Source organism: Lynx rufus, unplaced genomic scaffold (assembly GCF_022079265.1).
Source record: "Lynx rufus isolate CCGP_SWC_20201006 ecotype Redwood Valley unplaced genomic scaffold, mLynRuf1.p SCAF_9, whole genome shotgun sequence".
Taxonomy (NCBI): domain Eukaryota; kingdom Metazoa; phylum Chordata; class Mammalia; order Carnivora; family Felidae; genus Lynx; species Lynx rufus.
Genome location: NW_025814897.1, coordinates 82,183,106 through 82,327,284, shown reverse-complemented (window position 1 = coordinate 82,327,284; position 144,179 = coordinate 82,183,106). Strand labels below are relative to the sequence as shown.

Here is a 144,179-nt window from a genome sequence, read left to right as displayed (position 1 = left end):
TAATGGGAAAAACACAGTTAAGTGCATAATATATTTGGAAGTATCAAAATAGAAAGAATTTACAGCTACTGACTGTTAAGTAGTGGCAAATATAATAATCGGTTATCTTTTTTAGTAATTTCTTTAGGAATAAAAGGTACTTGGCATTCATTATTTGGGAAGTGATTATAGTTTACCTTTTATCTTTTTTTTTTTTTTTAATCTGCTAGTAGTTTAAATGTAAGATTTTAATGTCTGTCATCTTTCTGCCCCCTTTGCATTTAAAACTTACAGAAATGAATGTGTATTGGTTGAGAAAGCATGTTTAAAAACTGCAGATGAGAAATACTGTCATTGGTTATTATGTGCTGTTTTAATATGGCCACTTTATCCATTAGTATACTAGATTATAATGGCCTAGTTCTTTGGAGGTTGAGAATTCAGAGGTGTTTTTAAAATCATTGTCTTCCTCTACTAAATTTTTTAGTTATTTTGTTCAAGTACTTAAGTAGTTTGGCTCAAGTACTTTGTTTACAATTAAAATGGATATTATAGCATTTAGTAGAAGAAATGGCTATGGCTTATCTGAAAAGAATGTCAGCATGACTTGGTGTAGACTTAAAAGAATACATGTTGTGAATATTTTATAATGTGGAATGATCACTGAAATATCAAGGACTCTGGTATTGTATTTCCTGAATAAATGTATGTTTATGACTTTTCTAACTTACATTTTGTTGTCTCTCCTAACAATCTGGTTTTACACTTTTTATTGTCCAAAATTTCACTAATTGTGTTTCTTCAACAGCTATTGCAGTTCTGTAATGGTTAAATAGTGGAAAAAACCCAAATTGCTTGTTCATTAATTTTCAAGAACTTGCAAACTAATTTGTATCTGGACATAGTTTTTAAAAATATTATCAAACAGTATGCTTCTACTTTAATTCCTGACTGTGAAGCAAAGAAAAATACCCACAATGGATTTAACACTTTTTCAGTAGATGACTTCATTTATTACCAACTTAATTCTGATTCTAAGATATATTTGAAATAAACTTGTATTATATTCTTGTTATTTGGATTTGAAAAAAAAATTGGTATAACTACACAATAAATGTGTTTCTGAAAACTCTGTATAAAATAACTTAAATAAGGTAAAAACACAATCTGTGGTGGTTACTGGAGTGAAACTTTGAATTCCTATATTTTGCTTTGTCTTTCATAAAATATAACTATAGAAAAAATTCTCTTGTGTTATTTTGGGAGAGGCAATTTGACGTGTGATTGACAGCACAGCATCTGCAGGCCAACTATCCTAAGTGTGAATCCTAGATCCACCATTACTATGTAATCTTACATAACTTACTCCTCTATGCCTTGGTACTCTCATCTGTCATGTGTAATAAGATCTTAGTAATTATTAGGTCATTATCCGTAAAACTCTTATTTAGAAAGGTGCCTGGCATAGTAAGTGCTACTTTTGTTTGCTATTATTTGCACGTAAAAGCTTCAGGGACCTTATTAGCTGAAGGAAGACATGTGGCCACATAATTAAAATTGCAACTTCTTATTTTTGATGCCTAGGAAACAGATAAATTATGCTTGAAAACTTTATAAGGAATAAGACTCAAGGAATTTTCAGATTTCTGTCCACTGGATCAAAGAAACTAATGAGATTCTAAAATTTGTCGTGTTTTGGGGTCAGAGGGTTGAGGCCACGTTGAGAATGAAAATCATACAAAGTTCAAGTAAGTGATTTGTTCAATCAGAAAAGCAATTTGTAGGAAGGATATGAGCTAGCTCTAGAGACAGTGGATTGCTGGAATGGGTGTCAGACAAATATAAGGCATGATTCATCATGAATTTTTTAAATGCATGAAAATGTACCAAGCCACAAGGAGTACAACAAAAAGCATTTATTGTTAGCACTCAGTTTCTTCAAAATGTTTGTAAGCCGGAATACCCATTCTCTGAATCTTTACATTCTGGTTTTGTTACATTCACTATCATTAATCATTCTGATTTTAATTAAAGAAGTGGTGACCCAGTTTTTTGTACATTTTATATATTTGGTGGCAGATAACTTCTACATGCTGGAATTTTTAAGACTTACTTTATATAGTAAGCAAAAGGTAAATTCATACAGAACCCATTTGTAAATTGTATTCCTTCAATTTTAATTTTTTTTAAAGAGGGCAGTGCTTGATGTCAACAAGGTATGTGTGAGAGCTCCCCTGAGTCTTATCAATTACAGAAGTATATTTTGGACAGTCAAGATTTAGTCCTTTAAAAATTGTGTGTGTGTGTGTGTGTGTGTGTTTAATGTTTTCTCTAGGGAAGGAAGTGTGGATGAATTCTAATTTGTTAAGAGTCTCCAGAATTGAAACCAACATGATAAAAAGAAAACTTAGCTATTGGCTGCTGCTAAGCTCCCCTTATTTGGCCCTTATTTGGCAGTTACGGAAAGTAATTCTAATCAGAGGATAACAAAAACCCAAACTTTAATTTTGTTTTTATTTGGCAAAAAATGGAATCTGAAAGCATGAAATAGGGGCAGATTTTTATTTCTGGTATCTCTTACTTGACCTAGATTTAAGCCCAGAGTTTAGATGCTATCCAAGTTTGACTTTGGATTTTAAGGTGTTATAGACTGAATTGTGTGCCTCCCAAAAAAGATACCTTGGAGCCTAACCCCTGGTACCTCAGAATGTGACCTTTTTTAGAGATGGAGTCTTTACAGAGTTAATTCAGTTAAAGTGAAGTCATTAGGATGGAACCTAATCCAAAATGGCGAGTGTTCTCATTAAAAAAGAGAGAAATTTGAATACAAACACACAGGGAGAACACCATGGGAAAATGAATGGGGTGATGCTTCTACAGACCAAAGAACACCAAAAAAAGCCAGCAAACCACCAGAAGCAAGGAGAAAGGCATCAACAGATTCTCCCTCACAGTCCTTAGAAGGAAACAAACCTGTGGACGTGTTGATCTTGGATTTTAGTCTACAGAACTGTGAGAACAAATTTCTCTTATTTAAGCCACATAGTTTGTAGTACTTTATTACAGCAGCCCTAGAAAGCGAATACACAAGAGAATCCTTTGTTTTGGTGGCTTCACCACCAAAAATAGGTACAGAAGCAAAATTAAATGTAATTTCTCCCATGTGTGATAAAAAGGTGTCGAAGTGGTTTTGACTAAAAGAGAATGAGATTCCTCACCTTTGAGGGTGAGGGGAATGCTGAGTTCTTTGTTTTCTGTATTTGAAACACTTCCTTAGACTCATATGCAGCTGTTATTGAGCTCGTATATCCAAATGGCCACCTGGCCTTAACTGGCCCCTCCGAACTTCGCTTTTTCCTTAGTTTAAGCTTGCCAGTTGTTACCTGGCTGCATCTTTCTCAATTGAAGGACTTTGTAGGAGTTGGCAGTGGCAGGAGAAGATTTAGCACTGAGGAGAGACTTTGTGCACCAGCCCTTGCTCCAAGTGGAATGTGAAGAGAATTTGCCCTTGGCCTGCGGTATTTCACCCTGTGAAGATTTGTGCTGGCTTCCTTAGTGTCTATGTGCCTGATACGAAGCATAAATTCAGCCAGAACCCATTGTGTTGCTCTCTCCTGAAAACTCTTTACTGTGCTTGGGACAGACTCTAAAAATTTTGCCATTATTGAAAAGGTTCTGCATAATCCATTCCCTACTTCCTCTCAAGCCTCATCTCATCCCACTGCTCCACTTGCTGTACCCCACACCAAATACCCTTTGCTGGAAGGTTCTCCCTCTGGCTCTCCCACTCGCTACTGCTCCTCACTCAGGTGTACACTGAAGCCACCACCTCTGTTGAGGCTTCTGTTCACTCCATCTAAAGATAGGTTCCTCATCCTCTGTTAATACAGCCACACCTTGTTTATATTATGCACTTAATTTTGTTTCTCCCATTAGAATTTAAGTCCCCTGACAGCAAGAAGGATCACAACTGCGTCTTTACATTTGTACCGCTATCACGTAGCACGGTGATTTGTTCTACCTTGTTGAATTAGCTTACTTTCTGCAATTCCACAGGTGGATCAAGAACTTACACTGGAACTATATAAAAGCAACGGTTTGCCAGCTGATCTTGATGTGAAAACAAATAGTCCAGGGAGGACCAAGATACTAAAGGGATAGTATCTTCATCAATCTTTTATTACCTCAGTCCATTTAACATGCTGGGTCCCATTTGTGGAGGACAACAAATGTTGTTTACTCCTCTATCTTCACTCTTCGTGTGTCTCCAAACATGAGCAGCCTTTCCACTCGCTGCTCCCTCTGCTTGGAATCTCCTTTACCCTCCACTGATACGTATTTGTCTATTTTGTCAGCTCCCTCTCTCCCTGACATCATAACTTGAGGGCAGGCAGGACTTTGTTTTGTTCACTACTGTATATCCAGAGGTGAGAACAGTGTCTAGCATATAGCAGACAATGTTGAGAGGAAAAAAAAAATGGAAGAATGCTATTTTAGCAAGTGAGGACAGGAAAGGTCTCTGAGGAGATGACATTTGAAGAGAAACCTGAATGGTGTGAACAGCAAGCCACCCCTGTGACTATCTGGGGAGGTAGATTTTTGACAGAGCCCAATAAATAGTATCTCTCTTCCCCGCTATGGTTCTGAATATGGCAGGAAGTAAAACAAATGAGTTGGCAATTGGGGACCAAAATTTCCCCTTTATTAATTTTCCATACTACAAATGTTATTGAATGTCTGCCACGTGCCAATCATGTTCTAGGGGACAAGGATACAGAGAACAAAATGAAGCCCTTGTTTCATGGAGCTTCCTTTCTATTAGAGACTGGGCAGGTACACACATCTTAATCTTGAGAAACAAGTATGCTTCCTCAAGTTAGCCAGACTGACCCACCTAGTCTGGACCATGACTCAGTTCTCATCTTTCCATCCTGCACTGGCAGAGTCTGCTCACTCCCTAGATGGATATGGGACGAGCCAAGACATAAATGCTGCTGCTTCCCAGATGACAAACCGATCCTCACTCCATCTCCCATAGAGTGGGTGCTTCCATAAGTAGAAGCAGAAGGAGCCACTGAGATTTAAGACCTAGAAAGTGTGGTATCCCCAGAGCAAAATAGAATCATGAACATAGAAATAATTTTATGAGAAGAATGGTTGGAAACAAAATTTTTAAATTTTTTAAAATTTGCAAATATTGGCAAAATAGGAATTTTATTATAACTATTTTCATTTTAAAATTTATTAAGGAGGGAAGGGGTCAACAGCACACACACCTTTCCCACCTCCCTCTTTCTGTAAATGCATAGAACCTCAAGGGTTAATTACTGTAGATGATCTTTTTCTCCTACCTTTTTATATTTTGCCACAAGATGGCACCAAAGTGCTGTTGTTTCTATTTTAGAAATTTCTAGCAGTTCTTGCTAAAGATCAAGCCAAAGACATAAAAATGTATCTGATCTGGCTCTCGGGTTGGGGAACAGGTGGAAATATGAGACCAGCACCCCTAGAGAGGGCATGGAGACTCCACGCCCTTTCTCCATGTGGTGCCCTCTGCATGCCTTCTGTCTGGCTGTTCCTGAGTTCTGTCATCTAGCCCGGCCTAAGCACTCCCCTTGCTGAGGTCTTCTGCCTCCAGACCACCCCGATGTTTTTCCTTGAGACCCTGTGTGTCGTGCGATAACTCCCTCTCCGGAACCTAACTGCTGTTGTAGCCATGTGATTGCCTGAGGATGAAGCCAATACTGAAAAGAGCATAGAGAAGAAATGGAAAGAACCTCAGGTACTTGATGACATCGCTGAGTGGCTAAATCAACCTGCCCTGAGGCCTGATCTCTCTGCAGACTTTGTGCAGTGAGATAATAACCTCTTTTATTGTTTTGGGGGGGAAAAATGTACCTAATCTTTTCTTTTAAATTCAAAATTAATATTTAAATGTATTTCATAAAATGTAAAGCTTTGTAAATGTGGAAATTCTTTCCAACACACCGTAAAAGAAAACAAAACAAACCTATGCAAATTACCAAATTATACAAATATCTACCCTACCATTCAGTATATACGTTGCCAGGGATTGTGTGGACGGAGGATTCATTTAGTATTACTTTAGGGCTTCTACTAAGTATGAACAACTGGAGTTGACTGGAAATTATCTTTGGCTTTCTGCCTCTTGGTTATCTTCACCCGAGCCCAAACAGGATGTTTGATCAAGAGAAAAGTCCTTTCATAGAGGACATGGCACGTTCCTTAAATAAACCAACGGCCATCTGAGGCATTGAGATTATCTTGCTTTGTCTGATACTAAATTTATGAAAATTTTTCTCTTTTCTATAAAAATTAAAAACACTAATTAAACCAATTCTAGAGTGGAAAGAGGAATTGACCTAGATATTAGTTCTAGATGTGCTACTTACTACATATGGCTAGTTTAGCTGTCCTCTGTGGGTCTGATTTCTCACTGTTAAATGAGGGGATTTAACATATGCTCACCAAATTTCTTTCTATTTCTGAGTATTTTAAAGTATCAAGGAGAAAGAGTTTGTCTCCACAGTCGATGGGACTTTCTAACAGCCTGAACTGCTCAAAGATGGACTCAGCTACCAGTGAGGATGTAAATATACTAACCCTTGATGTATCCAAGAGTGACAGGCATGTGTTACACATTCTTCACCTTCAGGCAGGTGATTGCCTTCGGGTCCTTTCTAATCCTAAACTTTCTAAATTCCATAAATTAAATTGGATTGGAAGCTGCTTGAAGGGTGGGACCCCCTGTCATACCTTCTTTTGTGAGGTTGCCAGGAAACATACCTCTGACTGTAGGGAGGCTAACTGACTGACAGTCCTACTGGAATATCCTTCACCACATTTTTCCCAGGCTGGACCTAGTCAGTGACTGAGTACAACAGCAAAGGCACTAAGGCAAGTGTGCTCAGGAGACATGGGACTCTTCTAATGGTGATTTTCTCTTGGGGGTCTCCCCATTGGTCTTGCCAAACCTTGGAAGAACGCTACTTTTGTCTAAGACTCACCCAGTCTCTTGTCCTTCCTTCTCTCATGACCTGGAGTCAAACCTGCATCTCAGTTTCATGGCTTTAAATATCTCCCTCCGTCCCCTCCCCCATTTTCACTCGGAAACATTTCCCCTAATACATCTCTTGTGTGAGCAATCCTGTTATCGGTGTTTGCTTCTCAAAGGATCCAAACTTGCACAGTCTCCTAGCAGAGAGTCATAAATTTGGGTGGAGTCTACATCAGAATCAGGAACTTTTTAAATCTTGAGAATCCAGGGCCTCATCCCAGACCTATGATAGAAGAATCAGTGGAGGTGGAATTTCTATTTTTAAAATCTTCCCCAGGTGATTTACATGTAGACTGACGTGCATTAATCTCACCTTTTTGTTCCCTAGCAGGGTAGATTCTGAGGGGTAGGTACATGGTAAAAATTCCTCGAAAAAAAAATCCAGAAAATGTTGAAAAGCTTGACAAGTTTGTGCTATTTTGGTATAAAAGGAGCAAACTGGCAAAGTTAGCATGTTTCTTTATCACCTCCAGGTCCTCCATTTGTTCCTTCATATTGCAAAATTTTTAAACTTTCCTCATTGTGTTCTACGAAATGAATTTGTATATTTCAACACTAACATGAGACCAAAAAAAAGAAAGAGAGAGAGAGTTTAGTAAATAGTACCAGATTTTGCCAACCAGACTCCAAGAAGAGCATTTCTGACATCACCCTAACTTTCAACACTGTTGATGTAGTTTCTGTGGTTTTCTTTGCTCCTTTCTCAGGTAATCTTGACAATTACAGATGGTTGGTAGTTTGCCTGTGTTTTTAAAAGCATTGCCTCTGATTTTTTTTTATTTCAAAAAAGTTTTTAAAATCATTTTCAAAACCCCTAGGATTGTTAAAGTTTTCACTGCGACTGCCACTCCTTATTTTGAAGACAGTCATGGTAACCATCACTAGACAAAAAGAAAGGTTTTGAAATTACCTAGGAGGTGTTTAATAGTGTCTTTCTTGATACACAATATTAGGTGTCCAGGTCAGGAAAAAAAGAAACTACAGAATATGATACCTTCTCTCTCTGTCCACCCATAGCTTGTCTTTGAGTCTGAATTCTCTTATGGCCGTCTTCTCTAGATCTTTTTTAAGTTTATTTATTTATTTTGAGAGAAAGAGAAAGCATGAATTGGGGAGGGGCAGAGAAAGAGAAAGAGAGAGAATCCCAAGCAGGCTCTGCACTGTGAATACAGAGCCTGATGTGGGGCTTAAACTCATGAACCACGAGATCATGACCAGAGCCAAAGTCAGGCAGTTAACCAACTGAGCCACCAGGTGTCCCTTTCTCTAGGTTTCTTTTCAAATACCTTCATGCAGACAAAGAAAAGCTTCCCAGGCTATGTCAGCGTCCATAGCAGAGCTACCCCCAAGTTCTGGTCTTCTGTAAGCACGTTTTATGGGACGCAGACATGTTGCATGCAGTTCTTTGAAATATTGTTTCATGCTAGAGTCTTCTTAAAACGTTCAAAGTTTTATCTGGAATTCTGAGAGAGTAAAAAGGAACCCAATTCTGACTGAACTTTGTGTTAATTCTTTGGTCTGAACAAATTCTCAGTGTGACTAGGAGATAATCTTTCTGGATTTCTATTCTGTTTTTTTTTTTTGTTTTTTTTTTTTTGTTTTTTTTTTTACTTTTACTTTTCTATCTGTTGCATTGTCTGGCTTCTGTCATGGGTATTTACCTTTGCCTAGTTGTGTTCCTGTTTGTAGTTTATGCGCTTAGGCCTTGGGATCCACGTGTAGTTCTGTCATTCAGAAATTGTTCCCTTGAGGGTCATTCACCTCTTGGGTTAGATTTGAAAGGGAAATTCAGGATAAGCAAATTAGATTTAGAAAGGATTGGGCATGGATAAGAAAACATTTCTGATATTTATTGAAATGTTTTGAAATTTGGGATCAATATGGGTCTTCAGAACTACCAGAAAGGACCTCTGACCCCAGGATATGCAACCAGGCCAAGAAACTAAGAACTCTTTGGCGATGTCCTGAAAAGGGGTGACTTCCAGAATGGCCGTCAGTCAGTCACACGGGAAGCCTTATGCCGGTCCTCACATCCCAAGATCTATCAGTTCTGCACATGTGGCAGTAGAGGAAAGGGGGTCAGAAGCCCACATTTGGTCACAAGTGCAACTTAAAAGGATGTTTTTAATTTGTCAACAATTTTACATTGTTGTTTTTGTGCTTCAAAATGATTGCTATTTTAAATTATCCCTAAAAACTAGGTCCTGTGCACAAGAGGACCACTCTAGGGACCTTGAAACACAGAAGAAAAGGACAAGTGGGTGAAAGCACCTATTTGAGACCAAGGTAGAAAGATTGTAAGCCTCTGAGCCAGTGTGGGAGCTCCTCCATCCTAAGGCCCCAGATGCAAATGTGGAAGAATCAGAGCATAGAAACAATAGCATTTATCTTGAGGATTCAAACTGGATACATACCAGATACCTGATGGGTGTGATATGTTTTCTTTATCCCCTGAATTGCTCACAGTTTGAAATGTTCACATATGTATACACACATAAAGATACCCATTTATATGTTTGTGTGTATATATAAACACATATATATATTTAATATACATATTCAGCTTCTAACTTTGAGTAGTGGTTTGGCACCCTTGCTTTTATAAAGTCGGTAGCTATTTTTCATCAGTCATGTGATTGTCTTAGGTCAAAAATATTTGGGGTGCCTTTTGGATGGAGAATTAGATAAACCCTAAGTGCCCCAGGACTCTTTCTGGCATTCATTCCAGAAAGAGGGTCATTTTTTTGCCTTGCAATTTGTTCTTTTTAGCTCATTCTGCAATAAAATCATCAGCACGAGCTCACTCCAGAGACCAGAAATTATAAAGTGCTTGATCTCGACTTGCAAGAAAAGATGGTCACCTTTGAGGTATGTCCCTGTGAATTTTACATAATCCTACAAATGGTTTTCAAAAATAATCTGATCTCAATAAGGGATTAGGACCTATAAAACAGGGCTGGTAAACTATGGCCAATGGGCCAGAACTAGTCCAACATCTATTTTTGCCCAAAAAGTTTTATTGGAACACAGCTATGTCTATTTGTTTATGTATTATTTATGGTGACTTTTATGCTACAATGACAGAGTTGAATAACTGTGACAGAGACCATATGGCTGACAAAGCCCAAAGTATTTACTATCTGGCCCTAAACAATAAAAGCAGATACGAAGGACCCAATAGAAAACAAACAGGCAAAGGAAATGAATAGGCAATGTACCGAAGAACACACTGGAACATTCAATAAATGCATGAAAAGATGCAGCTGTAATCAGGGGAATTCAAATTTAAAGTACACTGAGATTGCATTTCATATGCATCAGATCTGCAAATATTTAAGTCTTACAACATCAGGTGTTGGTAGGATATAGAGTAATGGGAATTTTTATTCTCTGCTGCCAGAAGCACAAGTAGGTACGATCACGTTTGAAAGCAATTTGACAACATCCGATAATGGTGAGTGCATATAATCCACCCCTACACACACACACACACACATGCACACACATATAAAGGAAATGCATATTGGAGAAACTCTTGCAGTTATGAACAAAGCATACAAGAATATTCATGGTAGTGTTGTTAGAAAAAATAGAAATAAGCTTAATATTAACAATAGAATAGATATATACTGAGTACATTCTTTAAACGGAACACTGTATAGTAATAAAAATGAACTCATAATAGCCACATATTTCATAAAGATCACAGGCTGCATGAAAAAAAGCAAGTTGTACAGGAGTACAGAATGATGATATTTATATTTGCAAAACAATGCTATATGTTATTTAGGGATACACACATAAGAAAAGTATGAAAATGCTGAAAATATTCATGGGAATTAACTACAAAGTTTAGGAAAGTAGCTGACTTCTCAGGTGGAAAAAGATTGGAGAGAGATACAAAGGGAGCTTTGAATACATTTGTAACATTTTGTTTCTGTTTGTCTTTAATATTTATTTTAATGTTTTTTTGTTTATTTATTTATTTTGAGAGAGAGAATGTGCAAGCAGGGGAGGGGCAGATAGAGAGGGGTACAGAGGATCTGAGATGGGCCCTGTGCTGACAGCAGACAACCTGATGTGGGGCTTGAACTCACGAAGCAGAATGACCTGAGCCAAAGTCAGATGCTTAACCAACTGAGCACCCAGATGCCCCATGTAAGATTTTGTTTCTTAAGCTGATTGCTGTGAATTCTGATTTTTGTTCTTTTTGTAAATTAGAAGTAATTCACAAAAAAAAAGTAAAATTCAATCATTATAGCATTATGGGGGAATCCCCACAATCTCCCTGTTTTTATTTCTGTAATGGGGCACCTTCGCCCAGCAGGCAGAGCCTCTGTATACCCTTATACAGTCTCCATATTTGGGCAAAAATCAATCAATCAATCAATCAGTATAATATACAATTCTCATTTTAAAGCAGCAAAAGAAAGTGAAATCTTGGCAAGAAAAATCCTGTCATCTTTCCATGTTGTTATAAAAGAACAATCTTGGGGCACCTGGGTGGCTCAGTCAGTTGAGTGTCCTACTTCGGCTCAGGTCATAATCTCACGGTTAGTGAGTTCGAGCTCCGCGTCAGGCTCTGTGCTGACAGCTCAGAGCCTGGAGCCTGCTTCGGATTCTGTGTCTCTCAATCTCTCTGCCCCTAACCCACTCTCATTCTGTCTCTGTCTCTCTCAAAAATAAATAAAAATAAATAAATAAAAGAGCGATCTTAAGAGAATCAACTAAAGAAACCAAATTTACAATTTTGCCTCACTTCACTTGCTCCTGAGAGCTGCTAGAAAATAATGGAAATGATTTAGACAATGGGCACCAATTTAGGGAAGGCTCCAAGGGCATCAGACAAGGACACAGGAGCCTAGGTTGTTCTGTGATGATCTTAGGCTGAGTACAATACCAGAGAGCTTCAGATTTCTTATCTATAAAACCAGAGGGTTGTCCATCTGTCTTTACGTTCTCTTTCAGACCCACAATTAGAGGAAATATGTCATTCCTAAAATCTTGAAGTCAAGGCATGTTTATATTTATTGACTTTCTAGCATATAAATAAATTTATTGTATATTAGTCGCGTGTCCAACTGGGCATTATTTTTTAAAGATAAACTCTCAAATGCAAAGATGATAGCAAGGTTTCATTTTAAACTTCTTAGGTCCGTTATCAATTTATTTCCATTTTCCTTAATTTTACTTAGGTGACATGAATGGTAAACTATAAACTAGTGGCATTTTAAACCCTGTCTGCCTTAAAGTATTCATGAAAAATGTCTCTAATGTAGAGTAAAATAACTTGAAGGCATAGTGGAAAGTAAGAAAGGAGGTGCCCACAAAGCAGAATTTGATGCAAATAATGATTCTATGGGGTCTATTAAGCCACATAAGTCTACAAGAGAAAGGAATGCTGATAATTACCTGACACCAAAGTTGCTGCTGGCTTCTCAGTGGTAGTCATCTAGCACTCAAATGTTTTCTTGTCTGGAGAAAGTGTTCCGTGTTCAGAAACATCACCTCTTTTGCCCCTTGCAAGATTCCTGGGTTTTAGGATTTTACAGTACGTGAGAAAACAGTCTGAATCGAGATCACCAAAACTTTGTAACGTCGCGGGTTAACCGCTCACATGTAGCCTCCCATACTAACGTGCATATCAACACAGGTATAAAGATCTCAGGTGAAGTGACAGGCTTGTGGGGGTACACCGCTTTAATTCAATACATAGCTAACACTTAACTCTGTCAGATTAAGGGAGGCTTGCCCCCTGCTCTTCAAAATCTTTTTTTCCATTTCCACAGCTCCCAAAGTCCTCACCCTTTGGGAACAGTGGAGAGTCATTTGAAACTTAACTGAACGCTGGAGGTAAGTTCTAGTTTTCAGGTCGTCCAATTTAGGAGATCCAGTTTCTGCAGAGGGAAGAAGACGGGTGGGGGAGGGAAAAAAACAGAGTCTACATATTCAGATCCTTCTACCTTCCATTCACGACCTGCCACACACATCTGGCCAAACCAGGGATTTTTGCCTTGAACCACCACCACCACCACCACCACCACCACCACCACCACCACCACCTTGTCACTCACGCCCGATAAACACGCCCCTCTGGTCCTACTCTTGGCCTGTGGCGGCTCCCCTCCTTGCATAGTAATGAGCTCGAGACCTCCGCGGGCCAATGGCGCTCCGGGAGAAGGGTTAGTTTTGCATGTACCTAAGTGATTTGCATAACCCAGCGGCTGGGGGCTTGGGAACCCGAGCGTGCAACCCTAGAAGGGAAAAGGACGGGAGGAGATTGAGCCGCGGCGGCGAGAGAGCGAGCAGGAGCCTGGGTGTTTGTACGAGAGCCGGGCGGGGGCTGGGGCGAGGGGCCGGCATGGCTGAAGGCTGCGCTCCGCAACCTTGAAGAGCGGCTGCGGCGGGAGGCCGGGGACGGGGCGGCGGGTACGATGGCAGAGCGCGGCCCCCGCAGCTGCGCACGGCCGGGCCGGCTGGCCTGAGCCGCCGGACGAGCGGGGCTGCCTCTGCGCTTCCATGGAGCAGCGGGAAGGGCGAAACTCCGGAGCGCCGCGTCCCTGCGCTGCTGCCGCGGACTGTTGAAGGGGCCCAGCCCGCGCGACCGCCGAGAGGGGAGAGCCCCCGCCCCAGCCCGCAGGCCGGACGCCCCGGGGCGGCGGGGGGCGTCGGAGGGCAGCGGAGGCGCGCCGAGCGAGCCGCGCCGCGGGAGAGGCCGGCGCAGGAGGCGGCCGCAGCAATGCCGGGCCCGCTGGGGCTACTCTGCTTCCTCGCCCTGGGGCTGCGCGGCTCGGCCGAGCCCAGCGGCGCGGCGCCGCCTCTCTGCGCGGCGCCCTGCAGCTGCGACGGCGACCGTCGGGTGGACTGCTCCGGGAAGGGGCTGACGGCCGTGCCCGAGGGGCTCAGCGCCTTCACCCAAGCGCTGTGAGTGCCGGGGTCCGGGTGCCGGGGAGGGGGGCAGACGGCTGCTGGGGGGGCGGAGCCGGTGGTCAATCCCACCCCACCCACCCACAAGCGTCCCGAGGACTGGGGCGCGGGTCACCTGTGTGTGGGGTGCTGGGCACCTACTCCTGCACGGCGGGCTTTACAAACTGTGCCAGCCCGGGTCCAAGCCGCGAGTGGCTCTTTTTCCCAGACTTTTAGGGCACAGTCACCGCCCCCCCCCCCAAGTGCATCTGGGGCCAAGCCGGAGGGTGGAATCTGGAAACGCTTGCCCCTGTCAGCCTTTTCAGGAGACCTTCTTCCCTTCTCACGCGGGGCCCCGCTCAGCTGGCGACAGCTTCGCAACGGGCAGGCTGAGGGCGCCTAGAACTTGGTCTGAGTCTGCAGACCTAGGCACGCTTCGTGGGGGAAACACCTGGAGCCTTCAGGGTTCCAGCATGAGGGGAGAAGACACACCTGTGCCAATGTACAGGGCGAATCCCCTTCCAGTTTGGCCTCATCCAGGTAGAGCGACTTGGCACCTCGGTCCAGTTCCGCTCTGGACTCACCGACTAACGCCCAGGGTTCCGGAGCGCGCGGGGGAACCGGGTAAAAACAAGACAGGAGGAGGGGGAGGAAACTGCAGGTTTCTTTTGGTGAAGATACTCTCCTCACCCAACTAGGCCTTTTAAAGAAGGAATGCTGACCTGAAGTACAGGCTGTTGAAAGAAAATCAAAGTTCCGGAGCATAGAATCTGCCCAACCAGAATGGAAGGCAGCAGTTTTCTCTTGTACCTTTCTTTTGAGCTGCCTGAGGCTGGGAAGGCCACTCAGATGGTTCTGACTTCTAAAATCCCCCCTCCTCAAAGGGGGACCTGAGGCTTTAGACATTCCCTTCAGAAAAGCAGAGGACTCTGAAATAGGTGTTGTAGGTGGTATTGGCAAATACCGCCAATAGAGAAAGAATAGGGTAATTGAATGCAGGGCTTGGTGTGCGCACTGGCTCTTGTGTTGTGTGGCCAGAGTGATTCAATCAAGAGCCATGAAAGAGCTGTTTGAGAGAGGACGGGATTCTGAGAGGTCCTTGGGTGAAGGGAATTTCCTTTTACCTTACGACCAAGGAAAAGGAACTCTGAGAAATAAACAATGTTAAAGGAATAACTGACCCTGTGAAGACATCCTTTCTGTGCAGGCCAAAGCATTGCTGTGTTTCCAGGTGGGTTCAGCTTATCGCTGTCTGCCAGTAGGGTTTTATTGAGGATTGCAGTCTGTTGCCTTAAACCTGTCTCATTCTTTGCCTCCAGCTCCCCCTCTTTATTTTTCCTGTGTCACGTGTTTGTTATGTATTTGAAGTCATTTTCCTCCAGTATGGTGGAGCTGAACTTTTCACTGAAAGAAATTAATTTTGCAGTGAAGAGCGGTGTGCCCACAAACAGGTACATTACACCGGCAGGTTTGCGTGGGACCCGGGAGCAGTGAGGGAAAGAAGATTGAGTAGAGGAGATAGGGCTGGTTTTCTTGTTTTTTTTTTTGTTTTTTTTTGTTTTTTTTTTTTCCTGTTCTCGTGAAACGTAGGGAATTCATGCAGCAGAGATTCCTTACCTGAAACCTCTCAAGCCCCTCTATTCATAGAAAGCCATGTTTTTACTATTTTGACCAGTTGTAAAGACCTTGTTTAGCAGATTTCCCCAGTTTTGATGGGTAGACTTGTCCCATAAGGAGAGGGACTGTTTTACATTAGTGCCTAAAACCACAAAGAAATGTTACATTTTTAAGAGAGCACACTGCTGTGTAGAGCATCTTCCTTTAGAACTCACTGGAGGTGGTAAAATGCTCTCTTCTCGACGTGGAGCCTTTACAGAACTTACTGTTCAAGGCATGGGAAACAAAAATCATTGGCACCTGTCCCCATTAGATCGTCTAAACTAGCACCATCATGGCACTTCCTGAGCTGCTGTGGTGAGCAAATGTGTAACATTTTCCTCTTCCACTTGTGACCTATAGCCAGAGTATACAGATAACTCCTTATTTCATTCCCAGTACTCATCATTTCATCCTCAAAAGTATATGTTGTGTGAGTACCCCATTTATAGGGCATTTCAAGGGCAGTGTGTTTGCATTTTGGGAAACCAGCTAGTCCAAGTGAATCTCAAAGGCCATGTTGAGCATGGGCAGGTACTGTCGGTTTGCACACTCCAATTGATTTGCAATCACCTGGGGTCTTTTCCCAAGTATGTCTGATCTGTTGTCCCACTGTAGCTTTAGTGAGCCACACACACCAAGGGATTAGATCCACGGTCCCAAACTTTTGTTTACCTATTCCTAATTTCTGGAGCATGTACACCCATAAAATTACACAGATACAAGTTAAAAAGGTGAGAAAGATTGATTAATCAGAGTGATTTTATTTTCTTCTCCTGGCTCAATGGTGTAACATCCTCCCCTCTGCCGGGGGGAATGAATGCATCCTACGTTGGAGACCCTGGGCTGACAAAGAGCAGAGCTTTTATTTTACTCGGCTTGGAGTCCTCAGAGCCTGGTACACAGCAGGCACTTAAAAATGTTGCAGTGATTAGAGAGGAACTTAACGCCACACTGAGGGAAGAGTCAGGGCTTGGGATTCAGACATCATTCCCACACAAGATTGCCAAATTCAGCATTCTCAGCATTTAGTCTTTTGTCCAGATTTGAGGAGGCCCCAGAGAGAGGATACCTGCGTCTTCTCCTTCAGGCTCGTTTAAACTTGTTCAGTCCAACAGTGTCTATTTCCTGCTGAAAGCTGCTTTATCCGAGTCTGGGGGCAGAGTCAGACATAATCTCAGTATTGTTGATGGGATTCCTGTGTTCACACTATTTGCTGCACCTGTAGTGATTATTTATGTTTTGCAATAGCAGTTCTCAATCCTGTGTCACAATGCACTGGCTTGTCACAATTCACCCCGCGGTGTTTTGAGGGAAGTAACCTTACTAGTATTAAAATTCCAAAGTTTATTTTATCAGAGGGATTCAAGGCTATTCCTATATTAATGGTAATAGGTCACTCTGAATCACCTACACTCCCAGAATCTAGACTGTGGGGAGAGAGGGATGAAATCACAGAGGTGGTGGGGAGGGGTTTGCATATGTGTGTCCTCTGGTTTATGTGTGGTTACCTTGACGTCTGGAAGCTGTAGACCCAGAGCATAGGTTTCCACATCCTAGGTTATGTCTGGTGACCAGTTTTAAGACCACACAGGCTGTTTGCGTGGCTTTGATCCCTTGGTTCGTCCTTACCAGGCCACTAAATATTATGTGGCCTTGGGCAAGTCATTCTCCCTTCTTTTCTTTTCTTTTTTATTCAGTAACCATTTCCTCATCTGAAAAAATGAAATAATTGGATTCACTAGATTACATCTAAGGCTGCTTGTAGCTCCCAGAAGTTCTAATTTATAATTTTCACATAATTTTAGGATGGCAAGCTGTCGATAATGTTATGATCCTCTCATAAAAGATCCCAGGAGCAGCAGGATTTTGTTCTATGTGAAGTTGCTCAAGCCTCTTCATTACCACTCACTTGGAGGAGGAGTTCTTTGTGTTTAGAAGTGTGTGTTAGGAAATTTGCCATGGAGACTTGCTGCAGAATGCATGACTGGCTAAGGCGCTTTGCTAGGGTAGAATAGCCTTGCTTGTTTCCTGTGGGTATGGCTTAACACTTGGAAAATAAAATCATTCGGTTTCAGTAATTTGGATACTGTACAAAAAGTTACTCAACGTCCTCACTTCCATATAATTAGTCATAATCTCTCCAACCTTCCCAGTGTGTGTACCCTGTACGTTGGGCAGGTTATCGAGCTTTCTGTACAGAATTCATGGTTACCGGAGAGGCTTTGAAGTGTTTTTAAAAATAACCTGTTGCTTTTTTTTCTGTTGGAAGAATCATCTCAGATTCTTCCTTAAGATGTGCTTTTTTTTTTTCACTATGTGCTTTTTTTTTTTTTCACTACATCAAATACGTTTCTTCTTTTAATAGTATCACTTGAAAGTATTTTCTTATGCTTCCTCTGATGTCTACTGTATTCTCAGGCAGGTCAGTCATTAGTGGTAAATATTTGTATCTTTCTTGATGGTAGAGTTTTGATATCCCTCGATACCTGAATTATTTTAATGTTAGTTTGTGTGGTGGGTCTTTCTAGAGATGTATTATTATCTCGTACAATTGAACTTTCTGCTAAATGAGGCCAACACATGAAATCTTTAAGTATAGATCCTTTATTTTTACAAACTAATGAACTACTGGGTTCTCTTTAAATACAAGAGAAGAAAGAGCATTCTGCTGGGCATATGGAGAGCCATTTCCAGACCTGCCCGCAAATCACACAAGTGACCTTGAGCTCGTGACATGCTTAACCCCTCAGGGCCTTGGTTTCTTCACCTGTAGAACAAGAAAATAAACAACTCTTAACTGCCAAGAGTTTTCTTTCTCTTGAATTTGATTATTATTTTTTATACATTTCTTGCATCCTGTCTGTTAAGGGAAGTATATGGTCTAAATCATGGAATCTCTCACCCACCCAGGAAGCTTCTGCATTTGTCCCAACTCTCCTGGCATATTTCCATTGAATGGGGAACTCACTGCCTTCTGGAGGCAACAATGTGCTGGGTGTGGTCTGAACAATACCTAGGACTTGAACGCTAATTCTCATTGGGAGCCCCTAAAGGTTTTGCAGTAACCACTAATGTTTTATGATTTCTAGCCGAACCAAATGCTAGTGACAGTTATGGTATCAAGCATTTAAAGTCCAGGCACTTGGCTCTCAACATTAGAATTGTAAGGTAACATTTGACAACTTAATCTCTTAGGGAAGATCAAAGTTTTGTACTGGTAGGTGGATCCAGGCAAGTTTAGGCATTTTCTTGGCCTCTGTCAGTTATCTCTCAAATTCTTATTTTAGTCATCTTTATAATAGCAAAAGTACTGACAGCCTGCAAGTTTGGAGTTTGGTTTCTGGTCTCCCTGTTTGCACCTATACCCTTCGTTCCCATTTTTCTGATCAGTAAATAGTGGATTTTGGATTAGATGATGGCACAGATCTCTGACTGCTTTGAATTTCTCTGAACCTGTGTCAACTATTAGGCAAGTAAAGTTCTAGGAATCCTTTAGTGATTCATTGAATTTTTTCTAAGACTGTCTCTCACTTTTTCTCTATAAAAAAGATATAAATTTCCATAAAAGTACAATGTCTGTTGGTATACCTGGGTTAAAAGTTAAACCCTGCCAGATGTGCCTTTCACTCTGAAAAATGTAACTAATATAACTCAGAGTGTTCTTGATAAGATAGCTTTGCTCTTTTAATTTTTCAAGCTCGATCTCAAGGTTTTGGCTTTAGAAGGGTGTTATCCAGCTTGCCTTTAGCTGTCTTGGTCAGCCTTCAAGCTTTTGACAATGCTAACAGCTTTTCACATATATAAAGAATATGGATAACTCTTTCCTTTTTGCCCCCAACGTTGTTCAGTGAGCTGCAGGGTTTTTTTTAGAGCTTCACTAAGATGATAAAATCCTCTATTTTTAAGTCCTGCCAGGGAAGAATAAAATGCTAGGGCATTTAGCAAGTTAGTACTCTTACCCAAATGGCTAATTTGTCTGCTTTTCTAGGCATTTATTTTGTGTTTAAGTACTTGATGGTCACACTGTAGGCCAGGTAGCAGCCCTATGGTCTGAAGCTGGGTGAGTTCCAAACTGAGTTTAGAAATCAGGCTTAGCAAGAGACAGATCGTGATTTTATAGTTCATAGACATTTAATAACCTCAATTTCTAAAGACTTTAGCACGTTTGTACTCCAGTCCCCCTTTAAAATGGCAAGGTATAATTATGTGGTCGTCTACTCTGGATTTACCCACCCATAGACAAGTATTTGTTGTTAAACAGTGTAGATGCCCGGCACTCTGTTTAGCACGGTCCTTCCAGTGTAATGAAGTCAAAATTCTGAAAGTTTGGAGTGGTTGTTTTCAGTCTCTAAAGCGTGTTTTGATACCATTACATCTCTTAATTGTCAAAAGCACTCGCCCTCGGCACTGAGTCGACAGCAAGATTTGGCATTGGGTGTCTCTTTTTTTAGATGCAGGTGATTGAGGTTCAGGAATGCCCTTCTAAGAGTCCATGTCCAAGAAATGAACGTCTTTGAAAAATATTTTTTTCTGGGGGCGCCTGGGTGGCTCAGTTGATTGAGCGCCCGACTTCAGCTCAGGTCATGATCCATTGGTTTATGAGTTCAAGCCGCACATCGGCTCTGTGCTGACAGCTCAGAGTCTGGAGCCTGCTTCGGATCTTTGTCTCCCTCTCTCTCTGTCCCTAACCCACTTGCATTCTGTCTCTGTCTCTCTTAAAAATAAATAAACGTTAAAAAAAATAAAAAAATATTTTTCTGGTTCTCCTAGTGTTACTGTACTGAAAGACCTTATGGGGAAGGCATCGAACCACCCCTCTGTGGCAACATGTTGGCCCATAACAATGTAAGAATAGCCTTGTAAGGAAATGTAAACCATAGATATTTTGGGAGGCGGCTGGGCCATGTATCCCAGGCTGGTCTGATGTCTGTGCTGGTGAGAAACTTGTGGAGGAAACATATCTAATATATTTCAAGTTATTTAATGACTCTTTACCCTTCATATTTAATTTGTTTTTACATATTCAGAATCAAGACAAGTAAAAGGTTGTGGAAGCCCCATTGGCTACTTTTTCTTTTCCTCTATTTTGACAATAGAATGTAGCCTTTTATTTATTTTTTTTAGCAAAGTTTTAAATATAAAGTTGACCATTGAAAGAATGAAAATCTTAGTGCACCTTGACAACAAAATATTTTTTGATACTTGAATCAGATTTCAGAAGCCCATATCCAGAAAAATCATGAGTTAGAGTCTTCACAGTCCTGTACATTTTTAAGGTTTTATTTGAGGAAAATTTTCCCTCCTAAGAAGAGTGATGTAAATTTGGCTGGGAGATGATACCTTCAGCTTGGAGCTGTACTAGGCAGGGCTGAGGAATGAGTCTCACTTCTCCATTCCCCTCAGGCGGTGAAGTTCATCCAGGCAGTTTCTAGTAGGAACTGAAGACAGTAACTTAGTACAAGTGGGTGACATCAAAACATCCCTGAAGATCTTGATTGGAACTGTTTTCCCAGGAGGACGGGTGGATGTCCTCATTCTCACTCCTGTCAAGGTTCTTAGGTATAGGGGGTGTGCTTCTAAGTTGGCAGTCCTTTCTCTGAAACTCTAGAGATTGGGTGGTGCTGTTGATTAAATTCTGGGTTTCCCCTATTTTCCTAAGGGAAAATGCTAAGAGGCTCTTGGAGAAACTACATGGATCATAGGAGAAGGGCTCAGCAGATGAGATTTTTCCAGGAGGGAAGAGACCTGTGGTGGCCACTCTGTTTTATGTTGTCCCCCTTCCTGTGTGGTGGAAGCCATATCAGCTGCTTTCCTGTGGGAGAATTCTCCAGAGAAGGAGAGCACGAGCTCTTGAATGATTTACACCTTAGGAACTCTGTTTTAAGGTCTACAGACTCTTGGGGCGCCTGGCTGTCTCACTCGGTAGACCATGTGACTTTTGATCTCAGAGTTGTGAGTTCAAGCCCTACTTTGGGCATAGAATTTACTGTTTTAAAAAAAAAATCTACTGACTCTTTGGAGTTGGGGGGTGAGAAAAAACGTCAACTAACCTTTAGGTTTCTTACTGTTCTAGAAGACTTTTCAAACACTCTTCTGTTTTAGGCACTAGATCCACCTAGTCTTGGCATATTCCAAAGTGATAACTGCCCTTTAGTTCTCTTCAAACTTTCCTTATCTCACATAAATTGAAGCACAGACAGAATGTGTATACAATATGATCAGAATTAATTAGGAGATTTTAAGTGAATTTAATATACTTCAAATATTTTCGTATCATGTTTTAAAAAAATACACATTATGGGTTTACTGATATTTAGCAGTTTATAATAATCAGTTTTCATCCTTTCTCTGCTACTTCTGGTAGTTCATTTGATTACTTTATTCAATTTTTATTTAATTACTTTTTTAAATTTTTTTCATTTCATCCTTTTTTTTTTTTTCTTTTTTTAAATCTTAGTATTTTCCTATCTTTGTAAGAAAGAAACTTTTCTTGTTGGCCTTCTGTTCTTTCCAAGGTCATTTTAAGTCCATGGTCACTAATCCAGCTCTTTATGTCACTATTCCAGAGTTGTCTTTTTATAGGCCTATCTTTATGAACAGGCCTTCAAAAATGACTTTGTTTTTGAGAGTATGGCACAAGGAATCATGACCTCAAGGTCCCAAATCAGTGTGGGCATGTCATGTAGCCACTTTGAATTGGCTTTTCCATCTGCAAAAAGAGGTAACTTCACTTTATCTTCGAGGGTGACATGTAGGAAACTTCAGCATGACCTGTTTGAGTGACGGCGAGGACCCGAGTTGTTGTCCTTTCTTTTGGGAGTGACTAAGCCATTGCATGTGTGTGTGAATCCTATTTCTCTTGTTCTTTGAATGTATACCAGGTCCACAGGCTGTTGTAGACTTCATAAGTGAGCTATTGTGCTGATGGAAAAAATGTCTACTTATCTGGCTGATCGTTTTCATTCAAAAAACTGTAAAGATCTTGGAGAGAAAGTAGTGTATACACTTTTGTCAAGATCTCCTCTCTTAGGTGGTGCTACTGCCTTTCTAACAAGAAAGCCTCATTTCTGGGGTGAGGGAAGGAGTTACAGTTTCTCCTGAGGAGAGAGCTTGGGGGGGGGGGCGGGAATCGTGTTGGCTCCCCTGGGTCTCTGTGATTCCAACAGCACTGGTCCAGTAGAAAGGTGCTGTCCTAACAGGGAACACAGTTTTTTCTCCTCACAGCCAATAGGCATGTAACCTTAGGCAGTGTCAGTGTGATCTTTAGATTCAAATTTTCTACTTCCAGACTTTGGAACACAGGATTTTCATTAAACCATGCCTAACTCTTTGGGAAGCCTCATGCCAAAGCATGCCTTCTGTAGTTTCTCAGATCATTTTCCATGTTGGGGATAGATGAGATTTACTCAGGATTGACACTTTTACTGCATTCTTTTTTCTTCATATCACGTTCTTTCTAGAAATATTCAGATGATGAGAGAACTTTTTAAGTACTTTGAAAATGGCATTTTATTGGTTATTTGGATACTTGTATATTCGTTTTTACATTTGAGATTAATGCTCGAGTTTTGTAGATAAAGAGAAGCTTATTATCTTAAAATTTTAGAGCCCATATCCATTCTTTAAGATCTTTTGCATTTCTAAAAAGTTAGATGGCATTCTTGTTAAGCAGTTAAATCATTCTCAGAAACTTTAAAAACTTTTCTAGGTTTTGATTCAGACCTGATCTGAAAATGAATGATAAAGCCAGAGCAGCAGCTAACATACGCAGCGGCGCTCACAACCTATTTAGATTGGCTGAGTGTTCCAAATACAGTTGTGCGTTTTCTACTCGGGATCTCTTTCTTTAAAAAAAAAAAAAAAATGTTTGGGATGTTTTTCCCATTACCATCTTGACATCTGCCTGGTTACACATGAATAGCTTGACCCAGTCCCTCAGCAGGGAGACTACCGTGGCCTTGCTTTCAATAGCCATGTCACTGACAAAGAAAACATATGGAATATTTCATTCCTGGCCTTTGCAAACAGTCTGGGGCTGTGAGGGCATGCAGCAGAAGGCTTCGTACTTCATGGTAGGTTGGCAAGTTTGTGTGCTAACCACAGGCTGTGCTGCTAGCAATCAGATGTGTTTTCCAAAGCCCTGCTACATTCTGTGGAAAAGGAATCTTGTATTTCTACTATCAGTTTGAATTAAGTTTGTATGACCTGATTGCATGGTGGGTTTCCGACTTAATCGTATATTTCACCAAAGGAAACTTGTGTAAATGAGTGTGTGTGTGTGTGTGTGTATTCGTGCGCGTATGTGTGTGCGTGTATATGTGTGTGTGGGCATGCAGGACATTTGGATGCTGTTCTCCCAGGTTTGATATGTGGTGGGTTTAATGGATACACACATTGGGAATGAGGATGCTTGATTCCCAATAGAACATGCCTTGAGGACTGTCTGCCTCTATGTTTATCTTCTTGTCAGTTCAAGGTCAATTGGTCATTGTCTACTAGCTAAGTACTGCTGTATTGACCTTTATAGGTTTCTCTTGCAAAGTACCAGCCTTCTACTTGGGGGCTGTGTTTCAGTTCAGCTAGCATTAGCAACTTTGCTTTGTGGCATCTGAATCTACAATGTGGAGGCTTATCCGTGGGGGGGAAGCATGGGGGGGGGGCAGGAGAGGGCCAAGAATGTGAAGAAGAGGGGTAAATCAGTTGCCTTTTTCAGGTCTTCGTTGTTAAAAGAATTTGCCTTTGGCACAACCTTGGCTGAGGTGGCATTCCAGAAGGGGAAAATACAAAAACAAAACTCTATGACATCCCAGGATGAGAAGATTCATGACTTTGGTGAAGGAGATAATGACATACATTTTATCAGGGTCCTTTCCAACGAAGTTACCCCAGCCTGAAATTCTAGTTTTATTGTCTCCCAGACATGTGGGCTGGTTTTGACAGGAGTTGATTTATGGAAAAGGAAATGAGCTCCTGTATTATCCCAGAGATAGCCAAATATTTAAATGTATGTATACATTTTTTTTTCCTGTAACGTATGTATACATCTTATCTAGAAGCTAGTTCTGATGGTTCTTGGTGTCATCACTAAACATTGCTGTAAAACAGTGTGCTGAGAGGAATTATTGCCTCTCACATTTTCTCATAAGCATAATTCCCTTTTTAGTTCTTGAGTATCATAGATTTATTTTAAATTTGTTGGCTCTTGGAAGGTTACATTTTTGAAAGCTTAGATTTTATGGTTCTTCACAAAGAGCCTATTTGAGGTCCTCCACTTTCTTTTAGGTGCCTTCACATTTTTATCCTAAAATAACTAGTTTAATCTTGGGTGTTCCATCTTCTTTCTTCGACTGCTTAACTTTCATAGCTTTGAATTCATAAGGAAACTCCCCTCAAATCCCTCAATTCTAAAATGCACCCTTTTTTAGTGTATAGCATTGCCAGTGTTGAAGTGCATCCAGTAATGTGACTACTACCACTGTCCAGATCTAGAACATTTCTATCTCTTTGCCTCCACCCATGCCCTTTGTAGTCCTTCCCTGTTCCCACCCCTAGTCCTTGGCAGCTGGTGAACTGTTTTCTACCTTGGTTCTCTTCTGTTGTTTTTCATTTACCAGAATGTCCTAGAAATTGAGTGAAACAGAATGTAGTCGTGTGCCTGGCTTCTTTTACTTACCATAATGCTTTTGAGATTCTACCATATTGTTACACATGTTATTCTGTAATATTCCTTCTTATTGTTGAGGAGCAGTCCATAATGTGGATGTGCTACAATTGATTTGTCCATTTCCCAGTTGAGGAATACTTGCCTTCCTTTCAGTTTTTGGCAGTTATAAATAAAGCCAATATAATATTCACACAGAGGTTTTGTATGAATGTAGGTTTTCATTTCACTTTTGTAAACACCTAGGAGTGAGATCCTGTGTCATGTGGAAAGTGTAAATAAAATGTTGGTCTGGGTTTTAATGTCTTAGAGCTATAGTGAGGTTTGATATTACTAACTACTTATAGCCTCAATATATTATTAGCATGGTATATATTTATTAGTAATAGCAAAAGCTGTTAAAAACGGATTTTGTTTAAATGGCTATACTTTTTAAAGGAGTGTAATTATTGTTATTATTATTATTTTAAGTAAGCTCTATGCCCAACGTGGGGCTTGAACTCATAACCCTGAGATCAAGAGTGCCACACTCTGCCAACTTAGCCAGCCAGGCACCCCAAAAGAGAATTCTTAGCCCCCTTTTTGGCATTTGACAGTTACTCTGATACCTCCAAGGACTTGTGGAGAAATGCTCCCAATGTGGAGCATTTTGCTTACAGTGACAAAATTTTGAATTTTTAGCGTGTCCATGTCTGGAAACTCTGATTCAAAAAAATGGAAATTTGGTGAGGAATTGCTGGGCTTACTTGTGTATCAGACATGTTACATGTGTTAACTATAATTTCCACAGTAATCATCCTAGGTCCCTGACATGGTTCACATTTCATAGCTGTGTATCTGGAGACCTGAAAGGGTTCAGTAACTTGCCCAAACGTCCCACAGGTAGCGGGTGGTAGTTTGTGAAGCTCAGGTGTTCTCTGTTTGTACCTCCTGTAGTTTACTTGGATAGTCGATAGTTTATTAGAAGAGGAGAAGGTACAATGAGAAACAAAATGGTGAGAAGCTGCAGGTTTTTACAGGGGGAGAAAAGATCAGAACTGAACATAAAGTATCCAGCAGAAGCACACAGACATCTACGTGTATGTGCACACGATTGGAGTCTGTGAGTTGATTTAGGAGTAATTTACATTAAAGAATCTACTTACTGTGTAAAATTAAGTAATCTTGTATTCACAGCAGAATTTTTTGAAAAGTATGTCAGTCTCTTTACGTTTTGTATTTTGTTTGAAAGCTTTCACATCATTTTCTATGTTAATAGAGTTTTTCTGTGTCAGCAAAGTAAGTATCAGTTGTGTGCATTTTGGCTTGCTTTTTCTTTCTTTTGTGGAATTCACTTAGATGTTATATGAGGATCCATTAACATACTGACTTTACTGCTTCTTACAGAGCAAATTTCTGAATGTGCCTCTTTGAACCAAAACGATGAAGTAAATGAAAAAGTGAAGTGTGCACTATGATGGTTTCCATATAGCTGCTCCCTTTCACTCACTGGAATTTCCTGCCTCTCCTGTTGAAGATGTTTTTATAGGGAAGTCAGCATAAAAGTGCATCACCCATGAGCCTTTTTCCCCCCAAGGCATTTCATTTAGCCAACTTGGTATTAATTTAGTTGGTACTCTTTAGTTGACTTGAACACTGTGTTTGTTGATTGTGTGAGCTGATGTTTATTAAGCTGTTAATATTTTACAGACTCGATGGGCTCCTATTTGGATCTGTGTGCTCTTTTCTTTAGCAGCAGAGCTGTTCATGATTGAATCTGTGGCCACAGTTTTGACTTTGAACGGGGTGACAGCCAGCCCCATGCTGGAAGGTTATTTGGTGGCTCTAAAGGTTTTCTCCTGGAAGCATTTTCCTTTTTCATCTAATTCACATTGCGGTCTTGGTCTTCTTTATGGTCCGTCTTTCTCTACAGATAAACCATCATCGTCATCTTGTTATTCACTTACATGCTAATAATAATAAATGTTATCGAAGGCCAGGCATTATGTGAAGTGCTTTACATGTGTTATCTATTTAATACTCTTAATAACCCTCTAAAGCAGATGCTGTTATTCTCTCCATTTTAGAGATGAAGAAACCACAGCGGGGAAGGTCACACAGGTAATGAACAAGGTTTTGTAAATGGGGTATGAGATCTTGGTTTTTCAGATCAGCGTTGTTTGGTTGAGTGGGCGAGATGACAGTATTCTTCCCTGTCTCTCCTAGATGTAGGCATTCATCTGTCTCGCGTATTGTGGATGTCGTGAGCTGCTCATTTTATAGGTGAGGAATTCGTTCTGGAGAGGTTAGATCTGTTTTGTTCTCTACTTGAAGTGTCCTCGGCCTCTTAAACTGTAGACTTGGACCCTTCCAAATCTTAAAGGTCATCTGGTGCGGTGGTGCTAACACTCTTCTGTGCATTATGGGCCCCTCATTAAGAGGCTAGGACTTTCTTTCTGTGGGGGAGACAAAAGTCCATTTTTCCCAAGGACATACATTTACATGTTTCTAGACCTGATATCTATTTATTATTTGCTAAACCTTTCAGTTACATAAACTGGGAACACCAGAGTCTTACATTTTTCAGACCTTCCCTCCCTTCTCAGCCCACTCCTTTTAAGACTGGTACAAAACAGTTGATCTGGTTTAAATTCTCCATCAACTGGGCAGAAGTCCAGTTACATTTATTCATATGACTTGCCCAGAACCATTGGTAGCCCTCCAGAGTATGTTAAAAACAAAACAAAGGAGGGGCGCCTGGGTAGGTAGCTCAGTCGGTTAAGCGCTGGACTTCAGCTCAGGTCATGATCTCATGGTTTGTGGGTTCGAGCTTACGTTGGGCTCTGGGCCGACAGCTCGGAGCCTGGAGCTTGCTTCAGATTCTGTGTCTCCCTCTCTCTCTGCACCCCCCCCCCCCAAATAAACATTAAAAAACAAAACAGAGGAGAATAAAACACATTATCAGAAAAGATGGTCTTTTCTTTGATTATATAAACCTTTAACATTTAAAAAGACTTTTGACTTAAGTGGCTTGTGGCTTAAGCTTGTCAGATGCTAAGATTATCTGTGCTTTTTCCTGTGTTTTGTCCAATCTTTCATAGGCCCAGTACTTTGTTGAAATTGTAGGAGATGTTTTGTGGAGGTGAATAAAAAGCTTTCACACAAAGTTCAAAATGATTTTTTGAGAGCTACTAATACTGTATTTGTATAATGGTTCATGGAATCAGTAGTCTTTTTTTTTTATGTTTATTTATTTTTGAGAGAGTGCAAGTGCAGGGGGAGGCAGAGAGAGAGGGGGACAGAGGATCCAAAGTGGACTCTTGCTCTGACAGCCCTGAGCCTGATGTGGGGCTGAAATTCACAACTCCGCGAGAGCATGACCTGAGCCAAAGTCACACGCTCAACTGACTGAGCCACCCAGGTGCCTAGAATCTGTAGTCTTTCAACTTTAAAGTAATAATTATCGAGGCAATAAGTCAATACTTAAAAAAATTAGTTTAGCATTTATTAAGTGCTTTATGTGTTAGGAACTGTTGTTGGTGCTGGAGGAAGAGTTATCAGAAAGCATCCCTGCCCTCACGTAATTTACCTGGCCTGGGATAAGGTAGGGGTGGTGGCAGACAGTATAAATACAATACGGGGCACCTGTGTAGCTCAGGTGGTTAAGCATCTGACTTCGCCTCAGGTCATGATCTCTTGGTTCTTGAGTTCAAGCCCCATGTTGGGTTCTGGGCAGACAGCTCAGAGCCTGGGGCCTGCTTCAGATTCTGTATCTCCCTTCCCCTCCCCTACTCACACCGTCTCTCTCTGTCTCTGTTTCTCTCTCTCTCAAAAATAAACATTAAAAGTTAAAAAAAATATAATAAACATGAGGTCAGGTAATAGGAACTGTGAAGAAAAAGAAAGCAGGGTGAAGGGGTCTCACTAAGCAGTGTAGTCAGAAAAGATTTGAACGGGGTGATTAAGATAATTACTGATTAAAATAGTACCTATTGGAATATGAACCATCTTAATCAATGGTAAAACAAGATTTAAAAAGTTGCTCCTGGGGCACCTGGGTGGCTCATTTGGTTAAGTGTCCAACTTCAGCTCAGGTCATGATCTCACAGTTTGTGAGTTCGAGCCCCACGTTGGGCTCTGTGCTGACAGCTCAGAACCTGGAGCCTGCTTCGGATTCTGTGTCTCCCCCACCCCTCTCTCTCTGCCCCTCTCCAGCTTCCTCCCTCCCTCTCTCTCTCTCTCTCAAAAATAAACATTAAAAAAAAAAAAAATATATATATATATATATATATATGTATATATAAAGTTTCTCCTTACCCCATAGTGATAATTAAAATATAAAAAGAATAAAATCAACATTCCATAATAACCTGGTATGTCAACGCAGTGGAATAGTACACAGCAATAAAAGATCAAATTATTGATACATGAAACAACATGGATAGATGATGTGGGTATTATACTTAGTGAAAAAGCCAATTTCAGTAGGTTCCATATCCCGTACGATTCCATTTAAAACACTCTAGAAATGACGAAATTATAGAAATGGGGAACAGGTCAGTGGCTGGTAGGGTTAAATAGGTGGGAGGACAGCAGTGTGACTTTGGATGGGTAGCAGGAGGGAGTGGTGGAGTAGCAGTGGCAAGGGGATGTCTTCATTTTATTTTGCTTCATTTTACATATAGGTGTAGTTGATCTAGCAAGGAATGGAGGGGAGAACAAAACTTTCCTTGAGAGTATTTTTTTTATTATTATTATTTCATGGCAACACACTATGGGAACTTCCGTTTCATTTTCCAAGTAGAAGTTTGTGGAATTGAAGGTGTCTTTTCTTCGAGGAATTGAAAATACTCTGCCAGGAGGAATTGGATGTATTAATTCCACCCAGGGCTTCATTTCAGGTAGAGTAATGTGCCCGTGTTTTTGTTGTTGTTGTTGTTGTTGTTGTTGTTTGTTTTTTGTGGTGATGGAGCAGTTTCTTATGATTTTAGTGGTGACTGCATGAATCTGTGCATGTGGTTAAAACATGAGTGCATGTAAAAAGTAGTGAAATCTCAGTAAGGTCTATAGTTAATAGTGCACCAAAAGCAAATATCCTGGTTTAGCTAATGTATTATGGTTATGTGAGATGTTGCTGTTGGGAAAAACTGGGTCAAGAATGCATAGGAACTCTACTATTTTTGCAAATTTTGGTGAGTCCTAAGTTGTTTAAAAACAACAGATACACTAAATCAGTTTAAGGTCTTGAGAAATCTTTGTCTTGGCCTCACTCCTTAAATAAGATGGGGAGGGGCTCCTGGGTAGCTCAGCCGGTTAATAGGTTAAGCGTCTGACTCTTGATTTGGGCTCAGGTCATGATCTCATGGTTTGTGGGTTGGAGCCCCTGCATTGGGCTCCATGCTGGCAGTGTGGAGGCTGCTTGGGATTCTTTCCCTCTTTCTCTGCCTGTCCCCTGCTCATGTGCTCACTCTCTTGCACTCTCTCTTTCTGTCTCAAAGTAAATAAACTTAAAAAAAGTTTTAAAAAATAATTTAAAAAATAAGATGGGGAAACTGAGTCTCTGAAGTGAGATGATAAACAGATTGCAGAGCCAAAGTCTGAATTTAGACTTTTTAACTTTTCAGGTCAACATTATTTTGCTCCCTTGGAACATAACCGGTTTTAATTGCTTTTAAGCAGTTGTTGGGAGATCATGCTTGTGTTCTCCATCTTTCTCCCCCGCTTCCTTCCTCAAGTCCCCTCCACGTGTGTGTGTGTGTGTGTGAACTCTCTTCTATGTCCTGCAGCCTAGAAAAGTGTAAGATATAAAGTATGCACTGGGTTTATCATTTAAATGATTTTAACCGTGTATTTGAATAGAACCCCTATGCCTCTTCTATTATGGAGGCATTTTGTTTCTGAGCACTTGGTATAATCTAAGTAGCTTGGGGATGATGTTGGATCTCTGCCTGTGAATTAGTAGCTGAGTGGTGTTTTACTTCTGATGATTCAGTATATTTGCCTTAATTGCTGGATTAACCAATTTCTTGCCTCCCACAAAAAGCACACACATTTGTGTAAAGAGAGGGTAAATGAATGAAGTTTTAGGGACTAATTTTTGTGGTATTTAAGCAACAATAGTCTAGATTACCCACAACCTTAATTTCCTTTCATGAGTCCTATAGATGGGCTTTGTCACCATTTACACTTGATTACTTCATTGTTAACCCCAGTGATGTGATTTAGCGTGCTAAGACTTAATTATTCCTTTCTGGCCTAGTGAGAAATTTCCTTCCAATAATTGCCTCCACTGTCCTTTAGCCTCTTAAGCATTTAGTTTGTTTGGAACAACACGGTTGTTCAGAAAGCATTTCCAAGCTCAGCAGTGCCTGGAGCTGTGTCTGGGCCATAATTTATACCTTTGACATAGGGACTGAGGCCTCAGTTCTCGGGCTGTGTGACTGGTGGATGCTCTTCATTAGAGCAGTGAGGTGATGCGTGTATCTGAAAGTTACAGGAAGAAAAGTTCATGACTGAACAGTACTGAAGAGTTCTCTTGTGGCCTTTCTCAGTTTAACATTTCCTTATTTTAACTGAACACTTATGCCGACTTCGGAAATAACATTAGGTTCCTAAAAAAAAACAAAAAAACCCCAACCCGCCCCCCCCCCCCAACTTTAGTGTTTTAAAGAAGTGTTTTTGTAAGGCAGTCACATGCAGTGATGGTTATAGTGTAGAAGAGGTCACTGGAGAAGGTGTCCCTGTCAACATGAGGATCAGACTTGCTGGATGAAATTGAAATTGATGAAATTTGCCAGGTTTGGCAAAGAGATGTCTTTGTTTTATTTCAGTTAGCTTTTAATATAGGCGTAGTTGCATCTAGAACCCTAAAGCAAGGGATGGAGATGAGAGAAAAAATTTTCCGTGAGAGTATTTTTTATTTCACAGCAACATCACGGGAAGTCCTGTTTCATTTTCCAAATGGAGGTTTCTGGAATTGAAAGTGTCTGTTTTCTGCAAGGAATTGAAAATATTCTGCCAGGAGGAGTTGAAAGTATTAATTCTACACAGGGCTTTGTTTCAAGTACAGTAATATTCCCGTGTCTCTATAGGCAATTTATAAGGCATAGTTAACATTAGTTTTTGGGGGGAGGGGGGACAGCATAGTTTCAGCGCTTTACTCCTAAGGCCCCTGTCACCCAGCTTCAAAATTCTATCCCTTCCCATGTCCTTAAACAATATTAACTGCTCTGTTTTTCTCAGAGAAGGTCTAGAATAACAATGGCATCATAGGGTAATTGGATATTCTACAATAAAAATACTTACATGCCAGTCTGTTGGAGGTACAGCTACTTCATCACACTAATAAAAATGTTTGGGGCACCTGGGTGGCTCAGTCAGCTAAGTGTCTGACTCTTGGTTTTGGTTCAGGTCATGATCTCCTGGCTTTGTGGGTTTGAGCCCCGCATCAGTTTCTGTGCTGGCAGCCTGGAGCCTGCTTGGGATTCTCTTTCCGAGGAGAATCTCTCTGCCCCTCCCCCCACTCGTGCTGTCTGTCTCTCAAAATAAGTAAACTTAAAGTGTTTTTATAGGAGGTGTCTTATGTAGCCAGATTCCACCTTTTAGCTGCTGTGCTTTAAAGACATTTTTGCCTTAAATGACCAATTTTTAGGAGAAGCATCTCATTTTGTTAACATAAGAACTAAATCAAAGGAATACTTACTAAAGAGAGAGGTAGGTCATAAAACAGTTGCAATTATTGAAGAATTGGTCAGAAAGCACAGCAGAAACAATTGAAACCCTTCTGTAATGTGTTCCCTATTTTTTAGAGTTTAAAATACTCAGCATAATCCAGACGTTTGCTATTTGATTTGATTTCTGTAAGTACTATCTCAATAACAGAATTTTGCTCATAAACAGTATTTTCAAAATTTCACGCAATGACTGAAATAGATTTCTGTTAAACTTTATTCTGATACAATGATAAATTCAATTATTATCCTTCTTAAACTCTCAGAGTTGTTTTAAAGATTCAGTATATTTAAGTAGGCATTGAGTATTTTACAGACAGCCAGTAAATATCTGGACAGTGTTCAGAGGATGGATACTACTTTCTCTTGAATGAATATTGGCTCTTGACATAGATTGATTTGTTGTTACCACTTAGTTAACTTACGATCATTAGATATTGCCACCTAGGTGAGATTTCCACCCTCTGTTTGTGTACTTCCATGGAAAAAGAAGAAAAGCAGCCAAAATTTATCATGGTGGATTTTCTTGTTTTCTTGTTTCTTTGTTTGAATTTGAAATATCCATGAGGGCATGAGAAAAGGTGTCTGTTGGTGATCTAGACCGGTGAGAGGAGGTAAGAGGCAGGGAGCTTGCCTGCTTGCCTTCAGGGAGCTTGCCCCAGCTGCTGGCTTAAGGAGCCAATTTCTGTTGGTCTGTTGCTACTGTCTAAGGAGAAAGGTAGTAAATCTGCCTTGATGTTGTCAAATGCAAATATGTACAGATAGCTTTAATGCATTATTCAGATTTTCATGAAATTAGTGTTTTGTGACCAAAGGACTGGGGTCATGAACAAATGGGTAGCAAAATCGTTTTGTTTCCGTAACATTCTTTTCAGCTAAAGAAAAACTGACACTCTGGATAATTTATTTTAAGTCAGTAAGGGTTTTAAATTAGTTATGATTTCATTAAAGCAGGTCTGACTAAAATTGCAACATTTAAAGAAATAATTCTGTATTTAATGATAATAAAGTCTTTGAAAAGAGCATAATGGAAAGAGTGATTATGCCACACATTTGTTCATGACCCAGATTTTAAGATTTCATGCATAAGTAGTTTTGACTCTCGCGGTGCTCCAGAGAGCAGTGACCATTGTCACAGAACCAGTGGGCACGGACCTGGAACCGATGCACGCACTGTATCAATGTGGAGCATTCGTAAGAATTACAGGGTTCACTGAAGTATGTAAAATATAACATCTTTAAACTCTTATTCTCTCTTCCCTTAGCTAAATGAGACCCATTGGTTGTACATAGCTTTTTAAATATGTGATGAAACGTTTAAGGGCGCTTGGGTGGCTCGGTCGGTTGAGCGTCCGACTTCGGCTCAGGTCATGATCTCATGGTCTGTGGGTTCGAGCCCTGCGTCAGGCTCTGTGCTGACAGCAGAGCCTGGAGCCCGCTTCGGATTCTGTGTCTCCCTCTCTCTGCCCCTCCCCCACTTGTGTGCTCTCACATGTGTGCGCTCTCTCTCAAAAATAAATAAATGTTTAAACGTGATGGCTTAATACACTGTTGAGGAAATGCACATTAGTCAAATGTATTGTGAAACCCAATCAGCCATTAATGTAATAGACATATATTTCCTGATGCCTCATGCTCAGAATTGCTTGTAAGCTCCCTGAGGGTAGTAATCAATTCTCACTCAACATGTTCTTAGCTATTCCCTTACCTACGTTTGTGCTTTGCGTGAAACTTACTCTTAAATCGTTGAATAGATTGAAGGATATGAAACGATTACTTTTGGAAATTGTTTTTTAACTGGTGACATTTTATTAATAACTTGCTTAGCAAAAGTTGTTACCATGAACATGGAGCGCATGCCTATTATCCTTCCAGCCACGCTACTGTCTTCACTGGGGGAGAAAAGAGGAGGACTCTGCTTCCTGTTCTAACATTGGTCCTACTGTTGGTGTGCCAGGCATTGGGCAAAGAGCTTCACATTTACATTGTTGCTGGATCATCACATCAACTGTAGGAGAAAGGTACTCTTCTCATTTTAAGCTGACAACACTGAGGCACAAAATGTTTCAGTAACAGGTCCAAGGTCATATGTTTTATAATCTCTAGCCAGGATTGGAACCCAAGTAGTCTCTTCCAGAACCTGTGTCCTCCTCCACTCCACCATGGGGGCTCACAAGCGTCCATGGGGGATCTGCTTTGGTGGAGAAGACAGACCTAAACACAGAATACAGTGTGGGAGTGCCGTAAGGTGGGATGAACAAAGGCTGTGGGAGCAAAGAGGAAAGGAACTTACTCTGCTTTGAGAAGCTGGAAGGCTTCGCAGCAGAGGTGACATTTGAGCTGGGTCATTCAGTCTTCTGTGGGGCAGCTGCCGGGAGTTCTGCCTTGTTTGAAATAAGCACATTTACAAGAGAATAGTGGAGCACATTCCGCTTGATGGATTGGATTGACAGTTTGGAAGTAACTCCCCAGAATGATGGCTTTGTTAGGTATTTATTCTCCAAGAACCCTACCTGCCACTCCCCTTTGGTGAATTGTGGCAAGAAAGCTGTCACATTAAGCTGTCACTCAGGATATTTGCGAGAGGGGGGAGGGAGGAACAAATTATGGGCACAACTAGATATTTTCAGAACAGCCTAAAACCCGGAAAGATTGTATTTCAGAGCATTTGAAAATGAACAGAACAGCCTTTTTTAAGTTGTGCAAAAAGAAAATCGAATAATGAAAAGTTAATTAGGCTATGGATATTTTTAAAGCTGGACATTCTGATTCTTATCCACCATAATTACTTGAAGCTTTGTGAAGGCCAAGATAGAGGGGAGAAGAAAACTTTAGAGGCAGGAATCTTACAGAACTGTACAAAGTTCTTACAGAGATTGTTTAATTGTGAAAATACTTTATCTTTTTCCATGAGATTTTTAAGGAATGTGTAAGGAGCAGATTCAGTTACGACTCATATTACCCTTTATCTCTGTTGTCTAGTTGTTTGCTTGAATAGCGTCTCACGAGTTTTGCTGTCTCTTTCAATGTGTGTACGTTAAGCTATTGAAAGGCTTGAGAGATCAATCTAGATCTTTCTAAGTTATGTCTGCTAACAGTTTTATTTCTGGGGAGATGGTTTTGCGACCGCTTCTCAAGTTGGCACTTCCCTCTCCTCCCCCAGCTCCTGCTTTCTCCACCTCCCTTCTGAACAACCCCTCATTCACCGTCCACTCCCCAAGCCTGGAATGGGAAGAACTTGCTTTGTTACTGATGATAATATTTAAGCTCTAAAATTTTAACAGTATTTCAGTTGCAAATAAATGGAAATTGTGTATTCTGTTTAATGTGTTTCAGAAAATCCCTGCTATTTTTTTTTCTTTAAATACAAGAAAACAGGCGTGTAATGCCTCATTGAGAAAAGCCTGTGGGGGTGCTTTGTGCAGGTCTTAATTAAGGGCTTTGAAAGACCAAACAAAAGGAGAAAGGAAAATGCTACAGGGTTATTGTTATTCCACCCCCATTGGCTCAGCTAGCTGACCATCCATTGGAGCATTTTGTCCATTTTGAAACTGAATGACACTTTTGTTCGTGATTAACAGAGGTGAAAGAAGCCAATTATTGGGCCGTCTTTTTCCATAGAGCAGCTGCTGTTGGATTTAACTGCAGGCAAATATGGCCTTTTACTACCACAAGGATGTTGTGATGACAGTTTATTTTTATAGAACTATGTGGTGGAAAACAAAATCTGTCTGACTCCTGTTATGAATATGCCCTGGAATTTATCATGAAAGGATGATTTTAATGTTCAGGCTGTACCACAGTTCTCCTTTTAATAATAACGTGTGTGTGTGTGTGTGTGTGTGTATGTAATACATATTTGTACACATTTCAAACAGTTCTTTATGGGATTCCAACACTAAAGTTATATATTTGTTAATGCGTGCATTTTTAAGCTGCTTCAACTTTTCCCCAATTTTAAGTATACCACGTTCCATTACCTGTTAAAGTTGCAGAGTAAGTAATTTGGTAAGACACAATGGTGTTGCCTGGGTCGCAAGCTATTTTGATATATAGACTATTTAGGTGGGACAAATGGGTCTCAGAGACCACCTACCCATTAGTGCAGACTTCTGGCTTGCCTCTCCAGCATTCAGTGATAGGAATGTAACTGGAGAGGACGCTCCCATGTGCCTTGGTATTAAATGAATGTGTAATAATGGGGTGTAGCTGGAGGAGGGCCCAGGGGTCAGCTCTCAGGATTTACCCTACTTGGATATGCTTTTAGATAATAGGGCAGAAGGTGGGGTTTTAGGGTCCTGGGGGTCAGCCGTGACTTACCTCAGTAAAATTCTACCTTTTCCTTTTTATCTTTTGAGGCATGCTGGTGTAGTAGACAAAGCTCCGTGTCCGGTCTGCTTGGGCAAGTTTCTTAACCTCTCCGAGATTATTCCCTGAGTAGTGGAGTTTAAAATAGCTGTCTTCAGAATGGTCGTGAGGATTAAATGATTGAGCGTGTAGGTGTCCAGCACCGTGCCTGGCACACAGAAAACGTCTGATCTGTGTGAACTCCCTTTCTCTTTGGCCGGGTGGCTCCTGATACCTAAATCCGAAGCCAAGGGGCAAGAGTCTGGCAATTTGGCTTCTTACCCAATTAGTTTTCCTTACTAGATTTTCAAGTAGCAGAAGGTTGGGTTTCCAGGCATAAGTTAACGAGAATAAATGGTTTCCCTCCGCAGCCTTCTCTTCTTCAATGGCCTAGGACGGAACCACCATGACCCCTCTGTGCATTGTAGTGTCTGTCAACAGCCTGGAGTACTGACTTGGTCTTGAGAGCCATTGTTGCAGTTCATCGAAGAGTCTTCTCAAGCCTGGCTCCCTCTTGCTCCACAACCCTGGGAAAGCTCAATTTCTCTGTTTCTTTATTGGCAACATAGTGATAATCCTTAACTCCTTACCCACTTTCAGGTATGTCTTTGAAGATGGTTACATCCTAGGCAGTTTCAAAGAACTCATTAGAAACCACTACATTAAAATGGAAAGGTGAGTTCCCCAAAATTGTAAAACAAAATACATTTTTGTGACAAGCTAGGTAACTTAGTCGTGTAGCTGCATGGGATTCAGTTTCGGATCAACAAACGGTTTACAGATGTTCAATTTGTTAGGTACTAGAATCTTCGGGTAGCATTTTCATCCCCATGGGCAAATGAGATTGTAGACTTCCCAGAAGACGTGGTGTTGGACTGGGTTTTATGCCTCTTATCCTCTGATTTGATTTCCCACTCCTCCTCTCCATCCCCAGTCCTTGTGCCATGTTCTTTGGAGCTCTCCTCAGGTTGATACTCCTTCCTGCCTCCACAGCCTCTTTACTGGTTCTTCCTTGAGGACGGCGCTTGCCTGCAGCTTTTAGGTTTTCTGTTGCTCATCTTCCCACACCATTAAGATCTTAGCATTGAAGTCCTTGCCACTCCTCATTGCTGCCGGTGGGTCACTAGGCTTCGTTCTTCACTTACAACCCCTGTTCGTCCCATGCTGTGCAACCTTCAGTTCTGATGCCTTTCTGGTAACAGTCATCTATTAGCTTCTCTGTTGGTCCCCGTTAGAAAAGAATTAGGTGTTGAGCTCACGGTCTTTTCATTTCTGCCACCTCTACGCTACGACAAGTTGTATTATTTACCCCACGTGGGTAATCCTCTCAACGCCATTACCTGTCTCCATCATACTGGTGAGCCCTGTTTCAATGCCACGTCAGCCATTCCTCATGGCTGCATCCTGGACCTTGCTAGCACCCAAAACTGCCACATACCTGTTGTTGTTGTTGTTGTTGTTGTTGTTGTTGTTGTGGTCAGCTCAGTTTCTCCATGCCTGTCACTAGGTGAATTTTTCAACCTCATCATGCCCTCACGTCCCTTGATTCATTTAGTTTCTCTCCATTTATTCATTTCTTTCTCTGGCAAGATTAAGGTTCACGGTCCATTCCTTCACTCTCTTGCCAGTATCCTTAATCTTCTTATCCTGTTGTCTTATCAAAGGTGACTTTTTTGATGATGAGAGCTACTTAGTCATCCTTGCTGCTTTTCTGTGAAAGGTCTGGTAGGTCGCAAACTAAGTTCTTACCACACATGCCTCAGGGGAAGAAAAGCAACTCATATGGTTTGAGGAGGCACTTATTATCAGTGGCTCACTGCTCAGATGAAATGGTTTGTTGGAGAATGAGCTTTCCATTATGATGCCCTGTGATCTTATTCAGATCCTGGAGCCTTCTGGGGTTCTAGCTGCCTCATCTATATAATGAAACTGCTTTTTTTTCTGAACCTACATGTAATACTAAAACTAATTTGTTCTAACTCTCCATTGCCTTAGCTTTGTCACTTTAGACAAAGTCCAGTGATCTGGGCCTCAGTTTCCCCATTTTTAAAAAGGGACACTACCTAGCCCTGCCTGCTTCGCAAGGTCGTTGTGAAATGCAAATAATAGCAGGAGTGTGAAAGTGCTTTGTAAGGTCGAGGCAGCTGTGTTCCTTTAATGTGCATTTGAATCACCAGGAGGGAGGCTGAGTAAAACTCAGCCGCCCCTCCCCAAGTTTTTTATTCAGTGGATCTGGGGTGGGACCCAATTATTGGCATGTCTAGTAAATTCCCAGGTGATATTGATGCTGCTTACCCTGAGAGCACACTTTGGGAACCACAGCTTTCAGGAATTCAAGATTTGTGAAAGATTACCTCATTACCCTTTCCCCTTTTATGTAGTTATGTCAACCATACTTTTTAGTTAAAAATCAGGACAAGCCTAAAGGTCTTTGGGAAAAAAGTTATGCGTTAATTGGAATTCAGACTCTTTCTGAACATCTTGGACCTGTGGTGCCTTAGGTAAGTATGTCAAACTACAGTTCTTTAAGAATTAACTCCTGGAAATGACTGAATTTGGATTGAATACTTAACAGTAGTACTGTGCCCTGTAAAACCAGAATCGTCAAGGTGCATGTAAATATGAAAGCTCAAAAATATTTTGACTCTTTTTCTCAAAGGAGGTGCCACATAGAAAACTCAAAATTATATGCGAATTATGTCTATAAGGTTTCACAGACTGGAGTCAGAGGTAGCTGTCAGAATGGGTTGGGGTGGTGTGCCTGGCTGGCTCAGTCAGTAGAACATGTGACTCTTGATCTTGGGTTGTAAGTTCTAGCCCCATGTTGGGTGTAGAGATCAGTTAAAAATAAAATCTTTTTTATTTATTTACTTTTTAATGCTTATTTTTTGAGAAAGAGAAAGAGAGTGCAAGTGGGGGAGGGTCAGAGAGAGAGGGAGACACAGAATCCAAAGCAGGTTCCAGGCTCTGAGTTGTTAGCACAGAGCCCGAAGCAGGGCTCAAACTCAAGAACCGTGAGATCATGACCTGAGCTGAAGTCAAATGCTCAACTGCCTGAGCCACCCAGGCATCCCACTTAAAAATAAAACCTTAAAAAAAAATGGATTTGGAGAAGGGTCATCTACTGGGCATACAGATGTATTTCTTTTTGTTTTCCATACCTCTTCACATCCCTTCACCCTGGTTAAGATGCATTGTAGAAATTGTACCTCAAGGAAAATGGACCGTGACTCTTCATAATTAAAAACTCATTCCCTCAGGTTTCTCTAATGGTACTCCAATTTAAAAAAATATTGGTTCACTACCTGCTTCACAGAAGGGCCAAGGTTACAGGAAGGAAGTAGAGCAGAGAGAGGTAAATAGAAGTAAACTTCAGAAATCGGTGGTCTTGACAATTCAAAATGCAATTGAAGGAATATAAAAAGGTGTAGCTACTATGGAAAACGGTATGATAGCTCCTCAAAAATTTATTTAAAGTTTATTTATTTTGAGAGAGAGAAAGAGTGTGCATGCATGTGAGCCAGGGAGAGGCAGAGAGAGAGAGAGGGAGGGAGATTGAGAATCCCAAGCAGGCTCCATGCTGTCAGCACAGAGCCTGATGCAGGGCTCGATCTCTTGAATCTTGAGATCATGACCTGAGCTGAAATCAAGAGTCTGTGCTTATCTGATTGAGCTACCCTGTTGCTCAAAAATTTTAAAATGAACCATAAGATCCAGCAGTTCTACTCCCAAGTATCTACCCAAAGATTTGAAAGCAGAGTCTTAAAGAGATATTTGCACACACATATCATAGTAGCATTATTGACAACAGTGAAAAGCAGAAGCCACCAGAGTATCCATCAATATAGTTGGATAACGAAATATGAAAAAGGAAAGAGATCCTGACACAGGCTACAGCATGGATGAACTTGAAGACATTATGCTAAGTGAAATAAGCTAGTCACAAAAGGAGAAATATTGTATGATTCCATTCATATGGGGTACCTAGGCTAGTCAGATTCATAGAGACTGAAAGTAGATGGTGGCCATCAGGGACTGGAGGCAGGGAAGTGGAGAAAAAAGAATTATTATTTAATGGGTATGGAGTTCCAATTTTGAAAGATGAGAAAGAGTTTTGTGGTGGATTGTGGTAATGGTTGCACAACATTGGGAATATGCTTAATGCCACAGGACTCCATACTAAAAAATGATTGAAATGATAAATTTTATGGCTTATATAACATAACATCTTTATTATAAAAATGTCAGTATTCTTATCAGAGTTTTTCAACCTTAGCATCTACAATTTGAGCTGGGTGATTTTTTATTATGGGGGGGGGTCTATATTATCTGAGTTCTCTGGAGAAATAGCACAGTAGGATATATAGAACACATTTATTGTAAGGAACTGACTCCTGTGGTTATAGAGGCTGAGAAGTCCCAAGAGATGTGGTTGGCAAGCTAGAGACCCAGAAGAGCCGTTAGTATAGTTCTAGCCTAAGTCTGGATTCCAAGGCAGGAGAAAATTGGTGTCCCAGCCTTAAGATGGGCAGAGAGAACAGTTTCCCCGTATTCTACCTTTTTGTTCTATTCAGGCCTTCAACAGATCAGGCCAGGCTCACCCATATTGGGGAGAATAATCAACTTTACTCAGTCTGCAGATTCAAATGTTAATCTCATCCAGAAAATCCTCACAGACACATCCAGAATAATGTTTAACCAACTATTTGGGCACCCTGTAGCCCAGTCAAATTGACACATAAAATTCACCATCACAGGGCCTGTCTGTATAGCATAGGAAGTTTAGCCCCATCCCTGGCCTCTGTTCACTAGATGCCAGTAACAACCCCCACCTCTCCAGTTGTGACAACTAAAAATATCTCCAGACATTGCCAAATGTCCCCCAGGGGACAAAATTGCCCCTGTTTGAGAACCATTGCTATACATTCTTTAGTTCTTAGGTAAACAAAATAGATAATCTTTATAGATTTACATTTGTTTTGCTTTCTTCTATTTTTTTAGATTTACATTTTGTATGTTATACACATTAATTACCAGTTTGTATTTGGAAGAATGCAGGAAATGCTGAGACCTAGGTTTTGTTTTGATTCTGGTTATGTGGCTTGGAAAAAAGCAATTGTCCCCTTTTTGGGCCTTAGATTTACTCATCAGTACAAGTTCTGGGGGCAGGGATGGGGATGGATGAACTAGATCATCTCTCTGGCTTATTTTAGCATCAACATATGACTCAGATGAGATTCAGGTAAAAATCTGTAGACTTGAGAAGCAGAAGCATCTTTTTTCCATGCTTAGCATGACAAGGATTGGAAGGACAGACATAATTCCTGTCTTTTGTGGGAAATACCTGATCAGGTGGCACTCAGCAAAAATAGCCACTCCTCAATTTTAAGTCACTGTTTATTATAAAGCACTTTGCAGAAAGTGTATTATATGGAGATCATTGGCTTTAATGATTACTGCTAGGTACCATTTTGAAACGTTTTTTCATTTCTAGAAAATAGCATGTCATTGGTCTAACATCCATGGATGATTATGATTTCTTTTCAAAATAACAATTTATTAAAAAAAGGAAAAAATTGGCCAAAACAGTAGGATTCCTTGTCTATTTTTAAGGAAGAAATTACTAAGATGCAAAATAAGTTTTAAAATAAAAACGAGTGTGTGTATATTTGTACTAACTTACATGTTTACATTGGTTGTCCTGGCTCAGCCACATAAGTGGCAGTTTGCACTCTGAGCCAAACATTTGAGCCTTGACATCCCCCAAATTTCAGATCCATTCCAACCTTTATGGCTCATGTTGCTGCCTAAATATTGGGTAGAAACAGCAGAAGAACAAAAATCAAATGGCGAGGGGGGCTGGTATTCGAAATTAAAGCTAGTCAGTAACCAAACAAAACAGGCAGATTGTGCGCCCAGTTTTTTAGTGTCTCCCCCTCAGCCTCCCCCTCAACACCTCCCCTCCCCCCATCACCCCCTGCTCCTGGTTTCAGTGCGAAGACTGGCTAAGGTACCGCCAGGCAAGAGGCCCATCCATCACACAGAGACAGGATTTTCAAACACACGATATTCAGGCCTGGAGTTACTTGCAAGTGTGGGATAGTCACATGAGAACATTGGGAACAAACAATATTAACACCTGTGACGAGGGTAAGTGATCTAGTGGTGATTTTCACCACCCTGTTGTAAACTATAATTACCAGCATTGCAGGGCCCTTAGAAAACCTTCTAACTGCTATTGGACATTTTCCTGAGATTTTTCCTTTCTTTTTTTTCCCCCACGTACTTGATGAAAAATTAAGGTGGAAAAACAATGCAATACATGTTTTAGTTACATAAATGGCTTCACTCTCCACCAAACCAAGTGAAGCTCCCATTCTTACAGGATAAATTTCCTGGGAAGTGGATGGTGTTAGAACATTTCTGAAAATGATTTGTTAGTGCCTGACAGATTTTTTGTTTTTTAAAGCATTATGGTGTAGTGATTATGGAGACAGCGTTTGGAGATGGGCTGCCTGCGTGTTTGAATTCTGGCTTGACTGCTCTGCCTGGTCATTTTGATGCAGTTCCACTTCCAATTCTGTAAAATGAGAATAGTGATGGTGTCTACCTTTTCTGATTGTTGAGAAGATAAGTATGTGAATCATTTGCTACCGTGCCTAGCACTGAATGCCAGCTCTTTTTGTTATTGAAGGGGTAGTGTTGGTTAGTGGAAGAGGCACTTGGTCAAATGTTATCTAGAAGGGATAATTCTGTTATAGAATGATGGCTTAAGAGAAACTAAAAGAGTTTGTATCCAGTTGGAGCACCATGATCTCTGAGTTTAAAAATTTTTAGTCATCTACTCCTGAAATCATTGTTGCACTGTATGCTAATTTGGATGTAAATTAAAAAAAAATAAAAAATAAAATAACTAACATTTTTAGTCAGAAAAGCCATCAGATGGAAGGATGTTGCTTCCTACCTGCCTGTGTGATGAATTGCAGGTGAAATATGAAAACGAGTGGCAATGTCATGATTTTAAGGAAGACTTCTTTTAGTCACCGAAAGGGCCATCTTTTATTCTAAGATGACGCCCTTTTGGCATTAAATCTTTCCTGCCTGCTTTTAAAATAGGTTGATGGATGATGATTGTAAATGTTCTCACATGTCAAAATAAAGAGTGGTCAGCCCTGCGCTGGTTTCCCCGGTTGTGTGGGATTCAGGGCTGGGGGTTGGGTGCTTTGTTGATTTATGGTACCAGAATTCTGAGAGTCTTATCCATGGTAGGAATCTTGTCACGGGTCCTTGACAGAGGTCTTCTAGCCACTGCCTAAGTGTCTCCAGTGAGGATGTAGTGGCTTCTCCTACTGAACAGCTCTAAGGCATCGACAGTGTTCTTTTCTGTTCTATTTTGTAATATACTCTACTGCCCAGCTCAGTATAGTGGAAAGACCACAAGCTTCTACTGCAAATATTATTTTACTTTGGGTATGGAAGGCCAGACTTCTAAATATTAAAAGGGGATGCAGATGTAAACACTGAGCATGTATGAGAGTCTTAAGGATTGTTAATTTCCTTTCTTCTTCCTTTCCCATCCCTAGCATCTTGTCACCATGCCTAACTGTCTCATCTGTGAGATGCATCTTCTCTGATTTACATGAGAGCTTCAGTTCCTTCCTTCAATCTCATCTTCTCCAGACCAGATTTCCCATATTTTTAGTGGCTCCTCTAGTCAGCATTTTGAGATCCCTTTATTTCCTAGCCTTCAGTTTTTGAGGCAGACTATGTGAATTTTCTAGGTACCAAGCCTTCTGTGTGGGCACCTAGTATGTGCAGAGAAGTAGTAATAACACCTCAAGTTCACAGAGGGCTTTATTGTTTTAAAAATGCCTTCCTGTCTTTCCCAGACCTGTGGCAGGGGCAGAGGCTTTTCTATTTGCCTGTGAGGAGCCTGGGAGTCTTTCTAAGAGCAGACAGACATCATTTAATTTTAGAATTGGGAAGACTTTGCATACCATGGCAGCCTCATATCCCAGAAGAGAAATTGGAAGCTCAAAAGAGTCAAGGGACTTATCTCAGGCCACATGGCCAGAGTTTGGCTAGGCCCCTGGGGAATTGGACTTCATTTTGAAGTTTGGTTTTAGTCCAGAAGTTGAACCATTGCACTGTGCTGCCTCTGTGTTGTGCAGTGGGTGAAGAGAAGTATAAAGCAAATAAAACAGGGCTCTTTGGCACAAGGAATTTGCACAGGAATAGGGCAAATGATTTGTTCTGCCATTCTGTTCTTAAAAAAAAAAATTCAGCTGAAGTGATGATAGGTACACATTTTGGGAAGAAAGTCCACATTGAGTGCTATTGTTCAGGAAGGATTTTTTTTTCTTTTAATTTTTATTTTAGGGAGAGAGTGTGTGAGCAGAGTAGAGGGGCAAAGAGAGAAAGAGAAAGAATCCTAAGTAGGCTCCCTGCTCAGTGTGGAGCCTGAGCCCATGACCCCAGGATCATGACTTGAGTGAAAATCAACCGTTGGATGCTCAACCTACTGAGATACCCAGGTGTCCCTCAGGAAGGATACTTTGTAGAGGCTGTGAAGAAAATTAGATTTGGTTATGGGAGGAAACAGTAGAGGGATGTCCCATGTGAGGGGTGTAGGGCAGTATTTCCTAAAATACCTGTGGTGATGGACCAGTTTAATTTCTGATCCACCGTGGTTTGATACGTTTGTAAAACATAATAAAGATGAACTTTTCATAAAATAAAATGGAAAACAAATACAGTGGAAAAATACCAACCCAGAGTTTTCATTATTTGATTTTAGACATAAAATGATTTTACCAAGTTGCTAGGATTTGAACTTTCAGTCTGGTCTCATTGTGGCATGTTAACGATTTATAGAACGACCCCACATTTTGAGTGGCAATGATCTAGTGTGAACAAAAATGGGGAAAAGTGGGGTATGGTGGCAGGGAGTGGATGGATCACAGGTGGCCTGAAGGAGGTAGACCTACCCAGAGCAGGAGAGTGTAGGAAAAGCATAAGAAGAAAAAGTGAAGGTGATGGTAACTGAGAGAGTATTTCAACTTTGAGGGGGACGGGGAGCTTAAATTTGGCACCATGAGCATTTGGGAGCCCCTGCAGGTTCTTGAGCAAGGGAATTGGCTTGTTAGTGCCATGCTGTATGATACTCTTAGATATTTGAGGTATTTGCTGCTGCTGTGTAAGCTCTGTGTATATCTAAAACTCCTTTTTTTCATGTAAAATACTCTTCCATGATTTCTGTCTTTCTTCATTTTCCTCTGTTTACATCATTCAACTAGCAGAAATGGCTGCCTTGTATTTGCCGATGGGCCTTGTCTGTGATGGATGCTTCTTTCTAGAGCAGGTTGGTCATTTCCCCACACTCTCCCTCTCCTGTCGCTTTCCCACCTATGCAGTTGTACTCAACTGCAGGTGTCTTCCAGAACACTTCCGACTTTTTAAACCAGTACAGTCGACCCTTGAACAATACCAGCTGTATTTTCATGAAAATGTATTTTCTCTTCCTTATGATTTTCTTAATGTTTTCTTTTCTCTAGTTTATTGTAATACAGTATTCTTACAATATAACGTATATATATATATATTATAACATAAAATGTGTTATGTTTATGTTATTGGTAAGGCTTCTGATCAACAGTAGGCTATTAGTCATTAAGTGGGGAGTCAAAAGTTTTAGTTGGATTTTTGACTGTGCAGGGAATAGGTGGAATCGTCACTCCTAACCCCAGTGTTGTTTAAGGCTCAACTGTCCTTGTTTTGCTTGTGAGCATTTTGAAAGCAAGGTCAAAGATGGAGATTGTGGAGGGAGGTGGTGTTTAGGTGGAAAAGGGTCTGTGTGTGTGTGTGTTGGGGAGGGTGTTATTTAGGGAACTGTAAGGATAAAGTAAGATTGGTATTCCTAATATATGGAATGCCTTTTGTATTCTTTATCCAAGAGGGAGTGGCAGTGCTTTGCTTTATAGACCAGGATTTGGGTTCTGAACTACCATGACCAGGAATTCGCCCAACACCTGAAGCCAATAACCAGTAGGACATGGACATGATGTTTTACGGCCCACATGTATGAAACAAATGGAGTCCTAAGGAGAGGCGTGGCATGGACTGTTCCATATTTTGGAAAGATTGCTGTGGGTGCTGAGTGCAGGTTGCATTGGAGAGGGACAGTCATGGAAGCAGGGAGACCACCTTGGGGGCTACTGTGGTGGTTCTTGGAGAGAGGGTGGTGGCTTGCATTAGGGATTAGGGTGGGGGAGAATGGATGGAGCTGTTGTTTTGGCGCTTATCATAGCATTGGGGGCTCCTCGTGGAGGCCCAGGAAACAGTTAAGTTATATTTAATATGTGCTGTTAAATTTTGTTTAATTTTTATTTATTTTTGAGAGAGAGAGAGACAGAGCACAAGCAGGGGAGGAGCAGAGAGAGAGAGAGAGAGACAGTGTCTGAATAGGCTCCAAGCTGTCAGCACGGAGCCCATCGCGGGGCTCGAACTCAAAAACTGTGAGATCATGACCTGAACCGAAGCCAGACGTTCAACCGACTGAGCCACCCAGGCGCCCCTTTTCTTTTTTTTTTTTTTTTAATTTTGTTTTAATGTTTACTTACTTATTTTTGAGAGAGAGAGAGAGCACAAGCAGGGGAGGAGCAGAGAGAGAGAGAGAGAGAGAGAGAGAGAGAGAGAGAATGTGCTGTTTGAGAAAGAGAAGGGCAAAGAGTGTTTTTACCAACAAAACAAAACAGCTGTTATCAAGAGGTACTTGAATGCCTGCACCTCCATTGCCCTGAGGGTGAGCCCTCAGCTATCTGGAAAACTCGGCTATCCAGGACGACTCGTTCTCTGAGAGCTCTGGTTTAGCTGTATTAATGTGGAGGATAATCTGTGTGTGTGTCATTGTTTAATTGTTGGCATGTAGTGACTCAACTGGTAATTTAAATTAATAGACTGTGCATATAAGCACCCTATTGTTCTTCTTAGATCTCTATGGAGCTTTGATTGGCACTTAAGTGATGGTGTATTTGAATTAATTACTGTAGCTGAGCAAGAGCTGGGAAAACACATTAGAAACAAAATAGATAGTTGTGATGTAGGGGTGGAAGGAATACACGCAAAGTGCGAGTGAGCCTAGAATAAACGCTCCTGGATGAAGAGAATGGAGGAGTGGAGGCCAGGTGCTCGCAGACATCAGGGCACCCGAAGGAAGCGTGCTCAGCTGGTAGCCTCAGCTGCTCACTGAAGGGGGAGCCACCCTCCTGCCCCTGCCACCCCTGCAGGACGAAGAGGCGTGGTGTGGGTCCCCCTTTCCCCATCCCTCAGGATCCCAGCCCAGGCATTTCCACCTCAGGCAGGCTCTTCCTCACATGTTTACACACATCCTCTTTAAACCTTGTGTTACTTTTCCTTTTCGCTTTTAAATCTTGCCCAGTTACCTCAGGAAATTCTCTCCCTTTCTTTGTTCTATTCCCGGAGCCAAAATTAAGAGGGGCAGAAAAAAAAAATTCTAGTTCTGGTTAATATTCATGAGATTCATGCTGTAATAAACCTATTGACAAATGATCTAATTACCAAATCCCGTGGCTCTTATAGGTACTGATTACTTGACAGGGTAGTACTTCACCTTGAAGCTTCTTCAGATTCTTCCCTTACCTTCCTGATCATTCCTTCCTCTTTGTCTCTTAAACTGAGTTACTTCTGAGTTTTTTTTTCCTCAGGCATTTTCTTTATTGCCCTGCGCGTCCTCTTTGGGCGATGCCATTTGCTGCTGTGTCTTAATTCTCCATGTTGCCAGCTCGCACCCCCCCCCCCCCCCCCCCGGCATGTCTCGGTTCTGGGCTTCAATTTACAACCACCTGTTGCATAATGCCACACAACCTGAGACCCAGTGCACGTTTCTCTCCTGTCACATCCCCAGCTCATGGTGGCATCACGGTCCCAGCTCTGTGGACGAAGCACACGGGGCCGTCTCTAAGGTTCACCTTTACTTTTTTCTTGGCCTCTAATCACAAAGCTCTGCTGGTTCTGCCTCGGAGAGGGCTCTTCTCGTCCTTTCCTTCTCTGTCCCTTGTGCTGCCGTTTTGGTTTCCAGAGCTCATTCTCCTTCACAGGTACCCTCCACCTCAGCCTTCTTGCCTCTACAGTCACTCTTTCAGACCACCACCAGACACATTTGTACATTTGTCGGCCTATGCCAGGCACACAGGGGGTGCTCACAAAATGCTAGCACATTCCACTGTATTCCAAAAAAGAATTTAAGATTGCTTACAAAAACGCGTAACATAAACTACAGAAGAGGTGAACCCCAAACATAAATTGGGACAAGAAAAGATCACTTGCAGACAGGAATTACTGAAGCTACATACCTAATGTATACATTTGGGGAAAGGGGTTACAGTTTTAGCTTGGAGAAGCTTAGTGCCCACTAGGATGGGGGAGTGGTTCCATACTGTCCATAAGATAAAAAGGGCACATTGTGCAGGAGAAACACAGCTGTTCTTGGAACCAAGGTCAGAGAGAACTTTCCCCAAGGGGCTCTGGTAAAGGGAAAACTGTGTAGCTTCACAAATCATAACGTCATCTCGTTCTTAGAACACCCGTGGCGATCAGTTTCATGGGGCTTCTGCTCCCAGCTTCGCTCTGTGGAGGACGGTAGCAGAGTGCTGACACGGAATTTCAATAAAGGTATAGGGGATGGAAAAATTGTGCTCGTCCACCAGAATTTCTTTGTAAATCAGCCTTATTTATGTGCCTTTAAAAAATAGCCTCCCGTGGCTTCTTGTTTGTGTCCTCAAATTATTATGTGGGTAATCAGTGTCCTCTGTGATCTGAGCCTATATTGTCGTTCAGGGTTTGTCCCTGACCCCTGAACTCCATATCCCAGCCAGGCCAGTCTACTTGCAGTTTCATGACTGGTTCTGTCCTTTAGAATCCACCGTCCTGCAAGCTGTTCTTCTGGCTTTGGAGGCCCTTCTCTTTCTGTACTTTTTTACCCAGTTTGCATTCAGCTGCCTTTTTTTTTTTTTTAAATCAGAGGGAACACTTTATTCATCATGCCAATAAAGATTTGTCAAACAACAGCCACAAAAGGTGTAAGTTCTTTACGTACAACTGACATTATGCATCAAAGCACCCACATCTTATAAAGGTATCCAGAATTTCACTTCAGCAATTTTATTTCCTTTTAAACTTACTGCTTCAAGTAAGAGACTTCTCATGCATTTACTTGGTTAAGTGCAGGTAGTATTGGTTTATTTGTTTCCATATTTTGGTTGTAATAGTTGTTCAGTAGTTGAATATATAGTGAGGGGCTCTGCCAAGCTTAGCCATTAACCTCGGAACCTAAGCACCATTTAACACATAGTTCCTGGGGAAGTTGTTTTCCCAAGTTCCAAAGCATATCACTGAAAACATCACTGCCACTTGCTCCAGTTTAAGATAGTAGAAAGATCCCCGGACTGCGATTTATCTTTTTGATTCTGACCTTGGTTCTTTAATTAATTATTTAACCCCTTTGGGCCTCAGTTGCCTTATTATTACAATGAGATGATGAGGTTAGATGGTGATCAGGCAGTGATAATAGTAAAAATAATAATTGGAGACTTTGATTCAGTTTTGGCTACGGGCTAGGTGCTGGGCTGGGCACTGGCTGGAAGTCACGTCATCTAATCCTCACAACAGTGTTCTGAAGTCAGAAGTGTTATGCCAATTTCGCTTGGGGAAACTGAGGCACAGATAGATGAAGGGACTTGTGCCGGGTTATATAGCTGACGAGTGAGCAGAGCTGTATTCAAACCCAAGGCATTTATTTGGTTTGGCTTCTGGGAGAAGCATTTAACCACTATGCTTTCTAGTTCAGTGGTTCTGTGAGATGCTATTTTTAGGACAAAGCCTGTATTTTAAAATTTTGAGGAAGAAAAATTAGTTTTACTGAAATCCAAATTTACATCATTCCTCCCAAACTATTTTTAAATCCAGGAACTTGTATTTAAATGAATGCTTTACTCTCTGTCTTGCTTTTCCCCAAATGTGTTTGCATGTAGGGTTATTATTTGGTTATAGCAATAGACTTTGGGAGGAAATCTGTCATTAACACTCTTTGCTGTCCATAAGAAATGTTGTGTTCCTGACTGTTCCAGAAATGGGGCAGTTATAAAAATTTGTTTAAAAAAAAAAAAAGGATATTTTATGTGCCCTTTCTTTCTTTCCTCCCGCAACCAGGCCATTGACTTCCTTTAGACGACTGGAAAATTAAGCCTTCTTTTGAATTTATTTTTTTGGAAATGTTAAGTATGTACTTGCTACCATGACCACTAAAGCATTTAACACAGTGTCTGGCATGCCATTCACTCAACTGTGGCCACACTGTATGCCACAGGCTTGGGACACAGTGGTGAACAAAACACACACCCCACCCTAATGGAGCATACGGTCTGGCTGGAGGAGCAGGAAGTTGATCAAAGTGATATTTGCAAATGCTACAGATGTTTGATAAGCTGTTTCTCATATTATTATTATCCATATAGTATTATACAGATGAGGAATTACAGCCTTTTATTTAAACCTTCCCAAGGCAATCCAAACCAAGATTTCCACTTTTTCCCATAACAACTAATTCACCATCATTCAGTCATTCCTCTTGCTGTTAATGAGATGATCATTTAACTTATCTTCCCAATGACTAAGAGGGAAAAGGAATGCCAGTAATAATTATGCTGAGATAATAGATATAAACTGGGGTTGTCCCAGGCAGACTGCAGCTTATTGGCATCCTGCATAATGGTATCTGAACTGACCTTCCAATCTTACAGTCTTTAATGATAGGTTAAATTCTTTTTGGAGAGAGAGGGAGAGAGAAAGTGTGTGTGTGTGTGTGTGTGTGTGTGTGTGTGTGTGTGTGTAAGTCAGGAGTGTGTATCTGGTTTCACTGGGGGTTAAGGTATTAAATACTTTCTTCCTTATAGGAGTTTATTTGCTAAGATATTATTTCTTCTCTGCTTACCAGTTAATAACAAAACTGCCCCAATAAACATTGCCAAGTGCAGAATTGAGAGATTTTCTTAGATAAACATCCTAAGGCAATAAATCTGAATGTATTTTGGAGTTCCTAGAGTGTATTTGTCTCTCTTTTTTTAATAATCAAATTTCAGGGTAGCCCGTTATTTTCTGTCCAAGGTAAGAAACAAAGGACCATATGATCCATGTTGATTGCAAAAATTAAAAGGAATTAAAGTTTTTATTTCTGGAGCTTTTAGAACTTAAAGACTTGCTACAAATGGAGTTGTCCGGGAGTATTACAAAACCAAATTTGAGAGGTGCTTGGGTGGCTCAGTTGATTAAGTGTCCAACTCCTGATTTTGGCTCAGGTCATGATCTCACGGTTGTGAGATTGCCCAGTGCAGAGTCTGCTTAAGGGTCTCTCTCCCTCTCCCCTGCTCGTATGTGCACATGCTCTCTCTCAAAAACCAAAACCAAAAACCAAAAAACAACAACGACAACAAAAAGACAAATTTGAGAATCTTTGCTCCCAAATACTCAGGACTATCTCAGATTTGATTGCATAGCTTATTCTATACTGAATAAATCATTTGTGACTTTAGTGAGTTTAAGTCAAGTCATTCCCAAGGGAATATCTTGAATGATTTTTTTATAAACCATCATTATCAATGTCTGTTGTCTTATAATCAACAGAAATTGTTGAGTCATCTTGGTTACCATTTTGAGTCATTCCTTTAGGATAGAATATGTTTTATAAGCCTTTTTAAAAATGGCCATCTGAGAGAAGAAGGGAGAGTGTGTGGTATGTGTGTTTGGAAGGGGTATTGCATGCCTCATAACCTGCAGGGAAGCAATTGCTCCACAAAACCTGCATTAAGGGTTAGTGAAATCTCAGAAAGCCTGTCTCTCAGTTTAGGCCTTGACCTTATCATTAAGATTTTTCATCTTAATATAATGAGGTCAGTGCCTCAGTGTCTTAGACTTTGGAGGTTTTCTTGACTAGGATGATTATTGGATGTACAAACAGTGATTTATTATATACTTCTAGAAACCCCCATAGAAGAATGAATGAACACAGAACTTTAAGAAAGAGGTAAACAATATAAGAAAGTGCCAAACAGAGGGGCACCCTGGTGGCTCAGTCGGTTATGTGTCTGACTCTTGGTTTTAGCTCAGGTCATGATCTCACAGTTTTGTGTTTGAGCCCTGCACTGGGCTTGTGCTGACAGTGCACAGCTGCTTGGGATTCTCTCTCTTTCTCTCTGCCCCTCTCCCACTTGCACTGTCTTTGTCTCTCTCAAAATAAATAAATAAACTTTTCAAAAAGATGCCAATCAAAGCTGAAGAATACAATAACAGAAGTGAAAAATACACTAGCGGGAATAAATAGTTGGTTAGATGATACAGAAGCATGGATTAATGATCTGGAAGTCAGGGTAGTGGAAACCACTCAAACTGAACTTCAAAAAGAAATAATTTTTAAAAGTGAGGATAGTCTAAGGGATATCTGGGACAATATAAAGTGTACTAATATTCACACTGTAGGGGCCCAGAAGGAGAAGAGAGAGAGAGAGAGAAAGGGGCAGAAAACTTATTTGGAGAAATAGTACCTCTGAAAACTTCCCCTTACCTGAGGAAGGAAACAGACATCAGGATCCAGGAAGCACAGAGTCCCAAATGAGATGAACCCAAAGAGATCTGCACCAAAATACATTATAATTGTAAAAAAGTTAAAGATTCAGAACTTTGCAAACATCAAGAGAAAAGCAATTAGTTACATATAAGGGAACCCCCATAGACACAGCCAATTTTTCAGCAGAAACTTTGCAGACCAGAAGGAAGTGGCATGATATATTCAAAGTGCTGAGAGGGAAAAACTTATAGCCAAGAATACTCTGCCTGGCAAGGTTATCATTCAGAATTGAAGAGAAGATAAAAAGTTTCCCGGACAAATAAAAGCTAAAGGAGTTTATCACCACCAACCCAGCTTTACAAGAAATATTAAGGGGATTTCTTTAAGTGGAAAAGAAAAGGCTATAAATAGAAATAAGAAAATATATGAAAGAAAAATGTCTGGTAAATATAATGTAAAACTAGTATGTTTAAAAAACAAAATAGTAAAATTAACTATAATTACAACAAGTCATTAAGGGATGAACAAAAAGGTGTAAAATATGACTCTAAAACAAAACAGATAACAAATACACACACCTATCAATAATTATTTTAAGTGTAAGTGGACTAAATGCCTTTTTTAAAGTTTATTTCTTAAGTAATCTCTACACCCAACAAACTCATGGCCCCAGTATCAAGAATTGCATTCTCTTCCAGCTGAGCCAGCCAGGCACTCGTCTCATCTCGTCTTGTCTCATCTCATCTCGTCTCGTCTCGTCTCGTCTCGTCTCTGTCTCTGTCTTCTCTCTTCTTCTCTTTTCTCTTATTTCTTTTCTTTTATTGTAAGTGGGGTAAATGTTTTAATCAAAAGACATAGGGTAGCTGAGTGGATTTTAAAAAAACACACACACACAAAAAAGACCCATTTATATGCTGTCCACCAGGGACTCACCTGAGATCTAAAGACACACACAGACTGAAAGTGAAGGTATAGAAAATGGTATATTTGCATGAAGGTATATTTCATGCAACTGGAAACAAAAATAAAGCTAGAGTAGCAATACTGTATCAGACAAAATAGACTTTAAAACCAAGTCTGTAGCAAGAGACAAAGAAGGGCATTGGATAATGATAAAGGGACTAATCAACAAGAATATGTAACACTTGTAAATATACGCCCAATGTATATATATATAAAGCGATATTAATAGAGACAAAGGGAGAAATTGACAGTAGTACAATAATAGTAGGAGACTTTAACACCCCATTTACATCAATAGATAGATCATCCAAACAAAATTAATAAGGAAACGTTTGCCTTAACATAGTTATTAGACTTAATATATACAGAACATACCATACAAAAACCAAATAGACATTCTTCTTAAATGCACATGAAGCATTTTCCAGGATAGATCGGATGTTAGGCCACAAAACAAGTCTCAATAAATTTAAGAAGCTTGAAATCCTATCAAGCATCTTTTCCTACCACAACAGAATGAAACTAGAAATCAATTACAAGAAGAAAACTGGAAGAGACACTAACACGCAGAGACTAAACAACATGTTGCTGAACAACCAGTTGGTCAATGAAGTTATCAGAGGAAATGAAAAAAAAATACCTTGAGGCCAAGGAAAATGAAAAGGCAGTGGTCCAAAATCTATGGGGTGCAGCAAAGCCATTCCAAGAGGGAAGTTTATAGATGAAGGAAGACTTTCAGGGTTACTACTAAATGCTTTGATCCAAACTTGTGCTGGGAAAGCAGCTGTAGTTGTGACTCCATTCAGGTTGAAGAATAAGAAATATTTGGCTTTAATAGCCAAACCCTCGAATTCATGGTTCCGACTATATTTCACAGATAGTATATATGAACTTGAGACTTTGCAGTCAGTAAGACAGAAACACACGTATGCTGAACCAGAATTTCCTGAAACAGTACTTACTGTTACTACATTTGATGTGTTCCGATTTTTTCTATTCTATTCTTTCCTATTTAACTTTTGTTTAAAAAAAAAGTTGGCAATGACCCATTGAAATGATTTCACAACCCATTAATTGGTTGTGAGTTGAAGTTTAAAAAAATACGCGTCTAAATAGAAGTTTTCGTGGGTGTGCGTGTTTGAAGGCAAGGACCATGAAGTAATGTTTTCCTATCAGTGGTGTTAATAAGTGTAGCCATAATAAAACATAAACCGTTTAGTTAATTAGAATATTTACCATAATAAATGCTGTTGGATTGATTTCTTTATGAATAGTGCATTTTGTCTGCTACGATGAAGTAATTGAGTGTTTCCAATCTGCCCAGCTGACAATCCTTACAATACTTCTTGTTGATGTTAAATGGACTATTGAAATACCATTCTGTCTGTGTGTCTTGGCTGGTAATGAGCACTGTTTTGTCATCGTTAGGGTTACCAGAACAGCTGTTGACACCCAAAGAATGCCTGAGAACACCCGTTAAGTAGCAAGAAAACAAGGAATATTAGAGTTTAACCCTTGTCTGTTCCATGGGATGCCAGAAGCTAGGGTACTTAAACTATAGAAAGGAAAATAATGCTATTTTTCTCTTTGGATTCATTTTTTTCTTTGCCGTTTGATAATCATTACTCCAGATTTCAAGCATTTTATATTTTTCTCTTTAGAGCATGCCCCACACTGAAAAACTAGGCTGTTTAAAAAGACAAAAACAAACAAAAAATCCTCCAAAAACAAGTGGAACTTGTTTCAATGTTAGAAAATACTGAATTAGCCTAACTACTTTTATTTTTTAAAGTTACCCCTTTAAGGATGTATAACTTAAACCACACCTGCCTTTCGTTGTGGTATGGTATTTTCACACCAGTGTTTTGTTCTCTACCTTTTCTAACTTGTTGGGTTAGCATCTCCTTGAAGAACACACCCTTAAGTGTCTCCTTGGCCGTATTGCTTCATTGAGAGCATAAACAATTACAGCATAAAATATTACCTTTGGAAATGAAGTCATGCGTCTTTCTTAATTACGGAACCCTTGTAATTCTGAAGGGGGTATGTTTTAAAAGTCTGTGCTCATTCACACACTTGCTAACACAAGCAGATGTGCCTGTGAATATAGGAAAAACATGAATCTAAGAGTTGCTTATTTTCTACTGATTATGCATGGAATGTGCAGAATCAGGAATGCCAAAGTAGGAGTCATAATGATAGATTTGGAAAAGACCTGAGGACTAGCAAGTACAAAATATTTTATAGTCGGGGAAGCTGTGTTCCAGAAGGGCTGGATTTCTTCTTTCCCTCCTTTCCTGCCATTGTAATATATGGCTGCCAGAATGATCTTTCTACAGTGAACCTGACCTGCTTAAACTTCCTCTGGCAGCTCGGATTTCTGGAGGTCACCTCAAGGCTTTTGGGGATGTACTTCCTGCTGATCTTGGTAGCGTCTCTCACCACCTGTAGCCATATTGCTTGTAATGTTCAAGTTCCTGGATAGTTTTCTCTCTTTGACAACTCTGGTTTTATCTCATTAGACCATGCTTTCACAAGTGGCAGTCCCTGGGCCTGGAAGGTACCCCCACCCAAACAAACAAGTTATCTCGTTCAGAGTCTTTCAAAGTTTTCTCCCCATGAATCCAGTGAGGACTACATTTTACATCATGAAAGAGTATATATGCAAAACCTAAATAATTTTGAAACAGTACTGGTTGGTTTTCTATGTGATATACTTAATCTGATTTTAGGTGTTTATTACACATTTTCTTAAATGCCATATGCCACCTGCTAACTACATTTCATCTCCCTCTCTGCACTACCAGCTTGCTATGGGAAGGTTGGACGTGTTTGGGGAATGTTTTCAGTTGCACTAATTAGTGCGCCAAGGGGAACAGGGGTGCCAAGTGCCCTATAGTGAGCAAGGTTGTCTTGAATAATGAAGAATTAATCCTGCTCAACATGCCAATTGCGTCTCTGCTGAGAAAGAGTGCCAACCTCATGAGAGCACAGATTGAAACAGCAGCTCTCTATAAAGTAATATCTGTCCATTACACCTTGGCACCACAGCCTTTGCCTTTGGAAGCCTTTCTCCAGTTCCAAGTTTGGTTGATCATCTTCCCTGGCTGTGCCACACACATCACAATATTTACTTATCGTTCATTATTGCCTTTCTGCTGTTTCAGAACACTCTTGAAGTAAACACTGTCTTACTTGTCTTTATATACCCAGCACCCAGCACATAGGCACAAACCTAATAGGTTTAGTAAAGAGAGAATGAAGAGGTTTGGTCTGATGTCCTACTGCAAGTGGATAGCAGAGGTTGGAAAAACAAAACAAATTAAAAAGCAACAAAACAAAACTGCGTGTTTCCTGATTCTGAAGCCGGCACTGTGTGTAACAACATCCTTTGGTTTTGGGTAAAGCTGGAAAAGAGGAGCTCTTAGCCATAGGATTATTTTTTCCTGTGGGAGAAATGTGAGGGGGTAATATATTTGCTCTTATTTATAAAAACAGCTGTTGAGGTTTAATTTACATATGGTAAAACTTACTGTTTAACGTACAGTTCTAAGAGTTTTGATAAATACAATCTCATAACCCCCATCAAAGGTCAAGATATAGAGTATTTTCATCACACCAAAAGTTCTCCTGTGCTCTTCTGTAGCCATCCTGTCTCCCATTGCATCTCCCAGCTGTTGGCCACCACTGATCAGTTTTCTGTCTCTAAAAGTTTGCCATTTCTGGTATGCCGTATAAATGGAATACAGGGGTGCCTGGGGTGGCTCTGTTGGTTTAGCGTCCTACTTCAACTCAGGTCATGATCTCATGGTTTGTGAGTTTGAGCCCCAGATAGGGCTCTGTGCTTGACAGCTCAGAGCCTGGAGCCTGTTTCGGATTCTGTGTCTCCCTCTCTCTCTCTCTCTGCCCTTTCTCCTTCCCTCTGCACTCTGTCTCTCTCTCAAAAATAAATGAACATGAAAAAAATTAAAAAATAAATGGAAGACAGTGTGTAGTCTTTTGAGTCGGGCGTTAACTTTGCATAAGGTATTTGAGAGTCATCCATGCTCCTGCTTATATCAGCAGTCTCCTTTTTGTTGCTGGGTATTATTCTATTGTATAGATACACCAGTTTCTTTATCCATTCACCAGGTGAAGGGTATTTGGGTTGTTCCGGTTTTTGACAATTATTTATATACCTAGCATTGCTGAGTCATATGGTCATAGGCACGTGTTTATAAGAATTTGCCGGGGGCAATTTGCCTGCGTGGCTCAGTCGGTTAAGTCTCCAGCTCTTGGTTTTGGCTCAGGTCATGAATCTCACAATTCATGAGTTTAAGTCATATGTTGGGCTCCCAGCTGAGAGCATGGACCCTGGTTGGGATTCTCTTTCTTCTCTCTCTCTCTGTCCCTCCCCTGCTTGCGTTTCTCTCTCTCTCTCTCTCTCTCTCTCTCTCTCTCTCTCTCTCAAAATAAATGAAAAAACTGAATAAACTTAAAAAAAAAAAAAAGAATCTGCCAAACTGTTTTCCAAAGTGGTGGCACCATTGCATTCCTACTAGCAATATATGAGAGTTCCTCTTGCTCTATATCCTTGTCAGCACTTGATATTTTCAGCCCTTTTTCTTTCATACTTTAGCCATCCTGATAGTTGTGTGGTATGGTATCTTGTGATATACTTTGCGTTTCCCCACTGGCTAATGTAGAACATCTTTTTATGTGCTTTCTGCCATTTGTGTCATCTTTCGTGAAGTGTCTGTTTAAATCTTTTTGCCCACTTACAAATCTGGCTTATTTTCTTACTGAATTTTGAGAGTTCTTTCTATATTGTAGGTACAGTTCCTTGATCTGTGTTTGGCAAATATTTTCTTCCAGTCTGTTTCTTATCTTTTCATTTTCTTAGCAATGACAATGTAGCTTTGAAAGTCTTTAATAGAGAAATTCTAAAAGGGCCTGAGGTCGAAGTTTTAATCCAGTAGAAGAGATGATCATAAAATGCATTAAACATTCTTCCCTATATCTCTTAAGGCAAAAAGTTTTCATTTTTTTTTTTTTTTTTAAGATTTGAAGTTGATGTTTTCTCCAGCCTTTCTGTATTGTTGGGAAGATTACATGCTAGGATATTCAAGTACTTTCAACAGATAATGACTTTACAAGGTGGTAGCTTTTCTCTGCAGTAAACTAAAATTTATTTTTAAGCGCCAATATGGGGCGTTTTAGCAGACATCTTCTTAAGGACTGCAAGGCCGCAGGGAAGCAAGGTTTGGATTCTTCCCACTGGAAAACAGAGTCTTTGCGTTTGAAACACCAAGGAAGGCGCTAGATAACATGGAGCCAATTTCTGCTGCCTAAAACTGTAGTAGAAATGTTGCACATGGTTTTAGAGGGGTGTCTGTTGTGACATCTAGTTGGATTCTAGCAGTGCCAAAAAAACATGTAAGGTCAGGAAAATCTCTCTGGAGCAAAATCTGAGTGAAGTACTATATAAACTGTTTTGGCCTCATTTCTGCAGTGTAAAGAGCAGTATCTTCAAATATACATAGCTGCCCTGATTGCTTTTGAAATGCAATAATGCATTGTTTAAAAGTTAAATTTAATTGGATGTTGCGACAAAATATAGTGATAGTAAGTGGAGAATAGAGTGATGGATTTTAATTAAAAAAAGAAAAAGGAAAAAAAAAGAACTGTGAACGTATCTTTTGACACAGAAGCCTCACCATCTTAGCACTTTGCCTTGCACGTAAGTAGCTAATGTTAAATGGGTGACACAGTATCTCCTTTTATAGGAAAATCCCTAATTAATTTTCCTTTTGGCATAGTTGCTTTCACTGACAGAGAGTTTCTCATCTCATGATGTACAGCCTGCCAAAGATAGCATCTAGATAATATGAGATGGTAATACAGTAAAACCTTGGTTTGCAAGCATAATTTGTTCTGAAAACACGCTTGTAATCCAAAGCACTTATATATCAAAGCAGACTTCAAGAACCATTGGCTCAGTTGTGATCAGGTGACGTTGGGTGTCATGTACTACTTGTATTGCAAGACATCACTTGTTTATCAACTTAAAATTTATTAGAAATGTTTGTTCATCTTGGGGCACCTGGATGGCTCAGTCAGTTAAGTGTCCGACTTCGGCTCAGGTCATGATCTCGCGGTTCATGAGTTCAAGCCCTGTGTCAGGCTCTGTGCTGACAGCTCAGAGCCTGGAGCCAGCTTCAGACTCTGTGTCTCCCTCTCTCTCTTTGCCCCTCCCCTGCTCACGCTCTGTTTCTCTCTCTCAAAAATAAATAAACATTAAAAAAAAAAAAAACAGATGTTTGCTCATCTTGCAGAACAAGTTACTTGCAGTCCAAGGTTTTACTTTTATTAAAATATATTTTCAGAGAAGTTTTTATTTTATTTTGTAAATGAAGAATCTTAGGTGCCAATAGATAAGCATGTTCAGAACTATATGATTTCAGATTTGTAAAAAATATATACCATATGTAGAAAAAATCTATAAGGACATCCATGAAATAGGACTGTGGTTATTTCTGGCTATTAATATTGTGCATGGTTTTCTCTGCATTCAGTTTTTAAAAAATGAATGCACATGGATCACTTTTGTTATAAAAAGAAGAGTGAGAGAGGGAGAAAAAAGAGATTGCTTGTCTAAAGAGACAGAATCCTTTCAGAAAAGAAGTGAACCCTTCATAAGCTTTGACTAGGATTTGGTCTTCTGTGTGTGTCAGCGCAATTGGTGGGTTAGAGAGAACTTCCCTTCAAATTTGTCCCACCAGAGGCATCTTTCAAATTTAGTTCTAGTTTTTGTTTTTGTTTTTGTTCATACTGCATACATCTGTGATTGGAGACCTGAAATTTTTGGCTAATTACAGAAGACCCTAGAAAAGTCATTGGGATAGTATTTATTATCAACAGGTGCTTGTGGAGTTTAAAGACACAACCATTTCCTAGAGAACAACATGAAAGAACCCAGTGTTCTCTAGAACCTGTATGTTGTTTAGGGACTTTAAACCGCTGGGTAGTGTTCGAGATATCATCAACAATGTGGCAGTAGCAGCACACTTTTATCTAGTACAAACAGGAGGACTTATTCAAATTTAGATAACATTGGGTCAATCAGAGTATATTACAAATTAAATAATTCTGTGGCAGGAGGCCCAGACCCAGTGAGCATACAATGGCGGAGTCGAAGGTGGTACACGCTTGGCCATCAGCAAACAGGTTAGTCTTGCTTCTGGAGCATTTTACAGGGGTTTTAAAAAGGAACCTTGTTGAAACACGATGTTCCTTTTTACTCTGTAGATACTTTAGAAGTAGTGAATTTTATGAGGGAAAAAAGATGAGAGTTTAACCACTGGGGAGATTTAGCAGTTTCAATTAAACAATTGTACCCTTTAAATTTTAATTTTGCAACCAGCCACTGCTAGTGTTTGAGCATTCAGCTTCCCCCCTGCCCCCCTCCTAATGAGGTAATGTGATTTTGTATTTCTGATCTCTGCGGTAAAAATTTGGGAGTATTGCATTGTGTCAGCATAATATGCCGACGTGTATTCTGTTCCAGTTGGTGTACTTGGAGAGAACTAAGTGTAAAGAAATCTGTTAGGGAACAAATATGTATAGAAAAGATACAGTCAAGCATCCCTTTAAAAGTTCTGGGTTCTGTTCACTGCTTGTCACTAAACTATGTGAAATCATCCTAATCTTTTTGAAATTGGCTCTTGTCCTCCCTTGTCCTTCCAAAAATTTCCTATAAGAATGTAATTCCTTTTATTTCTTCTCTTTTCTTTTCTGTTTTCTTTCTCCCTCTTTCTTTTCTTTTTTCTTTTTCTTTCTTTCTCTTTCTTCTTCTCTCTCTCTCCTTCTCTTCCTTACTTTCAAGTGTTTGATTAGCACCTCAATGCCTATGCCTCAACTTTTTTTTTTTCTTTTAAAATGAAGTATTTGACCTCAAAGGGCTCTTCTAGCTTAAAACTCTTTGACCCCTGGAGTTCTGGAGTTTAAAGTTTAGTTTTATAGTGGGCAGGACTCCAGGTTCTAGGTCTTCTGTACCATTTACTGTTTCTCTTGTGTAAAACTGGTTTTCTCTCTGAGGAAAAAAGGCCACCAAAGGCAGTGTGCCACTTTGCCTGCTAGCTTTCACTGCACTGGGCTCAGCCAGCCAGCTTCCAGGAGCCGCAAAAACATGGATGATAGTAAGCTGATACTTTATCACTTATTTAGCTTCTTCTACGTGACTTGACATTTTCTGATCTTCATAGCAGTCTACGAGGTCTGGTTATTACTGCCTCTTTTTTTCCCAAGTGAAGTAGCTGGGACTCAGGAGCGATGAACAGCTTGCCCATGATCACACAGCTAGTCTTGTAAGTTCGTAAGTAGATCTTGGTCTGTGTGGCTGCCAACCCGTGCACTTCCAACTATGCCAGGCCAACTCCAGTTACAGCCATCGGCTCTCTCGAAATTGCCCTCAGAGATGTTTTGAGTTGGCGGTGCTCTGACCTCGTATGATTTTTGGTTTTCTATGTTAGATTTATTTTCTTCATAGCGACCCGGGATGGCAGATCACTGGGTTTAACTTCAGAGGTTACCTCTATAAGGTTGTGCTGCTCATCTGAATGTCAAACCACTGATCTTAAGGTTTATCTTTTAGCTGAACATTTTCTATACAAATTTTTTAACTTACATGTTTTGATGATTCATACGGCTTGTGAGCCTGAGATGTTGGTAAGTATGGTGTAGGGCTTCCATTTGTAAATTGTTACAGTTAACTTCTCACCCCCAGCATCCTTTCCAGCCATAAGCTCTCTTGTCGGTGTTGGTGATGTCAGGTCTGGAATCTTCTCCAAGGCTTGTCTGTAGGTTGTTTATCACCATTAGCCCTCATTATTTTAAATGAGTACCCACCCACCTTATAATCTGTAACCACATGTTTCCAGAACTTCTCTGGAGATAACATCTTGTAGGCTCCCCCTTCTGCTTTTTTTTTCTTTCTTATTCTCAAATGTTTTGTTTAAAGCCCCGAAAATATGAGAGAAAACACCTATAAAGATATGGAACCTCTCTGGGTGTGTGGAAATTCAGAACATTGTGGAAGCTAGTGTTGCTCCTGTGTCTAAAGCTTTGAAACAAAACCTCACCACATGTTTAAAACATATTAGTTTGTAAATATAGAGTCCTACTGATTGCATTTATAGCTCACAGCAGAACTACCTGTCATGTCTTGTTACTCTGAGGGGAAAAAATGAGAGAAGTGTATAGGTGTCTGTGTTTTAAAAAATTGGAATGCTGAGAATAGTGTGGTATAATTTCTAATTATGTGTCTTTTTATGGTGAGGCAAGTAATCAGTTTTTCTGTTACTGTGATGTTCACCTGACTTCAGGTGTGCCAAGCTTAGGGGCAACTGCATGGAGTGCCTCCTTTCATAAAGTAATAAATTGTGGTCGTCCTTCTTTCTCCATTTATTGGAATGGCTAAAGAGCACCATAGTCATGTGATATTTTAAGGATCACTGCTTACTCAGATTATTATTTTGCCTTTCAGTGTGACTAAACGTTTTGTTGTATTCTTAAGAATGATTTCATTGGGTAAGAGCAAATAGTTTTGCAGTGGGAGTGACTCAGTGGTTTTATAATGGGAAACTAATAGTCTTTAAATTTTGTGTTATGGTAAATTTTCCAGAAACATTCCTTTTCCACAAAATGAACCTCATATAATTTCATCAGGGAGCATGGGCCCCTCCATGAAAACTACAGGAAAAGGTAAATCATAGAAGTATATAGTTTCAGGCTGGGAAGCCCCTCAGCCATTCGGTTCAGTGCTCTCATTTACAGATGAATAAACTGAGGCCCAGGATTACACAGTGGCTATTGGCAGTGTCCAGGAGTTGAACCTGCTTCTTTAGAAGCACCCTATTTTCGTGCTATTTCTCCAGTAAGTTGCTTGAGTGTTTATGAAAAACAAAGAGTTTCCCTTCCCCTGCCCAAGGATAATGATCACTGACTAAATTACTATCAGGGCCTGTGTTTAAAAATAATTCTTGAAAAAAAAATTTAAAAAAATAAAAAAAAAAATAAAAAAAATAAAAAAATAAAAATAATTCTTGAGGGAGGGATGCCTGGGTGGCTCAGTTGGCTGAGCGTCTGACTCCTGATTTCAGCTCAGGTCATGATCCCAGGGTCATGGGATCGAGGCCCTAGTTGGGCTCTGTGCTGAGTGTAGAGTCAGCTTGGGATTCTTTCTCCCTCCTTCTGCCCCTCTCCCCTGCCTGTGTTCTCTTTCTCTCTCTCTGTCTCTGTCTCAAATAATAATAATATAATAATAATTAATAATAATAATTCCTTGAAAAGTGTATTCATTTTGTTTTTCTCATAAGTTATCTGTAGTAGAATTTTAGTTATTTTCAATGATAAAATTTTGGAATGAGTGTGGAATTTTGGAATCCCTATGGACATAGGATTCATCTCTAGAGCAGTTTTATGCTCAAACTTTTATGAACTTTGGTTTCTCAATTCCTAAAGCTATTTATAATTCTTTTTTTTTTTTTTTTTTTTTTTTCAAATTGTCAGGCAGAAGTTCTCTTAAGATTCACTGATGATTGTACCTAGGTCTTAGAGGCAGTATCCCTTTCCCTTTTACCCATGGTAGGACGGTGAGTTTGCTTTGTATCTTTTTTTTTTTTTCAAACTTTTATTTATTTAAATTCTAGTTAGTTAACATATAGTATAATACTGGCTTCAGGAATAGAATTTAGTGATTCATCACTTACATACAATACCCAGTGCTCGTCATAACAAGAGCCCTCCTTAGTACCCATCACCCATTTAGCCCATCCCCTGCCCACCTCCCTCCATCAACCATCATTTTGTTCTCTATCATTAAGAGTCTCTTATGGTTTGCTTTTCTTTCTCTGTCTCTTTTTCCCTTCCTATATGTTCATCTGTTTTGTTTCTTAAATTCCACATATGAGTGAAATAATATGGTTTTTGTCTTTCTCTGACTGACTTAATTTTGCTTAGCATAATATACTCTAGCTCCATATATGTCATCATCACAAATGGTAAGATTTCATTCTTTTTGATGGCTGAGTAATATTTCATAGTATACATATGCCATGATGGATTTTTGGACTCTTTCTGTATTGATGATAATGCTGTTATAAACATCGGGGTGCATGTACCCTTTTGAATCTGTAGTTTTGTATCCTTTGGCTAAATACCAAGTGGTGCAACTGCTGGGTCATAAGGTAGTTCCATCTTTAACTTTCTGAGGCACCTCCACACTTGTCTAGAGTGGCTTCACCAGTTTGCATGGCTTTGCTTTCTATTTTGACTACCACTGGAGAGAAGTAACAGGACTCATGTGATACTTGGGAAGGCTCAGTGTGCAGTTAAAATCATGGACTCTGGGATGTACATTTCCTGTTACAACATTTGGTGGGTAGCCTTGGGGAGTTCTGTACCTCAGGAAGCCCCAGTCTTCCCCACTGTAAAAGGAGATGTTATGTGTGGTCTTACCACAGTTTCAGTATTCTCTATACCTTAGCTGCTACTGCTATTGCTGGTTTTGTGTCTGCTGTTGCCGTTATTCCTGAACCAGAAAGGTTTCCAAACTTGCCTTGGGAAGAGCTCGTAAAGAGGAATGTGAATTCCATTTCCAAATTTCAATGAATGGAAAAGATAGGGAGAAGAGATTTACCTACTTTGGTACCGAAGGTATCATCTTATCTATTTGTTTGTTTGTTTATTTCTGAGACAGAGAGAGACAGAGCATGAGTGGAGGAGGGGCAGAGAGAGGGAGACAGAATCCGAAGCAGGCTCCAGGCTCCGAGCTGTCCTCACAGAGCCTGACGAGGGGCTCGAGCTCCGGAACTGTGAGATCATGACATGAGCTGAAGTCGGATGCTTAACCGACTGAGCCACCCAGGCGCCCCAGGTGTCATCTCTTTTAAAAGAAAATTTCTCCTGACCAAATTAATAAAAGTCCTAGTGTTCTTATTGTTAGCTGATTTCTCTTCTACCCTCATATATCAGTATGTCTAAACTAGTGATGAGGCAGTCACATTTGTGAGTTTTCATGGTGAGTTTTAGAAAAGAGAGGCCTGAGGGCCCAGCCACAGACAAGAGGCAGAGGAACCTGATTTGAGGCAACTGTCCCAGTGCATGCTGGGGCTTTCCCTCTGAGACTGTCTTAACCTGTCTTTCACAATGTCCATATTAAACAGAGTGTGGAAAGAGAAAACCAACTGAGAAGGCAGTTGCCAGGGAGGAAGGAAATGGTTAATAAAGTATTTTTTAGCTGTTTGAATGTAGTTAATTGTCGAGTTGTATCATCAAGTGAGTTCTCTCCTTTCTGCTGCTTCTTTGAGGAAAAACTGTAAATGGACAGCATACCTGTCATGTAAGCACATGTCTCTAGGCTGCATCTCTTCGTAGGCTAAAAATTAAATCCCCTTACAGCTATTACCTGGAGGACTTTTATAGGTTTTGCAGAAAAAAATGCCTGGAATACAGCTAGGACCTGTTTTACTGTCCCTGACAGTGACTTAAGAAGCCACCTATGCCTGCAAATCTTTTATCATGCCCTGGGGTATTCATTTGTTTATTTTTATCAGGTACAGCATTTGAATACCAGAGCACTGGGAAATCAAACTGGCCCAGTTGTAGGTAGTTTGAGGCATTTTTCTTTTCTTTTTTCTTTCTTTTTTCTTTTTTCTTTTCTCAAGGATATTTGAAGAGGGAAAGGAAAATCCAGGACCTGGGTACATTTCTAAATTATGGGACATCATTTATAATAAAAGATTTAACTTTGTATTTGGAAGCCAAATTAGGATTGTCCCTATGTCTGTCTTGTGTGCTCATTTTTCTTCTTTACAGAATGTCAGCAGCTAATTATTCTTCTGAGTTGAGTTCTTTAAGTCTAGTATCACTTAGTTAAAATTTTTCTTAATTTTATGTTTTCCAGGGATATCAGTATGAACAACATTACTCAATTACCAGAAGATGCATTTAAGAACTTTCCTTTTCTAGAGGAGCTGTAAGTAATATTTTGAGAAATATGTTTTATTTGTGTTTTTGTTTCCCCATTCTCTTTGGAAGCTCTTACAAAAGAGATAGTCTAATGTTTCTTAGGGAACATTCAGATTAGCTCAATTTCCGTGAGCTTTGTGTGCAGAGGAAATCATGTTGTTTTCGGGGAAACAAACTTGATTTTTTTAAGCAGTGTAATTGCTGAAGTTATTTTTGAAAGCCAGAACTAAAAATGTTACTTTCATAGGAGTTTTTTGCTGCAATTATTATAACCATGAATGCTACAATGACACAAGTTAATTACAGTGTTATCCTGAGATAACAAGGCTGGGGTAATTACCATTGTTGCCAGAGGGGTTGCTGTATGGGTAACACAACCATAAAAAATAATACAAGGCGTTTTAGGGTCACGATGCAGGAGACAATATTGTTGGGAGCGAGCAGAAAACTGAGTGTGGGTCCCCTTGGACATTTGCACATGACCTTTGGGGACTGGTTGAAGGCATGGAACATCATCCCAGTCGCTTAGAACACCTTTAAGAATGTTTCTGGACTTGTCAGCTGCAGCTCACGTTTCCAGTTTAACAGTTGACATTGTGGAAAATTTCTTTCCGTCTGTTTTAACCTCCATTTCGTTTTGCTTTTCAGACTTTTTTTTAAAGTTTATGATAAAAATAGGCACTACTACATTTTAAAGTAATTGGAAACTATATAATAGGAATCCAGGTGAAAAATAAAATCAGATCTGAATCAGTAAAATATAGGTTTTTAATGGCCAGGCTAATGGATTATGTAATACATGTAGGTAAGAAGGGGACAGCTTGATACTAAGAACATCAAAGAGATACAGCCCTGAAGGAATCTAAATTCATATTACAGATTGTATCCTACAGCCCAGCTGTTGAGTGTTAGATCCAAGTCTGCGAATGTCTCCTATCTTAGCTCAGCCTCTCCCCCAACATGGGGAAAAGGAATCAAATATAAGCCATGCAGGTTATGTGTGCTCCCTTGCTTCTGACAAAAGCATTGAAATAGCAGATAAGGATTTAATAAAGTTTTGGAGAAATTTTTCTTCCCACACTACTTAGCTGAACACAGTGTTCCCACAGCAAAAACTGAACAGAGATCATTTGCCACTTCTAAGCTTGTGAACTGGGTCAAGTTATTTAACCTCCCTCTGCTCAGTTTCTTTGTCTATAAGGTACAGATAGCAACAGTCCTCCCTCTGGTGAAGACAGAATGAATTAATAGATGTTGAATGCTTAGGACAGTGCATGAAACAGAGCAAGTGTTGTGTAAATAATAGCGAGTATTTATTTTACCATTTTAAAGTGCATACAGAAAAAAGCAGTGGAATGTATAATACTAAATGTTATCTTTGGGGAAAAGAATTAAGCGTGAACATTAATTATTTTGTAACGTTATTCATTTATTTTATTGAGATATAGTTGACCAGTAACATACTAGTTTCAGGTATACAGTGTAATGATTTAATATTTGTATATATTATGAAATGATCACCACAATAAGTCTAGTTAACATTCACCATTAGTTACAATTTTTTCTTGTGATGAGAACTTTTTTAAGATTTACTCAGCAACTTTCAAATACACAATACAGTATTATTAACTATATTCAGTGTGCTGTACCTTAAATCTCCATGACTTATTTATTTTATAACTAGAAGTTGGTACTTTTTTTTAATAACTTAGTGAGAATATTGAAGTTTCTTTATTTTTTTTAAATGTTTTTATTTATTTTTGAGAAAGACAGAGCATGAGTGAGGGAGGGGCAGAGAGAGAGGGAGACATGGGGTCTGAAGCAGGCTCCAGGCCCTGAGCTGTCAGCACAGAGTCCGATGTGGGGCTCGAACCCACGAACCGTGAGATCATGACCTGAGCCGAAGTCAGACACTTAACCGACTGAGCCACTCAGACTTCCCTGGAAGTTGGTACTTTTTGACCCTCTTCACCCATTTTGCCTACCCAACTCCCTAATTATTCACTTTTTAATTAAAATTTTAAATTAAAAAGGAGTGAACTGTGTATTTGAAGCCCCCACCTCCTTGCTCAAGGTTTTAAAAGATGCTTCGCTTATTTGTTCTCATTTGTTATTGATGTATTTATAAATATATATGTATATATTATATAAATATATTTATTTATAAAGTTTTAGACTTTAGGATTAGTCTCCCTTTACAGGAGTAATTATGCAATGAAAGGACATTTGCAGGTGGTTGTCCATCCATTTTATAATCACTGCGTGATGTGTGATGCACCAGATAGAAATGGACAAGTTCTCTTTGCTCTGGGTGGGGCGATTGGGTACCAGCCATCTTTGTTGATGCCTCAGATGGCCAATTCCACTCTGAGGGATTTTGTAATGAGGGCCTGGATATGGAATCAAACCTGCTTAGTCTCTGCTTTGTGAAGTTCACATCTTGGATTTCTTAAAATCTCACATGTCAAGCTCATGAATTCTATCAGTTGAGACTTTTCATTGGAACCAAATTGAATTTGAATGCTAGTTCTTTGCAGGTAGGTCACGTTCTCTCCATATTCTGCTTTGGCAAGTGATGGAGCCCATCAAATCAAGCCAGCACATCTCCAAATACTGGATGGGATTTCAAAAATGAATTCAGTTAGGAAAGCTGATGGTTATTTTTAAAGAATACTGCAATATAGTCTTTAATACTCTGGGAATAACTTCAGGCACTTAAAGGAATTATTTTCCATGTTAATAAAACCATGGTAAAAAGCCCATTTCTTTCCTTATAAAACACTGTAGTTGATTTTGACATTCCAAAATGATGCTGCCACGACTATTGTAATATTTCATAAACAGTGTAACCATTTATTCAGAAGTCATCTGGAAGTCATTTAAACGTGATTGTGAAGCTGAAGTGCCCTGAGTAGAAATGAATGATTTACTGAAGTTTTTTTTTTTTTTTTTTCCATTATAGTTAATGAGGTACACTTTACAAGATGTGACCGGGTTGGCTAAATTTTATATGATAATCCAGAATGCTTGGAGTGTTGGGTGGAATCACTTCCCAACAATACAGAAAAAGTGTTTATAGATACTTAAACATTTAATTATTCTTCCAATAAACCCTGAATCCTGCTCTGTGCCAGGTACTCTGGTAGGTACTGGGGGTACAGAGACAAGGAAGGACAGTCTTTGTCCTTGAGTTGACAGTCTGTCTATAGCTGTGTTGCCCAAAACCATAGCCATAGGCCATAGGTGGCTATTTAGTTTTAGATTTAAAATAATTAAAATTGAATTAAAAAATCCAGTTCCTTAGTTAAACTAACCATCGTTCAAGTACTCAGTAGCCACTTGTGGCTAGTGACTATTGTATTCGGCAGCACAGATACTAGAACGTTCCTAACGCTGCAGAAAATTCAACTGCACAACATTCGTCTAGGGGAAGGTATAGGACTACCACTTGGTACGGTGTGATGAAGGCTTTTAACGGAATATGTGCAAGGTCAGTGAAAGTCTAAAGTATTGTATTCACTTGAGACTGTAGGATTTGGGGAAGGCTTCTAGAATAGCTTCAGCAGAGTTTTGAAGGACACCTAGGAATTATCAGATGGGGATGAGGATGGGTAGTAAGACTGCTCCAGAAAGAACCTGATAGCAGGTGCAAAGACACAGAAGTAGACATTTCAGACATTTCAGAAGTGTTAAAACACAGTTATTCCTATTGAAACATAGAGAAATTTGAAATACTGAAAGATGGAGAAGTGTCACGATATGAGGCCAGATCATAAAGTGATGTTTTAAGCTGAGTTTAGACTTAATCCTGAAGGAACTGAATTGGATATGAGAGTGAGCAGTAGGGAGGAGACTAGGATTTTTGCCCTGAATGACTGGATGCCATTCACTGATGTCCCCCCTGCACTCCGGTCTCTGAGCATACAAAAACATATTCAATTCAATACCTACAATATCTGAAACCTTGGGACTGTCTCTTGATTTTTGTGCCTTAGTTTCCCTACTCTTTAACATGGAACTCCTCACAGTAGTATTGTAAAGGGAAAATGGGGTAATTTATGTAAAGGTGCTTTGTGACTGTAAAGTGCTACGTCCACAGGAGTAAGGTAAATTTCACTAATCCTTGTACACATTTGCAGTCTTTGTTTTCCCGATTTTCTTGACTTTAGGGAGAGGTTATTTTGCTTGTGGATGGAAGTTGGAATGGGTCAATATAGATTTTTGTTAGCAATGCCAAAGGAAAGCCAGAATTCTTAGAAAATATTCATTTAGCATCCACAGAATCTAGTCCAATGTGATGCTGGCACAACTATTTCTGACTTTCCTTGAGACCTACAGAGCATTGGTAGGCATCTGGGGAATGTCTGAAATGTGAAGCTGTGAAAATGATTTAATTAGAATCAACAGAAGGAATATCCAACTGCTTTTCCATAGGCTACCATGGATGTTACTTTGAGTTTAGATGTTGCAATAGCAGTAGAAACCATTGCCAGCTTTGGCACTTGTACAGTTTATTGTTTAATGCATACTAGAAGATGAGGATAATTCCATTGGTTTCAAAATATACTTTGGCTTTAGAAGACTCACAGTGCTAAAATAAAACTTAGGTCTCTGTGTCCTAATTCAAGCCCGCTCATCATTTTTTTTCATCTTTAGGGCAATTAATTCTATATTAAGGCATTACTTTATAAAAGAGGACTAGTGAATGATTCGAACAGGGAGATTTCAAATCAGATACAAACAGAGTGGATCAAAACTAAATAGTTTTAAATAGTTTAATTTGGCCAGTACTTACATATAGAACATATTTATATATATACACACACAAACATAACATTTCAGACTTACAAAATATTGCAAGCATAAAGAATTTTCACACATACCATTACTCAGATTCTCCAAATGTTAACATTTTCTCTCCATACACACACACATACACACACACACACTATGAAATCTAAAATATATGTACATTTTTTCCTGAACCATTTGAGAGTAAGTTGCGGTTATAGTTCCTCTTTACCACTAAATATTGCATCGTTACTCAAAAAAAAAAACTCAAAGAATCCATTTAAGTAACTGCAGTACGGTGTCCAAACTCAGAAAAATAGTGTCGGTACGTATTATCATCTGATCTGTAATTTTCATTCACATTTAATGGCTGTCCCATAGATAATTCTTATAGAAGAAGAAAAATAAAATTCTGGTCCAGCATACAATCTGGAGCCACCAGTTGGACCTTGCTATGTCTTGATAATTTATTTTGTTTCGAAAACTATTCCCACCCCCCATGCCCCAGAAAAAGTAAAATAGTTTCTCAGTTGCTCCGGTGATGTTTGATAGTTAAAAATACTCTATTCTTGGGAGCATTCTCTTGTTACACTTCATAGTGCTCTGTTGGGATGATTTGTGAGCAAAGACCACTGCCCTTACTGTTGAGAAGTACACAGTGAGCTCACAGAGGGGCACTGCTTGTCTGGTTCATGTTAGTTCTGTGTGTCATTTGGGGAGCTCTCAGATTAGGAAGTAAGGGTGTAAAAAGATAAATGGGAGCAGAGTTTATACCAATTTTACCTGCTATGTATTGGATAGCCACCCCCGCCCCCAGAACAGACATTGTTTTGTTTTAATTCATATAACATTGAGCTATATTCAGTCCCACCTTGCTGATGAGGAAGCTGAGGTTTTCCACAGAGTGATTGAGTAACTTGCCCAAGCTTACATAGCATATTAGTAATAGACCTGGTTTTAATCCCAGTCTATGGTCCTGTAGATGTGGAGAGGATGGGGAAAGACATGTAAGACAGTTTACTAATTCAACGAACTTTTGTTAGGTAAAGCACTGTGTTCAGTGTTGGATTAAATGGGATCTTTACTTTCAAGAGGGATGGATGGTGTAAGAGTTTTGGGAGTTCAGAGGCTAAAGGAATTTCTACGTATTAAGAAAGATTAGGGAAGACCTCACCAAGAGTTGGTATTTCTAGAGAGTCCTGAGGGATGGTAGGTTAACTCATGAGGAGATGTGGAAGAAGGAGTGTACGAAAAGATCTAGAACCTGGTGTCTTTAGAAAAGATATAACGGCTGGTGGTAGGAATGGTATGGTGTCTGGTTGGGTTGTAGTGTTGAGTTCCTGAAAGGAAGTTATGGGAAAGAAACCTAGAAAGGAGTCTGAGGCCAGACTTTCAGCTCCAGTCCTGTGCCTCTTTCCTGGCAGACTAACAAGGAATTTCAACTTTTGAGTGACTGTTGAAGTGTTTCGAGCTAAGAAATAACTTGACCGAATAGGACCTTCAGTAAAGGTAATTCCATAGCAGACAGTAGGATATTTAGGATTGAGAAATTGCAGGGAGACACTTGAAGCAACATATGTTGCTACCGGCAACAGTCCAGCTACGAATCATGGGAATTTGAACTAGGGCAGATGAGAGGCAATGAGAGAGAGGAGGGGATATCTGCAAAAGATGGAAATAGAATCAGGAAGACGTATCAGCTGGCATGATGAAGGTGATGTCCATAACACTTTCATTTAGGATTACCAGGAGTCTGGTGTGTTTTGATAAAAATACAGACATACAGACAATACAGAAAGAGAAATTGTTTTGGAAGAGAAGCTATTATTCTTCAATATACATATGGAATTTTGATGGGATACGGGTAGGGGCCTCTGGAAATATAGGTGTGAAGCCCAGAAGAGAGATTCGTGGGTATAGATTATAGAATTAGAGTATTATGGGTATATATTTGGGAGTCTTTTATTTTAAGGTGATTACTGGAAACATGAGATTGAAAGAGCTTGCCAAGAGAGAGAGGGTAAAAGAAAAGGGAAGGAAGCCAAAGACAACTCCTTGGGAAACACTTGAATCCGGGTGTGGGAAGAAGACCAAGTGCCAGAGGAGCAGGAGAACTAGGGCAGAACTGTGCCCCAGGAGCTGTGGGAGGAGAGATTTTTCACAAGAAATGAGGGATCAACATTGACAGGCTGGAGAAAGGTGCCTGTGGCCAGATAGGGACAAAAGGCCTTGAATCTAAGTTTTTTTACAGAATCATTTCAGTAGGGTTACTTTGGGGTAAAGACGTGCATCATGAGGCAGACATTCAGGGACTGCTAGTAGGTGATTTCTGGTTTGGGGAGAGTAGTGAAAGCTTGGAATATGTGCTGTATTTGACAGGAGTCCCCAGAGCTTAAGAGACAGAAACCCAGCTGAGACACAATAGAGGATTTATTGTTTCATGTAGAACTAGAAAGTCCAGAGGTGGAGTTGGCTTCAGACGGTACCCGATCTCAAGGTTTTAAAGCTATGAGAGTTTTCTCATGCTCTCCATTTCTTAGCTTTGATTGTCTCTAATTTCGTGTTTTGGCTTCATTCTTTCCTGTTGGAAATAGCTGGTCTCCATATGGTGCGAAATCAAATGTTTGATAGCTCTAAGCACCTCTTTGCATCTTGAGATCCAAAATGGGTATCTAAAGGCTTCCTCGAAGCTTCCAGTAGAAAATTCCAAGGAGGACTCTGGTTGGCCAGATTTAACCTCACGTGCCTGTCCTTGAACCAGTTGTCATTCTGTTTGGAATGGCATGGTCCAATCTGGGTCATGGATTCATCCCCACCCACTGGGGCTACTTGAGGTGGAGAATCCTCTCAAAGGAAGCAGAAGGGGGAAGGAAGACTAGTTATCTCAGCCCACTAGAATCTAGTAACTAGACACATTGTAGGAAATGTTTAATTGGGTCCATCTGAAATGAACAAAGAATTGACGAAGAATATAGAAAAGTCTCAGTTAAAGCCTAGGTAATATTAATGTATAGTGGAACCAATGGGCCCTGTAACTTTGCCCTGTAGTGATTAGCAGTTTAGAAGTGGAGGTGATGAAACATGGGGTGAACTCAAACTTGGGGGTTAAGTCAGGATTTCATAGGGGACTAGGGGAAATCCAGCAGGAGAATCAAGCAGTTCATTGTTAAAAGGTTTGACTTAGGATTCAGAAAGCATAGAGAGGCAACTGAAACCACAGTTTGCTGGTTCATTTATTTATTTCATTTATTTATTTTAATCAAAGCTAATTATTCTTTGAAAATAATAGTGACTATAAGTAAGTGAACATGTATTTGATTTTCTACTAGCATAATTTAATTTTCCAGCAAGGAAATAGGCTAAGTTATTTCTTCCATGTATTGTCCACTCTTCGTCAAACCATGCTTGTTTAATATATTATTATATGCTTTAGTACAACCTTTAATTCATAATTTATTGTTTTTCCCTAATAGGTATTTTTACGACTTCTTAATTTAGACTATAGGTTTGAAATTGTTTTTTCAATGTTTCTTTTTCAGAGAGAGAAAATGAGAGCGTGAGACTGAGTGGGGTAGGGGCAGAGAGGGAATCCAAGCAGGCTCTGTGCTGTCAGCACAGTAGGCTCTGCTGACAGCACAGAGCCTGATGTGGGGCTTGAGCCCACACACCGTGAGATCATGACCTGAGTCAAAATCAAGAGTTAGGTGCTTAACAGACTGGGCCACCCAGGCACCCCCTGGCCTATACATTTATAACAAAGAAAATAATGTTGGAGGTGCTGGAAAGTCACAGACACACTTAGCTTTTTAAGAAAATGATCATAAAATTAATGGTTACTCGATTTTTAAAATCTGAATACATAGAAAGATAAGGGAGGAAAAAGTAAACACCCACTATCTCAAACACAAATGGCTTAAACACATAAGGCGTCTACACACACACACACACACACACACACACACACACACACAACTATGGAACTATTATGGTGCATCACAGAGTCAACAGGGACGTAGGCCCTGATACTCTGCACTTCTCATTATATAGCTACCACGTCAAGATCACAAAACAGCTGTCTACTTAAGCTGTAGCCATCATGACCCAGTTCTCAGCAACAGGAAAGATGAAGGAGGAAAGAAAGAGGGGGATATCTCCCAAAAGTCAGCTTCAAGAAGCCATCTTAAACCCTCTATACAATACTTCTGCTCACATCTCATTGGCTAGAACTTAGTCACATGGGCACACCTAAGAATAGGATGCTGGAAAGTATGGCTTTTGAACTGAGCATATTGTCTGAACCAAAATCAGAATTCTATTACTAGGTAAGAAAGGAAGAGTGGTTATTGGTTAGGCAATTAGTTAAAGTCCTTTGGCTACAAGAAACAAATTCAATTCAATGTAGCTTCAACAGTAAGTAAATGTGTTATCTTATATAATAAGAAGACCTCCAGGGGCGCTTGGGTGGCTCAGTCGGTTAAGCGTCCGACTTCAGCTTGGGTCACGATTTCACGGTTTGTGAGTTTGAGCTTGAGCCCCATGCCGGGCTCTGTGCTAACAGCTCAGAGCCTAGAGCCTATTTTGGATTCTGTGTCTCCTCTGTCTGTCCCTCCCATGCTCATGCTCTGTTTCTCCCTCTCTGTCAATAATAAATAAATGTTAAAAAAAAAATTAAGAAAAAAAAAAAAAAAGATGATGACCTCCATAACAGGATGGTAGAACTCTTCTAGGGATAGTTGATGGAGTTAAGTCACATCCTCAAGAACCCAGATCCTTTCTGTCTTCCTAGTCTGTTCCTTCAGTAAGGGCAGCACCATAGTTGCAGTTGCTTCACTTGGTATGTTTAGACATTATGGCATCCAGAAAGAGAAGAGAGTCCCTCCTTCCATTGCATCCCCATTTAGGAAGAATGCTACCTTTCCCAGAAAGCCCAGCAGACTTCCTATAACCAGAGCTGGGGTCACAGATCCAGCCCTAAGCCAGTCACGGGAATGGGATCAGCATGACTGGTTAAAACCAATCAATAATTTACTCATGGAGCAGCGTCATGTGAAGGAGGTGGTGTTGAACAATCCCAGGCTCAGCCAGGAAGGCATGAATGAGTATTCGACAGGTGCGGTTCCTCCCTCTCCTCTTCACATCTTACCCAGTTCATAGGGTCCATTTCCATCCCTTTCTGCCATAGGAAGCTTTCCTTGGTCTTTCTTTTTTCCAAGTTCCTCTTGCACTTTCTTTGCACCTCACCATGTCATGCTGGATTGAGTGCCCTGTTATTTTGTGCTCAAGGTGTGTCAGTGTGTACTTATCTCTTCAACCCCTGTGACTTTTCTCTAAGGGCAGGGCCTGCCATGATACACTTCTCCTATATGACCTGGTAAAGGTAACCACGTTTTTGAACTAGAAGTTGAGGTAGGGGTTAAGATAAAGGATTTCTTCTTATTTTGAACTTCTTGATGTCAGAAACCTTATCAGACTATATGAAAACTAAATTTGAGGTTTTGTGTTTAATGAATTATCCTTGTTTAAAAGAAATGAAATGAGAAGTGTCTTGGGAAAGCTCATTACTTACTTTGCCAAACCTACGGTGATTGGGCTGTAGTAAAAGGTCAATATTTATTGGTAGATGCTGCTGTAAAACTTTTTAAAAGTTGTAACATATTTCCTCACATGGGTAGATATTGTGTGTTTACTGCCAGAGGTTGTCAGGATAACTTTGCTCAGGAAATGTAACCATTGCCAGGGTTTTATTGATTTACCTATAATATATGTAGGTATACTCAAATAGATATATGAAATAACTTTCCCCTTTTCTGTGAAGGAAGTCTACTTTAAAAACCTTGGGAGGGGCGCCTGGGTGGCGCAGTCGGTTAAGCGTCCGACTTCAGCCAGGTCACGATCTCGTGGTCCGTGGGTTTGAGCCCCGCGTCAGGCTCTGGGCTGATGGCTCAGAGCCTGGAGCCTGTTTCCGATTCTGTGTCTCCCTTTCTCTCTGCCCCTCCCCCGTTCATGCTCTGTTTCTCTCTGTCCCAAAAATAAATAAAAAACGTTGAAAAAAAAAATTAAAAAAAAAAAAAAAACCTTGGGAGTTTCTCTAATAAGGGTTCTTAATACATGTATGTTCTTAAAACATATTCAGTTTTTAATGCACTTACATAAAAGTTATATGAACATGTAGGTGTAGAAATAGGGTAAGCAAAACACTGTTAGCTGACTCAGGACTCGCTGATACATGGTATCAGGTGAGGTTTATTTAACCTTGATGGGAAGAATGTCCAAGGGGAGCGATTTAGTTGTCAGCCCTGTCTATTTACTAAGAAAATAACTGCATCCTTTGGTTCTCCTAAAGTCATTCACAGAAACTAACAAAAAGCAACATTGTTCTATTTCTGGAATGTACATTATTTTCCTTTATTTACATTGTTTTATTTCTAGGATTCACATTATTTAGCTGTGCTATAGGGCCTTGGGCAAGACACGAAGGAAACAGAGGCACTTTGTTTTATTTTTTTTTATTTTTATTTTTTTTAACGTTTATTTATTTTTGAGACAGAGAGAGACAGAGCATGAATGGGGGAGGGTCAGAGAGAGGGAGACACAGAATCTGAAACAGGCTCCAGGCTCTGAGCTGTCAGCACTCAGAGCCCGACGCGGGGGCTCAAACTCACGGACCGCGAGATCATGACCTGAGCCGAAGTCGGCCGCTTAACCGACTGAGCCACCCAGGCGCCCCAGCACTTTGTTTTAAAGACAACAGTAGGGGATGGTGTTAACAAGGGCCAATATGGTAGAGTAATGGAAGGAAGAGGGCTACAGTAATGTTCCTTTTGTCACTGTGTGGTGATACTAGATATCCATACCTGGAAACTGATGTACCTCCTGAGGTCCTCACTTTTCACAGGACACTGCAGAGTTCCCAGCACATAGTAGGGCTTTAACACATAAATAAATACATGGTTAAGAGGTTATACCAGAGGTATGCATTATAATGGTTTTTGCTTTTACTTGAAAATGGTAGCCAACATTTTAGAACCTGCTGATTTCAAATTATATTTCATAAGAGAATGTCACTTAACCTCCCGTTAGATGCTTCCCCGGGCCATACTTATCCAGCTCATTTTCTTTTAAGGTTTGTTTGTTTGTTTAAAGCACATGAACAGGGGAGGGGCAGAGAGAGAGAGGGAGAGAGAGAATCTCAAACAGGCTCCATGCTGTCAGCACAGAGCCTGACCTGGGGCTCGAACCCATGAACCATAAGATCATGACCTAAGCCAAAAATCAAGAGTCAGACACTTCATCTACTGAGCCACCCCGGCGCCACTTGCCCAGCTCCGTTTTGAGCTAGAAATGCCTCCTCTGGAGGTAGTGTCATGGGCTGGTGGTTGTGTCTGTCATACTTTGCGTGTAGTGTAACGCAGTGCTGATCCACCCACTTGAGAGAATTTAATGGCATTGAGGGAGAGGCAGCCTGGATGGATTTGGGTATAGTGTGTGGTAGTTCGTGTGTGTGGCTTCAGATGGAGACCTGTTGGGTGGGAACATGCAGGTATGGAACGAAGTTATGAGGGGCGAGAGAAGATGTTGGTGTGGGGGTAGGTGAATATCGCTGAGAAGGGGAGAGTGGTGCTCAAAGGACCTTTTTGTGGGAACTGGACAGGTGGGTAATGCCGGGCCATCTGGTAGCCACCTCTGCAAAAAGAAGGGAGGCACATGATTGTGCCACCCCATCCTGCCTCGTCCTCCACTCCCCAACTTCCCCATCGTGTGGTACAGAAATTGGCGTGAGTAAAGCTCTCTGTTGTTTGTGTGCAAGCGTGCTTCCCACCCGGGCCTTACTGCTGCAGTTGCTTTGACTCCTGTTTTCTCCACCCCAGACTCCTCACAACAGCTGCTGGAAGCTACTGAGCCCTCATCAGCCCTCCTCCCGGCTCCGTACGTATGTGTAGTCATCAGCGTGTATATTGTAGTCCTTAGTCCACTGGTCCTCGGCCAGAATTCCAGCCAAATGGCTACAGTGAAATTTCTGTAATAGGCTGGAAGAAGCCTAAATCCAGGCATTTCTTAAGAGAAATAGCACCAACTGATTTATTATCTTTTTCACACTTGCCTCTCTTCTTTCTTTAAGTTGCCTCCCAAGTGAAGAAACCTGTCTTAATCAGCACATTTCATGAAAGTGTGAACCCTCCAGCACAGATTACCTACTGAAATGTGGCCTCCTTGTTCATACACACCATTGACCGGTGCCCATTTCACCAGTGCTGTTCCTGCTTCCCTCGCTGGGACGGGTGGCAGATAGAAAATATCGTGTAGCACATGGATTAAGAAGAGAGGATATAATTGAAAACTCTGGCTTCCCCTGGAAAGAGGCCCTCATGTGAATCCATGGACCTTATGAATAATAAATGCACACAAAACAGATTCATAAAGACACTACACACTGAGCTGCTTGTATCCTGTTTCCTGGAATGGTTCCAAATCCAGTGGGAGAGCGGAAGTCTCATGGCTTGCCCTTTCCCTCTCCTCCACCCTTTCTCTGTCTCTCCCCTCCCTGTCTTTGCTCTCTCTGCTTCTCAGACTGTTGTAACAAGCAGCATAAATAGGAGTTGCCTTGAGGTAGACTGTGTCCCCATTTGAAGTCCTGCTAGACTTGTTTTAATTTTGTGTGATCATGTGCACAACCCAGAGTGCATGGAGATAATACTGTTGACCAGTGGACAGGTGTTCCCATGTTTAAGGTCTGCCCTCCCCTTCCCTAAGAAAATGTACTCCCAGAATATGTTAAGAAAGAACATTGTTGCCGTGGCACTTTAAGATCTTGCCAAGTAGTTATTTCTTGTCTGGGAGAGTGAAGGGCAGTAGGGGAGCAGAAATTAAACAAGAGAAAACATGCAAAAAAGTAAAGATAAACAGTAAGCTTTCCCCGCTCTTTAAGGAGCAATTGAATCCAGAGCCCTTCTGGGGCTTAGCTGAGGCATTACGGCAAATACCCAGTGTCTGCTACACATAGGGTCCCGTGTGAGAGAATACAAAAGGAATATGACTTGGTCCCTGCCCATAAGGGACATATAATACAACTGTAGGAGATGTAACAAGTTCATAGTAACTAGAGGCAAAATAAGATGTGCCCAATGAGAGCTTTGTTTAAGTACCGGTGGAATCAAAGGAAGCTGATATCATGATGGTTTCATATTTGTGGTAGTATCCAACTTGGACAGTGATGATGAGTAATGTTTCACTTGGCAGAAGCTGGAGTCAGGGTATTTCAGGCAAAGGAAGTGTCATGAGCAAAGAGTCGGAGGTGGAGAAGCATGGTGTGCTAAATTATAGGACACGGGGAACATTGGGGAATAAGGTAAGAAAGGAAGAGAGGATCCAGAATGAAGTTCCAGCTAAGTCAGCAGGGAAAAAAGCCTTTTGGAAAATGCTCAGAGTTGAGCTTTTTTAAGATTTAGCTCTCACAGTATTATAATTAAGTGGTTGAGGAGGAGTCTTGTAGAGGTTCATGGCGGTAATCCAGTGGAAGGTGGGGGGGAATTAAGGGCTTAGACTCAGGTGACAGCAGGAAGAATACAAGAGTGGATAGGTTGAAACCTTGCAGTGAGGCTTTCTGGTCTTTGGAGACACGAGCTAGAGGTGCAGAAGGGAAGGAACTGATGCCTGGGACCCTGTACCCTTAGCATGCAGAAAATTGTACCATGTTCACCATTCTGTTCACCCTAATGATTTTCCCCCTTAGGTCTTCACAGCCATCAGAAGAATAGTGTAAAAAAAAAAAAAATTACATATTTTGTATATACACACACATACATATATATACATATCCTCATTTACCACATTAAATTAATTTTAATTGGCTTTGCTATTGTTAAATAATAAATTTAGCAAATTAAAAAGGTTTTCTGGAGCCGGACAGCAGGTCCTCAGGAAGTGAGGCATTGAGGAAACTGTTGGGTCTGGTACAGACAAACCCAGGTGTAGAATAGAGAAGGAACTGGTCTTGGCTAGTTGAGGGCCATCAGTGACTCTTCAAGACCAGCCACCTCTTTTTCCTTGAGAGTTGCATTAAAGGAAGCACAACCAAGAATACTATCTATCCTAAATAAAGTCTCAGTGAGTTTCGGGTCTGTCCATACCCTGGGGCACTCAGGGATCCATCCTTCCCCTCCTTTCCCACTGGTCATCTTTAGCTATGGGAAGGATGACACTGTTGGTCTGTTGGAAATTCATCCGTAGTCACAGTTCTGAGCTCCTAAAGCCACAGTCCCTGCTTGTGAGCTCCAGTCTACTGGGGGAGAGCTGTTGATACTCAGAACAAGGCTATTGCCCAAGTCCGCCCTGTTCCACCTCTCTGGGAATTATTTCCCAACCTTTTGGTGACACACCAGAGGCATTGACATGACTAAGCACTGGGGCCAGCCAGGCAAGAACTGGAATGCTGGCTCCTCCACTTCCCATCTGTGTGACTTATGCCCAGTCACCTAACCTCTCAGGGACTCGGAGAAGCAAGGCCATAGTAATGAAATGACTAACAGAGAAGAAGGTCTGTAAACCATGTATCTCTGTTTGTGACTATTGTGGGCTCATTACATAGGTTTTTGTTCTTCCAGAGTTTTTGGGAACTTTGTCCCTAATGCTGTCACTTAATTTACTTTGCTTGCTTCCGGATCTGAGGTTTTGGACATGCAGCCTCCCCAGCGTCTACTATAAGAAATACTGGCTCGTGAAAGAAAGAAAATGTGAAGAGACTTTGGAGCATGTGATTGCTGGATCTGTAGAGCCTTTTCCAAGCTGCTGTGCTTATTATTCATTAACACAGCAGCTTGGGAAGCGTGGGTTGATACATTCCTCAAGACTCCACATGATATGTTTGCTTTAGTAGGAAACGAAGGAATCGCAGTAGTGTGAGGTAGTGTGCCTGCTTGCTCTGCGTTATCACCGTTCACTGCGTCCTAGAAGTGTTTATTTCTCCAGAGTGTGGGCTTGCATTTCGGGACAAACCACATGCAGAGAGCTCATTTGGTCATTTCTATGAATGATAAGTAGTGGAGAAAAGGCACTTTTTGAAGTTAGGTTACTTTAGTTTTTCCCTTGGCTTATAAAAGGGGGCAGAGATTTGGGAAAAGGGAGCAAATATCTCAGCTAATGTGGTTAAACACTCTTTTCTGTTGACAAGTAAAGGTAATCAGGCAGTCTGCATTTTGCCACTTCCTTCATTATTTTATAAAATACTCTTTCATGAGCCCTGGCATAATAGGCGAAACTCCTCAAGGAGAGCCCATAGATACAGGGACATTACAAATATTAGAGGCAAAAATTAAGAACCCTGTAACAACTTCAGTCTGTTTATAGTGTTTGTCTTTTGGTAGAACTGAACTTTTTTCTTTTTTTAAGATTTTATTTTATTTTCAAAGTTTATTTATTTATTTTTGAGAAGAGACAGAGACAGTGTGAACACGGGAGGGGCACAGAGAGAGGGAGGGGGAGAGAGAAAATCTCAAGTAGGCTTCGTGCTGTCAGCACAGATCCCGATGTGGGACTCAAACTCACAAAACCGTGAGTCTATGACCTGAGCCGAAACCAAGATTCGGATGCTTAACCGATTTAATTTTTAAGTAATCTCTATACCCAATGTGGGGCTTGAATTTATAATCCCGAGATCAAGAATATCATGCTCAACCGATTGCCAGCCAGGCACCCAGACTTGAGCTTTTTAAAGCAGCTCTTTCAGATAACTTGCAGGAGCAGTCATAGTCATGTGATTACTTGCAGCGCTGGGGGGGGGGGGCTGTTGCCCCTTATGGTCCTCATGGTACAATGTGATTTTTTTTAAATGTGACCTTTTGGGGCATCTGGGTGATTCAGTCAGTTAAGTGTCCAAATTCAGCTCAGGTCATGATCTCGCAGTTGCTGGGTGCAAGCCCTGCATTTGGCTCTGTGCTGACAGCTCAGAACCTGGAGCCTGCTTGGGATTCTGTGTCTCCCTCTCTCTCTCTCTGCCCCTCCCCTGCTCATGCTATGTCTCTTTCAAAAATAAATTCATTAAAAAAAATTTTTTTTTTAAATGTGACCTTTTGAACACTCCTATTTCAACTGTGAGAATTATCAACTGAATTTTGGTTAGTGAGTTTGGGATATAGGAAGGCCCCTGAGAGGGCTTGCGCTGAGCCTGCCCTAAGGTAGACTGTGGGGTGCCATGGCAGTGGAATGGCTAGCATTTTTGAGGGGGAAATTCTGAGAAAACAGTTTCTGTCTAATGAGTTAACATGTTGGTGGGTAGTAACAGAAGTGTGAGGTGCATGCCCTGTTCTGGGCACTGTTTGTACTTAACCTGCAAGACTAATGGGCAAGAAACAACCAGTAGAATGTAGCCTGTGACCAAGTTTAATGATGAGTTCTAGGAATTCACACACAGGTCATGTTCATAAGAACTAAAGTCTTCATGGGCAGTAATGCTGGAGTTGGGTATTCAAGGAGAGAAGGTGAGGTTGTGAGGTGAAGACATTTAAAGACATAGTGACCGTCTTAGTGACATAAAGCCAGTGACACTGACTAGTCTAGAAGCAAGAGGATTTGCTAAGGAGAAATATTTTTAACCCTGAGGAGGTGTTAAAACCATCTTTCCCAATCCCTCATTTTACATATGGTGAACGCTTGGAGCTAAAAGGCCAAGAGACTGATGGCATAAAGTAAGCTATTGTGAGCCTGGATGTGGAAAGCCTTGAAAGGTGCTAGGGTGCTTGTGAGATCAAAATGTGTGGTGTGGCTTTTTAGGAGGAATTTAATTTAGGAGCATGAACCCTGTGTTACATCTGTGGTGTTCCTGAGAAGCCAGCATTGTGATCCTTGCTACTGAAAAAATAATTCTCAGTATTCACTCTTGGTTTCTGAGTCTTCTTGTTCTCTCCCCACCCCCATACACACCTTCTGTATACATCTATATATTAATGCTAGGTAAGGATCAAGTATTATCTTTCCCAGGGATATTTGCATTCTTAAAAGTTCCAGAGAAAATAATGCCTTTGAAAACTAGAGTGTCAGGGACACCTGTGTGGCTCAGTAGGTTGAGCATCTGACTCTTGATTTCGGCTCAGGTGATGATCCCAGGGTTGTGGAATCAAGCCCAGAATCAGGCTCCTTGCTCAGTGCTTGCTCTCTCTCTCTCTCTCTCTCTCTCTCTCTCTCTCTCTCTCTCTCTCTGTCTCTCTGTCTCTCTCCTCCTCTCCCCACTCATGCTCGCTCACTCTCAAAAAAAAAAAAATAAGTTTCAGACCTCAGTGACTTCAAATGAAGGAGCTTTTCTTGTGCCCCTAAAGTCAGGGTATAGAAGAGAAGCAGATTGGAAGGTGGAGGGACCAGAGGCCTAAGAAGAGGATATTGTACATCTGGCGCTTAGTAGACACTCATATTTGTTAATGAATTAAACTTTTTTTGTGGACAAATGAAACTTTTTAGTGAATGAGTGAATCGATGAATAAGACTCAGAGGTACAGGGTGCTTACAGAGAGAAGAAAAAGGGATGAAAATAGAACCTTTAAAGGAGGAGTGAATATGACTTGATGACTATGTGATCCTAAGACATGAGGAGAGAGAGCATAAAAAAAATTGGAGATACAAAATCTTGTTGCTTGGGAGAGTATCCTGATGAAACCAGGAAACTGGGACAGTCCTGTGTTTAACATATGGGCACACAACTATCATTTTTAAGTCAGTGCTTGGAAACCTTCAGTTCACCTGTTTATAAGTTATTTACACGAGTTGCTGTCTTTCTCTCTGCTTCTTCTCCCTAAATTCCTGTTTAACTTTTTCTCTCATTTCTGTATGCCTGGGAAAATGGGAAGGAAAGTGGGGCTCAGTATGAATTGTGGGCCCAGATATCTTATAAAAGGACCCAAAGAATTCTTGTCCTTTCCTTATTCACGCTTACTCACTCTTACTCCCACTTAAAGTTGTCACTTTAAATTTTCTTTAGGAAAACATTTCTTTAAAAAAAAAACAACAAAAACACCCATCTATTGATCGATCGATAGATAGATGCCTTTGTTTGAAAAATTGTGCTTACAGTGACTTTCACTTTCTGCCTCCCTTTTGCACAGAACATGTCGCCCTTGGTAATGGATAGATAACAGGTTGACTTGCCTGCAGAAGGCATTCCTCCTTAACAGACCGGTTTGCTCTGATCCGTGTAAACACTCCTGCCTGCTGACCAGTGGTCTGTATTTATGAGGCATTTGGAAAACACTGCAAGCTGCAGAGAGTGACCATGAATAGCAAACTTAATTTGGTTTAATGTGTTTTGGCTTGCTTGACCTCACCAGAATAAAAATGTGCCTGTTTGAATTATTGTATTGGGAGTTAAAAAAAAAAAAATTCTACAGACATTTATCTCATTGGAAGAATCTTGGGATCACTTTAGCAAAGGTTTAAGTCCATGTTTAATGTCAGATAGACTTGAGAAATGTTTAATGTAGAGCTTTAATCACAGATCAGTTTATTGTGAGTTCTGAATTTTAAGAGCCTGAATTACTATTTTTTTTTTCTTGCTACTTTTTTCCCCCTAGACGATTGGCTGGCAACGACCTCTCTTTTATCCACCCAAAGGCCTTGTCTGGGTTGAAAGAACTCAAAGTTCTGTAAGTAATGCAATTTTAGAGTTTCACAGCTGGCTGTGTATTTTCTTTCTGCATAGTCAACATGCTTGGAGCTAGGGTAAGCACAGTTTCTTTTAGTTCAGGATTAAAAGATTTAAGGAGTGGCCAATGGGTAGTGTGGGATGCAAGGGTTCATTTAGGCAACTTTGGGTCTAGATAACAAAAGTTAAAACTCTAAATAATAGGTGTTCTGACCTTCAGTGTATTACAGTTGAATGTATTAGGCTTTTTGTTGGGCTAATGCACTGAATCAAAATCATATTTAAGCTTTACTGGTAGAGCTTTGTTTCTACTTATTGTATACCTTTGAGGACTTTGAATTAGCTGACCCTAAAGGGAAAAAGGCTAACAAAAGCTCAAAGTGTTAAAATCATTTTAAAGCCAAAAGGACTTAGGATGCCTATAATTTATATAGTCTGTTGAAGGACCAGGAAATGAATTCCTGGCATTGGTTAGGCATTTAGAGTATGGCAGATTGGGGAACAGATGAACTGACTGCCAACTCCACTTCTGCCACTACCTTGCTGAGTAACTGTAAGTCACTAGACCTCTCTGGTTCAGTGAGTTACATGTACCTTTTACTATTCCATTCTGTGGTTGTGATTCATGTCAAGCGGTCATTGTATTAAGATGACTAGAAATGGCTTTAGGCAAAAGTAATAAGGACTTCATTTTCAGTACAGATCTATGCCTTTCTTCTCTGGGTCCTGTTAGATGGTTAAAGCTCTATTTTTGCTGTGGCCCTCCATTCACTGAGGACATGTCTGCTGCTCCCTAAGAACTTAGGGTCTGCTATCTTCTTGGAAAAACTGGCTCTACTGAGTGTCCATGTTTCTGGGCTCTGCTTTATTCCAAATTGAAAAGGCACTAGGGATTCCAATAGGTTTGTTTGTTATACCTCTCCCAGTTAACTTGTTATGCTTCCTAATTAACATTAAAAGAGTGATGAATGTTAATTAAGGTGCCTTAATTCTTGAGAATGAAACACCTCTGGAAATGTGGATTATCAGTAGGTCTGTGTTAAGAGATGGCTTGGGATAGTGGCTTAGGTTTCATTTCTGGCCTTATAGCAAAATGCTTCTTGCTTTTTCTGCAGTTCTCTTTTCTTGGGTGCTTTACACCTTGACCTTTCCTCCTTTCCTGCCATTAGAAATATTTTTTAGATAGAAATGGCTCTGAATCCTTCTAAGAAAAAATAGTAACAATTGCTTGTTATTCACTAACCAAAAATTTCCTTCCAGAACCCTGCAAAACAATCAGTTGAGAACAGTACCCAGTGAAGCCATTCGAGGACTGAGTGCTTTGCAGTCTTTGTAAGTAACTTTTTCGTTTTGTGCATTCTTGAATCATAAGTAGACCACTCGGCTGCTAAATGTGTAAAGAACTGGAATCCTAGCAAAAGGGGAAATTTATCCTCTCATCCGGGATAAAACTGGGGATAGCCAGGTGCTATTATCAAAATGCCATTAGGTGACAGAGAAGCAGGTGGATCAATTTACCCCCCCTCTTGTGTCAGATGCTGGGAGAAAGTTACAAGCATGCACTGCTGGGTCTAATTCCAGGAGCTTGTAAATGGCAGGTGATCATCACCTCTTTAGAACCAGAATTAGATGTGTACAGAAGTTCTGGTGTCTTGTGCCATGGTGGTCAAGAGTCAGTCACAAAGAAGTTCCTGTTTTAGGTGGTAAGGATAATCAGAACAAACTGATTATAATTCCTCATCTGTGGACCTTGAACTCACACCCTGAACTTACACTGGGGGTGTAACTTCTTAGTCTCTTGTACTGCCTTCTTCCCAAGGTTGGTTTTGTTGTTGTTGTTGTTGTTGTTGTTTTTTGAGGAAAGTTTGGTTTTATGTGGAGTGTTCAAGATTTCAACTCTTGCTTTTTACCATGTTCAAAAGCTTGGTTTTTATGAATTTCAAAGGCTTTCTCAAATAGCACTTCACTTTGTTCTTCTTTGCATTCTTTCCCATATGTATGTGTGTGTATATATATGAACCTGGAGAAAGGTGATCACTCCTTCCATTGTTTTGATACACATACCCCATACATCCCTTCCTCCTGTAGTGGGTGGATCAGGTAAGCAGCAGTGGTATCACAGGGACCATGCAAAATCCACAGAAGATTTTGAAGAAACAACCATTTTTATATTAAATACACATATTTGTTAATGACTACAATGAATGTTATAAACTAGTATTGTTGGGACTACAACTTTTCGTCCTTTTCATCTTTGGGATCAGAAGATCAAGTTCCTCTGTCTCTAGGGGTACCTTAAAGGAAAAAAGTGAGAAGCACTGAGCTGATGTGTGTGGTTATTGCAATTTGCTTTTTGTCAAGATTAAGAAAATCCCTTTGCATATTTATCTGTCTGAATGTTTGCAATGCTCTCAAAAGAAATTCAGATTAATTAGAATTCTGAAACAGGCTTGTCTGGTTTGGGATCCCCACTTTGTCACTTGCTAGCTGTATAACGTTGTGCAAATTATTTAAAATTCTCCATAGAGTAATGTGCTCATTACTCGCCATGTATTTTAATGCATGAAAAGCACTTATAACAATATCTGACATGTAGTAAGTGTTCAATAAACATTTGTGGAATCTATTAACAGTAATAATGGTATATTTTTATCAGTACTTTTTTTCATTACTAGTTTACCCAATTTACATAACCAGGTGATGGAGATGTCTGAAAGTAATGAGAAAGTATTCTTCAAAACAGGGAACTTAATTTGCTGTTCTACTAGAGTGATGAATACCAATGTACGTTGTTTTGGTCACGTTGTAACCCCAAAGACAGCGGGGAGAAGGCGTAGTTTATCAGAGTGTGGTACATTGTCCTCTTGGACCAGAAGCACAAGTGGGGAGATCATGAAAATGTAGACCCCTAGGCCATATCCTGGAAGTAATGGTTTTTTCTCTTTAAAGGTAGGATCTAGGAAGCTATATATTTTTTTTAAATTTCCCCAGGTAATGCTCATGTACATGGAAGTTCTGAGAATCACTCTGAATAAAAACTCATAATAGTTATCACACTTCGCTATGTTCTGGGTCACAAAATTAGGTTTTAACCATATCATGTAGTTGTGTAATCTACAAATCTGTCCCATACGTTTTTCTTTTTATTGCCCTTTGAAATAACTTCCAATGTACACTTTTGTAGCATATGCGTATAGTAGACTTGATTGAAAATAATTGAACTGCTTGTCTCATCTGTTTGCTGATATAAAACCATTTTTAACTACACCCAGACACATCACTGGAAATTGGAAATTGCAGATTACCTTTTGATGGGGATTAGACATTCTAGTAGTTATGAAAAATGAATGTGAAAATTAAAAAAATGTACTAATAAAGCATATCATACTCTATAAAAGTTAAACTTTAAAATGTATCTAATGTCATAAAAAAGGAGTATCTGAGGTATTCATCATTCCATTTCTAGTTTCAATAGAAGTTTAAGGTAGAAATATATTAAATAGCTAATTTTGCCACAATGCCAAGCTTATGGAATATAGGATTTGTTATTTGCCATAAGTAATTGAGTAGACTCTATCAGTGAATGGATTGGAATGAGTCCCTTCACAGATATGTGACTCACCTCTACAGACCTTCTGACCTTGGACAGATGTGCATGGAGGGAGCCATCTTATCTCCCTCAGACATTTTATTTATTTTTATTTTTATTAAAAAAAATTTTTTTAATTCATTTTTGAGAAAGAGAGAAACAGAGCATTAATTGGGGAGGGGCAGAGAGAGAGAGGGAGACACAGAATTCGAAGCAGTCTCCAGGCTCTGAGCTGGCAGCACAGACCCTGACATGGGGCTCGAACTACAAACTGTGAGATCATGACCTGAGCTGAAGTCAGACGCCTAACCGACTGAGCCACCCAGGCACCCCCAGTAGACATTTTAAATAGTTGTTTTCTTTTACTTCTTCAGAATTCATTTTTTTTTTAAGAACTGCATACAGCGTTGTTCTTATTTCCCAAGACTAAATGATCAAAATATTCCGTCATTTTGTCTAGTTGGAAAGCTGAAAAAGACAAGGAACAGAAAAACTACGAAGAAAACATGCAGATAGATTGTGGTGCATAAGCGCAGTAAAGTCCACATGACATTTATTGATAATTTAGATGATTTAAAGTGTTTTTCACAGTAGGTTTCTCCCTCTAAAATAGTATTTTAAAGAAAGCATGTTGTGCTCATCAGTCATTGAGTAATTGCATAGTTTAAATTATCTCCATAATTGGGATGGGGGTGGGGAGTGGAGAGGAGTCAAAGCAAACTATTTTCTTAAGAAAGGCATTGGGATGTTTTTATATGCATCAGAAACACAAGGAGATAAGCCTGTTTTACTTAAGAAGGAAATGTACATGGGTTTGTTAGCATAGTGGGTGTAGCATTCAAGGTAGATACTATTGAAATTCTGTCACCGTGTAAAACAGTCTTATCAGTGCTTGAGTTCAGTTTGCAAATCTGATCTTCAGACCTGAATTACATGAAAGGTTTCCTTGTGGTTTTGAAATAGTGCTTAGAAAGGAGCAAAGTTCATTAGGGGTTGAAATTGACCAGAAGTGGTTTGATACAAGTGTGTGAGGATGACTATAAAATCTGAAAAGTGAATTGTCAATGTTAATATAAACGTAGCATAACAGTTTTCCACAAACCCATGGAAGTGGCTAAAGCGTTGTCCTAGCAAGCTATTAAATGACATGTCAGAATTTGCACCACCGGATTTTTTTGTCTTTAAATTATATCACACTTGGGAGCACCTGGCTGGCTTAGTTGGTTGAGTGTCCAACTTCAGCTCAGGTCATGATCTCATGGTTTGTGAGTTTGAGCCCCACATCAGGCTCTGCACTGACAGTTCAGAGCCTGGAGCCTGCTTCAGATTCTGTCTGTCTGTCTGTCTGTCTGTCTGTCTGTCTCTCTCTGCCCCTTGCCCCCCCCCCCCCCACCTCCTTGCACACACTCGCTCTCTCTCGCTGTCTCTCAAAAATAAATAAACATTAAAAAAATAAAAAATAAATTATATCACACTTGAATGGTAAAGGAGGATTTCAAAGACTGAATTTCCTAGGTTTTCCACAGTAATTGCATCATCTTAACAATTTATACTTGAAACTGGCAATAAAATATAACACTATAATATATATGTTACTGGTAAGTTAGAAGTAGAGAGAAAAAGGGAAAGCTTTTGATTATAGAATAGATGTTGATAACAGACATTCATCAGTAAAATGTGCATATGGAATTATTATTGTAATTTCATTTAAGACAAAAAAGTATGTGAGTACTCAGTAAGATATAAAACAGGCTTTTGAGAATAGGGAATAGAAACACATTTTAAAGACAAAAATAGTAAGGGAATTCAGTTAATAGATTGTTAACCCTTTAACAACTAAAGTACACTTAAAGTAATAGTTCTCTCTTGATGGATTGAGTTTAAATGGTGAAATACCTTAAACAAACCCACACTTACCTCCCCACCTAGGAGATATCTGATGCTATTTATGCATCTACTGATTCAGTTATAATATTTTCTTGGTCTCTTAGTTAGAATTAATATTAAATGTGTAAGTCCTTGGTACAAAGCCGTGATTCTAAGACAGTTTCTCTGTGAAACACTGATCTTGTTATAGGGGCAAACTCTTTACATTTGTGAGTGTGCTCCCAACATCCGCATGTGAATTAAGGTGTAAGGATTAATTACTGAGTCATCACAAATCCTTTGCCTCATTTAGCTTTATTTAAGTGTCCCATTTTTCCAGAGTTCTTCTTCCTTTTGACCTCTTTTTTTGTTTTTTTTTTTTTTAGAGAGAGAAAGAGAGCAAGCACTCTAGTACCTGTGAGCAGGGGAGGGACAGAGAGAGAGAATATCTTAAGCAGGCTCCATGCCCAACGTGGAGCACATTGTGGGGTTCAGTCTCACACCTTAAGTTAAGGCCATCTCTTTTCTTTGATGGTACATAGTACAGAATTCTGCAAGAGCATAAATGGTGTATATAACACTGAAATAATGTTAAAAAGGTACAGATAGCTTTCTCTATAGTATTTTGCCACATCTTAATGAAACCTTTTATAGAGAAGGCTTAATTTCAGTGCAGTGTTGTGTGTGTATATAGGGGAGCCTTTCTCATTATTTTATTGACTATGAATGCACATTATCATCAATATGATAACATAAGCAATTTAAACTTTTAAACTGCGCTAATGCTGAGAAACTGGGAAGGGACTTCAATTTGTACTTAAAATACATTCCAAACCCCTTACCTAGTTTACAAGGTCTACATAATCTGGTCCCCATTTGCATCCCCAGCTATGTCTCCCAGGACTCTCCACCTTCTTCCTGTGTTCTAATCACTCCTGACCTTCTGGGAGTTGCTGGGACCACATCCTGCTGGTTTCTGCTGAGTCTTTGCCCTCTGGATCTCAGTTTATATAGCACCTTGTTAGGGAAGCAAAAATAAGGTAAAAACAGACAGGGAGACAAACCATGAGAGACTCTTAAATACCGAGAACAAACTGAGGGTTGCTGGAGGGGAGGGGAGGTGGATGGGGGATGGGCTAAATGGGTGGTGGGCATTAAGAAGGCACTTGTTGGGATGAGCACTGGGTGTTTATGTGTAAGTGATGAATCACTAAATTCTACTCCTGAAATCATTATTACACTATATGTTAACTAACTTGGATTTAAAAAAAATAATAAAGAGAAGAAAAAGAAAGAAAAAAATAACACCTTCTTAGAGATGCTTTTCCTAACCAATACATTTTAACTAACTTCCCTCCCCCTTAGTCTCTATTGTTAGTCTTTATCTTGGGACCCTGTTTAGTTGCTTCATAGCATTCTTAAGCACTCTATAATCACTTTTTAAAAAAATATTTACTTGTTTTTGAGAGAGGCAGAGTGTGAACAGGGGAGGGGCAAAGAGAGAGGGACACACAGAATCTCAAGCAGGCTCCAGGCTCTGAGCTGTCAGCACAGAGCCTGACCAACCTGGGGCTCGAACTCTAGAAGGGGTGAGACCATGACCTGAGCCAAAGTTGGACACTTAACTGTCTGAGCCACCCAGGCGACCCTATAAACACTTTTAAAATGTATTATATTGTGGGTCACTCTTCATTAGAATGTCAGTCTCATGAAGACAGGTCTCATGTCTGTGTTCACCATTTTTATCTCTTTTGTGCCTAACAATATGCTCAGGTGTTAAATGAATAGCTATAATTAAATGGTTAATGCAATTAAATTCTACTTATAGTTAGTTACGTTATATGGTGGATTATATGTTTATATGTTCAGTGTCTCTTTCTCTAAGTGGAAGTTGTGCAAGGTTGGGAAGTGTGTGTGTGTGTGTGTGTGTGTGTGTGTGTGTGAGAGAGAGAGAGAGAGAGAGAGAGAGAGAGAGAGAGAGAGAATACTATCCACACATTAAAGCAAATCTCCTAAGCAGCTCCATGGCCAGGACTTTGGCAGTCTGTATTTAAAGGGTACCTGTTTCTTCTCAGAGGTAGGTGCTAGAAACTAAACAAGCCTAAAAATGTTTGTTTTTTAATTTTTTTTTAATGTTTATTTTTGAGAGAGACAGAGCATGAGTGGGGGATGGGCAGAGAGAGAGGGAGACACAGAATCCGAAGCAGGCTCCAGGCTCTGAGCCGAGCACAGAGCCTGACGCGTGGCTCAAATCCATGAGCCATGAGATCATGACCTGAGCCGAAGTCAGACGCTTAACCAACTGAACCACCCAGGGGCCAAAATGTTTGTTTCTTAAGGCAGCTGCCCGGTTCCCTGTGTTGTCCCCTTTTTTAGTGCTTATCTCGACTTTATCAAAAAGAAGCTACCATCAGATCCTTACCAGGATCAAGGGTCTTTAACCCCTGAGACTCGGACTGGGGCCGGTGTTTCAGAGCAGGGCTCAGCATTTGCCGGGAGGGGAAAGGGGCCACTAGGGCAGGCCCAAAGCTGGAGCAGCAGAAGGAAAGAGACAGATGCAAGCACTGCTCCAAAACTCAGAAATTCCTGACCTCGCCGACTGCCAAACTCCAGGGCTTTAAAAATATGCCGTCATTTTGACTTTTCACGTTTTTTGTGTTCTCTAATTTTCACCAGGAGGTCCATGCCTGGGAGGTATGAATTTCAGTAGTGAGGTTGCATCAACATGGGAATTGTGAAGAGGGTTGTCATTTGGCACATAACTGTCCTTTGTCATATTAACATCAGGGTGTCTTTGGGTTGGAACGTGCTTATTCCAACAATTAGGCCTGATTGTGCCAACAGTAACGTTAGGACATCATTTTCCAGATTTTTAGATGGGGATTTAATTTTTTTCTTAAATGTTTGTTTATTTATTTATTTTGAAAGAGAGAGGGAGAGCGAGAATCCTGAACAGGCTCCCTGCTGTCAGCACAGAGCCTGAGGCAGGTCTTGATCTCACAAACTGCAAGATCATGACGTGAGCTAAGTCCAGAATTAACAGTTATTAAGAAAAGAGCACAGTGTTCACAGGAAACATTAAATAGCTACTCTGATCAGTGTTATTGTGACCTTAAGCCTTCTTTTAAATTTTCCCCAAATTCTGGAATTAAAGACACCTTGCTAATAAGATGCCTCATACTCAAAATCGAGTCCCCATCAGGGGCGCCTGGGTGGCTCAGTTAGTTAAGCGTCTGACTCTTGATTTCAGTGCCAAGAGAAGAGGCGGTTATTTGACTAGTACGTGATACCTATAGTTTTAACTTGCCTGCTGGTAAGAAGGATTGTTAGAAGAATCCCTTGAAATGATTTGTTGCTGTAAACACTTTTCTTTTTTTGTAAATATTTCCTTATGTTTTCTCCTTTGGCATCAAGTTAAAATAGCAAATTTAATATCAGATTTTAGTTGTAATGTAAAATTTTAAGTACAGTAGCTTATTTACTCAGCTTAGTTTCTTCTTTTTTTTTTTTCTTTCTAGTTTTGATTTATATAGATTCTGAAACATAAACTTCGATCTAGCTTTGGCCTTTGGCGGGGGGGGGGGTTCTTTCTTTTTTTCCAACATTGTTTTGCTATAAAGTCACTCTTAGCCAAAGATTCTTGAAAGATTGTTCTGTAGGAAGGGAAAGAATAGACTTCCACCGTATAGTCTTGGAAAATTGGTGGATTTTATGAGACTTTCTAGAGAAATTGAAGAAATAAGGAATGCCATGGCTCCAGCCGTTTTTGTAACTCCTTTCCGTTTTGAAAAAGGAGAGCTGTGTGACTTGGCTGCTTCTGCTAGAATTCGTTCTTGAACGTGGTGGTTTCTGTTTCTGTCAGGCGTTTAGATGCCAACCATATTACCTCAGTCCCCGAGGACAGTTTCGAGGGGCTTGCTCAGTTACGACATCTGTGGCTGGATGACAACAGCTTGACCGAGGTGCCCGTGCATCCTCTCAGCAACCTGCCAACCCTGCAGGCACTGACCTTGGCCCTCAACAAAATCTCAAGCATCCCTGACTTTGCATTTACCAACCTTTCAAGCCTGGTAGTTCTGTAAGTATCCATCCCTTTTAATACCTTATGTCTGTGTGAATCTGGGAGCAAAAGCAGATTTCTCATGATAGATTATTAGGAAAGTACCTCATTTTTTGTTATGCTTCTGAAGAGAGAGCATTTGGGGGAGCTGCCTCTTTTTACAAAATTAAATGTGCTGACTTTTAAAAACACAAGCTAGGATAATTACAAAATTAACATCTGATAACTGTTGAACCTCTCTAAAATGTGTGGCCTTTTGTAATCATAACAAGAAATTGGGACATTCAGCAAATACTTGGGACAGCTTTTACTTGTGTACCAGCAATGTATCGAGTGTTAAAAGAAGTAGAGTTGTTTTGAGATGATCACAGAAAATAAGTTTGAGTGATATTTCATGTTTTGAACATCTTGTCTTTTCAAAGAATGTATCATTCTCTGTGTTTTTAATCTTTAAAAACTTGGACATAATAAAATGGCATTTCTTTTAAAAGCTGTTACTCGGGCGCACCTGGCTGGCTCAGTTGGTTAAGCTCTGACTTCAGCTCAGGTCATGATCTCACAGTTTGTGAGTTCAAGCCCCGCATTGGGCTCACTGCTGTCAGCTCAGAGTCCACTTTGGATTCTCTCTCTCTCTCTCTCTCTCTCTCTCTCTCTCTCTCTCTCTCCCTCTCTCTCCCCGCCCCTCCCCCACTCATGCTCTCTCTCTGAAAAAATAAAAATAAAAAAAAAATAGGGCCATCTGGGTGACTCAGTCAAGTGTCCAACTTTGGTTCGGGTCACGATCTTACGGGTTGTTTGTTCAAGCCCATCTCAGCACAGAGACTGGAGCTTGCTTCGGTTTCTGTGTCTGCCTGTCTCTCTCTGTCCCCCTGCTTGTGCTCTCTCTCTCAAAAGTAAATAAACATTAAAAAAATTTTTTTTAAATAATAATACAATTAAATCTGTTACTCATTCTCCCTGGTGTAAGATGAGACTCTTCCCTCCATGATGTTTTCCCCCACCTCCTTGCCAAGGGGAGCTCACCACAATTTTACTTCATATAATTAAAAGCTCATCAGAGCTTTTGTTCTGATATGGCTAAATATTAAAGAATCTTCAATGTGTGTACCATTTTCCCACTAGAGATACTTTCTTTTTCCATGTTCAGTGAATCCAAGTCTGTGCAGCGTATATCAAGAAATACACTATTTGTTTTTCATTAGTCAAGGGTTGCAATGTTTAGCTACACTCCTCCTTTAAGCCAATTTAGGCATATGAAACATTATAATAGTTGCTACTGGGTGATTTGAAAGTCATTGTGATGCTTTTTTCCGTAGACATCTTCATAACAATAAAATTAAAAACCTGGGTCAACATTGTTTCGATGGACTAGATAACCTGGAGACCTTGTAAGTTGATTCAGATTTCGGATAGTTATACTGTGATGTTGGTGATGCAATTTTGTATTTCATTGCAGGAGAAGGAAAAAATAATGGTCTTGAGTTCAGCTCACTATTAACTGACTTTAATACATGACTAAATTTTTGCCACCAAATAACATAGTTAGGAATACTAATCTCAGTTTATGGTTAAAGATGGCACACAAGTTTGAATTTGATATTTCTTTCAAAAGTACACATAAAAAAGCAGCTCAATCTGCCAGACTGTCTACTTTCTCAAAAATTTTGGGTTTGTTAAAATGTGCGACAGTTTTGGAACACCGAGCCTTATAAAATTAATTCTGAAAAATCAGCTTTTTTTGTTTGTTTTTTCCATGATCTCAGCTGCCTTACTAATTATTAACACTGGGTTTGAGTATTATCTCTGCTTTCTTAAATGCTAAATGAAATAAAGTTTTCCATTTTGCTTAGGATACTTTTGTTGTTCCTGCTAGTTAAAGTTTGGGAATTCTGGATGTTTCCACTGTACATTGCACCACTGTTTGAGCAAAATACCTTATGCAGCTATGCATAAGCAAGAATAGGATCTTTATTTTTGTTGTTTTAGTTTATTTTAGTTGTCTTTATTCAAAGATTTATAGTATTTGCTATTGTGGTGTAATAAATAATTCAGACAATGTCCCAATTAGGTTAGTAACATTTGATTGGAATGCTCAGGGCTTGTGATATTTTGTTTAACTGAATATTCTGGTTAGCCTAATTAGAAGACTTAAAATCTCTTAGTTCTTCATGAATCTACTTTCCTGTCTAAACAATGAAAGGATAGTGAACATCAGTGGACATTGGAAGGTGGAAGCTCTTGAAGAAGATAGTTCCAAGCTCAGTTCTCCTTTACTAAGTATGTAAATACCAGTGTAGCAGAGGACTGGATGGAACTGATCCTAGACCACATATACTCTTCCAATTACATTAAAATGAAACTTCTTCTTCCCAGCTAAATTCTTACTTGCCACTTTTCTTTCTGCGTAGAAAAAGAAAACAAAATAGGTCCCTAAAGAGCTGGACTTTTGATTTTGTGTTACTCTCATTCTAAACCATACTAATCCTATCCCATCATGCTCTTTAGGTTATAAAATAAATTAAAACTTAAACACTCAAATTAAGACTTTTTCTTACATGTCACTGTGGCTTTTCTTGCTCCTAATTAATGTAACATTTTCAACAATTTATAACCTGCTTCAGGATGCTAGTGGTGTGAACCCATCCTGGTCCTCGAGCTTGTTCGTACTTATCTCAGGTCATCTGCCTGATAGTAGGGCCGAGGTCAGCTGCCCTCATGCCAGAGTTTCAGGAAGCCACTCTAAACCCCAAATGGAAACCGTGCTTTCAGGTTGTTGTCATTTATAAACGGATATTCCGTAAATTCTGTTTTATGGTGAACTTCCTGAAGAATGCCATTCAAATGATTTGTTTATTTAGTGCACCAATAATAGGTGGTTAAGAATTTCTTGATCTTTTAAAATTAACTTAAAACCATCATAGAAGAATTATGATTCTTTTTTCTATTCACTATTCTAAGAAAGGATATAAATTCAGTTGAGCTACAGAGTTTTAAATGGCACTATGGTCAGTGGGGAAAGTACCATCCAGAGGATGTGATTTTTGTTAGGAATACTTTTGTACCAAAATGCCTTATAAATTGTGACCGTTCTTCAGTGTTCTTATATATTTCCCCCATTTTTTCTAGGGACTTGAATTACAATAACTTGGGGGAATTTCCTCAGGCTGTTAAAGCCCTTCCTAGCCTAAAAGAACTGTGAGTATTGCTTTGCTCTCCCTACGCGTGCCATAGCGTCCTTAGAACTCATCACTTCATGTTCCAAGAGTGTGATTTTAAAGCCTCTTTGCTCCACTGCACATACCATAATACCCAGACACACACAAACACATATATGATCATACAGACCAGATGGTGTCAGCGCAGACAGTGTGGAGCCTAGATTTCTGTACCGAGCTTGTTTTGTCTGTACTAAGGTGTCTTCCAGAAACCATGACATACAGTCCCTGCCAGTTAAGAGCTTGCAGTCTCCATGGCACTGGGGAAGCTAACCATGTGAGTCTTGCAGAAAGCAGTTGCCAGGTAGAAATAAGTGCTAAATGCAGAGGGTAAGTAAATCATTCCAGAAAAAGACCTCATTGAGAATCAGGGTCATTAGAAAAGGCAGTGCTAAAGAGGAGGAATTTGACTGGAGTTAAAAGGATGGAGATAATAAAATAAATGAAAAGATGAGGGGGCATTTTAGATGTTGGATTTGTCAAGGGCAGAGACAGGAGTGTACATAGCATCACAGAGACCTGAGCGATAGCAGCTTTAAAAAGAATTCGGGGGGCGCCTGGGTGGCTCAGTCGGTTAAGCGTCCAACTTCAACTCTGGTCACGATCTCGCAGTCCGTGGGTTCGAGCCCTGCGTTGGGCTCTGGGCTGACGGCTCGGAGCCTGGAGCCTGCTTCAGATTCTGTGTCTCCCTCTCTCTCTGACCCTCCCCCATTCATGCTGTCTCTCCCTGTCTCAAAAATAAATAAACATTAAAAAAAAAAAAAGAATTCGGTATGGTCCCGGAAAGGATGAGATGGAATAAAAAATTCGGTTTCCTCACATTTTTGAAATTTTCGTGTAGTTGTTCTCAGCTGTGTTTCACATAACACTGAACAGGACTAGATACTCGAGTTTTAACTTATTTCACAAGGGGACATGTATTTCAAAAATATTTTTCTCCTACCTTTTCAGGTTATTTCATAGTAATTCTATTTCTGTTATCCCTGATGGAGCATTTGATGGTAACCCACTCTTAAGAACCATGTAAGTAGTTCTGAAGGCTTCTTTTAATATTTAATCATGTAAAGCATGTCTGTATGATGCCAGACATTTTGATGAAGAATGAGTGAAAATTCAGGATTTTAGATCTATGGACTTTGTGAACATAGGTTTAGTGTTGGAGGGCTTGTGAACATATGAAAACTTTACTTTTTTGCGGTATTTTTACAGACATTTGTATGATAATCCTCTGTCTTTTGTGGGAAACTCCGCATTTCACAATTTATCTGAACTGCATTCCTTGTAAGTATTACACAAATTCTAAAACAAGCCTGAATCTTTATGCAATTGCTTTAATGGAAAACTAGAATGTATTATTGTAGCTCCAGAAGACAAAACTCTCCCCCCCTTCCCCCCACTCCTTTGGGTGAAAGTCCAAAGGGCAGTTCTGAAAATTGATGATGGTTCTTATTTATGTGAACTCTTGGCCAAATTGTCACACTCTCAGGTACATTCAAGAATTGAAACTGATTTTATTTTTAGGTATAATAGTGCTGTTATTTTATTTTATTAACTAATTAATTTATTTTAACGTTTATTATTGAGAGAGAGAGAGAGAGAGAGACAGACAGAGCATGAGCAGGAGAGGGTCAGAGAGAGAGGGAGACAGAATCCGAAGCAGGCTCCAGGCTCTGAGCTGTCAGCACAGAGCCCGACGCGGGGCTTGAACTCACAAACGTGAGATCATGACCTGAGCCGAAGTCGGACTCTTAAGTGACTGAGCCACCCAGGCACCCCAATAGTGCTGTAATTTTAAACTGTTCAAAAAAAATAAAATGAAAATATCGTGTATGAAAATTTCTTATTTTAAATTACTTTTTCTCTCCCAATTTCCTAGAGTCATTCGAGGCGCAAGCATGGTACAGCAGTTCCCCAATCTGACTGGAACCGTCCACCTGGAAAGTCTGTAAGTGCGGCTGTTTGAAGAAGGGTAGGGTAGAAATGACATGCTGGCCTGCTCTCAGGGTGCCAGTGGTTTTTGGGGTTGGGGATGATGATGGTGTTGATTCCTGCAGTATCTCTTTGGGCATATCATGCATGGATACGGATACATTGGGTTTGGGCTCAGTCACCTCAGGTAGAATAGAGCCTCATGTATGGAGATTAGATCCAAAAAGCTCACTGAAAATACGAGGCAGTAACCAAACGCCAAATTCCAAGCAGTACTTTAGGAAGTCAGAAGTGGAGCAGTTGATGTAGACTATCAGGGAAAGCGTTAGGGAGAAGGTATAGTTTCAAAATCGAATACTGTCAGGTTTTCAGAGCTGGGTCTTTTAATTAGAAAGGCAGGATTTAGCAAAATGGGGAATACTGAAAATTTTCTCAGGGATGATGTAACAGACGTGCATATGTAGCTAGAATTGCATGTCTATAATGGAATGCGGTGTGATATGGAGAAATTTGGAAAATCGTTTGGGTCACAGTTTTAAAATGGCAACCCTTGAACATTGAACATTTGGTCATGGCACAGCTTCCCAGTAAGTGGTCTGTGAATGGGGTACATACACATCTAAGCCCTTTCTGACCTCAGCTCTCCAGACAGCCAAGAGGAGCCTGAGGCTGCTAAAGGCCCCCAGCCACAAGGAGCCTCACGTAAATGTTACGATTTTCCAATGTGCCAAAATAAAAGAAAAAAGAGGTTGGGAAGCACTGGGCTTGGGGTTAAACTTGACTTGTTAAGGTAGTTTGGATATATCGAGTATGTTGTATCAGGTGATATGAGGAGGGTAAGAGAGACTAGAATTGGGAAGAACCGCAAGGAGGCCATGGGTATAATCCCCTTGTTAAATGAGTGCATTTAACACCGCTGGCATTCGTCCATGTGGACTGAGATTTCTCCACCTCCATCTGCTTCATTTCACATGGGATTCGATAGTGCTAATAAAAATGAAGAGAGGGTCAGATGCTGGAGACACGAAAAAGGAAGGAAGCACAGGAATTGGGACTGACTGCAGATGGGAACATGGGAAGGGAGGGAGGAAGAGAACATTTCATTCATAACAGTGAGTCAGGTTGCCCGAAAACACAGAAACCAGGTTTGGGGGCAGGATGCCAAGGTAGCTTCGCATGTTTTGGGGGTGAGGTGGTGTTGCAGGTGATTGTAGTCAGGCGGGAACTATGGATAAGTGTTTTTCTGTTGGTCCACGTGAGAAATCAGGCTTGACGTCTGGACAATATAAACATCTCCTGTCACAAGCTTTTCTGCCTGACTATGAAAATGAGATCTGTAACAGAGGCTTAATCCATCTGAGGCCTAATCCATCTTCCCACATGCCTGACTTTAAGGAGTAAGTAGGCAGTGGGATACAGAGACTCTAGTTCATATGCAAATATGTGAAAAAAATGTTTCTTTTTCTATGCGAGAATAGCATTTTGTTTACCATCTGAACTTGAACGATTCCATTTCTTAGATGAACAATGTTTTCCACAGGACCTTGACAGGCACGAAGATAAGCAGCATATCCAGTAATTTGTGCCAAGAACAAAAGATGCTTAGGACTTTGTAAGTTGGGTCCCTCTTCCCTTCATATACTTTTTCTTTTATGTACTTCACGTATATTGAGTTTTATTTTGGGTCCGCTATTTTCATTAGCTGATTTTAAGGTAGAATTATGTCTTATTTGTTCCCTTTATGGAAATGAGCAGGTGTTTTAGTGACCCAAGGGTAGGTAACGTTTATTTCAATTTGGTTTTTAGGGTTATGTATATGTCATACATCTTGTGACTTTGAACAAAGTAAAACCAGACTAGTCTCTTCCTTATATTTTTCTTATCTGGGCTTTCTTGCCCTTAATTCTAGATGCCCTGGGACTGTCAGCTCTCCACCTCTTTCTGTTTTATCCAGAACTTAAGCAGAGCCCAAATCTTTCTTGGATCAGGAACCAATTAAGCATGGAGCTTTCCAAAAAATTTCAACTACCCTGGAAAGTAAGGAAGTAAAAATGTCATAAGAGCAAACAATTAAGTTACTAAGTTGTTAATAAGTATTCAGGGGAGAGAGATAGTAACAAAATAAGTGACTGATTGATTAAACAAATCATTAAATCATGTCACGGAATATCAAGCACAGTGATCACTATGGAGGAAACACTGCAGTGGGATTAAGTGAGAGTTAACGAGTCCCTATATTTGGTTTAATATACATTTTTTTGAAAATGTGAGTTATGCATACCACTCCTCTTAAAGCTTTATAATTAACATAGAAATTATTTATGGTATAAACAAAATTATAAAAATATAAATTAAAAACCACATAAATCTACCACTTAGACATAATTTTGATATATTTTCCATATCTGTATATTTTATATGCTTAATGTTTTTAATAGTTTTATTTTAAAATTTTTAAAAATTTTTGGGGCGCCTGGGTGGCGCAGTCGGTTAAGCGTCCGACTTCAGCCAGGTCACGATCTTGCGGTCCGTGAGTTCGAGAGTCGCGTCAGGCTCTGGGCTGATGGCTCAGAGCCTGGAGCCTGTTTCCGATTCTGTGTCTCCCTCTCTCTCTGCGCCTCCCCCGTTCATGCTCTGTCTCTCTCTGTCCCAAAAATAAATAAACGTTGAAAAAAATTTAAAAAAAAAAAAAATTTTTTTTTTAAATTTTTAAGTGTTTTTAATATATTTTATATTGTCTGTACTCAACATTATATACTTCAAGTTTGCAATCTTAAGCATGTTATATCACTCTAGAAACTTACAAGTCTTAGAAAAAAAAATAGATGATTTTCTTCAGGCATCTGTCTTTATTACAGATCTTAGTGCTGTTTTCAATACTGAGTACAGCTCTTTTAATTTAGTATTCTGATAACACAGAATTAATTTGTTAATTTTCATTGTTTTAAGGGACTTGTCTTACAACAATATAAAAGACCTTCCAAGCTTTAATGGTTGCCATGCTCTGGAAGAAATGTAAGTTGGTCTTGAACTTACTCTTTTTGCTGTGGTTTATGGTTGAGTCATTGAACATTTCCTATTTTAAATAATGGCTTTACCATCAGGAAATTAGAAATATTAAAGAAATAAATGCATATAATCAGGTATCCCTGTGAATAAATGTCATATTGTACTAGTTGTGGCCATACAACCAGCATTTATTAGGTACTTACCAGGCATTCTATGAGACAGTACAGCGGGAGGGCTGTCTACACACACAAAAACAAACAAACAAACAAAAACTCTTCCTGGTTGTTGAGGGAAATCAAACCCAGATACCCACTGTGTACCTGTAAGTTTTGATGGAAATTGGTTGGGAGATGGGGAGAGGAAGGCACTAATTCTCCCGTCACTGATCCCTTTCTTTACCTTTCCTGTAGCCTTCTCTCCATGGTACTTGGTATGGTTGTACTGTCTTGGGTCCTTTTTTACCATGTTGTCTTCCTGCTCTCCTGAATGGGGTTGATAAGGAATTTAGCTAGTGTACATTAACTCCCAGCATAAATTGGGATGGAATACCAATTAGTCTAACCCTTTCATGTTATTGATGAGGAAATGGCAGTTCTCTTACTTTCAACAAAATCAAGGTTATTTATGAATGAGTATTTAAACTTAGACAAAGTTTAAGAAATGTTATCTTTCAAAATTGAAAATAATTTTTCTCTTTTTTCCTTCATTTTTTTTCCTTAGTTCTTTGCAACGTAATCAGATCCACCAAATAAAAGAAGGTACATTTCAAGGCCTGATATCTCTGAGGATTCTGTAAGTTTCTCTTTGATTATTAGAAACAACTAAAATTTTTGTCAAGTTATAAATTAATCTATCATTATAATTCTCATGATAGATATACTTAAAGATGTGATTTATTATGTGTAAATGTTCAAATTTTACCACGTGGTACTTTATAAATGATCTAACTTTCAGTATTTTTTGCCTTAGCTGATTTATGCTGTTGTATGTTGGTAAGTGAAATGGTGTAATGTATACAACCTGAGAGATGGAGCTTGTTGGTTTCCTAGTCACAGTGATGAGGTTTGCCAATCCATTAGAGCAGCGGGTAGGCAAACTATAGCTTGTGGGCCGGGTCCAGCCTGCCTTCTGTTTTTGTAAATTAAGTTTTATTGGAACACAGCCACGCTCTTTTAAATGTTGTCTAACACTGCTTTAACCATACGATGGCAGAGTTGAAGAGTTGGAGTAGAGAATATATGACCTAGAGGTGAAAATATTTACTACTTGGCCCTCTACAGGAAAAATTTGCAGACCCTCACACCGGGGTATATATCATAACAAATATAGCTAATGTGCAACAGACGCACTCATTTGAAAAGTATATTTGTAGTTGAGTGTATATTTGTGCCAAGTTTTCCATTAAGCAGTTGGTGATATAGAGGTGGCTAAGACAGGCCTTGTCCCTGTATTTATAGAACATTAGTGCAGAAAACACAATATGCTAAAATAGTGAATATTTTTAAAATACAGAACAAATTTGAAAAATTGAAGGCGAAGTGAAATTACATATATTGATTCCCGTCTTCCAATAGATCCCAGTAAGAAATAGAAAATAATTTCTACTACAAAGTATTTTATTAGAGATTGGGATCTTTTCTTGTGGCTGACAGTCTTACTGTGTGTGGGTCTGGGCAGTAGCGAGGAAGGGATCTGGCTCCTAGCTGCAGTCACTTGTAGAGCACCGATAAGCGACAACAGTGAAAAGCTGGCCCTTTTTTTGATTCGAAATCACGTTTGCCGAATTGTCCTGTTATCCGGGAGATGTCTTTAAATTTCCCTTAATGCTCAGTTTAAGTGTGGTTGCAGATTATTTGTTTTATTAATTCTGCGATATCAGAATTTCTCAGGGTGTGTTTCTGAATACAGTACAGCTCTGGTGTTGATATGATTTTTATTTCCTGCTTGGGAAAGAATGATATCTGAAGCCCTTCTGGAATGCTCTTGTTGACATATTGATTATTTGTCTTCCCTCAGGGCCTTATCACTGACCTTTGAGAAAGCAAATAGTATGAAACCTGTTTTTATTTTCAGCTTTGTCAGGAGCTGAGTTTTTCCTCACCTACTTAATAGTACCAAAGGTTATATCATATCATTTATATTTTTGAACTGGTACCAGAAGGATAAGGTGGAGAAAATTCACAACTGTTTTGAAACAGGTGCCAACTAGAATTATTGCTCCGTGGAACCCATTCCAAGAAATAGATTTTTGTGAAGGAGAAGAATTCAACATAAACATGGAGTTGTTGGGCGAGATTAATAAGATTTATTATCTTATCAGGGATACTGTGACTACCTCAAATACCAAAGTATAGTCAGAGTAACTGCAGTTTGAATTTATTTGAAAAGATTAACATGTTATTCTTATAATTGCAGAGATCTGAGTAGAAACCTGATCCATGAAATTCACAGCAGAGCTTTTGCCAAGCTTGGGTCAATAACTAACCTGTAAGTTGATGATTTTATGCAGTAATGTCCTGAAAGTAATAGTCTACAGAAACTTGTGTTTTGGCATTGTCCTATCAAAATATTTTTTTCTGTTTAGTTGCTCCCTTGTATAAATGCTAAAGCCACAGTGATATAGTGACACCTTCTAGGAAGGCAAGATGAATGCCAGAACTATTGTTTCGGCACGCCTGAACTTCCTCTTAGAGCTCTAGTATTTATGATGTTTACACATGTACAGAGGTTTTTGTGTAATTTGCATCTTCGGAGTTAATTTAAAGTCTCATTCACATTTTAGAGATGTAAGTTTCAATGAATTAACTTCATTTCCTACGGAAGGCCTGCATGGGCTAAATCAGCTGAAACTTGTTGGCAACTTCAAGCTACAAGAAGCCCTAGCAGCAAAAGATTTTGTTAATCTCAGGTGCGTTTTTGCTTATTTTCCTTTTTTGTTGGGGTTATGGTGCACCCCTAAAATATAGAGTAGGCTAGTTTTGGGCTGTGGTTCCCAGATTTTCTGGGAGGCTATAAGTTAAGAGTATTTTCTACCTCAGTCCTCACAAATTTGGTAAAAAAAAAAAAAAAAAAAAAAAAATAGAACATGAGCATTATACCTTAGTTTTTGAGAACATGAATTTCCAGCCCTTGAGGCTGTCAGGAGATAATGTAGCCATTCATCAGACTGGTTTTTTATACAGTAGATTTGTCATGAACAATGTGGGGAGAACCACATAAGTGTGAACCTACAGAAAATTGATACAGAGTGTAATACTTCATAGAGATATTTGATATAGTAGAGACAAGGCTTGGGGATATTACTGTGGGAGAAGAAAATAAATATTTTTATTACACTTATGTGAACAAAGTAAATTCATTTAATAGTGTAAAGTCGCAAATGATCTGGGACATTAATATGAAATGAAACTACCAGTATCCTATGATAAATTAAGCATGGTAAATTCACATATAAAGGGAGTCTGATAAGATTTCACTTTAAATTGCGGTATTACTCCTAAATTGTAAATATGGTTTGTTTTAAATTCAGCTTTTAAAAGCACATCTTATATGAAAAGAGAAATTCATGGTGTCACCTACCCGAGTTCTTTTCGCAGATGAGGAAACTGAGGCCCAGAGAGGCTAATGACCAGTTTTTAAAGCATGTGACAGTTAGGTCTGACTCCTAGGGCACTTAAACATTGAAATACTTTTTACAAAACAAAAGCATGTCTGTGAAGTTGTTCTTCAATGTAGATTTTGCAATTTTCTCCAGGTCTTTATCAGTACCATATGCTTATCAGTGCTGTGCATTTTGGGGTTGTGACTCTTATGCACATTCAAACACGGAAGATACCAGCCTCCAGGACCACAGTGTGGCAAAGGATAAAGGCGAGTGCATGTACTTTTTAAAATAGAATGTGCTTTATGGCATTAATTCAAGTCTCTGTTATTGTAATCATTTTTGAAGAATAAATAGGAAATATGTGAGAAAACGGCATAGACTGTGTTACTTGCATCTTTAGTATGTTATTAAGCCTCATGGAAGCTGAACTCAACTCATGTACAAGAGAGAAGATTGCAGGAAAGTATGGTTCTTTTGAACTGCATAAAACTGGAATTAAGCAGTTTACGTTATCTATTCAGGTCCCACGGGTGCAGCGGGTGTCACGAGCAGTGCAGAGAATGAAGAACACAGTCAAATAATTATCCACTGTACGCCCTCCACAGGTATGCCCAACACATTTTGCTGTAGTGTCTTGCTCTAAATAAACATTAGGCACATAGAACTAAAACTTGGGGGCGGGATGTGATTTTTTGTAACAGGAGTGGTGCTAGATGATCTCACAAGGCCTTCTGCCTCAAGCGGTGGTCTGCATACCAGGAGCTTAGGCGTCCCTTGCAGAATCTCTGTCCCAGACTTATTGACTCAGAGTCTTCGTGTTACCTAGTTCCCTGGAGGGTTATGCGCATGCAAAATCGAGAAGCACTTTCTGAATGCTTCTTTAACTCTAGCGACCAGTTCTAGGACTTACTGATCTGCAAGGATTTTTAGTGTAACCTTTTTTTTTTTTAATGCAACTTTGATTTTCCTTTTCTTTCTCCTTTATTTCATTGAACTTCAGTGGGCTTGGGAAAGTTACTAAAATGAGACCACATATTTGGTTGTGACCATAATGTTGGACTCTGCCTTATCTATCAGGGAAGATAGATTTGGAATTTTACTGTAAAAGAAAAAAAAAAATAATTGGCTAACTGGTGTGCTATGAAGTAGAATTTTTTTTAATATAATAACATGGGATGATCTGAATATTGAGTTTATAACTCAGAATCAAAAGTATTATGGACTTTCTAATGATGACTGCTGAATTGTGAGCTTTTTAAGGGGCTGTGTATGTATTCTTTTAATACTTAGCACAGTGCCTGTGTTGAGAATGAGCTTAAAGTGACCAGATGAGCAAATGGAATTGGCAAGAATCGTTTCAGCATAGGCAGTGTATATTATCTAGGTTCTGAATTAATTGTTGGAAGTTAAGAGAGTGGAGCTTGCTCACTGGCCTGATTGGGGTTCTTGTATTAGAGAATGTGGATAAGGAACTGACAACCCAATGAGAAGGGAACAGCTTTGTTAAAGAGGAGACTAGACCTGAACAGGCAGGGATTCCATTTCCTCTACACTGAATTTAAACCTTAGTCAGGAAGAAAGTTGGTCTAAGATTCCTCCCCACTCCCCCCACTGCGGTAGAGTTACACTGCGGGCTTGACTCCCCACTCAGCTGTAGTAACACACAGACCCCCATGTGCTCACGCAGAAGCAGGAGTAGCAGAGAGTGGGATCCATCTGTTAGAACTGGAGGAGGCAGCCAGTTTTCAGACAGTGACTGGGTGGAGCCTGCTTCCCAGGGGAGAGTATCTCTACCTACCAGACACTTCCAAAAGGAAGTCCTGTTCTCTCAGGTCAGATGAGCTACTTCTTCTTCCTTGAAGGAAGATGAGTTCAGATACAGAGATAAAGGTGGAAGCTTCCTCCTAACATTTCCTAAGGGGGTGGGGGGGGGGAGGATAAAAATTTTTTTAAGTTTCTTGTGATATTTGGAAGTCAGATAGATATAAATGTTGCTGAGCTGGCTTGTAAGGTCTGTGAATGTCTCAGCAATTTAAAATGTGGGATGTATCAAAGTTCATGACAGTTCAGAAAGATACATCAGAACATGTGTTTTAGGCAATTGTAATACATAGTTTTCTTGAGCTTTGTAAACAAAATTTAGTTTTCCTTTACTAATTTTAAAATAAAATAGTTGTCATTTGTGACATAACTAGCCCGTCAAAGTACATACAATTTAGTTACTAAATTAGTTCTTGCAATTCTAGTTTAAATTTCACAGGGTTTTATTGGATGTGGCTTTGTATGAATAGCTAACATCAGTGTGGTTTTGCCCTCACTCTATTTATTGTCTTATTGAATAACTTTTGTCAGGTCTATTGAACACTTTGATGTCTCAATTTCTCTGGATGGAAAGTGGGTATAATTATACCTATTTTAATCTGCTTCATCAGATTGCCCTTGAAAGCCACATATATACATGTACATACATACACATACATAATTTCTAAAAGCTGTATTGGGACTGGGAAGGAGGAAGAAAAGGACCTAGGGGCACCTGGGTGGCTCAGTTGCTTAAGCGGCTGACTTAAGCTCAGGTCGTGATCTCACGGTTCGTGAGTTCTAGCCCCGCATTGGGCTCTGTGCTGACAGCTCAGAGCCTGGAGCCTGCTTCAGATTCTGTGTCTCCTTCTCTCTCTGCTCCTCTTCCGCTTGTGCTGTTTCTCTCTCTCTCAGAAATAAGTAAATATTAAAAAAAAAAGAAAGAAAAGGACCTAGTATTTATAGAAGTCCACCTCTGTACCTAGTAACTTTCTTGCGTATCTCATGGATGTAATTTTATTTAAGCTATACAATGCTATAAAATAGGCATTATTGTCCACAAGTGAGAAAATGAAATTTATAGAGGTTTAAGTTGCTTTCTTAAGGAGGAGTAGCAAGTTATGAACCCCATATTAAAGCCTTAGTTTATCTAATTCCAAGCCTTCAGTGTATCAAGTACTTATCATGTATGAGGCACTGTCCTATATATATATATATATATATATATATATATATATGCATATATATGCATTTGGTATGACGTTACCAAATATTTAATAAAAGAATTTAAAGTCAGTTATTTTTATTTAAAAAATTTAAAATATGCCTCAGTGGTAGTAATTTTATTATTATTTGTTAGCTTTATTTATTTATTTTGAGAGAGAGAAGGAGAGAGAGAATTCCAAGCCGTGTCCGCATTGCCAGCACAGAGCCCAATGCAGGGCTCAACCCCACGAACCGTGAGATCATGACCTGAGCCAAAACCAAGAGTCTGACGCTTAGCTGACTGAGCCACCCAGGCACCCCCAAATCAGTTATTTTTAAAATAGCCTAGTCCAGTGACTAAAATATCTAAGAAATAGTCATCTTTTCAGTTTGGTTCAATTCAGTTGTAGCAGCAGATTTAATTATGCTAGATTAACCATCCTTATTTTTCTTGCAGTCCAGAGCGTACAGGAATATGGTGTTTTCTAAATTGTCTTTTATTTCTCTCTCTTGTTTTAGGTGCCTTTAAGCCCTGCGAGTACTTACTGGGAAGTTGGATGATCCGTCTTACCGTGTGGTTCATTTTCCTGGTTGCAGTGTTTTTCAACCTGCTGGTCATTTTAACCACATTTGCATCTTGTACATCACTGCCTTCCTCCAAACTGTTCATAGGCCTCATTTCTGTATCCAACTTATTCATGGGAGGTTACACCGGCATCTTAACTTTTCTGGACGCCGTGTCGTGGGGCAGATTTGCTGAATTTGGCATTTGGTGGGAGATTGGCAACGGGTGCAGGATAGCCGGGTTTCTTGCAATTTTCTCCTCCGAAAGTGCCATATTTCTATTAATGCTGGCAGCTGTCGAAAGAAGCTTATCTGCAAAAGATGTCATGAAAAACGGGAAAAGCCGTCGTCTCAAGCACTTCCGGGCTGCTGCCCTTCTTGCTTTTCTGGGAGCTGCAGTGGCAGGCTGTTTTCCACTTTTCCACAGCGGGGAGTATTCTGCCTCACCCCTCTGCTTGCCATTCCCCACGGGAGAAACGCCATCTCTAGGATTCACCGTAACCTTAGTGTTGTTAAACTCCCTGGCGTTTTTATTAATGGCCATCGTCTACACAAAACTGTACTGCAACTTGGAAAAGGAGGACCTTTCAGAGAACGCACATTCTAGCATGATTAAGCACGTTGCCTGGCTCATCTTCACCAACTGCATCTTTTTTTGCCCCGTTGCGTTTTTCTCCTTTGCGCCGTTGATCACTGCGGTCTCCATCAGCCCTGAAATTATGAAGTCTGTCACTCTGATCTTCTTCCCGTTGCCCGCTTGCCTGAATCCAGTCCTCTATGTGTTCTTCAACCCAAAGTTTAAAGACGACTGGAAGTCACTGAAGCGACACATTACCAAGAAGAGCGGATCGGTGTCAGTGTCCATCGGTAGCCAGGCTGGCTGCGTGGAACAGGATTTCTACTATGACTGTGGCATGTACTCGCATTTGCAGGGTAACCTGGCCGTGTGTGACTGCTGTGAGTCCTTTCTTTTGACAAAGCCAGTGTCCTGCAAACACTTAATAAAATCACACAGCTGTCCTGCATTGGCGGTGGGTTCTTGCCAAAGACCTGACAGCTATTGGTCCGACTGTGGCACGCAATCCGCCCACTCTGATTATGCAGACGAAGAGGATTCCTTCGTCTCAGACAGTTCGGACCAGGTGCAGGCCTGTGGACGAGCCTGCTTCTATCAGAGTCGAGGATTCCCTTTGGTGCGCTATGCTTACAATCTACCGAGAGTCAAAGACTGAACTGGTGTGTTTGTAACTGTTTCCCCCATCGACCAAAATCACAGCATTTAGAGAAGAACCCTGGTCTGACCTTTCATCTGGGAAGCACTTCTGGGATCACTGCCTGGTGTGTCACTTAGAAGGAGGAGAAGGGGGGCAGTTGATTTCTGAAACCAGACGTTCTCAAGGAACAAGTGCCTAACCTGTCAGTCAATGGAAAATGCAACGTGCAAGCAATGTGTGGTCTATTTGGAACAAGTTTATAACTTGAAAAATTTTATGTATATCATAGCAATATCATGTTAGGTTTTCCTGATCCATGATAAGCAGATTTATACCAATTTCTGAACTAAGCACAAGGTGAACAACAGCTGTTAATATTTTTTTAAGAATATTTTAAAATGTGATTTTATGTAGCTAAGAAAAAGTCTTGCTAATTTTACCTAATGGTTCATCATTAATCTCAGGACAACTTAACTGCAGGGCCAAAAAAGGGATTGTCTCCCAGGTAAAACTGTGAGAACAGAAGAGTAGGCATCTCCTGATTGCATTTTCTGGTCCCATCTTTCACACAACAGAATCATAAATTCTGTTTAAGTGATTTATAAACCTAAAACCTGAAGATGTTTTTAAAACAATATTAACAACTGTTAGATTTTAAAAGAATAGCTGAACGTGTGTTTTCAGTGCTCACGCTTCGCTGTGGTGCAAACCCAGTAATTTTGCCCTCAGTGTCTTGTGACCACACTAGGAAAAAGTAAAGGACTCATTGTTGTGTGGGTTTGGTAGATTTGGCTAAACTACTAACTGATATGGGATTTTAATAGTATCTGAGGGACTTGATGGCTCTGTGGAATGTTCTCGTTAAAAAACATTTCTTAGTATCATTGGCTGAACCGACATTTTCCAAATTTGTTGGTATGTTATCTACATATAGTTTGAATTACGCAGAAAATAAACAGTGGTAAATTATTGTATTAAGTTGGAAGAAATTGGGAGTAATTATGACACAAAGCACTTATAATTATTTCTTAGTGAGCTGGATTCTCCTGAACCTGTGCTGTTACATGGTAGCTTCCGTACATTTCCCCCTTACTGTGATTTAAATACGAAAGAGCCTATGCTACAGTTCAGATACTGTGTCCTTGTGAGATAAAACAAATCTGTCATTTAAGAAAAAGAATAAAGCTTAGGCCTGTGTCTTTAACAATTAAAAATTTTACTTGATTCTTATCTATGGACTTTTGACATGTCACTATGTGGAGTCTTAAAGTTATAAATGTTTTTTGAACCATATGCTAAATCAATAGCAAACCCACTGCCATATTAGTTATTCAGGATATACTAAAAAACATTAAGCTAGTTTGCAGTTTAATAAACTGTATATAATGTGCATATAATGAATTTTTATCTTATGTAAATTATTTTTAGAACACAAGTTGGGAAATGTGGCTTCTGTTCATTTCGTTTAATTAAAGCTACCTCCTAAACTGTAGTGGCTGCCAGTAGCAGAATGTTAAATTGTGGTTTATATACTTTTTTTTGCCTTGTAAATAGTCTTGGTTGTACATTGTCAGTGTAATAAAAACAGAATCTTTGTATATCAAAATCATGTAGTTTGTATAAAATGCGGGAGGGATTTATTTACAGTGTGATGTAATTTTGTAAGGCCAACTATTCACAAGTTTTTAAAGTTGCTATCATGTTTGTTTATTTACACATCTGATAAATATTAAATCATAACTTGGAAAAAAATCTAGCTAGAAGTGTTTTTTCTCCAAAATTCAAGTTACCGAAAACTTCACATTTCATTTAAAACATAGAATAGCAGATACCTCAACTATGTGGTAGATTGTGCTATACATGTAGTGGGAAACACTATTGCATCTTGAGTCTGAATGATAACTCGTGGAAAACAAATTGTGAAATTTAAGAGACTACCATTAATTAGGTCTTTGTTTAAAAGCAAATGATTGGGGATCCTAGCTAGCTTAGCTGGTGGAGCGTGCAACTCTTCATCTCGGGGTTGTAAATTCAAGCCCCACCACCTTGGATGTAGAGATTACTTTTTTTTTAATTTTTTTTAATGTTTATTTATTTTGGGGGGGGGCACAGTGTGAGTAGGGGAGGGGTAGAGAGAGAGAATCTCGGGGAAGCTCCATGCTGTCAGCACAGAGCCTGATGTGGGGCTTGAATTGAACTCACAAATGGTAAGATCATGACCTGAGCTGAAACCAAGAGTTGGACGCTTAATGGACTGAGCTACCCAGGCATCCTGGATGTAGAGATCACTTTAAAAAACTAAATAATAAAAGCAAATGATTAGTAATCCTTCATGACACCAAATGTAGTCAGTTGCCCAAATGCTTAGCTATAAATATTCACAATCATCGAGCCCTAATTTTACAGACGAGAAAATAGAGGACTTGATGAAATTTAAGTGAATAGCTAAATCCTACACAACAGATAAGAAACCAAACCAGCACCCAATTCTTCTTAATGTGAGACATCAGCTTTTGGTTTTGTTCATTTGTTTTAAACTTAACTTTGTGTCTGGAATTTCCATAACAAAAAGAATAGTATAATTACCCTTCCCATCACCTCAGCCTTCACCCCAGGTACCCATCACCCAACTGTGGCAATTATCTACAGCACATGGTAAATCTTGTTTCATCTGCGTCCCATGCACTAACTCGCTCTAATCCATCTGCCCCTTGGATTATTTCTTGTCGTCTATTTACTTATTTTGAGAGAGATGGAGAGCGTAAGCAGGGGAGGGGCAGAGACAGGGACAGAGAGAATCCCAAGCAGGTTCCACACTGTCAGCTCCGAGCCTGAAGTGGGGCTCAAACTCATGAACTGCAAGATCATGACCTGAGCCGAAATCAACAGTTGGACGTCTAACGGACCGAACCATCCAGGCATCCCTACCCCTTGGATTATTTTGAAGTGAATCTAAGACATGTTTCATCTGTAAAGATTTCAGTATGTCCGGGGATAAATTTTTAAAACTTGCCTAATTATTGCTACAAGGCTAACTGGTAATGGTGGTTATTTTTGTAACAAAGTCAGATAGGGATTTTTAAGCAAAAGTTACTCTTGTACGAGGTTACAAAGTCAGCAAAAAATAAAAATTTATCTCAACTGTACCATGAAAGTGAAAATGAGTAGTAAGTAGAGAAGTTACCAAAAACTTAAGGGGTGGGGGGAGGCCTTCTTTTGAGCTTATTTATACATGTATATATAATTCTACCAAACTTGATTATGGCTTCTCAGTCACAGTAATGACAAGGCACTGTAAGAAAGGAGACCACAGGACTCAATTATGTTCAAGCCCCAGCACCAATGCCATGGATCTCTTTGGTTCATTATCTCCAGTGTTGCTACAGCACAATGCAGTAGATGGTCATTATGACGATTCTCAAGACATCAAGGGAAGGACATAATTTGTTTAGTCAAACATTTTGAGGAGGCAGAAACGTATGACATTTTAGATTCCTATACCAAGAGGTCAAAGTGGAAAAGTTTGGAGTTTAAATGACACAATTTATCATTTTCCGTTTTCTCTGTCAGGTCCTATGCCAGAAACTTTGAGAATTAATGACACGCTAATGACTGGGAGACAGGTTACCTCCCTGTTACAAAGGAGTAAGTTAGGAAAGCCCAAGAGCTTGTTTAAGGGAATCTCATGAGTAAGGAGAAAATCACTGATTCAAATCCAGGTCCCCTTCATACTAACACTTTTATGCTTTTTTCCTCCTCTGCTTCAGGGATGTCAGATTATGTTGGGAATAGCTTGTTACCTCCTATGAAGCCCTGAAGTGGCCCGAGGCCTTTTAATGCTGTTACTGATTCTAGGGAGGTTCTCATAAAAGTCTTAACCAGATCTGCCAATATTGAATAACAGAAGTAACTCAAGAAGTACAGAATGTAAACTCCACTAAGCCAGTTTTATTTCTTTATTGACTATATTACACAGTTAAATTGATCTAATTTTCTGCCATTTTCATTGTTTTTACTGAAAATTTTAACAAAATTAACAAAAGTTAGCCTTCCACTAAAATAGTTTCAACCATGTCATACTTTATTAATTATAGCTACTGCCTTGTGAATTGCCCTTGGTTGCTATTATTTCTGCCGTACCTCATTCTCACGTGTCAAATTTTGCAGATCTAAATTTCATCAAAAATTTTCTATTACTCTTTGGTCAATAACAAATTTGTGTGCTGTCTTAGCCTTTGTCACTTTTCAGTCTGATATTTCTACTAGTAATATGCATCATGAGCTGGACCAAAGCCATATTTGTTTACAAGTGTGCACAGTTTTGTCAGCATGAACAAAGCATCCAGGTTTATTGTCTACCACTTCTTCCTTGCTACCGTCATCCCTATTCCCAGTACCTGAAAAGGACAATGCTCCTTCCGAGGTCTCACCAAAAAAATCATAAAATGCAGATCACATAATATCTTAATACGATGATTCTACACCACAAAAGAATGAGGAACGTGTGAAGGCAGGGCTTTTACTCTATCTTTCGTGCTTAGCACAGCCCCTTGTAAATTAGAAGCTTCAAAAAGACCTCAAAATTCACATGCACCGACACACTAGTTACCTTAAGATGTCAGGCAAACGAGGTGCTACCCAAAACAACGGAAGATTGCCCTCAAAGAGCATGCTTGGATACACTTGGAAACTTGGATAAAGTTCGCTCTCCTCTCCCCATAAAATATGGCTGTGTGCGGCAAGAAATGACCGATCCTTAAAACCCTGACCTGTTAAGTATACGACGGTAGTTTTGGCTTCCGCCTCTTGCTCTGCCTCGCTCAGTGACAGCACATTTCTTGTACTACATGAACGGCAAACGAGGGTCGCTCCCCGCACGCCGTCAGCGGCGGGCAGAGGGAGGCCCGGGCGCAGCAAGCCGCGCTCCGCAGGCGGGGACAAAGCCCTCGCGGCCTCCACGCGTCGCCATGGCAACGCGAGGTCTGCGCCCGCCGGGATAGGCCGGCCTGGCGCGCGCGGGGCCTGCTGGGAGAGCACGTCCCCGCCGCCACTCTGCCGGTTTGAACTTGGCGGGCCCGATGTGGGCGGCCGGGCTGTGGGGGGCTGCTTCGCCGGCTTCCTCGGCCGGCTGCAGGTCCAGGTCTCGGCCTTCCTCTGGCCCCTTCTCCGACCTCATGGCGGGCGCCCCGGGGCAGGGGCCGGAGACGGTGACGGTCTGCTCGCCGTCGCCGCCGCTGAGCTGCAGCAATTCCACCATGTCACTGTTGTCTCCCCTTGGCCACCAGAGCTTCCCGTTTGACTACGACGATGGCGACGGGGAGGATGAGGAGGACGTGGAGGAAGATGCTCAGGATTTAGAAGCTAAGGTGGCGAACCTGAGAGGAGTGGAGTTACAGGGGTGCGTCAGGTAAACCCTGGGCTACGGGCCGGTACTGCCCCTCTCAAGATCCCTTAGACCCTTGCAAGCGCCTTCTTCTGGCGGCCAGACACCCTCCTGGCGCCCGCCTCGGGGCCGGGGCCGTGCAGGCCCCTGCATTCTGAGGTGCCGCTGCTGTTTGCACGTAGAGTTGTGGGCCAGTTCTCACACATGCCTGCAGATTTTCTAGGATTCTAAATCTCTTTAACTGAGAATATGATCTCTACAGTCCCTGTGCAGAAAAACGTACGTAGTCTCAAAAACACAAAATTTTCCACCATTTCAGGAGTTTCCTGAATATTCACAAGTCAGATTGTGGACACCAGAACTCTTGTTCAAACCCTTAACACCAAAATTGTTTCCTGTGCCTTGGTAGTACCTGGGGTTATTTTGAAAAAGATCTGATTGCCAGTGAAGGAGGTTGTAGTAAAGCAGTATTGCTTTGGGGGCCATAAGTGAGGAGCTGAAACATAGATTAGCAATGTCCATCTCCGCATCCACAGACAAGGCTGGGTCTGGTCTGACCACTCACCCAACAGAATAGAAATCACTGAGTCAGTGCTAGAACCAAAGAGATTATTAAAATCACCTTTTTTTTTTTTTTAATTTCTACAATTACTCAGCAAACATCTAGTTTGTACCACATACTAATCTAGATACGGGGGACCATAAACAAGATAGACACGGCCTCTACTCTCACGAAATTAAAGCCTACATGAATTTATTGTACTCATTTTACGGATAACAAAACTGTGGCTCAGGATACAAGTACAAAGTGGATTCAGAGTCACCCACCTAGCTATTAGCAGAGCCAGGCCTAGCACTGAGGCATACCGATCAGGTTCTGTCTTCCCTATGCGACATGCCTATTATTATGAGCTGTATAGAAACAAGAATAAAGGGCCTATCCCTGCAGGAATAACTTTCTGAGACAGGCTGAGTAATGCAGGTTCCTTCTGGAGTAGGCTCGTGCATCATCTTTAGAAAACATTCACAAATTTCTGATTATCAAGCTGTGAAAGGCACAATACAGGAGATCTCAGAAATACAGGCCAGAGAACGTATGCTTCATGTGTAAGCAGCAAGGTAGCCCGCTTGAGGGTAAGGCCGTCATACCCAGAATGTGTGGATGGAATATGGAACCATATGAGATGACTGCTATACACAGTCACAGCAGTGAGAAAGTAAAAGTAAGTACATTGGGGGAATGGAGGTCAGTAAGACTAACCAAGCAAGCCACTTGTCCAGACTGGTTGTAGCAACAAGAAACAGGCCTCTGATCAACCTGATAGTGGTTCTTGATGATAGAGTTTCGGGAGTCCATTCTCATGTGGGTCATCATAGGCATTCTTCAGGATTGAGTTGGTCCCAAGGATTTTTGAAATAATTTTAAGGCTTTGGAAACTACCTTCTGAGTCTAACCAACAAGGCTGAGCAGTGTCGACACAGTTTAGCAACCTATGGAGGAGCGATGGTTATCAAAACCACAGAGCAGCTACTGAGACCTTGTGTTAGCTTCCAGGAGCCAGAGCCCTAATCAAGTGGAGCTCAGGAGAGGAGCCAGACATGTTTTATGTCTCACTTTAGCCAAAGCCCAAACAAGCTGGTAGCATCCCAGGACTAAGGCTTCCCTCCTTATCGCTGCCATATCACAGCTCATTCCCTATGAACCAAAGGGAATAGGTAGGATATGGCCTGGAAGGAATACACAACTTGCCAGGCCTTGTGGGTAGCAAGTGGCAGATGCCTATTAGGTGTTCAATAAATGTGCTGAATGAATGCCTAATTCCCACTCCTAGAGAACACGTAGATACAGTGGCTGTCTTCAAATGCTTCAGAAAACCTAGCATTTCCTTTCAGGAAGGTAAGTGTTTACAAAATTTCCTCATTTGTCCTCCCTACCTCCAACCTTCAGTTGGTGCCCTGGACAGTTTGGGGGTGAGGTGATGAGGAGAGCAGGCAGCCCGAGCCATAGTCCCAGCCCCGTTCCAGCAGTGGGCATTCTCTCCATGGACCAGGGAGTACACCCAGAGCTGTGTGGGATTGTATGCCTTGTGCCCATTGTTCATCTGCCACAGGGATAGACTGAGGCATCGGGTGCGCATGGTGAGATGAGCTCTGGGTATTTTAGGTGTTCATAGAGCCGTGCTTAGAGGATGGCTTCAAGCGTGTTGGACGGGACTGAGATGAAGCTCACAGTTGACTTCAGAAAAGATACTGAGAAGTATTTTCCTGGAGTCTTTCATCATATGCCTTGGGCCTTCTATTTATTCACCTTTATCCTGGTTTTTATATTACTCTGTGCATTAGGAAAACCATGCCTTAATAAATGTCTTAGTTGTAAAAAGCTGCTTATTAAGCCTCTTTTGATTATGGGTAGAGGTGTAGTGTATATGCTGTACATTTTGTAGTGTATATGATATCATTTGTTAAAAATGTTAAGGCAAGACATTTAATATTTAAAGTGTCTTTTTTTTTTTTAAGAAAAACACTGATCTCACCCTTTCAACAAATATTTGTTAGGACCTTACTATATTCTAGGCCCTAAGCTAGACTCTTGAAATAAAAAATGAGTTAAAACATGCTTTCTGTTTGTAGGGAATTCATAGCCTATGGCAGAGATGGACAAGTGACAGACAGCCCAAGGCACTTAGTCCAGATATTTTGCAGTTTTACTGTGAGGGAATAAAGATTAATGCCTGAATTGAATGTTTTTTTTTTTTAATGTTTATTCATTTATTTTGAGAGAGACAGAGAGGGCGAGAGGGAGAGAGACTCCCAAGCAGGCTCTGTACTGCCAGTGTGGGAGCAGACACAGCACTCCATCCCACGAACCCAGAGATCATGACCTAAGCCAAAATCAAGAGTCCAGACGCTCAACCGACTGAGTCACCCAGGGGCCCCCCTGAGTTGAATCTTGAAGGGAGAGTAGGATTAGCCGAACTCCTCCTCCTACAAAATGACACGCACCAAATGCTCACTGAGTGCCCAGAATCTGTGTTAAGTGCCGTAGCATAGATTGTCTCATGCAGTGGCACCTGTGAGGGAGCCTCTGCTCTCATGTCCATGTGCTGGATGAGAACAGAGGATTCAGTAGGTTCAGAAATGTACTTAGCTAGGAGGAAGCAGGTAGAGATTCATCCGAGACATTGTATTTCCAAACCAAGCTCTTGCATGGCTCGCCCTGGGGAGGTGGAGGCATTTCAGTTTTAGACGAAACTGCGGAGCACAGGGGCATGGTGCATTCATCAGTCTGCTTCAGTGCGACAAGACTGGTAGGGTCCAGAGCAGCCATTGGCAAAAGAGTCTGGGAAGACAGGCGGGAGCCAATCTGCGGGTGTCAGGCTGTAGAGTTTGGATTTCATCCTGTGGGCAGGAGCCACAGAAGACCCTTGAGGTAGGGAGTGACATGATTGCATTTGAAGGCTGAATCTGTCCAGAGTTGTGGAAAATGGTTTGAAACGGAGGCAGAAAGGCCGGCTGTGTCCACCCCGTGGTGGTAAGGTTGGGAAAGAGGAAAATGGCTTGAGAAAATTGAAAGAAGCAGAAGAGACATGACTAGGTGATGGCGTAGGTGTGGGTGGTGGGGGCACTAATGTGGACAAGGAACAGGAGGAGGAACACAGGTCTGGGTTTCTGGCGTGGCTGGCTGGGTGGCTCTTGGTCCTCTTCACTGAGGTAGGATTTTAAGAGAAGTAAAATTTTTCTCCGTGGAGAGGGTAGAAGAGGATTAGACGTGTTTGCCACTGATTGATATTTAGGTGGAGCTCTCTGTCAGATGGTTGGAAATACATCTGTAGCTCAGGAGAAAGATCTGGCCTGGGATGACTGATGTGGGCACCATCCGCACCTGGTGGTAGTTGAAACTGTGGGAGCCGATGAGGTGTTTCTTCAAGACGGAGAAGGAAACGTTCATATGAGAAATAAAGAACACATCAACAGTGTCTCTTTCCTGCCAGAATACAAATTGCATGAGGACATGGATGAATGAATAGCAGGAAAAAAAATGAGTAAGCCGAAGCTGTGAGGTAGAAGAAGTTGTGCAGAGCGGTGGGCAAGGCAGTTGGTTGCCTGAAGCAGGAATGTTAAAGAGACAGAGGCACTGAGTCTATAAACACCTAGTCTTTAGAGCTGCCTTGGGTCCTGAACAACCTTTCTCTCCTTGGGTCCTAATGGTTCCGCTTTTGCTAAGTTTTATGAGGCTTGTGTATCTGGCTGAGGCCCAGTATTTCTCCTCCCCTCCCCTCTTCTCTTGAGCATGAATGAGTACTTATTTTTCCATGTACCTAAAAAGAGACAGACTGACAGAGGTGCATAGTGGAGATGGAGGTCACTAAACTGGGGAGTCATAAACACCCTGTCTGAAGAATGGCAGAAGGGAGTCAACCAGAACATTAAAGAATATAAGAACCATATATATTTTTTGGTAACTTTAACAGAAAAGTTGAGAATTTCTGGGGCAACTGGCTGGCTCACTTGGTAGAACACGGGACTTGATCTTGGGTTGCAAGTTTGAGTCCTACTTTGGATGTAGAGATTACTTTAAAATCTTAAAGAAAACAAAATTCTGTTTACCCTTCACCCAAAATCCTTAATTAAAAAAAAAAAAACAACCTTTTTTGTTTATTTTGAGAGACAAAGCATGAGGGAGGGATAGAGAGAGAGGGAGACACAGAATCTGAAGCAGGCTCCAGACTCTGAGCTGTCAGCACAGAGTCTGACACGGGGCTGGAACCCACGAACCATGAGACCATGACCTGAGCCGAAGTCAGACGCTTAACTGATTGAGCCACCCAGGCGCCCCCAAAATCCTTAATTGTTAACACATTTGCTTTATCATTCTGAGTGTGTGTGTGTATACACACATAGTCTCACCCCCACCCCCCTGGGACTATTTAAGGGAGGAAAAGGGGAAAGTCTGCTCCAGGATCTGATTAGGATCATTTGTTGTAATTAGTTGTCCAGATGAGAGATTTTTTTTTTTAATGTTTATTTATTTTTGAGAGAGGGAGGGACATAGCATGAATAGGGGAGGGGAAGAGAGAGAGGGAGACACAAAATCCGAAGCAGGCTCCAGGCTCTGAGCTGTTAGCGCAGAGCCTGATGCAGGCCTCAAACCCATGAACCACGAGATCATGACCTGAGGCAAAGTCGGATGTTTAACCGACTGAGCCACCCAGGTGTCCCAAGAGAGATTTTTAAGAATAAAAAAAAAATGTTGTCATTGAGCCAAATGGATTGGTATAGTTATCCCAATGGGTTTTTAAATAATGTGATTTTAGGTGATGAATTCAAAAGCAGTTTGATAGATAACTAATTCCAATATTGGACTTCCTGTTCATGATTTTTCAAGTGTATGTTTATATATAATTAAATTCATATGTATGTATTTATAAAAATCACAGTATTATAAATACATTTATTATATATTATACTGCTTTTGCTGTGTAGTTTCAGTGATTTTGACTGTTAAGCCAAAGAGGTTTGAATACAGATGCTATAGTGTCCTCTCTCTTGTAGCAGTGTGGTTGGGTCAGAAGATAACCAAGAACAGAAACAGGTGTGCCTACCCGAAAGCCGCCTGACACCATGGGAAGTGTGGTTTGTTGGCAAAGAAAAAGAAGAACGTGACCGTCTGCAACAGAAGGCTCTGGAGGTAAATTAGACAGTATCCTTTTTACTGAATCTATGAGTTCACAAATTAGAGCTGCTGTCACAAGTAAAATGTTAATATTATCCCTCAAAACAAAATTTTTCCGTTTCTTTGTATCAGTTTGCTATTTCCATTTTAATCTCTCTACTTGTAGAAATAATACATTCATCATAACATTTGGAAAATACAGCTAAGTATAATGAAGAACATGAAAATCTCTAATTTTACCACTTAAACATAACCAATGTTAATATTATTGCATATAGCCTTCCAGATTTTCTGCAGTGTAAATTAAAAAAAAACAACAAACTACAAGTGTGTATATTAAGACATATAAAATGGAGCTTCACCATATATACATTTAACTAAAGTAAATGCAACTGCATTTATTTGGTAAAATTTTTAAGAAAAAAGAGAAACCAAAATTGAAATAGAGACAGAAACCTACCCCCCTATCACTCAGAGCATTTGGCCTAGGGTGAGTGTGTGTGGGGAGACGGGAATCTGCTGGGCTTTCAGGGTTTTTCAGTTTCTCTGTGCCTCGCTGCCTCACTTGTGAGCATTTCTGTGTTTGTGATTCTGTCTGAACTCTCACTCTCCAAACTCCTAAAATAGCGTGAGATACATTTTCACATGAATCCTTTGAACTCTTCGTATTTGCTGCTGAGAACCTAGCAACGAATTTGGAGGATTTGGAGGATTTGGAGGATTTGGCATCCTGTAGTTATTCACTATCTGGATTCTCCCTATCTGAGCCTAGAAACCAAGTAGATCTGAGTGGTAAGGGGTATGTCTTATTTCTAATGAAACAGCATCAAACTCTTTTGTAACCTTTTTTCCACCTGTCATATTGTTAATATATTTCTGTATAATTGAATGTGTTTATGACATCATTTCTAAATGGTTGGCTAAGATTATTAAAATGTATTTTAAGTGTATTAGATATATACTAGAATATAATTAACTGGTTCACTATTGTCATATATTTAAATGTAATCTATTAGTAACTATGTTGCCATAAAAATCCCTGGATCTAAAGCATTGCTGTCCATGATCTTCTTGTAATAAATTTTCCATATCAGTTTTGTCACTAGTTATTTCTGTGATGGATTTTGAACCGTGTAGGCAGTCACATATTCGGGGGACGTGGCATGATTCAATGATTGTAGAAACCAGTGTATTCTGCTGTGTCCCTGTTGCATGATGTTTGTAAAACACAAATTTATTCCTGGAGAAGTGCACAGTAGTACTTGTTTCCTCTTAGAAGGGCACGGGACTTGAGAAAGATCTTAATATTTGATGCCAGGTGGGCTTGTTTAAACTTTTTCGCTTCAATTTCCTATCTGTACGATAGGAATAAAAATAATACCTATGTCACAGGATTTTTGTGAGATTTAAATGAGACAGAATATGGTGACTGGTATTGTTGTATTGGTATTGTTACTGATAACATTGCTATTTGTGGCCTTTCTAAAGCTTTTTCATTTATTTTCAGAATTAATGTGATTTATTGAGACCCCAGAGTTTTAGCCTCAAATTTTAACATTTCTAATTCCATTATTTAGTGCAGTAGCTTTCAAAATATTTGTTCCTGGTGAGAAATATACTTTGCTTCATGTCATACACAAATGCATACATATACGTATCTGAAACGATGTCTTGATTTTGTGCAAAATCTGGTATTCTGTCCCTCCCTTCCTTCCTTCCTTCCTTCCTTCCTTCCTTCCTTCCTTCCTTCCTTCCTTCCTTCCTTCCTTCTTTATTTAGAGCGTGAGTAGGGAAGGGGCAGAGAGAGAGTACCAAGCAGGCTCCGTGCTGTCAGCGCAGAGCCCAGCATGGGGCTCCATCTCATGAACTGTGAGATCATGACCTGAGCCAAAACTAAGAGTCAGATGCTTAACTGACTGAGCCACTCAGGCACCCCTTTATTTTTTGTTTTTAAAACCCACAGATTGGTTTTAGACTCAGTTTGGAAAACACTGATCTAGTGAGCCATTGGTAAAGTGGAGTTCAGTTTATGGTATTTAGCTTTATCTCCAACCTAGAGATTCACTTATTACATTAAGGAAAGGAGGAATCCCTTCAAGTTATTTCAGAGTCAGCATACAGTAAAAGAAGTCAATTAAATTACAAAAAATTCAAAAGGGAGCCTGAACTTTGGAGTCACATAGAACAAGCCTAAAATTTTAGTTTTGCCATTCTAACTGTGACCTTGGCAGAGTTACCCAATTTCTCTGAGTCCCAGTTTCTTTATCTGTAAACCAGATGTTAGAGAGGCAATAATAGTGTGGTTAAAAGCATAAATTCTTGAGCTGTACTTTCTGGATTAAAAACTTGGGTCTTGGGCATATCCTTAACCTCGCTCTGCCTCAATTTCTTTATCAATAAAAGGGGGAGAATAATATTGACTTCATAGTGTTGTTTTGAGGACCCAAGTGAACATAAGGAGATACCCTAGTATATAGGAAGCATTCAATGAAAGTTAGTTGTTATTATGTATTAAAACAGATGATAATAATAAATCCTGAAGATTTGTTTTGAAAACAGATGAAAATAATGAGTATAAAGTCCCTACCACAATGATTAAGCAGGTAGCAGGGTATGCTTAGTTGAAAGATTAAAATCTCTTCATGTATTTAGTACTTTGAAGTTTCTTATGGCTACATCATTAACTCTAAACCAATTAAAATCTTTTAGCATGAATCTTAGTGTATCACTCATGCGAACGGTATAAAAACATATAGGCCCACTACTCACTTTATAAGTTTATTTTACGTTCTTGTGATATTCACATTGATTTTCATGCCTTTTCCTTGCTTTGTTTTGTTTTTCTTTTTTTCAAAGATTCTATTTTTTAAGGAATCTCTACATCCAACATGAGGCTCAAACTCAAGGGTCACATGCTCCGCCGACCGAGCCATCCAGGCGCCCTATTCCTTGTTTTATTTTCTAAGTGATGCTTTTCTTATTTTTCTGTCCTACTTTATTGCATTCTCTAATTTGTTTACAAGTCGTACCATTAAAAGCATAGATTATTAGTCATAAGGAACAATTCATTTCAGATTCTTGTTGAGGACCAGAAAGTAACTTTGCCAATGTTTTCAGTTCCTGGCAAAGCTGAGACTGGGTCCTCGTTCTTTCAGCTTCCAATTTCTTAAGTGTTTTTTCCATAATATCAAGGTGTATTGTAGAAATGAATGGGTCAGACTTAGTATTTAATTTTGAACTTACCCTACCGGTCTTGTTTTTTTCCTTGAAAACTTAAAGGAAAATTTAAAGGATAATTGGGTCATTAAAAAATCATCTCTTCTCCTAAATTTCATTTTAGCAACAGATTTTTAGACAGGCATTTGTTTCAGACATGTCTCTAAGACTGAATTAAAAAACTATTTTAAAAAAATTAAAAATTTTTTATTATTTTTTTTAATGTTTATTTTTGAGAGAAAAAGAGAGCGAGTACACACGCAGGTGAGGGGCAGAGAGAGAGGGAGACAGAGAATGTCAAGCGATCTCTATGCTGAGTGCAGAGCCTGATGTGGGGCTCAAACCGTGAACTGTGAGATCATGACCGGAGTGGAAATGAAGAGTCAGATGCTCAACCAACTGAGCCACCCAGGCACCCCTAACATTTTTTTAAAAATTAAAAAGAAATTGCTTTAATCCATCAACATATGGTGCTTATAAAATTGGTTATATTTGTAACTAATGTTGAGTGATAAATATAGTAAATGTTGAACATTAGTATTATGAAAAACTAGCATATTGGTATTATAGATCATATACATTTTATATTTAAATTTTTATTATTTAAAAAACTTACTTAGACTGCCCTAAATTCTTTATAACCTTTAGTTAATTCTGATTTTTAACATTTGCTTTAACATTTTAATACAATCTGTTCTAAATTATGAAAATGATCTAGTGTGTGAATAATCCAGGTGGTTTTTTCTTTTTTTTCCCCATTTGCCTATGGCCATTTCATTCATTAGCCCTTAATAAAGAAATAGGGCAGGATATATTTAGAGTTGATGAAACTCAAAACTGTAACTTTTCCTGATTCCTACCTTCAGTGATCAAAAGTTCTTCGAAAGTCAGCAAAAGCTATTGAAATAAAAATATACATTTAGGATCCTTTTTGGATTTTGGTTTTCCATAATCCAGTGTTCACTCTGTGGGAAAATAACTATAATTCTGTTGAAACTCAGTGGTCTCCCAAAAGACATCCTAGGGTCTGTGTTGGAGAGGACGCTGGCTATGCCTGGAAAAGGCATGGCCTGGTGGTAAACAGGTGGAGCCTGTCAGGCTGGGAATTCTGAGAGGGGCCGCCTGTGTGTTTGTTGGGGAGAGGGGATTGTGTCTCAGAAAGGGATGTGTATTCTGGGGTAGCCAATGACTTGAACAGACATCCTGACAGTAGAGCACTGTTTGAGTCATTTACAGCATTTTGTCAGTTGTAGGTACTTTTGACCCTTCATCTTTAATTCTTACATCAACTAAAATTTGTGAAGAATAAGTCTGCTTTTTTCTCTGAGTTTTTAGTATAGTTACGTGAAGAATCTTAAAAAGGTACATAAATATAATCAATCATATTATTAGTTGTATGTTTAAATGACTACTTTCCTTAAAAATAAAACAAGAGTATTTTGGAAAATTTTGGATATGTGGTTGTCAGATCTGTATCTAGCAGTCACACACACACACTTCTTCTCAGACCTTCTTCCCCTCACTACTCCTACACTGTGGCAGCCTCCCAGTCAGCTCCCTCAAAATAGTTGTCCTCCCTTCAAATGCAGTCTGCAAACTTGAAGGGTTCAGAATCATTCCCTTTCTCATGTATTCCTGCTTCGTAGTGTTCAATTTACTGTGCCTGTCTTGAAAGACCTTTTGCTATCTAGTTAGTACGACACTCTGATTTTCTAGTCTGCCCCGCCCTTGTCAAGCCATCTCCTCACTGACCCTCTTATGGTACTCATTTCCAACTACCGTGGTTCACACTGGTTCTCTCCTCTTCCCCTCCCTTCCTTTCCACTTCCTGAACTGTTAAACACAGCCCCTCACAATATGGTGCTTTAATGCTTTCGTATGTAGATTCACATAAGATTGGAGACGTCTGGAATTTCATCTGTATCTCGGTTCTTGCTGTCTTTATAGTAGGCACTGCGTAAAAAAAGTATTAGGTGAATAATCAAGGCATAGCATCTGTAGAGGTAATGAAGAATCCCTTCAAAACCAAGATGGATATTTTACTTTTGGGGTGATGAGGGGTGTATAGTGTTGAAAAGTTGGAAGACTTTCTGAACGAGTGAGGGCAGCTATTTTCTATGCAGCAGAATTTTAGGATGAGAGGTCATGGAAGACAGGTATCCTGCGACCAGTTGTTCTAAAGTCCAAAAGGTATGTTCTTGGTGTCAAGTTTTATCTTCATTTCATGTATCACACTGGAATTGTCTGACAGTTGAAAAATTGGCCCTCCCACTAGCACCCACGCTCAGGTAGGTAGGTCTTTGGGAAAGGGAGGGCTGGGGAGGAGGACTGAGGTCCAATGAAAGAGATATAAAAGTATCTGATTATTAGTATCTAAGGAGGGAGAAGAAAAATAACCAGTAATTATGGCAGTTGAGTCCTAGGAGTCTAGTTTGAACAGCATTCTCAACTAATGCAGTAATTTAACTGATGAGTGACAGAGTGGTGGCATTCAGCTCGAAGTTTTATTTGGCCATACCTTCTACATTCTTTCTCCTGAGGAAATGCCCAAACGTGTAGATTCGAGTGACAGCAAGGCAGTTAAATAATCTGGGATATGAATGTGGTTTTGTTTTACACTCCAGCAGCTATAAAATCAGTGAAGAAAAATCTGGATTCTTTTTTTTCTTCAAGAAAATTGAATCACTTCTCTACATTTCTTCTTTTGGTTAACTCTGAATTAAAATTTTAATTTAGGGATTATTTAACTCCTGTCCTTTATCTGCATTAAGAATCTAGAAGCTTTTTATAGCTAAAAAAGTTGCAATTCTCTTGAGCTTCTGCCAATAGCATACAGTGATGCCAAAATTTATGTGTGGGAAAGTTGATTTCAATGAGGGTAATTTAGCTGAAGTTTAGTCTAAGAACCTAGTGTTTTGCTGCCAAGCAATTATTTGCATTTCTAAAAAATGACTTATAGTTTTTACCAATGCTTTCTTTTCATCATAGACTAGTTACTGAAGTAAGTTATTGTCACTAATGGTGTACTTTCTATAAAGGAAATTATGTTCTTGTTTAATTTGGTTAATGTCAGACTTGCTTTTAATATGCGATTCAAGTACTTTTATTAAATGTTGCCTTTGTTTGAATAAAAATCTGTAGGAATTAAATCAACAGCTAGAAAAAAGAAAAGAAATGGAAGAACGTGAAAAAAGAAAGGCAATTGCTGAAGAAAAGCACAAGGAATGGGTTCAGAAGAAGAATGAACAGGTAGGGAGAAAAAGAAAATGCACACCCACATACTGACCGCTCTTTTTGCAAAGTCTTTTTCTTTTCATTACTCCTCATAACCTAGGTTTTTGTTATTTTCTCTCAGTTTCTTTCTTCTCTGACCTGATTTTTTTTCCTCTATCTTCATGGACATTTGCTAAGTCTCTGTCTTCTACCCTTTGTTCTCTGCTTCTCTCCCTTTTTCCCTCCTGTGGCTTCCTTGTGTCTTGCTTCAGGTAGTCATGAAGTCTGTATCTCTAGGCCTGACATGCTGGAGTCTTGGGTTTCCATCTGTTCAGTTGGCAGGCAGCTCTAAGCCTGCAAATCTAAAACAACCCATTTGTGCCCATTCTCCTTTGATTTCTGTTATGAGTACTGCTGTCAGCTCAGCCACGTCAGCATAATCAGAATTATATTCATTTGTGTGTGACCCCCCCTCACCCCACCTTTCCTGTATAGTCCCTACTCTCCTGTTTGTGATCTCTTCCTATCTGGTCCTGTTGTATCTTTCAACTTATTTACTGTTTATTTCCCCACACTGGATGTGAACTCCATCAGACCAGAGATTTTTGCCTCTTTTCTTCAGTTCTCTAGCAGCTAGATCAGTGCCTGGCACATAATAGATACCCGAAAATGTTTGTTGAGTGAATGAATACAACCTCTGTGTCTTTGCCAGACTGATCTTGCTAAAAAGGCAAACGTCATTCCCCAATTCAAAATATATTTTTTGTGATTCCCTACCGACCTCTGAATAATGTTTTCACAATTCTAGCCTGGCTGGTGAAAGATCTACTCTCTGCTCTCTGAGTGGTATCTTCCTCCTGTGGTTCCCTTCCTTCTGTGCTGTTGTTTCTTACTAGCATTCTTCTGGGAGCACACATAAGATTATCGTGGCCCATCTTCTTAGAGTATTAGTTTTACTGGAAATTTTTGAGAGGAAGAGTGTTATTTTCATATTAAAGCAAGCATAGATATTTAATGGGGTGGAATATAACTTTTATATTGTGTTTAAGATACACAATAGATTTCAAGGAAATCTCAATGGACTGTGCTCCCCACTCCCCAGGGATTTGTAGTCATGAGAAGTTTTGAGAACACTTCCATTCTGTTTCTTACTTCCTTATTTTTTTATATTATACTTCATCAACATGGAATCTCATCATATCCTCCACCCTACCTTTCCCTTTATTATCCAACTTGAAGTATTTCCTGCATGAATCACTCACTGATTACATGCTTGAAATAGAAACTCTTTCCCTCTCTGAATCCTTGTTCAATTTATATCACTTTGTTATACACTGCCTTGGATTATCTATGTATTTTGTTGCTATTTTGTATTATGCATATATCTTCACTTCCTTATAATTTTAAGACTCTTAAGGATAGGAATTATTTTTTACATTATAACTTTTTAATCCAGTATAAGATCTAGCATCATTCTTTGTAATATAGAAAGCATTTTTACTGGAATGTATGAGTAAATCTATTATCTTTCAGTTTTATTTTGTTATTTTTTGTTTCAAATTTTTATTTAAATTCTAGTTAGTTAATATATAGGGTAATATTGGTTTCAGGAGTGGAATTTAGTGACTCATCACTTACATACAACACCCAGTGCTCATCACAACAAGTGCCCTCCTTAGTACCCATCACCCATCTAGCCCATCCCCCCCTCCTCCCCTTCATCAACCCTGTTTGTTCTCTATAGTTAAGAGTCTTATGGGGCGCCTGGGTGGCTCAGTCGGTTGAGCGTCCAACTTCAGCCCAGGTCATGATCTTGCGGTCTGTGAGTTCGAGCTCTGCGTCAGGCTCTGTGCTGACAGCTCGGAGCCCGGAGCCTGTTTCAGATTCTGTGTCTCCCTCTCTCTCTGACCCTCCCCTGTTCATGCTCTGTCTCTCTCTGTCTCAAAAATAAATAAACATTAAAAAAAAAATTAAAAAAAAAAAAGTCTTATGGTTTGCTTCCCTCTCTCTCTCTCTCTCTTTTTTTCCCCCCTTCCCCTATGTTCATCTGCTATCTTTCAGTTTTAATACATTCTTATATTGGCTCCTAAATTAGACATTTTGAAAATACTTATCTTTTGTTTGTTTCCTATTGTGATTTTTACATATTTAGAATGGTACTGCTTTTCTTATTTGATCCAATTTTATGAATTTAGTCAAATATTTAAGTTACTGGACAGAGTTTTAAATTTTTCATTCTAGTTGTCCTTAACTATTATTGAATCTAATGCTCAATGGAATTAATAAGAGTACCTAACCAATAATTTCAGTAAGTTGAAGATGACATAGCTTTCTTCATCCAGATATTATAAGAAGGAAATTGGCTGGACGTGTGTGTGTTGTAACCATAAACATATTTGATCTTCAGAAGTAAGTTGTTATTATTTTTAAGTTGCTTCATTCCATAATATAACAAGAAAGAATTCTTTAAGTCTGTGTGACTATTTGCAAGCTCTGGGTGATAATTTTGTGAAGTTTTTGGCTATAAAACAAAACCGTTTTACATGTACAGAATAGTATTCTCTCTCCTCTAAAAGCTTCTCTTATCTTTTAGCTCCATTAAGCTCATTTTACCATGCCAATCAAACATAGTTGTTGTTTTTCTGAGAATGTAAGATACCGCTGAGAGATGATATATTCTCTATTTTAATTAGTGTCAGTAGATCTAATCCAGTTATTTGAGAAAAAAATTTTTTTTTCTTTTGGAGGGAAATGGCTTGTCCTGACATAAATCACCAATTATTGAAAGCAAGAGTCCATAAGTATGAGAATAGTTCAGAAATGAGCCCTGAGAAATTAAATTTATTTATTCTGCAGAATTCTTGTACAAATGAAGGAATAATTGATTACTCTAATTTTTTTTTTTTCTTTCAGACCTGTCAGATTTCCTAGTTCAGTCTTAGTTAGATTTACCTCTATTTGTAAAGACTGCTCTCCTGGTTCTTCTCTTCCCGTCTGGCATCTAGCTTTTTTCTCCTCTGTTTACATTTCATGGTGTGTGGTCCCCCACTGCCTCTAGCTTCATTCACATTTTAGCTATATCTGTGGTGTAATTTTCTCTAAGTCATTTTCACTGTGTTCTATCAAGTAATCAGACAAAAAGAATTTATGTATCCATTAGCAAAGTTGGTTTCTTCTAATATGACTGTAAATTGTTAAGTCCTTTTCAAATAAATGGCTTATCTCATCTGGTACTCTTAAATTTGTGTGGCCATACTAATTCATATTTTTAGATTTATTTTTTTTTACAGCATGTTATCACATATTTTGTAAAAGGGCTTTATTTACCTTCATTGTTTTAAAAAGATTAAAAATAAAATTACTTTTAACTCTTAAGACATGGAACTGATATTTCAATGTAAAAAATTAATTCGGATCAATAAAGCAGATGATTGATAACACTGTTATTCATGCACTGAATACTTTTACACTGTGGCAGATACTACTAGAGGAACCAAAATAGAACTTCAGAAACTTTAAGTAACCAGTTATTTTGTTAGTTTCCTTTAGTTACAAAAAACAAAGGTTCTCTCAGGGCCCCGTCCTGAAAAAGGGAAGATTTATTATTATGCTCTGTGTGGTATAGAACTGGAGTGCCAGAAAACCTGAAGCCACTTAGTAACGGGCTGCTCTCTCTTAGTCCATCTCTCTGAGTGCCTGCTCTGTTCTTTTGCTAACAACTAAAGGCATTCCATTCTTTCTTCTCTGGCATAAATTCTACAGAAAGTCTTTTTGATGTTTTAAAAGAAACATCATTGAACTATAATTTACATACAATAAGATACACCTTTCTTAATTTTGATGAGACTTGACAAACTTGTATACCCTGGATAAACAGTGCCATAGTCGGCACATAGAACATTTCCATCACTCCTAAAAGTTCCCTTGCGCCCTTTTGTAGTCAGCCTCTGATCTCCACCCACAGTGGGCCTCAGCTCCAAGGAAACCATTAGTCTCCCTGCTGTGCCTTTGGATTAGATTTACCTTTTCTAGAATTTCATATAAATCAAATAATAGAATATATATTCTTTTGCATTGGGCCTCTTTTGTTTTTAAAATTTCCTGGTATTGATTTTGCCTTCTTTTTTTTCAACAATAAGTATTATATTCTATGTAATTTCACAAATTGTCCATCCATTTGCTAGTTGATGGGAAATTGGGTTATTTCCGATTTTGGGGTATTATGAATAAAATTCTTTGATCACTTATGTACAATTTTTTTTTAAGTTTATTTATTCTGAGAGAGAGAGAGAGCCCAAGTGGGGAAGGGGCAGAGAGAGAGAATCCCAAGCAGACTCCATGCTATCAGCACAGAGTGCAATATGGGGCTTGAACTCACAAACCATGAGATCAGTATCTGAGCCAAAACCAAGAGTTGGATACTTAACTGATTGAGCCACCCAAGGCACCCCTGTACAAGTCTTTCTGTGGACATTTGTTTTCATTTCTTGGGTAACTGCTCAGGAACTGAATTGCCAGGTTGTATGGTAAGTATGTGTTTAAGAGAAATTGCCAAACTGTTTTTTAATATGCTTGTATCATTTTACATTTTTTATGACTATTGTATAAAAGTTCTAGCTGTGCCACATCCTTACCAAGGTTTATATTGTCAGTCTTTTTCATTTTAAGTCATTCTGGTGCATGTGTAGTGGGGTGTCATTGTTTTCATCTCCCTGAGATCTGAAATTTATCATCTTCATAAGCTTATTGTATTAGTCTCCTAGGGCCGCCATAACAAAATACCACAGGCTGGGTAGCTCAAATGACAGAAATTTATTTTCTTACCGTTCTGGAGGCTGGTCTAAAATGAAGGTTATCAGTAAGGTTTGGTTTCTCCTGGTTTGCAAGATGGATGCCTTGTCTCCACACCATTACATGCCCTTTTCTCTGCATGAATATCCCTGATGTCTCTTTCTCCTCTTATAAGGACATCAGCCCTACTGGATTAGGACCCTATCCTTATGACTTTAATCACCTTCATTACCTCTTTAAAGGTCCTATCTCCAAATACAGTCACTTTGAGGGTTAAGGCTTCAACATAGAATTTTGGGGGACACAATTCAGTCTATAACACTACCAACCATTTCTACATCTCTTGTCCTGTTTTTGTCTTGTGTTGTGCTTAAATTTTTGCCCATTTTGTGGAAGGATTGTATGTCTTATTCATAAATTGTAAGAATTATTTATATATTCCTTTAATTCATTCATATATATCTATATATAGATATACAGATATAGCAAATATTTCTTCCCATTTAATTTTCCTCAGTGGTATTTTTTAAAGGGAAGTTTTAAATTTTCATAAAGTTGATATTTTATTTTTTTATAGCTTGTTGTTTTTGTGTCCTGTTTAAGAAACATTTGCCTAACACCAAGGGGGTAAGAATGCCTTCCATTGTTTTCTTCGGGAAGTTGTATAACTTTAGCTTTTATCTATATTTTAAGTTACTTTTAATGTGTGGTAAGAATTAAGCATCAGGGATTTTTTTTTTTTTTTTTTTTTTTTTGCATATGGATGCTAAATTGTTCTAACACTATTCGTTGAAAAGATAATCTTTTCCCTATTTAATTACCTTGGCACTGTTGTTTAAGATCAATTAACCGTCTAAGCATAGGTCTATTTCTGGACTCTATTCTCTCCCATTGATCTAATCCTGTGCCATTACCACCCAAGCCTATTACTGAAGCTCTATAATTCTTGAGTTTATAATTCTTTTAATCAGAGAGTGTAAATCCTCCATTTTTTCTTCTACAAAATTGTTTTAGTTACTCTGCATCTTTCCATATACAATTTAGAATTTCTCTGATCATGTTTGCTTTAATAAGGCCTGCCACAGTTGGGATTACATTAAAAATATAGATCATTTTGGAGGAAATTGACATCTTAGTAATATCAAATTTTAAATCTGTAAACATGATTTTTCTTTCTATTTGCGTCATCTTTAATTTCTGTCAGTGATTTTTTTTTTTTTTAGTTTTCAAGGTACAGTGGTATTACACATGTTTTGTTAAATGTATCCCTAAGAATTTCATGGTTTTGGTGATGAGAACAGTTATTTTGCTTATTCCTGATAGTATGTTAATGACTTCCATGTCTGGTTTTGATATCAGAGTACTACTGGGCTCTTAAAATGATTTTGAATATTTACACTTTTTTTTTTCTGTTTTCCAAAATAATTCACGTGGTGATTGGTATTATTTCTTCCTAAATGTGTGATGGAATCCAGCAGTGAAGCTATTCAAGGCTGGAGTTTTCTTTGTGGGAAAGTTTTAAATTCCGAATTGTTTTTACAGATAGAAGGTTATTCAGATCCTTTCTTTTCTTTTTGAATCAGTTTTGGAAAATGGAATATTTTAAGGAATTTGACATTTCATTTAAGCAGAATTAATTGACATAAAATTGTTTTTAACATTCATTCATCTCTGTGTCTGTATGATCTGTGATCTGCCACTTATTTGTGTGACCTTAGGCACATGGCTTAACCTCTTTGTGCCTTCATTTCCCATTTGTAAGGTAAGATCATAATAGTGCTCACCTCATATTGTGGTCATAAGAATTGACATAGTACAAACGTAGAAAGTATATAGAAAAGTAACAGGAAGAGTCAGCACTCAGTAAATGTTAGCTGTTATAATTGAAGACAATGTAGGGACTGGGTGACTCCTCGTTGATGAGTTGTGGAAAAGTCTCATGCGTCAGTGAGCCAGATACGCTACAAGATCCTTTTCAATCTCATAGCTTTTCTGACAGTAGAGTAGTTAAAATCCAGTATTGTTTCCGTGGAAATCGGATTCTTAGCAGGAAAGGATTCCTTTTTGGAGCTATCATCTGGCCAGCAAGACAGAAGTACACTTAGCAACTTGGGGAATGACTCAGGCTTTGATTTTTAAGACCTGCTTTTCCTGCATAGGACTGGACATATATTGTATGTAACTGATGTTTGTTACTTGGGTGTTAATTGAATTGCTTATATTACAGTATTCTACAAGATGCTTTCAGTGGAAGAATTTTTTTCTTGGCCCATATTTCTTTGCTCCGTGAAGGGTGATGCATATGGCATCTGTATTGCATATACTTATGCCTTGCATGTTGTTTTCTACACCTTTGATAAAGAGAGCTAGCCATGTCATTGGCTTATTTAGAATGTGACTGTGTTGGTAAATTGTATTCTGAATGAAAAAGAAAAAAACATTGAGTTATAGTCCAATTTTTTTCTGTAAAGAGCCAGATAAATAGTTTAGTCTTTGCAGGCCATACACTCTGTTGTAGCCATTCAACTTTGCTGTTGTGGTACAAAAGTAGCCATAGACAACAAATATATAAATAAATTGGTATGGCTCCATTTCAATAAGACTTTATTTACAAATATAGGTGGCTAGTGGACCATATTTGGCTTGGGGACCATTGTTGGCCAACGTCTGATCTGTGTAAGACTTACAAGAATTGTATAGCTAGAGATTTGTCTGTATGTACCCTTATAGCAGTATCTAATGGTCCAAAATGTTATTTTTTTGTTCTCTGTAACTGACTGATGGAGAAGATTTTATCTAAGTGTACATATTGGCAAACTGTCCAAGAAATGTAGGTATATCGCTCCTATTTTAGAGTGAAGGTCAACATTTATTAAAACATACAAAATTCAGGATAGTCTAACAGGTTGTAATTTCAGTTCACTATCAATATATCTGTATTGAATACCTACTGTTTACTTACCACTGTCACAGGCTCTGAGTTTACTTTCATGAGCAAGGTCTTTGTTACTGTTATCATGAAACTTACAGCCCAGTTGGTAGACTAAAATTGAGCAGGTATGTTACATATTTTCATAAGCCACATTGTGTCGGTCGCTATGTTTCCACCTATTTTAAGAAATAACTGAAGTTTAAAAGATTACTTCATATAACACTCGTTGCTTGTATGAGCATAATTATAAATATTCCAATTAAAACTCCTTCATTTTTATTTAAGAAAAAAAAAGAAAGGGAACAAAAAATTAATAAAGAAATGGAGGAAAAAGCAGCAAAGGAGATGGAGAAAGAACATTTGCAAGAAAAGGCAAAAGAAAAATATCAGGAATGGTTGAAGAAAAAAAATGCTGAAGAATGTGAGAAGAAGAAGAAAGAAAAGGTATTTTTATTAAAGTGACCAGTTGAGATGTATGGCTTTGGTGTTCATACATGCCAACTATATTGTATAAAAAGTTTCTCACGGAGGGGATGCTCTCGGGTGGCTCAGTCAGTTAAGTGTCCAACTTCCACTCAGGTTATGATCCTGCAGTCTCGCGGTGGATTTGAGCCCCGGCCGGGCTCTGTGTTGACAGCTCAGAGCCTGGAGCCTGCTTCAGATTCTGTGTCCCCCCTCTCTCTCTGCCCCTCCCCTGCTCACGCTGTTTCTCTCTCTGTCTCAAAAATAAATAATAAAAATTTTTTTAATTTAGTAAAAAAAATTTTTTTTTAAGTTTCTTATGGAAAATTGGTACCATCTTAGCATAAAATAAATATATGAAGCTATCCCTACTTATTTATATTATGTGTAAGTTTCAGAAATGAATATGAATTGTGGTTTTGTTAGGTTGACAAATATTAATAAGCCTGTTGGTATATTTTCAGTCTAGTTCAAACTTTATCATTGTTTATGTTTTAAATATTTTTAATGTGTTTTTATGAAAGCCTTATTACATTTTATTAATTACTGTTCTATTTTAAAACAACAAATTGTTGGCACGCCTGAGTGGCTCAGTTGTTAAGCATCCGACTCTTGGTTTTGGCTCAGGTCATGGTTTCACAGTTCCTGAGTTTGAGCCCTGTGTCCAGCTCTGTGCTGACAGCACAGAGCCTGCTTGGGATTCCCTGTCTCTCTGCCCCTCCCTGCCTCCCTCTCTCTCCCTCTCTGTCTCTCTCTCTCTCTCAAAAGTAAATAAATGTTAAAAAAAAAAAAAAAAAACCCAGAAAATTGCTTTTTTCTTCTTGGGTTTGACGTCTTACTGTTGTTTAGAGGCAGCCATCTTTAGATCGTATCCCTGATCATGTTAAATTTTGCTCTCAAATTATATAAATATGACTTAGTATTTATGATCAGTAAGCCATTGGGGTGGGGAGCTACTGGGGAAAAGAGTCAGTGCAATTTGAATAGAATTTTTAGTTATAGAATATCACTAGAGATTCTTTGGTCTTGTCATTTTAAGGAAAAAGAAAAACAACGGCAAGCTGAATTACAGGAAAAAAAGGAAATAGCAGAGAAAAAGTTTAAGGAATGGTTGGAAAATGCAAAAAATAAACCTCGTCCAGCTGCAAAGGGCTATGGTTATGCCAACGGAAAACTTACAGGTTGGTTTTAATGTTATGTGGCTTACATAAATATGGCTTGCAGGAGCAAATATTATACATTATGTTTCCTTTTGACAGAAATAGAAATGTGTAAAAATCATTTTTCTTTCAAATTACTATTTTCTGGAAGATTATAACACACTGTGTTCCTATAGAGATACAATAAATTTATTGTCATTCTCCATAAATCAGGTATATTTTAAAGGCAGTAGTTGCAAAAGTAATGATTTGTAACATTAAGAAACACATTGAAACTTTCTTATGTTTTTGGCTTTTGAAGCCTTAAGGAGGATGCATTTAAGGGGCCTTTTTTTCCTCCCCTTCCTGTAACCCTCCCTGAGGCAGAACTTGCAGCGTCTCGGGCACATTTGTTTTGCAGGGCGGAGTACTGCGCGGCGTATGACCCCGACACAAAACCGGTGGGCCTTCGGGCCTGCCCTTGTTGGAAATGGCGCTGCATGTTTTTCTTTGTGCCTCCTGTTGGAAGCTCAGGCCTTGCTGACAGCTGCCTTCACTTGTTTAAGTGATTTATTATTAAAAAATACTCCCATTCTGTTCTGTTCACACAATAGAACATATTCCAGACTTTGTTTTGACCATCTCGGTGAAGTGTGTGTTGACATATCTCTGCAGTCAAAGTGGGTTGCCAGTGTCTGAACGACACATTCCTGCTGTCAGGGTTCAGGCCTCTCCCACATGTCATAGAAGTCATCCATTACAGCTAGTAGGCACCGGGCATGGTCTGCTCTTTTTTCTTCTTTTCCTGTCTGAAAAAAAATAGTAATAAGCGGTGGTTTTGACCGAAGGATTGGATGGGAAAGTGAAAACTTTAGGTGGGAATATACATATTTACTGGAAGTTATTTGCTAAAATAATGGATTATTTTATTAAATTTTTTGCAATTTAAATGAGTTTTGTTCAAATAAACTTTTGTCTGCAAATGCTCTACTGCTTTTACTAAGCAAAATTTTAGTGATATTATGAAATCTGATCAATTTGAGTGATTGTAATGTAGAATTTCAGTCATTATGAATAAGAGTTTTGTTCACTTTAGCTAAATATGCACTATTGCAATATACTTTTTTTTTCTCTCTCTCTAAAGTTTAGTATCTGACTAGGGAAAACTAGTACAGAATCAGTGGTTTCCCAGACTGAGGTAAGAAAATGAAGATTTTGTTCAATTTAAGGGTTCAAAAAGGGATTTCCTAGTAAAATTTTTATGTGAGGTTTTATTTATATAGATTTTAAGAACACTCTTTGGACTTCTAGAATTATCATTTATATTTTAATTTTTACTGCAGTACTTACTGTATTTGAAAAATGTTACTTGTTTGAAAATATTTTAGAGTTCAAGTTTTAAATGGATTAAGTTGGCTTCTCAGTGATATTTTTGCCCTTTTGATACTGCAACATTTTTCTAGGAATTTAAAAATAAGCAGTTTCTTTGATCTTAAGAAGTTTTTTCTTGTTTTGTTCTGACTTTTTAATAATTTTAGATTTTTACAGTGGAAATTCTTATCCAGAACCAGCCTTTTATAACCCAATTCCATGGAGACCCATTCATATGCCTCCTTCCAAAGAAGCTAAGGACCTATCAGGAAAGAAGACTAAAAGGCCTGTAATAAGTCAGCCACACAGGTCATCGTCTCTGGTGGTTCAGAAAGCCAGAAACAATCTTTGCCTTGGAACTCTGTGCAGAATACAAAGATAGCAGATATGGGAAATTGCATGCTTTTACCTGGAGCTATTTAATTTTAAAATTAGAATAGTTTTTTTACTGCTCAGGCAGCAGCTCAACATTTGATGTGATTATTAACAAGTTCATGTTTTTGCATTTGTATATGTTGTCCTTAGAGTTAATTGAGGAAGATGTTTTATACATTTTCATTTTTATAAGTGCTTCAAGGTAGATCTTGGCATATTGTTTCACAGGATAGGTGACTGGATATCTAACAATTGTGTTTCTATTTAGCTTGTATTAAAACGACATTGTAATACCAGTAAAACCAACAATTTGTATGGTGTTCTTTCATACTCTGTTTATTTGTGTTTATGTTTATCATAGTAAGATTAAGCTTAAATTGTTCAAATAAGCTTTTGTAAACTGCATGCTCAAAATAACTCTTAGAAGAATCTAAATGGGTTAGACTTCTAGAGTAATCAAACACAGTCTTCCTTGATAGCTTTTGGTGTATTTTTCCTTATGTATATATTTTTAAATAACTAGAGGCATGTTTTTTATAACAAAGAAATGAGGGTTGAGTTTTTGAAAGGGAAACTTAAAAGCATTGTTATAGGCTCTGGATCTTAGGTTAACATGTAGCAATCTTGAGACACTAATAGTATTTTGCTATACTTCGTACAAATACTTATACATTCATTATAATTAGGTAGTTAATTTTGAAATTAAGGTTAGCAGTACTAAATTTTAAAAGTCTGTATCTTTTTTTAGGGACCGTCAAGAAATGAAGATTTGTTGTGGCAATATAAAGTTCAGTAAATTGACTTAAAAGTGATTCCTATTTAGAATATACATATTCCATGTTTCTGCTAGGTTAGTAATTTGCCAAGTTTCTAGTGACTAACGGGCAGTGGTGTTGACCAACGCAAAGGAGCGACAGTAGAATCTTTGAAGGGCATTCACGTCATCAGAAATCTAGGAAAATTCACTTCTAAGCAGGAAACAGTTTGGGAGGCGCCAGTAGGGTTTGTTGGGACAGAATAGTGGTCAGATTTATAAGCCTGACCATCCGTCTCAGAACCTCTTAGACATAGGGGTATTTTCAGACAATCATTCCACTTGAACAAATTCACCTCTGTAGAGAGAACGTGCAATTTGCCAGTGTAGTGATAAACTTGTGTGTCGCTTATCGCTAAGTATCTATAGGCCTGAATTCCTGCGAGTTTTAGATGTATGTTATATTTAAGAAACCTTCAATTTCACACAGTAGATTCAGGTGTTTAGGCAACTTCTAGCTATAACCGTAATTCTAATAATACTTTGCTCAATCAGTCATTAATTAGTTTGACCAGTATTACAGCAGTCTCTCCTTGTCTCTGGTTTCGCTTTCCATGGCTTTAGTTACCTGTGGTCAACCACTGTCCCAAAAGAGGGTAACTACAGTACAATAAGGTATTTTGAAAGAGAAGCCACATTCACATAACTTATTACAGTATATTGTAATTTGTTCTGTATTATTGTTAATCTCTCACTGTGCCTAATTTACGAGTTAAACTTCATCATAGGTATGTGTGTATAGGGAAAACCAGTATATCTAGGGTTTGGTACTATCTGTGGTTTCAGGCACCCACTAGGGAGGGGTCTTGGAACCTATCCCCACAGATAAGGGGGAACTATTGTAATTGAACATTTACTCTGTAACAGATGTTTTGCATACTTATTTAGGAATTTAAATGACATATTTCTTTAATTCAGTCAACATTTTTGGCCTAACCAGGAAAACCTATAACAGACTAAATGCTATAATACACTGCTTAAAAATGAAGTACAGGGGCATCTGGGTGGCTCAGTCGGTTAAGCATCCAACTTTAGCTCAGGTCATAATCTCACCGTTCTCGTGGGTTTGAGCCCCGCCTCGGGCTCTGTGCGGACAGCTCAGAGCCTGGAGCCTGCTTCAGATTCTGTGTGTCCCTCTCTCTCTGCCCCTCCCCCTGTCACACTCTGTCTCTCAAAAATAAACATTAAAAAAAAATCAAGTTCAAAGTTCATCTGGGAGCATAAATGAGAGGTAGTTCAGCCTATGAAGGGATTAAGAAAGGCTACAAAGAGAAGGTGACATTTGAGCTGGTAAAAAATAAGCAGGAGTTTTCTGGGTGGTCACAAGCTGACCATACTCATTAACATGCGGCAAGAAGTATCTGGGAGAGAAGTAGGGGTCAGAGTAAAAAAG

At 39.7% G+C, this 144,179-nt stretch overlaps 2 protein-coding genes across 7 annotated transcripts; both read left to right on the top strand.

The window, feature by feature from the left end:
• Positions 1-67,881: 67,881 nt before the first annotated feature.
• On the top strand, positions 67,882-115,155 carry LGR4 (leucine rich repeat containing G protein-coupled receptor 4). Its single transcript, XM_047072339.1, has 17 exons — positions 67,882-67,953; positions 87,290-87,361; positions 88,621-88,692; positions 96,678-96,893; positions 98,192-98,263; positions 100,002-100,070; positions 101,042-101,113; positions 101,300-101,371; positions 101,967-102,035; positions 103,560-103,631; positions 104,969-105,034; positions 105,749-105,820; positions 107,444-107,515; positions 107,811-107,936; positions 108,783-108,898; positions 109,154-109,237; positions 112,158-115,155. Exons 1-17 carry the CDS (start codon positions 67,892-67,894, stop codon positions 113,432-113,434), a joined length of 2,661 nt encoding a protein of 886 aa, XP_046928295.1. The 5' UTR covers positions 67,882-67,891; the 3' UTR covers positions 113,435-115,155.
• A 3,339-nt stretch (positions 115,156-118,494) lies between these two features.
• Positions 118,495-142,714, top strand: CCDC34 (coiled-coil domain containing 34). Of its 6 annotated transcripts, none has more exons than XM_047072177.1 (5): positions 118,495-118,823; positions 124,353-124,488; positions 130,831-130,938; positions 140,127-140,268; positions 141,765-142,714. In XM_047072177.1, the coding sequence occupies exons 1-5, from the start codon at positions 118,495-118,497 to the stop codon at positions 141,977-141,979; spliced, it is 930 nt and encodes a 309-aa protein (XP_046928133.1). In that variant the 3' UTR covers positions 141,980-142,714. The 6 variants fall into 6 exon arrangements, with proteins under 6 accessions (XP_046928133.1, XP_046928132.1, XP_046928131.1 ...); XM_047072176.1 differs by lacking the exon at positions 141,765-142,714 and adding an exon at positions 140,648-141,139 and having other exon boundaries at positions 124,356-124,488; XM_047072175.1 differs by lacking the exon at positions 141,765-142,714 and adding an exon at positions 140,648-141,139.
• The last annotated feature ends 1,465 nt before the right edge of the window (positions 142,715-144,179 follow it).

Bases quoted from the DNA above. Each gene is read 5' to 3' on its own strand.
- LGR4 (XM_047072339.1), top strand. From the start codon at position 67,892: ATGAACAACATTACTCAATTACCAGAAGATGCATTTAAGAACTTTCCT. The intron at 101,114-101,299 runs GTAAGTAGTTCT...GTATTTTTACAG, and splicing joins AACCCACTCTTAAGAACCAT to ACATTTGTATGATAATCCTC. The intron at 102,036-103,559 runs GTAAGTGCGGCT...TGTTTTCCACAG, and splicing joins ACCGTCCACCTGGAAAGTCT to GACCTTGACAGGCACGAAGA.
- CCDC34 (XM_047072175.1), top strand. From the start codon at position 118,495: ATGTGGGCGGCCGGGCTGTGGGGGGCTGCTTCGCCGGCTTCCTCGGCC. The intron at 118,824-124,352 runs GTAAACCCTGGG...TCTCTCTTGTAG, and splicing joins GAGTTACAGGGGTGCGTCAG to CAGTGTGGTTGGGTCAGAAG. The intron at 124,489-130,830 runs GTAAATTAGACA...AAAAATCTGTAG, and splicing joins TGCAACAGAAGGCTCTGGAG to GAATTAAATCAACAGCTAGA.